The sequence below is a fragment of the Rhineura floridana genome, chromosome 7 (genome assembly GCF_030035675.1).
Source record: "Rhineura floridana isolate rRhiFlo1 chromosome 7, rRhiFlo1.hap2, whole genome shotgun sequence".
NCBI classification, from domain to species: domain Eukaryota; kingdom Metazoa; phylum Chordata; class Lepidosauria; order Squamata; family Rhineuridae; genus Rhineura; species Rhineura floridana.
This window is the reverse complement of record NC_084486.1, coordinates 84,115,228-84,238,123: the sequence shown is the minus strand read 5'-3', so window position 1 is coordinate 84,238,123 and position 122,896 is coordinate 84,115,228. Positions and strand designations below refer to the sequence as shown.

Here is a 122,896-nt window from a genome sequence, read left to right as displayed (position 1 = left end):
TACCCCCTCTTTCTCATCCTCCTTGCCCAATGAACTGCTGGGGGACGGTCAGATCACTCTTGCCAGAGGTCTAAACTGATCACTTAAGGGGGGTTCCCCCCAATCCACTCTTTCAGCCATTTTAGCTTTGCTTTCCCCTTCCCATTTTTCCCCCATTCCTTATCTCCCTCTGGGTTATTCTCACCCACTTCAAATTATGCCAAGGGCTGCAAGTTCCCAGTAAAAGGAGAAGTCATACTGAATATGGAGACCCAAGGAGAGAGAAAGAGAGGAGTCAAAGATGAAGCGATGGTTATCTGCCCATATAACAGAATGATGGTGATGCTGTCAATATAGAAGGTACAAAGAGAAGGGATTGAGATGGATGCTAAATCTGGTGTTGAAATATCAGTGAGTCATTTGGAGATGTGGGATTGGATGGAGGGGGTGGAAAGGTAGAGCCAGGTACTATCAGCCTACAAGTGGTACTGAAAGCCTTGGGATTTGATGAGGTTCCCCAAAGACTCTGTAGAGACAGGGAGAAGAACAGAGGATGATGAACAGAGACCTGCAGGGCACCAACAGAGAGGGAAAGCAGAAGATGAGCTTCTTCCTGCAGCAGGGAACCTGTGGCACTCCAAATGTTGCTGGACTACAGCTTCCATCATTCCTGGCCATTGGCCATGCTGGCTGGGGTTGGTGGGAGCTACAGTCTGAAGATATCTGGAGGGGCACAGGTTCCCCATTCCTACTCTATGGAAATGCCAATAATCTATGTGCACAGGAGCATTTGTAGCTGCTGGGTTGAATGATTAAGTTGCTTTTGGAGCCCTGCTTAATGTGCACCTGCTTTCAGTCATAGAGGGTTCTAAGGATTGTGTTCTCTACATTGCCCTGCATTTCCTACACTTGCCTGTCTTCTGTCAAAATGTACTAGATACAAATGCCCTTCTGAGGTTCTCTTTTTTAAAATTATTTTTTCCAAGCTTTTACCACTTTTGCTGGCTTTTAATGGTGCTATGGTTTACCTTCATGTCTGGCCATTCCACATCTACTCCTTGCCAACAGGAGATGCCATATTTTCTAATTAACACTTACATTGATCATTTTACACTGAGGAGGTTTTTGTTGTTTATTTCCATGTTGTGGCTTTCAATTAAGGAAGTGCTGGAGTCAGAGTTAAATCAAGAATTGTCCCATCAAGGCATTTTCTTAAAGCAGCCCTCTTTGCCAGCTGTTTTGAGATGATTTGTCCTCTGTGTGTCATTTGAAGAACTACCATGACTCTTTTCTTTCTTTCAGAGAGCTGCGATCAAGGGGATAACTCAGGTGGTAGTTTCCCGCATTACCATGGCTGCTCCTGGCATGAGTAAGCCAGTCATTTTAATGATTGTTTGGTATTGTTTTTAAATGTTTTTATGTTGCTGCACAATATCCTGGAGAGCCAGTGTGGTGTAGTGGTAAAGGTGTTGGATTATGACCTGGGAGACCAGGATTCGAATCCCCACATAGCCATGAAGCTCACTGGGTGACCTTGGGCCAGTCACTGCCTCTCAGCCTCATGAAAACCCTATTCATAGGGTCGCCATAAGTTGGAATAGACTTGAGGGCAGTACATTTACATTTTACAATATCCTGATGTTTTGTGAGTAGTATATAAATACTCTTATAAATAAAGCCTTTGAACTACAGCTTAGCAAGTAACACTGAGGATGGGTACCAAAGATGGCAGATTAATAAGCAAATTAGCTTGAGTTCAAAAGAAAGGATGAGGATGACAGGTTTGAAGCTTTGTCGAATGTTGATGCAAGTTAAAGAGGAAAGCACAAAAGCAGGACTACAGCTGAACGTCAAGAAGACTAAAGTAATGACAGCAGAAGATTTATGTAACTTTAAAGTTGACAGTGAGGACATTGAACTTCTCAAGGATTATCAATACCGTGGCACAGTCCTTAACCAAAAGGGAGACAATAGTCAAGAAATCAGAAGAAGGCTAGGACTGGGGAGGGCAGCTGTGAGAGAACTAGAAAAGGTCCTCAAATGCAAAGATGTATCACTGAACACAAGTCAGGATCATTTAGACCGTGGTATTCCCGATCTCTATGTATGGATGTGAAAGCTGGACAGTGAAAAAAGTGGATAAGAGAAGAATCAACTCATTTGAAATGTGGTATTGGAGGAGAGGTTTGGGGATACCATGGACCATGAAAAAGACAAATAATTGGGTGTTAGAACAAATTAAACCAGAACTATCACTAGAAGCTAAAATGATTAAACTGAGGTTATCATACTTCGGACACATCATGAGAAGACATGGTTCACTAGAAAAGACAATAATGCTGGGAAAAACAGAAGGGAGTAGAAAAAGAGGAAGGCCAATCGAGATGGATTGATTCCATAAAGGAAGCCACAGACCTGAACTTACAAGATCTGGATAGTTTATAACAGATGCTATTGGAGCAATCAGAAGTTGCTGATTCATAGGGTCACCGTAAGTCGTAATTAACTTGAAGGCACATAACAACAACACTGCCTCCATTGGATCATCTGCCCTAAGGAGGGATCATTTAATACAGGGGTTCACAAACTGTGCTCTGCAAGGTGCATTCAGAAAAGCTGTAGAACTGTTGAGAATATCTGTACTTGGCCCTGCACTTAACTTTTTTTTCCCTGACAACTGAGATTGAGGCCATTTTGACCAGGGCCAGATTTATTGAACAGGTTGACAAGGCCCAGACCTAGGGCTCTGTGGTGATTATGATGATGCTATGTACTAATTTCCCTCTAAAAATTTACCAGTTAAAGGGCCCATGGCTTTTGAAATATGGTGCTGTTTGTGATGATGGGGGAAAAGGTTTGTTTATGTGGTTTGCCAAGACCTACAACAATCTTCAACTGGACAATGGGGGTGGGGGGAGGGTTGAGAATCACTGCTCTAATGAGTTTTAAGCGCTTTTGAAAGCATCTTTTGTCTGGCTCTTGCTTGGGTGTTCACAAAACAAATTCTTAACTAATGGGAGACTCCCCCACCCCAAATAAAGTGACTGTAGTAAGGCCTAGTTCTATTTTATGGAATCTAAATAATTCCCTGTTTTCATTTCTCAGGGTTATCCCATTTTATCTTGCATGCCAAAAGCCTCAAGACAATACTTTTTTGAGCTTGTGCCATATGTGTGTGTCTCTGTAGGGCTGGCTGCAGAATAGATCTCTTCTCTTTCCTCTTGTTCCAAGCAGGCTGATGTTCTCTAGCAGGCTCAGTTCTCCAACCCAGGAGTTACCTACCTTTGTGGTGTTAATAGCACTTTAAACTCCATTGCTATCTTATTTTGTTGTTATTATGTGCCTTCCCAGCATTATTGTCTTTTCTAGTGAATCATGTCTTCTCATTTTGTGTCCAAGGTATGATAACCTCAGTTTCATCATTTTAGCTTCTAGTGATAGTTCTGGTTTAATTTGTTCAAACATCCAATTATTTGCCTTTTTTGCCATCCATGGTATCCCCAAAACTCTTCTCCAATACCACATTTCAAATGAGTTGATTTTTCTCTTATCCACTTATTTCACAGTCCAGCTTTCACATCCATACATAGAGATCGGGAATAACATAACTCTTCTGTTGTCATTATTTTAGTCTTTTTGACATTCAGCTGTAGTCCTGCTTTTGTGCTTTCCTCTTGAACTTTCATCAGCATTCGTTTCAAATCATTACTGGTTTCTGCGAGTAGTATTGTATCGCCTGCATATCTTAAATTATTAATGTTTGTCCCTCCAATTGTCACACCTCCGCTGTCTTATTGACAAATGTTAAAATTACTTTAAAACTAGCTTTACTTGGGAATCAATTTATTACTTTAACAGATGGAGAGTGCAAAGAAGTTGAAGGAATCTTGCCATTTTCATCTGTTTGGGTATTCAGGTGTGGCTAAGCCATCCAGGATGCCTGCATAAAGCACTTTAAACCAGATGAGGTGCAAAGTGCTTCAAATAGCCTCAGTACAATAAGCATTTGGATGTGTATTGTTTATAAACCATTTAAAGTGCTATTAGGGGCCCTAATATGAACCCCTGGAAATATGGCAAAAGCTGCTGCTGAACGAAGAAATTTTTCCCCACCTCTCTTGGAAAACAGGGACGTGCCATTGTTTTTCTGTATCTTGCAAGCATGCTGCCCTTAGTTACCTTAAGCAAGGAAACATGGGCATTTATCAGGAATGAAGAGTTGTCCTGGGTAGAATTCTGGGTAAATCTAGGAAAAGGTGTGTATCTGTGTAGCTTCTTAAAGTCATGTCCTACTCTGCAGTTTACATGGCATGCATGAGACATGCGGAACAGGCTCTTTAACATCTGAGATCACTCAGAATTAACTAACATGGTTTTTTCTCCAGTTTTGTTGCCCATCATCATGGAGAGACTAGAAAAATACCCCTTCATGAAGGTAAGTAGCTCTAGAAATGGTGCCATACTGCCATTTTTGGCTGATGTTTCTTTGAAGCTCCTGAGGGATTTGGTTAAGCAAAAGCTTGTTTTGCATCTTTTATATATAGGAGATAAGCTACTCTAGCTTAAATGTATGGATCAGCTTTATGTAAGCTAGGTAGCAGATCTCTTGCTCTGGAGCAAGACACAAGCAATTGGAATGCCTGTGTTATTGTGGAAGGACCAAGAGAAAGTGAGATCTAGTTGCAGCAACATAGAATTAGGTTGAATCCAACAATATCTGGAGGGCTGTTGGTACCCCATCCCTGCTCTAGGGCTTGAACATTTGTTTTCTTACTTTCTTATGTTTCTTTCTTGGCAGAAAATCCAGGTTCTCCATGCTCCATTGCAAACAATACTTGTTGGAGGGTTGTAAGTATGATGTGCCTCATATTGCTGTCATGCAATCTGCAGTATTGGACTAGAGGGTCTTTTGGTAATGGTATAAAGCAGCTCCTTGGATACCCATAAGAAGCTTTGTAGGTTGCTTCTGAAGTGCAGCAGCTATTGAGTGGCCAGGTCATTTGAGATGACGGAAAGCCATGGAGAGTAGCCAAGATACAGTGCTAGTGTTTCATTGTAAAAGATTCTACCACATCTGTGGCCTCTGCTGTGGCTCTTTTGAAGGTGGAATAGCAATGCTGGGTTCACTATATATAAAAACAAACGCCGTGTAAAAACAAGTGAATGTGTGAATCCTCAAGATGTGTGTGTATCCTGCAAGTGACCCAACATGTTCTTAGAGCTAACTTAACCTTTTACTGGAGTTGAAACTGCACATTGCCCTTACATGTGTGTGGTCACCCACAACCCAACAAGAAAGCACACAAGATTAAAAAGGTAAATTTTATTCAGAGGCGAAATAGGAAAAATGTAGCATTCATGTAAAGTGAAATTGTGAGCACCATCTAACTAAATGCATTCATTCAATTGATAGGTCTATAGAAATTACAAGAGACCCTGTTACTCACGGCCAAGATTGAATAGACTTGCATTGAACAGAAGAAAAAATAGAAAAATAAAGGTGTTATAGTAATACCTTTCCTGTAGAAAAGTTGGGACTCGAAGTCAGGAATGAGGCTTCATATCAAGCTCAGGAACCCAGCTTCTGCCATAATGTAACCTAGAGCTAGACATGAGAAATCTCATACTTCTGTGCTGTGCTGCAATTTGAAGTTGGGAGGGATTTGTGGAATCCTGATCCTAAATATCTTTTTGCGTTCATGTAACTGGGGAGGGGGAATGAGGAGCAGTGCCTATCTGACTAGTGGAGAACAGAGAACATCCTGGAATGTGCCTTGAAATGCAAGGGCTGGGGTCCTAGTTGTGGCAGATGTTAGATGCATACATTAAGTTAATCTTCCTGTTTGCAGGATGCTCAGTGTAAAAATCCTATCTACTGTAAAAATCTGGTTCTTATGGCAAAGTGCTTAATGTAACAATTCTGTTGTTGGGAGAACATATCCCTATCTCTTGTTCTATAGCTCCACCAGGATGGCACATCTTATAACTGTGAAGCTTTTTACTCTGCAGATGCTAAAGTTTGGTATTTTAGGTTAACATGTGCAGAGCCAAGAAGTCTGTGCTAGCCCCTGCCTGTCACAAATAACTGAGTATACAGGAAGGCTGGTCTCCCAGGATTCATTGGTTCTCATGCCAAGGTCCACTGTAATAGATCAAGAAATAAGAAATCTAAAAATTATATTGATCCTTCTTTCTGATGGTCTACCTTTGCCTTATAGCCTTGTGTTCATGGTCCCAGTTGCCTGTGCACTCTTCCCACAAAAAAGGTACAAGCCTTATTCCTCTCTGTTCTTACATTCTGTCTGTTGTCTTCTAGGTACAATTCCGGTATCTTTCTGGCTAGAAGGGCAGCATGCCTTCAACGACCTGTGCCTTCAGCTGATTGAAAATTACTAATAATTTTGTATGCAGACAGAGTATAATAGAATAATTACCCCATCCTTTCCACATAGGAATGATGCATACTAGTGCATAGTCAGAATTATAATTCACTCCTGTGCTAAAATAAAATCCCACTAGTTCAATGGGACTTACTTCCTGGTTACTGTTCTTAAGTTTCAGAATTACTACTTGCTCATGGTCAAGACCTTTTGGTCCCAATACTGAATTTTCTGGGGAAAGAAGGCAGCAGAAGGATCTTTGAGCTAACTAAATAAGAGGTTCCCTGACCTTCTAGCTTGGGGGACCACTGTGTGTGTGGCTGTTTAAATCAGGATGGTCTCTCTGCCCATTCATACACAGGCAAAACAATGGACTCTACATAAGTAGCTAAAACTACTTATTACAGTGCTGGTTCCCAGATATTTTCTAAAGAAACCCACCAACACCATTTTGTCTCTAACTGGGCCGTGCTAGTTTCACTCATGTTGCAGAATGGTTTTGCAGGCAAACCCTGCAAACATAGTTACGGAACCCTATGAATATTTTCAAGGCAGCTGACACAAGGGATCCTGTATAAAATGTAGCTCTCTTGACCAAGCCTCTGTTTCATCAGACTACTCAGCAAAAATCAGGGGTAGCACCAAGAAAGTGGAATGTGAATGTTTACTGTACCCATCTGCTAGACTATCTCTCACTTGAGAAGATGACCTGGCAAGATTTAAGTGACTTGCCCAGTTTTGCACAAAGATAGTGTATGGCAGGGAACAATCTCATCTGAGCTTTCTGCACCTAATCAGCCCCTGTTCGCATGTCAGCTTATACTAGGCAGCCTTGAGCTACATAAAGGACTTAGTGTTTCTTCTTTTCCTTTCCAGCGCAATTGCCCTTTCACACTTGGAGCCTGATCTCAGACAGTCAATTGTGGCCAGGCATGGAGACAGAGTGCCTTATGTCTATTTTAACAAGGGCTTATGAATGGAACATCTACCTTGGGAACTGCCTGGATCTGAGCTCAGGCTCTGTTTATGGACATCCCAGAAGCATCCCGTTCTCCAGCGTGGGAAACAGGAAGCTGGACCAGATGGATCTTTCATCTCATCTAGCAGGGCTCTTATTAAGTTCTTTGCCGTATAGCATACCTAATCAGGATAGTCGTTGTCCTTACTATAGATTCTTCCTCCACCTTCCCATCCATATAGATTGCTCCCCATAGTTATGTGTAACTGAGTTCTATGCAACGTTGGGATTTCCAACTAGGTGCTGAATTTGTCTTTCCAGGGCAATCTCTGCCAAGCTTATTTTTGCCAAAATATGCCTTAATTCATAAATGGTACAGCCCCCCCCCCATCAAAAAGAGATGTGAAATGGGGAAGTTACTGCAGGCTTCACACTAGATGACCCGCAATCAAAGTATGGGCCTGTGTCACTGTAGTGTTTTGCTCATCTGCCTTCAGAAGGACCAATTTCCTCTGTTTTATCATTCAGTAATTATGTAATGTCGCTGACTCAGGGTCTTTCACTGTCTCCATAGTGTAGGAAATTATCCTTTAAGCAAACCATGCCTGCAAAATCTTCAAAGAAGTAACTGCCTAATCCAGAGGTGGACAATCTGTGGTATCCATATGTTGTTGGACTCTAGTTCCCATCAGTCCCAGCCAACATAACCAGCAGTCAGGGATGATAGGAGTCATAGTCCAGCAACATCTGGAAGACCATAGGCCCAAACTCAAATCAATTAGAGAATGGAAATGAGATATTGCCACCACAACTGCTTTACAAGAAACAAGGTGGGGCATGTGTTTTCTGTGTCTGTGTACACACTACTACTGTGAGCAGAGGTGAATGTGAAACCTATTCTCTATTTTTTTGGTCTGGAAATATTAGTCTTAAACTGCCTGTTCTGTCTTTCCAATATTATTTAAAAAAGAAATAATATGCCACCAGGTCATACAGTTGTGACTTAGTTTCTCACTGAGGTGGTAAACTAGGGATGGGGGAACATGTCCAGTCTGAGAACCATATTCCTTTTTTGGTCAGCCTTCTGGGACCCATGTGTCAGTGGTGGGTGGGGCCAGAAGCAAAGGTAGGCAGAGCAACAAATGTAAAATTTACCTTTGTACAGTGGGCTAGTTTCTCACATACTCCCATCTCTCTTCTCCATCCAGGCAAACAAAGACGTATTATCAGAGTTCAAGAACATTCTAGACAGGCAAAAACACTCAAGGAAGGGTCAAAGCAGGACTGATGAGGGGTGTGGTTGGGAATAGGAGTGTGGCTTGTGGAGAGAATCTAAAGGACCGGATAGAGAGGACCAGAAGGGCCCATTTGGCCCCTGGGCCTGAGGTTCCCTATCCCTGGAATAAACCTATATCTGGGCTGTATCACTTTAGACTGCAGGTGAGTGTTCACATAGCTGAACGATGTTTTGTAGAAAAAAAGCAAATATATCTCTTGCACATGGAAAACAAAATGAGAAGGCTAAGGCTCAAAAGAACTTCTCCAATACCTGGTTTTCTGTAGGTAGGGCATAGAGAGCCTGTGGCACTCCAGATGCTGATAACTCCTATCAGGCCTAGTCAGCAGGGCCAATGATCAGGGATGAGTGGAATTATAATCCAGCAACATCTGGAAGGTCACAGGTTTCTCACCCCTAGTATAGTGGCTTGTTTATTTTTTGAACAGAAGAGCATTCATTATGTGTGCCCCCACCTGCACTCTGTGGAATTCACTCTCACAGGAGGCAGTAATGTCCAGCAACTTGGATGGCTTTAAAAGAGGATTAGATAAATTCATGGAGGATAAGACTATCAGTGGCTACTAACTATGATGACTGTGTTCTGCTTCCATGGTCAGAGGCAGCATGCTTCTGAATACCAGATGCTGGAAACTGCAAGAGGGGAGAATGCTGTTGTGCCTGCTTGTGGGCTTCCCATAGGCATCTGGTTGCCCACTGTGAGAACAGAATGCTGGACTAGATGGGCCATTGGCCTGCTCCAGCAGGCTCTTCTTATGTTCTTACCACTTTAGTGAGAACTAGGTCTAAATCAGCAAGTTTACCCAAGGTTGTATTGGGAATGATTCTAAAGAGTTGATATTTCCCCTGCTTGATTCCTCTCTCCCTCCCCCACCCCAGTAAAAGCAGCTCTAGGACGTATGGGTAGACACATGCAGCCAATGCAACTGGTTAAGGATGCAAATAGCACATCTTTGCTACCTCTTCTAAATTCTAGCATTCCACTGTTCTGGAGACAATACATATCTGATGTTCCCACTCAGGAGTTTCCTAGGAAGAAGGTGAGATAGCAGTCGGGTGCAAGTTGGGCAACTTCTTTATTGGAATCTGAGCCCCAGACTGGCTTTAGGCAGGCCACTATTATCTCAGTCTTAGCTCCCCATCTTCAACACTCAGATGATGATACTGGCCAATCTTTAAGAACTGTTGTAATGATTATTGAAATAATGTATGTGAAATATTTTTAACACTTGAAATGTGCTCTTTATAAATGTTAAAATATTGTCATTATGCAATCAGGTTCTAGCACATGGAAGTTAGACAGCTTGAAGGGAGGGGTTACATACTACCCCACCCCTGATAAAAGGTACTCATTTGAGGCACATGCGCTAGATTATGGTGAAAGTCTGCCTGTTGCTGGTAGATATCTTAGGCAGTAATTTATTTTAAGGTTCTGATTTGCCTTGCATTGAAAATGACTGTTTCAATTCAGAAACCTACTGTTTTGTTTTATTATTTTTATTTTCAAATTTGCCAAATCATTTCCTAAGTAACATAAAGACAGCTGTTTGTTTATATGCTGGTGCTAGCCAAAGTCTGCTGTATTGGAGAGCAAATTATTGGAAGATTTCTTGTTTTTAGGCATTCTTGGATTTGGCCCAGATAAGCCAATACCCAGTGTTGCTGTTGGGCAAAGAAAAGCTATTGCTATTAACCCTGCAGGTGAAAGTCTTTGTTGCATGTACAGGAAAGAAGACAAATAAAAAAACACTGCAGTCTTAGTAAGTGTCCTTGACTTTTCTCTTGTATACATTTGGAGGCACGCGTTAAGAAGCCTGAATGAAGCGTCTTTTCCGTCTGTGGTAGCTGTTGAGCTGTGCAGCTTGGGACTCTAAAGTTACGAGTACAGAATAGACTCTACAAATCTATTAAGACCACTATGACACCATAAAAATCTCCAGATTCTTCTGCAAGAACCCCCATATTCAATAAAATCTGTCCCAAATCCACTGTTGGGACAATAAAATTCTTAGGACTAAAACTCTTCACAAGGCAAGATGTTACGCAAAGCAGGAGTTAGTGGTGGAAGGAAGGTATCCAGTTAGACTTCAAATTCTGGAATGGTGAAGCAATGACTGATCTTCATTTTTTAAAACCTCAAGCATGGCTGCTACCCAGATTTGTTACATGCCTTAAGCAAAACAAGTGGCCTATGATATACTGGGTTTCTTTGGTCCTGATATGGTTATGCAAATAAAGGAAACTACTCATTTATTTTGGAGGAGAGCTTTGCGCATACCATGGACTGAAAAAGACAAATAATTGGGTGTTAGAATAAATTAAACCAGAACTATCACTGGAAGCTAAAATGATGAATCTGAGGTTATCATACTTCGGGCACATAATGAGAAGACATGATTCATTAGAAAAGATAATAATGCTGGGAAAAACAGAAGGGAGTAGAAAAAGAGGAAGGCCAAACGAGATGGATTGATTCCATAAAGGAAGCCACAGACCTGAACTTATAAGATCTGAACAGGGTGGTTCATGACAGATGCTCTTGGAGGTTGCTGATTCATAGGGTCGCCATAAGTTGTAATCGACTTGAAGGCACATAACAAAAACAAAACTCATGTATTGCATCATGGGAATTAGTGGAATAATTGTAGATAGGAGGAGAAGTGTGAAGCACTTGAATGGGGGTGGGTAGATAACATTAGGAAAACCCTAATTAATGGTCTGGAGGATGAGCTAGTTCAGCCTTCTTCAGTTGTATGGGGGGGGGCAAAGGGAAAAGATCTTCAAGTTGCATTTACTTTCTTTTTATATACACAGCCTAGGCCTCCCATGACTTGAATTGGTGACATTCACAGGATCTTCAATCAAGGCTAAAGATGCTTGCAATATTCTTAGTCACGCTTGATGCTGTATTATTGCATTAGGATTTCTGTAGGAAGTCTGCAAAAACTGCTAGTCTCACCACCACAACCTTCCACCACACACCCAAATCCATTATTGCAGAATCCCTGGGCCCTGGTTATGAATACCAATACAATATCCTCTAGAGAGCTGTGATGTACTGACGGTAATCTCTCAACCCTGCCTTGTACTCACCATATCTTCTGACAAAGGCAGAGTGAGATGGAGAAATGTTTACCTCACGTCTGTTGCAGGAGCCTGTTCCTACCTACTCTCTTCTCTGTGCTAGCTGGCGTGAAGAAAAATATGGGGCACATAGTGGCTTTGTGATATGTGACTTAACCAGGGAAAATGGCATGGAAATAAGGCTTAAACCATCCCCTGCTGCTACAAAGTGGCAAGTGGCCAAGACTATATTTCAGTTGTAGAGGGGTTGTTATTTTTTAAAGGAGATTGTTTTGGATCTTCTGCATCACATGTAGTTTGGCCCTAAGCTCAAAACAACCTTCTGCTGCTAGAGGTTTGCATGTACGCCCTCAATGGCAAATATGAAAATGTCCTGAGCTGAGATGAGGTGGCTGAGTTGCCTCATACTTTCCTCACTGCTGAGAAGCATTCAGGGGGCCTGTCCGGTATTATGTGGCTGCTGTTTATGGATCCTTCTAAGAATGTAAACAGTGGAGTCCCAATTCTGCTCCCAATTAAAAAAAACATCAGGAAAACTAAACTTTTCCTGTCCCCTTCTGAGAATTTAATGTGTTTTGAAAGCTTGTTCATGAACATATGGTTCTGTGAAGGGTTCAGAAGCATGTGACAGTGTGATACACAGGACAACTCTTATGCATGCCATGAATGTGCTTCAGCCAGGGAAAACAGCAACTGTTTAATCTAGTACCACAAAGTTATGAGTATAGTTAGGTTACACCCCTTTTAAGGGTCAAAACAGATGTGACTGTGTGAGTGAGAGAGATCCACCCGCTATCATCCCCATATCTGCATGGGCAGATACAGTCTGCACTGACAGTAGAACTCCCAATCATGGGTACACTAGCCTAACCCTAGAATTACAATAAAGAAAACAACAAATATCAAATACTTTTAAGTAAATAATGTATATTTATGATGCTAATAATTCTCAGTACTTTTTAACAATCTGATTGCTGTTACTTTACAGCAACAAGCCCATTCTCTGTACAAGGAAATACAGATGCCTGCCTGGTGCCCATACAACAGTAAGTTGTTTTTTTGTGATAGGTTAAGGCTCTTCTGTTCTTCCAGGCATTTTAAGTCCCTGTGGCATGATTGGTGATTGTATTTGATGGCTGCTTTTGGTTCTATGCTGCATATAGTATTCAACTGTTTTTTTAAAAGCTGCTGGTTTAAGATCAAAGTGAAGGCTATGTCATGTTGGATCAAGCACCACAACACCAGGAAATTGGAAACTAAGGCTGATGCCCTGTGGGCAGCAATCATGTTGTGCAATGTTGCATATTGTGCTTGCTTACAGCTTACCCTCCATACATCCACACTTTTCCTTGGTCCTTCAGGCCCAAATCTAGACGGAGTGTATGTAGTGCTCAGAACCAGCAAAGATGCCTCATGTTATCCTAGTCCTGTGAAGCTAGATATCCATTTTCCTTTATACATTGCTTTCATTTTTCCGTTCTTTGTTTTTATTATCTATAAATGGTTGAAAACCAATAACTATTGAAAAATAAAGTAACCATCGAGACTCATCTAGTTCCTTGTGTAACTCATCCTCATGTGCCTCCAAAGGATCACAGGGACATCACATCTAGATTTTATGGTGGTGTGTTTCCCCTGTGATAATGGTACTAGATCACACAGAAGACACCAGAGGTTCAGTGTTTCATCAGGTTTCAAGCTCCCCAAAAGCCCAGTGGAGAATCACCCACAAGGTAAGGCTAAAATTCTCTCCTGTGCTGGCTTATTCATTCTTTTACTTATAAGGTGGTGTGTGTAGTTCTGGAATTCCCAGTGTGTCAATATGGGCACTGCAGTGACCTCAGACACTGCCCTTTGCACTAAGCAAGACCAACTCCTTCCAATGTTTTTAGTTTTTAATTGAGGGTTTGTTTTTTTGCTTTGTCGGGGGTTTTTTTGGCGGGGGGAAACTGCTTTTTTCTCTGGGGTTTTTTTTTTGAGGGGTAGGTGTTTTTCTATGAGGGGGCAAAGCCAGCTTTTCTTTTATTAAATTGGTATTGTGTGATGCCGTGACAGATTTACAAATATGCTACCAGGCCCAAAAAGATTGCCAGCTTTTCTTCTATTAAATTGGTATTGTGTGATGCCGTGACAGATTTACAAATATGCTACCAGGCCCAAAAAGATTGGGGACCCCTGGTGTACATCAAATAATAAATAAACAATATGTCCATAATTGGTACTATCTGTGAAGCATGAGAAACCTGCCGCTTATCCCAAGTACCTGACTGACAATACGGAAATCCCCACTAATTTTACTGGGATTTTATTTATTTTATTTTATTTATTTAATTTTAGAGTCATTATCTTGGGCTGTTCATGACACTGGAGTGGAGAAGATTGAGCTGACTGTGTAACAGGTGAGTGGGTTGTGGCAAATATCTCCAGAAAGATGATTGATTGATGAGTAAGTGTTACTGCCACTACTCCAGAACATTTTAGATAAGCCCTTTTCAGTTGCATCTCATAAAACCTTACTGTCCAGATACTTTATGGATAACCCTGTCATTGGTTGAGGGAGGCCTGGGACAATAGCCCAGTGACTTGGCCAAACTCCTGTCATCTGGGGAGCAAGTTTTAAGGTCCAAGGTCACCTGATCTCTGACCAAGTGGGGACTGATATGGTTGCTCATGCAAAGCACCATCTGACCCTCCACTGAACTATATGGCTAGATCAAAGCATAATTCTAAGAGGGTCTACTCCAAGCTGCAGCCAGGAGAGCACAAGAAAGCAGACGAGAGGTTGCAGCACTCTCCAGTATACTGGATGCTAATGACCATAGATACAATTTGACAATACAGGTAACTGTTCCAAGCATTACAATAAATTGCTTTCTGAGGAGCTTGATATATTTCTTTGCTAGTAGCAGAACATGCCACAGATCAATAGTTTTCAGAAGACAAAGCTGTAACTCAAGTCCCAATATTTACCTTACATTGGCTTGACCGTTGTTCCACTCTGGCTTGATGTTGCAAGAGCTGATGTTCCCAGACTAGTAAATAATCTTCATCTCTGTCTGGCCTGATGACTGAATTGCTTATCTGCTTCTCACCTCTCTTCCTGTCCCCCTTTTGTAGTTTGCCTCCCACGTTTCCTGAACTGGTATCCAATCCCACCTAATCTCGCATCTCCACTGCCTCTGTTTGCAGGATAGGTTGTAGCTAAGTTTATTCCATGCTGCCAATCTTGCAAATTGGTTTTCCAATATTTTAGTGCTGCCTTTAAATATTTTTGAGCCAGACATAAAAGATACACCCCAAATCATCTCCCCTTGTAAAAAGGGTACCACCGCCTATCCAAATGGTATCATACGGAAACTCTACTGATGTTACATCACTGACCCATTCTATTTCACATTCTTTTCCCTTCCCACTTCCCATATTGCAGTTACTGACTCAAAACTCTTTCTTCTCTCTCTCTCTCTCTCCCCCTCTCCCCCCCTCCCCCCATTCAGATATCTCATTAACCCTGAATCTAGCTGTAGAGAGGTGAGGTAACCAGTCATTTATTAAGGGCCTAATTGAGTAATGTCTCTTACCTTGTCTCCCTCCCATTCTTTTTGCTATGACTCTCACTTTGGGTGTCATATCACAGTATAATCGTTGCCATATGAACCATCTAATTGTATCACCCCTTAGTGTACATATGTTGCCTCGTCAATTCTGAAAGAAGAGCTTTCATTTATAGTTTCATACATTTGCTACTTGAAGCTCAAATTCAGATTTGCATGGCAATTCTGAAACAATAATGGTGAGCTTCACGCGGATCTTCTCCAAAGAGAATAGCCATCTGGGCAATGTCTTGGTCGACATGAAACTTATAGATATCAAGGACACTTTGCCTGTTGGTTTCATTCCCATCCAAGAGACCATGGACACGCAAGAAACGGCTTTCAGGAAGAAGAAGCTCTGTGTTAAGTTCATTCCACGGGATTCTGCAGAGGCCGCCATTTGCAATATCCGTATCCTTGGCTGGGGCAAGCCGGCCCCTCCACAATATACGTTCATTGGGGACCTGCACAACATGGGCATCTGGTACCGCATGGACAAGGTCCCCTGGAATCAGGAACCATCTCAACCCACAACACCTTCTCTGCAAGCTCCAGCTACAAAGCCAGCTGCTGACCTTTCCACACATATATTGCTGACACTTCCCGCTAGTTTCCGAGGGAAAGGGATTGGCACTCGACCAGATTTTGAGTACCAGCACTCTAATTTATATGCCATATCAGGCAATGAAGAAACTGAGAATAATTTGTTCCCTAGAAGGTGCTCCAAACCATTCCTCTCATGGCTCAACATACTTGGAAAATCTGCATACTGAGCTGAAGGTTATTGGTTTTGGCCTAGGTGATTCCACAGGGATGTTGGGTTGGCAGTTTAACTACCTATACAGGAGAATCCAGACTGAAGCAGGAAGTGAAATCCATAGTTAGTAGTCAAACAGTTCATATGATTTAAAATTAGGTTACAAAAACTAGGTGAGCTGTTGAAGTATCAGTGATGTTGCAGGACTTCGTGGATTTCAACATGGGCCACTCCAGCTTCATCTCGTGCCGCCACCTGGAGCTCACCTTCCGCGCCCCACACTTCTACCTACGCTGTGTGGCAAGAACGATATCCTTTTCGGAGGCACCTTCCAGTGCAGGGGCAGCCCAGGCCTCCAGCTGCCCCCGCATCCTTCTGTTTGCCATTTCTGGGATCCCCTGGGAAGCTTGTGAGACTTTGAGGGCAATGTTTGTGTGTTGGACCCTGGGTGAGAGCCAGGGTGGATGGGTGGAGTCCTGGGTGGTAGCCAGGAGGTTGAGAGATGTTGAGTGGAGAAATGCAAAGCAATTGTTTTAATATAAAAAAATCTTAGATTGAGGTCTTTGGGGAGGCTACAACGCACAGGAACGCACGGGAAATACGGGGGAGCCCCCCCTTCTTCCTGTGCTGCCTCCCTCATATTTGACCTGGACACCAGCTGTCGGTATGACCCAGGGATACAACTTGATACTCCACCTACACCGAGCCGCTGCTACCTCTTGGCCGGAGCCACCTTTTGGCGGGCCTGGTGCTGCGGCCTGTCCTCGGGAGATGCCACTTTGTTGTGATGATCTTTCAGCGGCTTCTGAGGGCCTGGAAGTGCTCCTGCAGCTGCTGCCGTCCTACCATCTGGCCTCCGTCCACTTCGCCTTGATATCGGCTGCACTTACACCCTGGCTCCTTTGCCTTGGCTTCTTTGAGAAGAACTTCCCTGTTAGTTTTGACTTCGAGGGGCCTGTTTATCCCGCCCTTTTCCCTGTTGGAGCTGCTGGACGTTAAGATCAAGAGGAGATGCCGCTTTTGATCTTGCAAACGGACTATCACCCACACTGGTTTCTATGCCAGGGTGGGAAGACTTACACCAGGAGCTTCCATCTGAAGTTACACCTTTCGGACTATGCAGGCGAGAAGCCCTATTATTGAAACTCAGTTGCCTCTACCTTATGGTTTAGTTTTTACTGTTTAGCCCTTTGATGTTCTGATGTTTTATATGTTTTTGCTTTGTACGTTGCTCAGAGTGGCTGGGTAACCAGCCAGATGGGCGACTAATAAATCGAATAAATACATATTTATTTGTTAATTTGTATTATGTATGCATTTGTATTGTGGTTATATTGTATATATTTATAATATTTGCTGCTTTATCTTCTGTACACCGCTTAGAGATTTTTATATATATTAAACAGTATAGAAATGGCTTAAATAATAATAATAATAAAACAGTAACTCCTATTGATTGTGTTCCTGCAAGTGCAACTCACAGGTCAGTTGTACAATTGTACAATTAAACCCACAATAAACTAACCTATGTGCTATGCACTGCAGCAAGATGCATTCTCTGTGCACTTATTGTGTGGGAGGATACCCTTTGACACTGTCCTATGTTCTTTACTGTGCTATTTCAAGATATCATTGTAGTGCTGCTGTTACATACAGTCTGCAAATATTCAGGCTTATCCTACTGTTTTGTATCCCCATTTTGTACCTTCAGGATTTTAAAAAAAGGAGGTACAAAAAACAATTTGTGCCTCACAGATTGTCACTAGGGTTGGTGGAGAAATTTGATTCAGTTTGTATTTAAAGGCAAACCTACTTAATCTGCATTTTCTGAAACAGTATGCAAACCAAAATACAGCTGTCTTGTCTTTGCAATACTCCAGCCAAGTAAGGTCTACAAAATGCATGTATTGGGCATAAAGTGTGCATGTTGCATGTACATTATACATAAAAATATATTATATTAGGAGAAATTACTTTGCAGAAATGTGTATATTAGGCAAAATCCCATACAAAAATGTGTACCTTTGGAGAAATTTCCACCAAAATGCTGTGAAAATTTTGTGAGGATTTTGTTTTTGTTTTAAATTGCAAACTGATGTGGAAATGTGGAGAACTGAACTTAAGACTGCAAAAAATGAGAAACAAATGGATAGATTCACCAATCCCTAACGGTCATCTAGACCAGTGGTTCCCAACCTGGGGGCCGTGAAGTAATCTGGGGGGGCTGCAAACAGTAAATAATTGATTTTTAAAAAGTCTTCCCTCCCTGGATGCTGTCTGCTCCCCACTGCTGCTGCAGATGACACCTCCCCCTTGCTCCAAACAAGAGGGAGGGACTTTTGCTGAAGTGGCAGAGTGTCTTTCAGGTGCACCAAGGGCAGTTGTCTGCCTATAGAACACGTGGCAGACGCCGAAGGAGGCTGAGGCTGGAGCTACCAGGAAGAAGAGGGGACTACTATTGCCAGCTCCCAGCTCCTTGCACTGCCACTACTGACGATGCCCTTGCTCAGAACTAGAGGGCTTTTCGTGAAGCAAAAAGAAGCAAGACTGCAAGGAAAGGCTGTTTCCCCCCCCCCTTCCTAGCAGCTGGCCTACCTGCCTTTCTTGGCTCCTGCTTCACTGCCACCTCCTTTTACAAATTATTCTTATTTGTGAGGTGCAGTCCTCTGGTTTTGTATTGCCAAGTGTAGAATGGGGGCATCATATATTAAAGTCTGTTGCACAAAAGCAACACTTTGAGCCAGAGACAATGCTGGCACATCTCCAAGGTGTCTGTCTTCTTATCATGGAGATACATGATTTGGCATTGTCCAAAGCTTATTTGGGTGCCAAGGTGTGTTACCATTGTACAGGTCCTTACTTAGGTGGGTCATGCAACTCTGTGTTAAATCAGGAATTGGCAAGCAACTTCAGTCTTGTTCTGTCCTGCTTGTAGAAGGGGGTGGTCACTAAAAGGAACAACCAGAGTAGCTGTTGCTTCAAATTCAGGGAAGAAGACGCACCTTTCCTCTGCTCATGTATAGCACGGAGATGACCTACAGACCAACTTTGGCCCCTGAAGCAATTTTAGCTGACCTTTGGCAAACATACCAAATCAAGGTGTGGAAAAAATCACTGACAGTTTAATTTGTAAGGAAAATAAAAACGTTCTTAGAGTAAGAAGGGAAGAGAGCATGCATTATTCAGATTACAATCCTCTGCATACTTGCTTGGGAATAAACCGTGTTGAACTCAGTGCCTTGAGTAAACAAGGATAGGATCAAACTGTACATGATGGTCTATGAGTTTCATATGTGATGCCCCATTTACACCTGACTACTTGTGCCCTATTGCAGTGGAGAGAGCCATTGGGTGATATTCAATGTCAGTTCTAATAGACATTACTAACTTAGGTCCATTAATTTCAATGGGACTACTCTCAGTAGGACTTAGTTAAATACAACCCATTCCTTCTAGATCAGGTGTAGCCAATGTGGTTCCCTCCAGATGTTGCTGGACTACAACTCCCATCAGCCCCAGCTATCATGGCCAGTGATGAGGAATGTTGGGAAATATGCTCCCAACTATTGCTGGACTACCACACTGGCTACCCCTGTAGATGGTGCTGGCTTTATCATCATCCACTGCACATAGCCCCCTCTAGGATGCACACCTTAATGTGGTGAGGGGGTTTGAGAGTGTCGAAGAAGCTGACAGCAATGCCGTCAGGAGTCTAGACCAAGAGGCTAGACTCCTAGCAGGGTCACCCAAGGCAGAATGGTCAAAGCTGAGACACCAGACTAAGATGCATCCAAACTCGGAGGAACGCAATGGTAAACCACCTCTGAATATCTCTTACCACAAAAGCCCTATGAGCAGAGCATCCAAAATGCAACGCGAGATAGTGCTGGAAGATGAGACCCCCAGGTCAGAAGGCACTCACCGAGCTACTGGGGAAGAACAAAGGACAAGTATGAGTAGCACTGTGTCTAATGATGCAGCTGGGTCAAAGCCGAAAGGAAGCTCAGAGGCTGATGCGCACCGATGCGAAAGGAGTTATTGTATAGAAATAGAAGAGGACAACAAAATGGGTAGAACAAGAGCCCTATTCCAAAAGATTAGAGAAATTAAAGGGAAATTTAAACCAAAGGTAGGGATGTTGAATCATCAACAGGGGAATACACTGACTGACCAAGATGAAATGAAAGGAAGATGGAAGCAATACACTGAAGAACTCTATAAAAGAAATGCAAGGATGACAGATGCATTCATGCAGAAACTATGATGAAGAACCAGAAATTTTAGAATGTGAGGTGAAAGCTGCTCTTAAAATACTTGGAAGAAACAAATCACCAGGAACAGATGACATACCAATAGAGTTGCTACAAGCTACTGAGACTGAATCTGTCCAAATTTTGTCAAAGATTTGTCAAGAAATATGGAAAACTAAACCATGGCCCATAGACTGGAAGCATTTAATATACATCCCAATTCCAAAGAAAGGAGATCCCAAGGAATGCAGTAATCAAACTATTGCCTTAATATCCCATGCAAGTAAAGTTATGCTCAATATTCTACAACAAAGGCGCTTACCATATATGGAGTGAGAAATGGCAGATGTCCAAGCTAGATTCAGAAAGGGAAGAGGCACCAAAGATCATATCGCAAACATATGTTGGATAATGGAACAGACCAAGGATTTTCAGAAGAAAATCACCCTGTGCTTTATAGATTACAGCAAAGCCTTTGACTGTGTAGATCATGAAAAACAATGGAATGCTTTAAAAGAAATGGGGATGCCACAGCATCTGATTGTCCTGATGTGCAACCTATACTGTGAACAAGAGGCTACTGTAAGGACAGAATATGGAGAAACCAATTGGTTCCCCATTGGAAAGGGTGTGAGTCAGGGGTGTATTGTATCACCCTAGTTGTTTAATCTATATGCAGAACACATCATATGGAAAGCGGGATTGGACCAAGATGAAGGAGATGTGAAAATTGGAGGGAGAAATATCAATAATTTAAGATATGCAGATGATATCATACTACTAGCAGACACCCGTAATGATTTGAAACAAAAGCTGATGAAAGTTAAAGAGGAAAGCACAAAAGCAGGACTACAGCTGAACGTCAAGAAGACTAAAGTAATGACAACAGAAGAGTTATGTAACTTTAAAGGACATTGAACTTGTCAAGGATTGTCAATACCTTGGCACAGGCCTTAACCAAAAGGGAGACAATAGTCAAGAAATTGGAAGAAGGCTAAGACTGGGGAGGGCAGGTATGAGAGAACTAGAAAAGGTCCTCAAATGCAGAGAAATGCAAAAGGTCCTCAAATGCACTGAACACTAAAGTTCGGATAATTCAGACCATGGTATTCCCGATCTCTATGTATGGATGTGAAAGTTGGAGAGTGAAAAAAGCGGATAAAAGAAAAATCAACTCATTTGAAATGTGGTGTTGGAAGAGAGTTTTGTGCATACCATGGACTGCAAAAAAAGGCAAGATTGGGTGTTAGAACAAATTAAACCAGAACTATCACTAGAAGCTAAAATGATTAAACTGAGGTTATCATACTTCGGACACATAATGAGGAGACATGATTCACTAGAAAAGACAATCCTGGCAAGAACAGAAAGCAGAAAAAGAGGAAGAGATGGCTTGATTCCATAAAGAAAGCTACAGACCAGAACGTACAAGCTCTGAACAGCGTGGTTCACGACAGATGCTATTGGAGGTCACTGATTCATAGGGTCACCATAAGTCATGATCAACTTTAAGGCACATAACAACAACAAACTGCACATAGATGTCTGCTAAAAACTTTCAGCCCATGGCCCACTGTCTGGATAACAGAATGACCCTTGGGAATATGGATGCTTGCTATCCTTTGTCTAACATATCCATAGAACCCACTGAGAAGCACTCAATGTATTCATATACTAATGTGCACATACAGAAGCATCAAATTGGAATAACTTGTTCCATCAGTTTTGTGCAGACAGATTATGTAATGCATCAAAACATTAATCCAAAGGAGGAAACAGTATACACACTAAACAATATGTGTTCACAATTGCAATCTTATACAACATGTCTAATAGAGCTTAAGAATTATTATAGCTGACTATTTGAAAAGTAATGTGTATTTTTTTTAGAAAATACTCTGGATACTTTTGTTACTAGGCATGAGGTGCAGCTTGATCTGAAGGCACATGAGGCCAGCACTCTGCTGAAGCTAAGCAGGGTCTGCTCTGGTCGGTGCCTGGATGGGAGACTGCCTGGGAACCATATGTAAGCTGCCTTAGGTTTCTATCATGGAAAGAAAGGTGGGGTATAAATGAAATAAATAATACTACTACTCAGAAATAAGCCCCACTGTGCCCAATGCGACTTGCTGCCAGGTAAGTTTGGAATAGGAGGTGCAGCCTTAGTCTTGTTTCTGCTGCACATTTTAGATTTACAAACCAAACATTTCACATGGAGGGGGAAGGGGAGATCAGATGACAGACAAAACAAAGACTTTCCTTTATTTTTCTGGTTTCCTGGAAGTCAAACACAAGAGTTTTTTTGTTCCTTGAAATAGCATTGATTCCTGTAGGTAAAGCACTCAGGCTAAGTCAGGCCAAGCCTGGCATTGTGTGTACAGCTGTATCTGTACTTGTATCCAAAAGAGCTGCATGGCCTATCATTAACAAGATAGTACTTGAAACACACAGTGTATTTCAAGCTTGTGTGCCAATCCCTGGGCTACATGACGCTGATGAGATAGCTTGTTTACAGAAAGTTGGCAAACATTAGTTTCATTGTTAGTAGATGTAAATGACAGGAACATTTCCTCTAGAACTGGAAGCTAATGCGGGACAAATTCAATTATAAATCAATCACAGGGAGTAATGTGTAACCACTGAGTCATGCTAAAGAGGCGTCTTCATCCTTTGCAATCCTCACAGTCCTAATGTCCTTCTAAAGGACCAGGGGTGGGAATATTAGTCTTGCATGGTTATCCCAGTCAATTAGTTTTAAATTAAAGCAAGTGGGGATGGTGACATCATCCCACCAGGATGGCAGCTAAGCCATAACTCCTTGTTCCTTATGGATCAATTAGTTAATTAGACAGCACCTTAGGACTGGATTTGCCCCAATTTCAGGTATGACTGACCTAACATGAACCAGGGATTTCAAATCACTCAGGATCTGCAATTGTATTTTGAAGTGTGGTACACTGCCTCAATAATAGGCCCTAGAATTGTGCTGAATGTCCTGAAAGGCAGCAGAATTTATGTTGAATTTATGAGTGACATACTAGCCAAATTCAGGACTGATATGGAAGACAACTGGTCATTAAAACTGGTTCCAAAATGAGGATTCTAAGCCTGAAGCACAAAGCTGTCATTTGGACCCAGTCAAAGCAGCAGCAAGAAGTTAGGTGGCAAATGGCAGATCTTTAGGACAGTAATTTCTGTCAGTAAACACTGTAAGGATCTTAGGCGGAGAGGGGTGTGAGGAGGAGAACAGTAATGTGGACCCAATAAAAGGCTTCATAACATGGCTCAATGAATTGTTTCCTGCTTTACATTTATTACTGCAAGATGTAGAGCAAGTCCATAGAGCCCCAAGCCACACGTGGGAGAGAAGCCAGGGGATCCAATGGCTCATTTTACACAGTATGTGGAGGAGGAAGTAGTATTTTTTAAAAACAACAGAATCTTGGGAAAGGGTGCAACTCGATATCAGAATTTGAGCCAAAACATGTTTCCCTGCAGAAAACGTTCTAAACTGAGCAATTGTGAAAGGCAATACTGGGATACCACTGCGTATTCCCCTTTGAACTTAGAGTCAGCTTTGTTGGCATGACCTAAATTGTCTTTATTTACACAGAAGAGAACAAACTAATGTTATATCTGGGCCTGCAACAAAGACAGGAGACAATCGGGAAGGTAAAGTGGATGATTCCAGTGAAGATGAGCATTTTTGGGAAAGACCTAAGAAAATTCAATTCTGAAAAAAAGGGAAAAGAAAAATAAGACCTCATCTAATTTTATTTATTTATTATTTGATTTATATCCTCCCCTTCCTCCCAGCAGGAGCCCAGCAGTCCCTGCAGGCAGGAACATGTTATCATCATTGATGATTCCTGCACTGAGCAGGGGTTTGGATTCAATTGCCTTATAGGCCCCTTCCAATTCTACTGTTCTAAGATCAGCATCCTAAAGAATTGGCTGATGTATGGATGACACTCATATAAGCCCTACCTGGTTGGGCACACAAAAGTTCTAATTTCTCACTTCATAGTTCTATATGGTTTTCTATTTAATGCTTGTTAGAGGGTTGATATTTTTTATAATATGATTTTACAAGTTGCACTGTGTTTAAAATCACTGAGATTTCAGTAAAGAGCAAATGAAGACTCCTTTATTGGGGAAAGGAAGGAGAATTTATCTCCCACAACTTCTCTGCCAGAGCAGAAGCCTTAAATGCTTTCCACATGGGGCTATTTATTGAGCAACTGTCTGGGAACAGAGAAAGGAGACAGATTATTTTGTTAATAGTTTGGAGTTTACTGTGGGTGAAGGCTTTAGCAAAAATGGAGGAGCAGAAATAGGACAGGATTATGGGATGTACACTGAATATTGTAAATGTGGGTGTTTTGTTTTTCTATGGGTCTGCACTTGAGGGTTCCTTCCAAGTGGCCAGGGGAAATGGAAGTAGTGCTTATTTCTTGTACTTGCAAATTCCAGAACTGTGGAGAGGCTCCGGGATAACTGTGTCACCTAATGCAGATAAAGTACTAATAAAATCATATTGGACCATCTCTCTAATATATGCAAATATATTACAAAAATGTTCATGGGGGGTTGGGTGGACACTTGGCAGCTTTGGCTCCAACTTATATACACACAGAACAGATGAGATTAATAAGAAACAGGTCAATCACAGACCATCAGAACATAACAAGAGCCTGCTGGATCAGGCCAGTAGCCCATCCAGGCCAGCATCCTGCTCTCACAGTGACCAACCAGATGCCCATCAGAAGCCCACAAGCAGGACCCGAGCGCAAGAGCACTCTCCCCTCCTGCGGCCACCAACAACTGTTTTTCAGAAGCATACTGCATCTGACTATGGTGGCACAGCACAGCCATCATTGCTAGTAGCCATTGATAGCCTTATCCTCCATGAATTTGTCTAATCTTCTTTTAAAGCCATCCAAGTCGATGGCCATCACTGCCTCTTGTGGGAGCGAATTCCATAGTTTAACTATATGCTGCATGAAGAAGTACTTTAATCTGTCTGTCCAGAATCTTCCAACATTCAGCTTCATTGAATGTCAACGAGTTCTACTATTATGAGAGAGAGAAAAACTTTTCTCTATTCACTTTTTCCATGCCACGCATAATTTTATACATTTCTATCATGTCACCCCTGACTCGCCTTTTCTCTAAACTAAAAAGTCCCAAATGCTGCAGCCTATCCTCATAGGGGAGCTGCTCCATCCCCTTAATCATTCTGGTTGCCCTTTTCTGAACCTTTTCCAACTCTAAGATATCCTTTTTGAGGGGAGGCAACCAGAACTGTACACAGTATTCCAAATGCAGCTGCATCATAGATTTATACAATGGCATTATGATATCATCAGTTTTATGTTCAGTTCCTTTCCTAATGATCCCTCTCAATGGAATTTGCCTTTTTCATAGCTGCAGCACACTGGATCGATATCGTAATTGAGCTATCCACTATGATCCCAAGGTCTCGTTCCTGGTCAGTCACTGCCAGTTCAGACCCCTTGAGTGTATATGTGAAATTCAGATTTTTTGCTCCAATATGCATAACTTTACACTTGTTTACATTGAACTTCATTTGATATTTTACCACCCATTCACTTAGTTTAGAAAAGTCCTTTTGGAGCTCTTCACAATCCCTTCTTGTTTTAACAACCCTAAACAATTTTAGTAGCATCAGCAAACTTGACCACCTCACTGCTTACCCCTAACTCTAGATTGTGTATGAACAAATTAAAAAGCACAGGTCCCAACACCAATCCTTGAGGAACTCCAGTTTCTACAGCCCTCCATTGGAAGAACTGTCCATTTCTTCCTGCTACTTAACCAATTCCTGATTTACAAATGACCTCTCCTCTTGTTTGAAGACTGCTAAGCTTACTCAGTAGTCTTTGGTGAGGCAACTTATTGAAAGCTTTTTGAAAGTCTAAGTACACTATGTCTACTGGATCATCTCCATCTATATTCTTGTTGACATTTTCAATAATTATAATAGGTTATTATAATAGGACTTTCCCTTGCAGAAACCATGATGGCTGTGCTTCAGCAGGAATTGTTCTTCTGTATGCTTGGTTAATTTATCTTTAATACTTTGTACCACTTTTTCTGGGACAGATGTTAAGCTAACTGGCCTGTAATTTCTGGGATCCCCCCTGGATCCCTTTTTAAAGATTGGCATTACATTGGTCACTTTTCAGTCCTCATGGAGGTAGATCTGAAGGATCCACAAGTTACATATCTTGTTAGAAGATCAGCAATTTCACATTTGAATTATTTGAGAACTCTCGGGTGGATGCCATCTGGACCTGGCAATTTGTCAGTTTTTATTTTCTCTAGTAACCCTAGAACTTCATCCCTCATTACCACTATTTGCCTCAGTTCCTCCGACTCTCTTCCTGAAAATGTTAGTTCAGGTTTGGAGATCTGTCTTATATCCTTTACTGTGAAAACAAATGCAAAAACTTCATTTAACTTCTCTGCAAGCTCCTTTTCCTGCTTTAGCACACCTTTGACTTCCTTGTCATCCAAAGGTCCAGTCGCCTCCCTAGATGGTCTCCAACTTTGAATGTATTCCGACAAGACTTCCATTTTTTGAGGGAAGCCTTCTTGCCTCTAATAGCTTCATTTACTATGCTCATTAACCATGCTGGCATCCTTTTGGCCCTGGTGGTACTTTTCCATCTGCGGTATACACTCTATCCACAGGATTAAATGTAATTCATCATAGCAAACATGGAAACACTCAATTGGCCTTAGTCTCTCTAGACACAACCAAGACCTGATGTTGAGCCCCAGCTACCCCAAGCGCATCAGGAAGAGTGGGCACAGGATGAGACTTCTGAGAGCTTTGAGGGAGGGGGAAGCGTTAGCAGCCCTCCAATCTCCTTGGACAATCCCCCAGGTGATGTAGACCCCGCTCCACCTGAAGGCGCCTTGCCACCTACCAGAGCCATTGGGGAGCGATCTCACATGCGCGCCAACTCCAACCCCTCTGGACTCCCCGTCTGGACCTTCAAACATTTCCCTGCCAACTTGCTCCCTGTCTCCTGAAGTTGAGCCGGCACCTAGTGAGCCTGTACTGTCCGATGAGCAGGCAGAGGCTCGCCCCCCCCTTACGAGACGATGTGAGAAGCAGGACAATCAGAGGGTGGAACCATGCAGGAGTTGGAGATTACGAGCGAAGACCTTCCCTACTTAAGGCAGTGCCCCCCTGGTTGAGGTGCTGAGTCAACTTACTCCACATGCTGCAGAAAATGCTTAGTTAGCATAGTTAGCATCAGTAGTGAGCCAACCTAGTTAGGTCTATGAAATGCACTGCTTTTGATGTAACCATGACTCTAATAAAGCAAGAATTATTGCCAGTCTTGCCTCTCTCTCCTGTGCTGGGCTTTGGGCAGGACACCTTTGATAAATTGGAATGGAAGTTTTTATTTAAACGATTAGAAACCATGCGAATGGGCCTACCAATCTGTACAGTTGTTAATTAATATATACACAGAGTGGCAGACTTACTTTAAGGATCAACAGTTTGGATTCTAGAATGTAAATGGTATAAAACAAGGATGCCCCCTGTCTTCAATATTATTTGCCCTGGTGATTGAACCCTCAGCAAACGCCTTAAGATCCCACTTACCTATAAAAGGTATTAAAATAGCTGACCCAACTCACTTGACTTTTTTGTGTGTGGCTGATATTGCTTTAACAGTTACAAATCCCCAAGATGCAATACCAGCTTTAATTAAGAATATGGAAGGATGGTGGGCCTGCAAGCCTATTATACAAAGGTAAGAGTCACAACTTTTGCTCCACCTACTTTTTGTCTCTGGCCCCACCCACCATTGGAGTGCAGGTCCTGGAAAATTGCCCATGAAGAAATATGGCCATTGGGCAAGAAAAAAAGATTGCCCACCCTGGTCTTCTGGTTGCCCACTCCTGCTTTAGAGGCACTGCATGGCTGTGATTCTAAAGCTGCTTGCAAATTAGATTGTTTAATTGAAATCACTGAGTCCTACATCTGCAATCAAGATACCAGAGTAATAACCACCTCAAGAGTTAGTTCACATGCTAAAATAATCAATGGTTAATGTTTACTAATTAGTAGGCCATTAGTTGACCTCAATGGATTTTCACCAAGTACTTCAATATAAACAATAACATGAACATGCATCAGTAAAATTATAGGGATGAACTGAAAGAAATTGGAATTATCGGTTTCTATTATTTCATGTTAATCTAACAGCAACCATGGGGGGAGGAATGCTCCAGATTTGATCAGAGCAAATGACACTCAGGATCGAGAAGGGAGGTGTTAATCTCTTTTCTCCTCCAATAACTTCACTAGTCTAAATCTCTCCACCCACATACACCACCAGTTAGCCCTAGACACACACACACATTATAGAGTTTCTGACACTGAAGCATTAACTTCAGTTCTGCAATTTGCCGAGGGAACAAGTCTTGTTGTCCAGTTGTTGTTGTCTTACAAGTGAAGTAACATGGACACTCTGTGATGTAGAAGCCTGTGCCAATTTTTCCTGAGGAACACAGAGTTCCATTCTCTTTCTCATCTTCCTGTGTTTGAACAGCAGAATTCACACACTGATAACTTCGTCACTACCAGCCTGGTAGTGAGCAAACCTAACTTGGCTCCAAATTTTTCTGTAGAACAGCTGATTTCAAATCCTCTCCATACTGATTTGTTTACCATGGGATCTCTGGCAAGTCTGCTGCAGAATTCTTGCACATTGAGCATAGTCTCAAGGTTTATTTGGCCTAAGTGATTGCTGCAGCCCTGATGTAAATGCAGAGTGAAGCCTAGGACACTCTTTGATGGCTGTACATTGCATGGAAGAAATTAAGCATTTGGGGAGGGGGGGGACAAGAACTTTGTTTATTTTAAATATTTCTGGGCTTCTTTTCTATATTTGAAATAGTATACAAATAACAAAACCAGAATAAAACAGGTAGCACAGAAAACCAGTGAATACCCAAAATCTTTAAATTTTAGAAGGATCAATAAAACAGAAAAGCAAGGCACTAGCAACAATACTCAGTATTCAGGAAGCCACTGAAAGTTGGGAGAATGTCTCCTGATTGTGTTGTTGCCTCCCACACCTGTTAGGAAAGCATTCCATAAATGGTGCACCATGATGCAAAAGGCTCTCTGCCTAGGTGCTAACCTCCTTACCTCACTCAGTGAGGGAACCTAGGAGAGGGCCTCTATTGCAGCTCTCACATTTCAGGTTTATATCGGACTGAGCAGGAATCATGCTTTGACCTTGATAAATTAAACAAATAAATAGAGCCTGCTTTTTAAAGGTACTTGTTTTTGTCCCTTTTTCTATACTTCTGGTTTAGTCTATAGGAACTGTTGTCTACACAGATCAGGGGCTGGGAGCGTATGGACCTCCATAATCCCTGACTGTGAGCCATCCTGATTGGGGATGATGGGAATTTGAGTCCAACAATATCCGGAGGGCCCCATGTTCCCTCCCCATGTTGCATTCCTAACCTGTATACAGGAGCAAGTAAACAAGGAAGGAAGGTAATAGAAACTGACCACTGACTTAAATCTAGGAGTAACTGTTTCATTTTCTCAAGTGTGCCACTAGCCACCAGCAACTCATGCCTATTTTATATTGTTGCCCACACCCCAGTCTCTGATTGGTGAGAGACTTCAGGAGTTCTAGTGCTTATCCAGGGTTTGGTTTCCTTGGAATGAAGGTCACTGGAGACTGTGGTATCTTTAGGATATATGGTTTTATGTACAACCTGAGCATAAGATTGAAGGGTTCACAGCATTAATACCCCAACATGCAAAACTGTGGCTTTGGGTGCCTCACCAGATCTTGCTTCCCCATTAAGCTTCCGAAGAGGTACCCAGAAGCCGTAGCTTTGGATTCAGCACAGAGGGCAAGTCAGGTCTCTGTGTCCTTCCAGCTCTAGATCAGACTAGCAAACACCTCCAGTTCAAGTGAGGGGAGGGGGAGGCCTACCCCCTCCTGAAAAAGCATAACCAGCCAGTTGTTCCTATGGCAACATGGACAACTCTTTGCTCATGCGGATAGGATGCTTGACAGACTTTGCCAGAGCCATTAGCTTAACAAAGAGACTGGTTTGACCAATTCAGCAGGTTCCTTTCACTATAGATCCCAACCTTACAGACACAGAATTACAGGCCTGGAGGGGACCCACAGCCATAATCCAAACCAACCCCCCAGTTCTTTAACAAGTATGTTCACCCCACTGAACATAACTTAAGTCTTATTGGTGTTTTGTAATTGTGATTATTTATAAATATACCGTTTGATCATAGGTGGAGGCTCAGCTTAAACACTCCAAACTGACAGTCAAAGTCCACTATTTCAGCATCAGGTCACCAGGGAGACAGCCAGCACTCTGAAATACTCTGTATGTGAGCATACATACAGAGTTCAAGAGGTCAGCCCTCTGTGTCTGTATGCCTTTCTCAAACTGAATTCTGTCTCCACACAGACACCTAGATTACATCATCCTGGATTTTGTGTGGGGAATAGGTATCCCCTTTCCAGGTATTTCCTAGGTATTCAAAAGGCTAGCTATTGGTAGTCTCTGGCAAAGGAGATAACTTGGCAATTCTGCATGGACTATTAGGGTAGTCTTCTGGCAGTACTACTAGATATACTGACCTTCTCATTTCTGACCCCATATACAATTGGTCCACCTGTGGATGCTAACAGTCTGATCCTATACAGCTGCCAGTATATATTAGATGTAGACATTTAACTGCATATGAATTGGACTGTATGGATAACTAAAGTGTCTTATAGGCCATTTTCCATTGATGCATTCTCTTCTGTACTAATTTCATTTCAGTTCTGGTATACTTGTAATCATAAGGGTTTTGTCTGCATTCAAGTGTGATGTTTTTGGAGGATCTCTTAATCCAACCCAGCATGTTTTAGAATTTTCTTTAGATCGAAGGATGGAGAAAGATTTCTCATTAATTAAAATATAGAGAAACCACTAAAAGTTTTCCCTTGTGTACAATCTCATGCAAAGTAAAGGGTGCTTGAATCCTATTTACTTCAACAGGACTTGAACATGTAACTGAATGTGGGACTGCAGCGTCTGCAAATTACTTAAAATATCTTATGTTTTGTTTGGTTGCTAACCTCTATTTCTCTCAGATTTCAAGGGGTGGGTTCTCATTTCCCACATGAGTGTTTAATCCTCCTTCCACACCCTCTCCCCTTCCCAGAAATTTAGCTTTTCAGATCCTTTGAAGAGTTAGTTTTTTAAGGTCAGTATTACTGCAAATGACGTTTCTTGTTTTTATACAAAAGCCTGGCTGGCAAGTGCATATTTGTGTCTTTGACTCATTACATTTCTTTGCAGTAGGGTGTGTTGTAATGGGTGTGCGGGGGAAAACAAACCCAAGAAAATAATATGGATATCTTCAGCTTATGATATTTGGAGAGTTAAGGGGAACCGAAGCTGCCAAATACTATTGGGGGTTGGGAATAAATAAAATACAAAAATGAAATTATAAGAAATGAAGTGTTAAAGGAGACTCTTTATGAGGCAGAAGAGCTTTGTATACTGTAATATAAAACCTGGGCTAATAACATCTATTACTGTACCAATTTATATTTCAAATGTTCCCCCCTCCCATTCCTATCTGAAAGAGGTACAGTGACCATCCCTCAGTTGGGTGATAGACTAACGAGAGTGGTGCTTTACGAAACGCAGAAAATGAGAGATACATAGGAGGTAATATATCTTCAATGGCTGTTGTTGGCCCAGCTTTAGTTGGTGAGCATAAACGCTTTTATCAAGCTATTATTTTTTTATTTTATTTAGGACATTTATATTCTGCCTTTCTTCTATCATGGAACTCAAGTAGAGTTACCAGGTCTCAGTTTTCGGCTGGAGTCTCTGGTTTTTGGGGGGACCCTCCGGCTCTCTGGCTAGCACGCCTTAATATCCGGACTCTCAGCTTCAATTAAAAAAAAAAAAAAGTTTCTAGGTGGTCTGGTTCCCGAGATATACACCAAAATGTCAGCCACCACCCCCCGCAACTGTTTAATCTATTTAACTGATACGACACTGAAGTTGGTTCCTAGTTCCTAGTTCCTTATTTGCTTGAAAGTTCAAAACACTAAAAAAGAAGAGTTGACAACTACAGCAAATTCAAACCAAACTTAACATGTCTCTGAACCCCAAAATATACATTGGGGTACCCTGTATGATACATCACTGTGATCGGAGGACTCTCCCCGTCAAGAATAAAAATACATTTATGCAATCAAAACCATCAGGCTTCTGATATTATCATAAATACAAGATGATGTCATAAAATCATAAAAAATAAGTAACTGGGGGTGCCCACCCCAAACTCTGCTCTGGGCCAGGACAAATCATACACCCCATGAAAGGGGAGGGTGTCCTCTACGAGATGCCACTGTGTCCCGCCTGGCCCAGAGCTTCTGCTGGGCGCAGGGCACGGAGGAAAGCATCTATGCAAAATCAAAATGGACAAAAACACGTAGAAAAAAATAAGTAACTGGGGGTGCCCACCCCAAAATCTGCTCTGGGCCCAGACAAATCATATACCCCAGGAAAGGGGAGGGTGTCTTCTATGAGATGCCACTGCATCCCGCCTGGCCTAGAGCTTCTGCTGGGCGCAGGGCATGGAGGAGGGCATCTATGCAAAATCAAAGCAGACCAAAACATACAGGAAAAAATAAGTAACTGGGGGTGCCCACCCCAAAATCTGCTCTCAGCCAGGACAAATCATATACCCCAGGAAAGGGGAGGGTGTTCTCTACAAGATGCCAGTGCATCCCATCCGGCCCAGAGCTTCTGCTGGGCACCAGGCACGCACAGGTACATCAATGCAAAATCAAAATGGACAAAAACACATAGAAAAAAAATAAGTAACTGGGGGTACCCACCCTAAAATCTGCTCTGGGACAGCACAAATCATATACCCCATGAAAGGGGAGGGTGTCCTGCCTGTCTTCTGCTGGGTGCAGGGCACAGAAGAGGGCATCTATACAAAATCAAAGCACAAAAGACATACAGGAAAAATAAGTAATTGGGGGTGCCCACCCCAAAATCTGCTCTGGGCCAGGACAAATCATACACCCCATGAAAGGGGAGGGTGTCCTCTATGAGATGCCACTGCGTCCGACTCCCGCCTGGCCCAGAGCTTCTGCTGGGCACAGGGGAAGGATGAGGGCATCTATGCAGACAGAAAGGTTAGAGAATCTTCTTACCCTTACTCATTTCTCAGACCTCTTTCTGAAGTGAAGGGTCAAATCTGTAAAGAAGTTTGGAGCAGCCACATTAAAAGATAAGGGCAGGGCATTCCAGGAAGGGGGTTGCCAACCCTGCTTGGATATGGATGTCTTTGCAGAGGATCCCTAGTCAACCTTTACCAACAGCATAATCCAAACTATATCTACTCAGATGTAAGTCCTGTTGAGTTCTATGGGGGCTTAGTCCCTTAGTACGTGTATTTAGAATTGCAGCCAACAGGGGCATCCATCTTTACTCCCGAATGCTCCCATCTAATATCTCCACAACACTAGGCTCCTTTCTTCCTGCAGTGACCTTCTGGTGACTGGCCTGGCCTGAAGGCACTTAAGCCGAAAGCAAGTAGGCTAGATTAAATGTTCCCTACCCAGGCTCCATCTTTTAGCTAAGATGTCAAGCTTAATTTCCAGTCAGATATTTTTTGTAATTGTACGCTCCAAGCAACTGTGATTGATGCTTAATGTATCATGCTTAACGACATCACTTGGGCCCGCTCCGTGACATCACTTGGGCCCGCCCCTAAAATCTCAGGTTTGGGGATGCTTCTGACCTGGCAACCCTAAACTCAAGGTAGCTGGCATCCCAAGGTAACCAGACCCAACCCTGCTTAATTTCAGCAAAGTGGCTGCTTCACATAAAAGCGAGCTTAAAGAGTTTTGAACATATCTGAAACTGGTTGGTCAGCTGGTCCAATTCCTGCTTAATGGGTTAGTTGTTGTTCCTTCAAACCATCCTGAATGGCCAGTATTCATTGAATGATTAGCCACTTGCAGAGCTTCCCCAGTTTCCTAGCATTTTGATCAGTTGCACAGGTCTTTATAAAACCAAAACTATTATCAGCTGGATAGCTGTCATGCCATGCCACTTGTATGCACACAGTTTGATCTCTTTTTTTTTTCTCCTTTCTGCACCTCTTCAGTCACTGGAGCTACCACAAGTGAAAAGTTTATCTGACCTAAACCAAGGGCTAGAGCCATGTGCATCAGACACAGGGCGCAAACAGACAACCTGCATTCTCTCCGACCAAGAAATGCTGTGATTTGCTGTCCAGCAACTGAGAGAAGAGAAGATGCTTGGGTGTCCAGGTGATGGGAGATTCAGGAAGTGATTTGCTAATGGGGTATAGCTGAATGTGTGGAGTCAACCGTGGTTTCTGTGGGGTGTCTGCTGAGAAGGTGCACAAAGAAACATGTTGGGCATGTGAATGAGCATCTTGCTCCACAATACTTTAGAAACGAGAGATAAACTCAGGTAGACCAGTTTTACCTCTCATACATAACTGGCTTTTTATTTTGCCACACCTTTGTTAATGCCAGCATGTCTAATGGTCTATGTACCTACGAAAGGATCCTTTTCAAGTGGATTTAGATGGATTATCATAGTGGATTGTGTCCATTTTTTCATTGTTGTGTTTCTGTATATTAAGACTTAGCCACTGTGAACTGTCAAGAAAGGCAACATAAAAGTTTGTTAAATAAGTAGGAGGGTGAGAAAAACTAACCAATGTTGTGGTCTAGCCTTAAGATTGGTTAGTTTTTTCTCTAAGCCTTTCCACTTAGTATCGACATCAGGAAGGTCAGGATTTAGATATGGTGGATCTATCAATGACTTAATTGCCCATGGAGATGGGTTCAATTTTTATTTTATTTGCCACTCAGGCATTGACAATTAGTACGCTGTTTACATGAATGTATCTTTCTGTGCCAAGCATTAATGCTCTTTGTAATGTGGGATGTGTATCGAGCCTGGACTTCCTTTGGGAAGAAAGAAGTGATATAAATTTAATAAATAATAATAATAATAAATAATGCTTGACTGTGTGTTCCCCGTACCGATCTTTTGTATCCTTACTCAGAACAGAAGACCAACTGTATTCAGTGAGGCTGGCTTACACTAAGTAAGCTATACAAAAGATTGCGGCTTGAAAGAAGAGTTAATTCTAACTTTATGCCCACCGTAGCAGTGATTGAAGGCCGAATTAAACAGGTCACTATTAGCGTCTCACTTCCCAAGTTTCCCAATCGCTGTCTCTTTAAATGACTTTTATAAAGTTGGAGGAGTCTCCCTCGCTTTCTCGCTAACCAATTTCCGCCACACTTAACATGGCCGCTTCCTAGCTCCTTTTATTGGTGTCGCCCGAGAGGGCGGAACCTATGCCTCATGTCTCCACTTCTGCAGCAGTATTTTAAATAGCAGTGGCAAAGCCCAATGAAAGGAAGGAAGGTCCTCCTGCTGCCCAATGGGAAGCGTAGCATGGGAGGGATGAGCATCTCGGGGTACTCCAGTTCACGGGTCAGACGTCGCGGTAGCCGGGTGAAGTTAGCTGGGGAACGGGGGGTGGGGGGGATGGAGAGGAGGCTCCTCGGTGCAATGGCTCTGCTCCTCTTCCAGGCCTTGCCCGAGGGGTTGCCGGCCAGCGTGGAGCCCGCGCAGGTAGGAGAGGGGCAACGGGAGTGGGGAGTGGGGACTTTGGGGTTCAGGCCTCTGAGGTGAGGAGAGCGAAGGGTAGGGTGTGGAAGCCAAAAGGGGTCAGGGAGCGAAGCGGAAGGAGCTACAGGAACGCCTCTGCATTTTGCAGGGAGTGCTACGGCATGGGTAGTGGCTGCTCAAAAAGGCCTGCGGGGTGATGGGAGCTTAAAAAGAGGTGCTTGAAGGAGATGAAGGGATATAATTGCTGGATGGAGGATGTAATTCGTGGAATGATGTACTTCTCGTAGAAGGTGTTTTGGGTTGTCTCCTACTACAAGCTTCTCATACCCCCCCCCCCGATAGAGGAAAAAACGAAATATGCAAGGAAGTTGTCATTCGCGATTGCATATACAGTATGTGTTTTATTCAGTGTACAAGTGTAACTAGGTACTTATGTGGGCTGTTTCTTGTGTGTTGTTTTGCACTTGGGTTTGGATATCTTTATATTCAATATACACAAGCTGCCTCTTGAGAAGGATGTAGGGGCATAGTATTTGCTTGGCCCTATAGGATATATAATGGCAAGAGCTTGGTCCTTTTCCAGTTGATGCTCCTGTTTATTTTGAAGAGCTAATCTGAAAGTAATAAACATATGTCCTTAACATGGTGTGTGTTCTGTATTAGACTGTTTATACCTGTGTACAAAGCACTGCATGAACAGGTGCCCTGTGTAACGTGTAAGAAATGTGTGATGTCTAAAACTCTAATTCAAAAAAGTAACTATGTTTGAATCTGTGGCAGCCAAAAATGGTAGCATTGAGATACTTTTAAAAAGGCTATCAAGTCTGCATAGACAAGAGTCTTATTCATCAGATTATGAAGCATGTAAGCCGAACAGGACAGTTTCTTCTGGGTGAATGAATGGACACCTCTCAGACTTCATAAATGGAAACCTACAGAAACTAGTGGGTGAACATTGTGTTCTCTCTAGGCATTTTATCTCTGACCTTCAGGTCACTAAACCTAAACAAAAAAATCTAGGACACAGAATGAGAAGCTGCAGAACAAGTGTCAAACTTCTTAATGAGTGCTATCTCATAGTCTAAATAAATGATCATGGTAAAAAGTAGTTTGTGTTTCAAATACTGCTTAGTATTTCTACATTTATATTTCCCTAAATTTAGTGCTAAATGTGTTGCTTTAGGAAGGTGCTTCTTGAACCTACTTCAGCCTGCTTTTGCCTTTTACTTTTATACATAATAAAAAAGCTTTTAAGATGTCACTGAGCTCTGGGAAAGAGTGGAACTTCTTTGGAAAAGGATGAGAAGGGCTCAGTAATGTTATTTAAGGATCAAAGAGCTGAAATGGAGCAGGTTTTGTCCAAGTATGTATTTTGTATATTTGAAAGTAAGGCTGTTAAGGAAGGAGCCTTTGCCATATCAAAGAGATAAGGGGGTCTGTGGTGCTAAGAGCAAGGTGTCTTGTTCAGCGTCAGCTGTACTTGGTAATTCCTTCAGCTTAGTTGTGTTCTTTTTATGCTTTTTATCGTATAAACATGCTAGGTTTAAATTTTGCTTGAAGAACATGTTGTCACCATTTCATCTTTCCAGGGATAGTTTATGCCATATAAATTTTATGGGTGTGACAAGCCTTATAGGTTTTGCTCATATATGTTGGATTTATCTCTATACTTGATTCAATCTGGGATGTGTTAGACATAGGTGCCACCCACTAAAAATGGATCCTTCTTATCTCTTCTATGCATTCCCATTTCCATGACATTGTTGCTCTTTCTTGCCCATCATCTAATAACTGTACATTAGTAGCCAAATGATGACTTGCGAACCTCATTACCTCCCACTCAAGGAAGAGGATCTAGCATCAAGTGTTATAAGCTACCTGTCAACTGCTTGTGAACCAGTTGCTGCATACCTCTGTATCCCTAAACATTCCCATTGCATAGAGGGAGAGCTTGTTATGGAATGTTGAAAATTAATTTAACTGTGAGGAAGTAGAAATTTCTCTTCACTGAAAGAGAAGTCCTGCATTGGTCCTAAGAAAAGAAAGGTGTGGGCTGAAGTAGCAGGTGGAAAGTTTAGGAGAAGGCTTGGACAGGAAGCCTTCTGATCTAAGAAAGAGGGTGGTGAATTCAGGATGGCTGATTTTTAATACACTGATTCAAGATTCAAATCCAAATGTATCAAAGTCTAGAAAAAATTATTTATAGAAATATATATATACAGCTAATTCGTATCGAAAGCATCTAAGCAGTGTATGGCAAATATTAAATCACAGTAAACATAAGAAATGTAAAAAAAAGTGTTGTAAAGAACTGGCCAATAGCATAAAATTGGCCACCCAACTGAAAAGGCCTGTTGACACAAGAAAGTCTTCAAAGGGCATCTTTAAAAAATGAAATGAGGATATGTGGTGTATTTCCATTGGGAGGGCATTCCAAAATTAAAAATAACCTCCTTATTGCAAAGTTTTCAATATTCATCGCAACAGAGATTTCACTTGCTCTCTATTCTCATCCACGTGCTTGGACTGAGGGGGACAGAGATCTTGTATATGGGGTGGGTATTATATACTCGAAGCAATGCAGAGGTACAAGGTGTTCCCAGGGATGTTACGCTAGGGGTTGGGGAGATTGTCCTGGATAATGTATGAGGGATAGAGAGGCTGTTTAAGCAGCTGATGGGGAAGGTGATTGCAGGATTGTGTGTCTTATTATTTTTGGCAGTATAGACATGTGGTTCTTGGATTTAGGAGCTCAATACCCTTGCTGTGCATCATATCTTTACAGTACTTGAACGTGGACACCTATCATGTTGTTTGTTTATAAGGCACCTAAAATTGCTAAGTAGTGTGTAAAAATTAAAAGTAACATAGACCTTTGCATAGACTGACATTCTACAGTCACACTTGTAGATACAAACATGCAGATTCTTGTTTTGAGTTGCTGTTCTAGATAGTTGTAATTTAAGACTAGAGGGGAGTGTTTGGAGTCTTCAGGCTTTTGAATGAAATGACATACATATAATAAACTCTAGTTAACAGGTTGAAAACTGCCCGTCTTGAAGTCTCTCTCTTGGATGTGCGGTATGATGCCATAAACTATTTGCAAAGGTTTACTGCTGAGGGGGAAGTCCATAGAATATTGCCAAACAGTGTAACTTCTGAACAGAGCTTGGAAGATTACTTTTAAAAAGTAATAAATTATAGTTACAGTTACATGGCCCAAAAAAGTAGTAATCACCGTTACAAGTATAATTGCTCTGAAAGTAACTGATTACTTTTTCTCGAAAGTAATCACTACAATTACATTTCAGCTTTTTTTAAAAAAAAAACCACCTACAAGGTGCTAGCCTTGGTTGCTGCACATCTAAGTAGCCTAAAACAACATTAAAAATAAACACACACACACAGAGGTAGTAGAATAATTCTTTTTATCCATAAGATAGCAATGGTGGTCTCTCCACTGGTAAGGGAGGTTGGGAGGCAGGCAGAAGCCACTACTCAGATCTTTGCATGTCAAACCAAGTGCAACCCCCCCCCTCAGCCAGCAAACATAATCTCTCTCAGTTAACCACCTCCCGGGCCCTGCCCTGCCACCAACTAAGGGACACTCACCCAAGCAAACATTAAAATACTGCAAATGCAGCACAGTAGCCAGAGAGGGTGGTGGAGGCCACTTTGTGTGCCAAGTGCAAACACAGTATATTCATATACTCACTCACTCACTCACTCACTCACCTCTCTCTCTCTCTCTCTCACACTCACTCACTCACTCACTCACTCACTCACTCACTCACTCACTCACTCTCTCACTCTCTCTCTCACTCTCTCTCTCTCTCACTCTCACTCTCACTCTCACTCTCACTCTCACTCTCACTCTCACTCTCACTCTCACTCTCACTCTCTCTCTCACTCTCTCTCACTCTCACTCTCTCTCTCACTCTCACTCTCACTCTCACTCTCACTCTCACTCACTCTCACTCTCTCTCACTCTCTCTCACTCTCTCTCTCACTCTCTCTCTCTCTCTCTCTCTCTCTCTCTCTCTCTCACACGCACACAGAGAGAGAGAGAGAGTCATATTTCACCTCCACAGTTCTTTATCTCCATTCTGCTGCTGCCTCCTTCTCCTCCTTTATCCATGTTCTTGCCCTCCAGCTCTTTTTTCCCTCCACTCCATTCTTCACCACTACCATCCATTTTTTAAAACAATTGTTTTCTCCACTCCACCCCGTCTCACTCTCCACCTCCTCCCTCGTCGCCTCCTACCCACCCACAGAGCATGAGGGAAGAACGACACTGCACAGAAGCCCAGTTTGAGGCATGATTTTCATCCACAAATCAGAGGAGCAGAAGACTTCCCCTGCTTCCCCCCCAAGTAATGCCCAAAAGTAATCCTGGAAACATTACAATTACTCCACAAAAGTAATAAAGTTACTCCTAGTTCTGTTACAATCAAAATGTAAAGGAATTACACACTTGTTCCTCAGAAAAACAATGAATTACGAGTTATTTGTTACTTGTGGCTACTTACTTCCAAGCTCTGCTTCTTAGAGGGAAGTGGCTGGAAAAAAATTCACACAGGACCTAAGGTAGGGTTTATCCTGTTGCTGGGAATTTTGGAACAAAAACAGGATGCTCAATTAGCAGAGGTGCAGGGTCTAGGATGCTTGAGGGAGAGAGAGGGGACTGATTCCCAGAGGCCAGGATATCTGGGCATGGGAACAGAGCTGTCAGTGAGGTATGTGCTGATGGATGGATGGGGGGCAGAGAGAGAGAAGGGAAAAGGCCATTAAAGAAGGGAGTGGAGCTTTGAGAAATCTCATACGGTTTTTGGAAAATAGGGTCTGTGCTGTTGGTGGGAAACCTTAACAGCTTAGGATCGGTTTACTTGAACGATTGCCTTACCCCATATATGCCCACTCGACCACTTCAATCTGTGGAACTAGCACATTTACAAATATCACATAATGTTCATTGTACACTTGTAAAGAATTGATCTTTTAGTGTGGCAGCTCATACACTCTGGAACTCCCTGCCCATTGACATTAGGCAGGTGCTGTATTCACTGTATTCTTTCAGCACCTGCTAAAAACTTCTGTTTCGGAAGCTTACCCAGACATGTATTTTAATCTGTAATTTTTGCTTATAATGTATAATTGTAAGTGTTAATTTTATTCATATTTTGTTAACTTTGATTTTTATTGACAATTTTCATGTACATCTTATTTTCTTTGTAACCGCTTAGAAGTTTCATTTACAATTAAGTGGTATATAAATTTTGTTTAATAAATAAAGGTGTGGAGAGATGTAAGATACCCGAGGAGCTACTGGGATAACATTGAGTGAGTGTGTGTGTGTGTGTGTGTGTGTGTGTGTGTGTGTGTGTGTGTAGCTGAATTTCACATGCTGAAGTGAAATTTCAGTAGTTATTTAGATGTTTTTGTATCCTTCTAATCTGGAGCACAAGGTGGTGTCACATAATAAATAATTTAAACAACCATCTAAAATAAAAATAGCTATAAAATGTTTTGTTTTAAAGATGTTTTGTTTTAAAGATGTTTTTAGTGTTTCATCATTTGTTTGCTGCCCTGGGCTCCTTCTGGGATATAAATTTAATAAACAAACATATAATAATCGCTACATTCCAGTAAAAATGCAGCAGAGGAGCAATAATATCTGAAGGGGAGCTGTACCCTGATGTAAAACAAATCACACACCAAAAACCTGGTTAAACAAGAACATGTTCAACTGGTGCTTAATTATGTCAGCTGTAGGGTTTCAAGCCTCATAGAATATAATGCTGAAAGAGACTCATGATTCACACGAACTCTAAAGATACAGAATCTGGTTCTTGATATTTCCTGCTTGATACTTCCTGATCTTGTTTTTGCCATTTTGATTGAAATTACAGTTGCCTGTTTGATGTGAAAGAGATGTATGATGGTCATACTATTTAGATTGTTTGGAAATGAAAGGCTGCAAGCACAGAGAGCCTTATGCGTTAGGTTTGATTCATCTTCATGCATCTTTTTATGGATGTTAGTGCAGTATAGCCCGGATTGTGTATGATCTTATCAGTGCAATAAATGAGTGAAATATGTAGTAGTGTAAGCAGAATGGAAAAGGAATAATATTGTTAGGACAATCTAGTGGAAACTGCTGACTCCACATAGTAATAAAGATGTAGAGAGAAGTTATCTATTGAATACTGAATATGTTAAAAAAAGTTTTGGACGTGTTGGTAGTGTATTGATGGAGAACATTTGTAATAGGTCTGTGTCAGGCTCCCATGGTCACCGCCTTGTCACGGTCCCACCTCAGGATCCTGCTCTCAAAACAGTTCTCTCACCGGCTCTAGCGAAGAGCTCTCAAGATCCCACTGCTTGGCAGCACCACCACACACTCCCTGTAAACAATATTGCCTTGAGACTGTGCCTTCATCTCCTCCTGGCTTATTGCTACATTGTGTCTGGGTGCACTTACAGGCCTCAACCCCCCTGTATCTTTGTGCTTATAAAGATTGCAGCCCTGGGTTGCTCTGTTACACTATCTCTTCACTGCTGCCACCATTGATACTGTTTCCCAACCTTGGTATATGCCCTGCCCACCCTTCTGGTCTGTGAAAACCCAGCCAAGGATGAGGCGTCTTGGTAAACCAAGAAATATTTATTGATATACACAGCGAATAACAAGATTACTTAAAGGTTTAGTCAACAAGCATGTGGTTTCATAAGATGCATTACTCTTTATGTTTCTTAGTCATCAATATCCTGCCTCACTACCCGCTTAATCCAATCCACCCAACAACCCACTCCAAAACCAACCAACCCTCCAAAATCCTCAGAACCAACCGACAGAACCAACTGAACAGAACAACCCCCCTCTCACTCAGTCTACTTACCACTTATACTCTAATAAACTCGCACTTACCATATTTACAGTATTATATATATACAGGGACATCACAGTCTGCTAGTTTGTGTTGATGTGTAAGTGGGAAAAGGAATTCATAGAGGTTGGAATTTTATAGTGACAACAACATTATGTTCTTTGATGGATATGGTGATGGAGGAAAATATGCTCTTAAATGTTTCTTAAAGAAAATAGAAGCATGGAAAACACAACTTTCCAGTCCAATCTTATTGGGGTACTTTTTTGTGGGTGCAAATCATAGTGCTGAATGCTACTCCCCGAGCAATGGCATGGAAGCACAACTGATGCTCTGTACTGATATTGATACTTGATCCCTATTCTGCTAGTAACGTTTTGCTGTAGTACACATGTGCTGTATAATGGCAGTTGCTTTGGTCTCTTAGTAGAGGAGGTAGGTGAACTTTTGGCCCCTTTGTGCAGCTTTCAAAAGGCCATGTAGGCATGGAGGAGCAGCAGAGCTCGCTGAACATGTTGCAACCATAGTAAGGGTGTACATATGGGGGGTGGATGCCTCCTGGCAAATAGGGCAGAGTAAGACTTGAAAATCTTCAAAATGAGGCCACAGGCTCATGTGAGTGTGTGGCTATAGTATCTTGTTGTGCCTGCCTTTGTGTCCTTGCATGTAGGATTGATGAAAGCCCTGTGGCACTGATTTCAAAGCATCTTGGGAATCTTGTATGTTAAGGGTATAACTGCTGGTTCCTTCAATTTTACAGTCTTGTCTTAGTCCCTTATGGTACCTTATTTTAAACAAGTTGCTAGTTTTCTGACAATCCACCCAATGAGTACCCTCTAATTTATGGGTCAGTCCTTTTTTGTAGGTTATGAAACTTCAACAACTTTAAAGTATCTCAAGATTGTGTCTGGATACTAGATAAAGGCTCTCCTTGCAATATTTTTTTTCAAGCAATGGGGGAAATGCCAGGAAGCAGGAACTCTTGGCTTTGTTTTTAATTGCTTTTTTAAAAAGGTGAGCTATATTTGATTTGTACATTGGATTGCTGCTATGAGATCTTTAATCCTCTCAGTTTAATAGTTCAAATAGTAGTGGTATGTTTAAAAGGTTGTATACTGCCTGTAAACTGCTTTGGGGACATTCTGGTTTGAAGAAACTGCAACCAAAATATAAAATGTTAAGCCCTTATGTTAGGCTTGTAGATGACTACTGAAGTGGTAGCCTGTGATGAGTAAGCTTAATTTCTGTTGAGCAGGTGAAGAATTTCCCATCACTTGATTTCTATATTGGGAACAACTGTGAATGCTAAGCTTCTGCACGTTGCGCTGCTGTTTCAATGCAGAGATCAAGGCCAATAAAAATGATAGAAACCTTAGCAATGAATAAAAGTTGCCTCTGGGCAGGGAAGCTGTTGGAGATTCTAGGCCATCAGTGTTTCACAAATGACTTGCAATAGATCTGTATGGGTGGGTTGGGTGGATAAGTATTCTTGCAGGCTAGTGACTTCTGTCAAGTTATTTGCAAGGCTGGTTTGTAGTCTGAGCACCTGTAAAATTAGTCCACTAAAGCTGCTATTGCATATCTTTAAACTAATCAATGGTATTTCAGATCTGTGTTTGAGTGAGATCAGTGTTAAATGGGGGGGGGGAAATCAACTTAAAATACACACAGTTTTAAGCAAAAAATTCTACCTTTAGCAATTTTAACCCTGTTCTCTGAAACCATTAATCAAGTCTTTTGAGTTTACTTAATTTAGCTTAAGACTTGACTCTAAATTGTGTTAACGATAATTCCTTTACATTCCATGGCATGCAAAACAACATCCTGGATGTGTCATTGATGTATTTTCTTACAACTATATAGTTGGATTTCTTGGTTCATCATTCACTCCCACCCACAATCTATCATATACATTATATTACCTAAAGCTTTTAAATTCTGTATAGATAGAGATCTTAGTGAAACAACCTTGTAAAGTTTGAAATGACCTCTTAAATTTAACTTGGATTGCTTGTGGTTTTGAACCATGTCAGAATCTTAATATGATGTGTTATGTAACTGGGTATGTGTAATGACTATAAAATACTTCATTTTTAAAATGGGTATATAGTAACAGTCTCCTGCTACTTAGATCTTAAGTTAGGCATTACGGCATCTAACAGTCATTGGACCTTCAAATATAGTATCTATAATATACTGTTTTCATTCCCAGAAGAGGTGTTTGCAAAATGGATGTTTGCAAAAAAGCTCCACAGTCATCCACGTCTTCTCCTACTCTATTCATCCTTTACTGGGCATATAATTTGTTTCTTCCAGTAAAGAAAATCTACTACTATCTGTACAAGCAGTCCTCCTACATTTCACAAGAGCCTTTTGAAGTAAAATAGTTTTCCAGTATATATGAATGACAGTTCTGCATATTTATGGGTGAAAATGAATGGGTTCTGTAAAGAACACCAAGAACTAAGGCACAGTCAACATTAGGTCTTGTATCTAAATCTGCTGGTGACCAAATTTCCTCATTGATGCAGGATTTATTCCCGCTGCCATTGTATTGCTTATTATAGCCCATTAACATAGAGGCTCAGTTATGAATAACCTTTACCTCTTCCTTAGCCTTGTCATGGGTTCCACTTCTTAATTACAATGTAGGGTAGAGATGAAACCCAGGGACTGATTCTTGAATGTATTAATATTGATGAACTGAATTTTGAGCAAGCGGAAGAATTAAAAGGAGCATCTAGCTCTGAGCTGTACTAAGAATGTAGTCATTGCATGACATTTACCTTGACCTGTTTCTTTATAGTATAACTTTGCAAAACTAAATGCCTGTATGTTTATCTGACATGGTAGTAAAATAAAACATTAGCATTAACTTAGGTAGTTCTTCTCTCTACCCCCCACCTCAACACTTTGTGTTGGAGTTAATTCACCTGTAACTAATGAAGTTTCTGAGAATCCATTATCAATAAAACAATCTATTTAAAAATCCAACCTTTTAACTTTTATATAAGGCTGTATTCCAGCCAAGATAATTCTTCCTTCCTTTGACTAGCAGTAATAGCTGCCTGTTCTTGTGATCATGTCTCATCTTGCAAACCAAAGTAGGGTCAAAACAGGTCACTCTTGAAACACCAGGATCCAGCAGGTGGCATTCTCACCTTAGACTGAATGTAGTGGTTCTGTCAGATGTCAGGGATCATTTGCTGGTTTCTTCCCTGGCTATTTATTAGAAGTTTCTTTCTGTGAAGCAATAAGACTAACCTCCCATTTACCGAGGAAATTTATACCCCACCCTTCAGAGTTGCTCATCCCAATGTAGCTAACACATCCTATGAGAACTATTTAAAAACAATAAAATCAGCAAAATAACAAGACACAAAATCACAGCAGGGGAGTAAAACCAGTTTCCACCTCCATTAATAAAAGACAAAAAAGTATTTGCCTTCAAAAAAAAGTAAAAAAGCATTTGCCAGGTGCCAAAGAACATGAGTAGATGCTAGGCACACCACCGTTATTCTTATTGTGCCACTAGTTCTAGCCCAGGATTAGTAGTAATTAAAGCCAACTTGGATGGCTTTAAAAGACACAGATTCATGGAGAAAAGGCTCTCAGTGGCTACTAACTATGATGGCTATGTTCTACCTTCACTGTTGGAGGTCGTATGTTTCTATCAGTTGTAGGAGGGGAGAGTAGTGCTGTTGCACTCAGGTCCTGATTGCTGGCTGCCCATAGGCATCTAGTTGGCTACTGTGAGAACAGGATGGGCCAGCTGGCTCATCTTACCTTAGTAGCTCGAAAACTGAACAATTTTTTTTAATGGACAAAGAGGGGAGAGAAGGAAAAATCTCTGTGGAAGAGAAAAGGCCTGTTTGCTTTCTCTTTCTTAAAAATTCTAGCTGTTTCCTTGAGTGACTAGTCTATTCTTGTACAATATCAATGAGGCATTGAAATTGTCTAGATTAGATTGCTAGTAGCTTTTGATCTGGCAAATCTTACTCCAAAGGAAAATTTTCACTTTCAGTTTCCTTTTTAAAAAGCTACATGAGTGTGTGTAGTTTCTTTTTATTTAAGGAAAATCTGTTTAGTGTGGCTTTTCAAACACTTCAAGGTCTTTCAAAAATTTCAGAGCTGCTCTAGTGGTTGGATTTTGCTACTTGTCACGGGCACTCGTTCTCTGATATGTGTCTGTGATAATTGCACTCAGAAGTACCAAAGACTCTTGCAGCTGGTTGTGCTTCTGGGACCTAGCTGTTTCCAGGCTACAACTGGGGGTGCTGTGAAAACCAGTTTGATCTGAGACATGCTTGGACACACAAATATGTGTGCCACAGGTAGTGGGTCCTCTGTGATATCAACTGACATTAAAAAAATGTTGATATGGTATTCATGAAACCCTTCATGCTGCTGTGTGTCATACACTGCAGCTTGTTCACATAGTGTATTCCTAAAATAATGGCTATTGCTATAGTGTGTATGCCTCTCCTTAGATACGCACTATAGCAATAGCCATTATTTTAGGAATACACTATGTGAACAAGCTGCAGTATATGACACACAGCAGCATCTGCCTCTCCTTAGAGAGCCAGTGTGGCATAGTGGTTTGAGTGTTGGACTAGGGTTCGAATCCCCACACAGCCATGAAGCTCAGTGAGTGACCTTGGGCCAGTCACTGCCTCAGCCTCAGAGGGAGGCAATGGTAAACCACCTCTGAATACCGCTTACCATGAAAGCCCTAGTCATAAGGTCACCATAAGTTGGGATCGACTTGAAGGCAGTCCATTGCCATTTTGCCTCTCCTTATGTATTCACCAAATTATATTTATTGGAGATTTAATTTATTTTTATACAGTCCCCTATTTTGAAGCAGTAATGGAGTAGCCCTCATGATCTTATAGCAACATTGCTAAAGGCTTAGTCCTGAGTTAAGGCAATAAATTGTGTGAACAGTGGATTTGAAAACCATCCAGAATGTTTACTACCACAATTCTTTACTAATATGTTGATATTCTAGTGTGACTCACGTGTTTTGTGTTTGGTCTGTAGTGTTTCAGTGCTTTGTTTCCTTTGATCTTAAACTGAGATAAAGTGTTAGCATTGCTGTAGGATTGCTGAGATCATAGTTCTGCAATTGTGTGCCTCATAATCTCAAACTCTAGACAGACTTGTTTCATTTTGATTCTTCATTCTGCTTGCACAATTTTGGGAGTTTGGACTTTGGGATTTACAACTTGTTCTGGGGTTAGGGGTAAAGATTTGGATTTGAAATATTGTAGAAGGGCAATTGTAGAATTATGGGGACAGATATGTGGGAGAGAATTTGAATCTCTTGAGTCATATTGAAGGGCAGGGTATATAGCAAAATATTTGCAAGACTCTATATAGTTACTATTGTGAATTGTAAAAACATGGTTTTCTTGAGTTTTTGGCTGAGATAATTTCAGGTTGGAATAGCTGGTTCCAACTGCAGTGTTTGAAAGCCCCTCTTTAAAAATTTGTGCTGTTTTATCTTGCTAATAAGTAGAGATGTAAAATTTCTGGAAATTTTGAAGCCATGGAAAAAACATTTTTTCCAGTTTTTGTTTCAGAAAAAATGAAAGATTTTGGAAAAATTGAAAAAATGCAATATTAGCACTTTTTACAGATTGAAAGTCATTCTGTTCAGGAACGTCAAATGTAATTATGTACAAGTTGGTTTGGCATAAAATTATCACATTTGGTATATTAAAAGTACAATTATTACAAATTGAATTTACTTTTTAAAAATTTTATTTTTTTTTGTAACAAATGGATCTACAAGATCCTGAACTGTAAGGAACACCTGAACTGTAAGGAACCTCTTTCGTTTAACCAGGTTATGAGGAACAGGCAAAAACCAATTAAAAAAAACACAGAAGAAACCATCAACATTAATAACAAAGAAAGTTATTTCTTTGCATCCATTCCCATAAAAAGAACTGAGGGGGAAAAAAAGGGGGGGGAACCAAGATTCAATGAAACATTCTATTCATCATACTAAAATAAAACATTCCATAATTCATTTTTCTTCATTTTTTCAATTTTTCCAATTTTTCAGAAAAAACAAAACAAAAAAGGCTTCAGAAAAAAATGATTGATTGATTGATTTTATTACGGTCGATGACCAGCAGATATCACAATACAGATATAAAAACATAATAAAAAGAGTTAGCAATGCAATACTTGTATGCTAATAAGCATATGAACTCAGTCTAAAGACATGCTTCAGGTTGCAACGGTCCTTGATTTATCAACGCTTTGCGAAGTTTAATCGCTGCATCAGAGAAGCTCGCTACCTTAGATGTTATTAGGGGTTTTTTATCAGCTAAAAGGTATTGCACATAAAAAACAGCATCCCTACCCGAAAACCTCTGTAGGATAGGGGTAATAAACTGCTACGAAGGTCGTGATAAAAAGCACATTCTAATAAAACGTGACTTACAGTCTCAACAGCATGGGCAATAACGTTCAGCAAGAGGGATTTTTTGGAACCTACCCTCTAGAAGTGCAGATGGTAGGACGTTATGTTTGGCCAATGTAAATGCTTCCCTGAGTCTGGGTATATGGAGGAAGTCTAGGTAATGCGCCGGGGTAAAGGCCTTAGGGTAGGGGTTAAAATCAAGGTTAAGACCAGCAAGGGACAGGAGGTTTTGGAAATCCATGTCAAGGATTCTCTGCGTAATGGCTGACTTTGCTTTAGAGAAGCCTAGCACTAAGATATTGGAAGGGGAGAAACCTAGGACGGCGAGTTTAGTGAATAAGGATTTCTTCCATTTTGATTGATAATTGTCCGATAACACAAGGGGAGCCAGACCGACTGGAACAAAAATCAATTTTAGCCAATACCTAAATTTGAGCACCCATATGCGAGTCTCGATGGTAGGCAGACCGGCTTCAAGGCGTAATTTTGCGTTCGAAACACAAGGCGGGGTGCCGAATATGTTCCTTAGATTGGATTATTTCAAAAGGAGTATGGCCACCGTAGACACTTATCTGGGCACCATATAATAATTGCGAAATGACTTTGACAGAGAATACCTGCAGCGCAGATGGAACAAATTGTCCGCCCTCTTATAGCGTTCGCTCTAGCATTTTTTGTCTGCAGGTCCCATAGTCCGGAAGAATGAAGGGTTATTCCCAGATACCTATATGATAGAACTTGTTCTATGGTAGTACCGTTTACTCGCCACCAATGTTTCACCCTCTTCCTAGTGAATACTACAACCTTAGATTTACTGTGGTTAATTACCAGCAAGTCATTATTACAATAGCTGGAAAGGGCTCTTAATAAGCGACAAAGGCCGGTACTTGTGAAAGACAAAAGTACTGCATCATCTGCATATAGTAGAATAGAAAGAGGTCTATTTGACAGAGTAGGGTGGTGCGTAGGGCTTTGCATCAGGCTTTTAATTAGGGAGTTGCTATACAGATTGAACAGTGTGGGGGCTAAAATACAGCCCTGCTTAACTCCCTTAAGAGTGGTAATGGGTCTAGATAGATTACCAGCACAGTTACATCTTATCCGGACCTGGGTGTTCTGATATAGGCCGCGAATCAGTGCTAATAAGCGTCTGTCAATATTGATGGATTCGAGTTTGGACCAGAGTTTGTCTCTTGGAATAGAATCAAATGCTGCCTTAAAATCAATAAAGGCAGCATAAAGAACACCCCCTGGCTTAGAGGTATATTTTTTGACAAGATGTTGTAAAACGAAAACGTCCAAGGGGGAACGACTCGCCCTGAAGCCAGCTTGCTCCTTCTCCAGAATATTTTCCTGTTCCATCCAAGTTTGCAATTTTGTTAGTAAGTGACTTGCATAAAGCTTGCTTAGGATGTTCAGGAGGGTGATAGGCCTATAATTGGCTGGGTCCGCCCAACTGCCCTTTTTAAAGATTGGGATAATAGTGGCAAGACCCCAATCCTCGGGTATACAGAGAGTTCGATCAATACTTGTGAATAGAGCTGCCAGGGCCGGGGCCCACCACTCTGGGTTAGATTTAATTACTTCAGGGATAATGTTGTCAGGCCCTGGGGCTTTACCCAACTTCAGGTTAGCGATTAAAGAGTTGACCTCATTGACGGAAACTGGGGACCAATTTGGCAGATCATTTGTAAGGTTCTCTGCCCTTTCAACCCTGATTTGACCACTGGAGAAGATGTCGTGGAAATACAGCTCCCATGTATTTGCAGGGATATGGTAATTCACTGTGGTGGGAGCATTGGCCCAACCCCTGGTTACAAGCTTCCAAAAGAGGGATGAATTCTTGGACCTTGAGGCAGTAATCAGGGACTGCTGGAGGTGAGCCTGAGCTGAAAAAAAGATGAGGAAAAAACCTCCCCCCCCCCGAATTTTTCCAGATTTTTTCTGGGCCTTCACATCTCTACTAATAAGTATGTGAGATAAATCAGTATGTTTTGGTTTTTCATATTACAACAGACACTTCAATTTGATTTGCCCAAGATGAGCATTTTGTGGTTTGAAGCAAGGCTAAGATTTACAAAGTACAGGTCCACTAGCCTTGTACTTTGTCTTGATTAAACAACAGTCTTGCTTTAGATGAAACAGACCATTTGAAGGCACACTGAATTGTGAAAAACATGCTTCTTTCTGGATAGCTCTAGACTGAGGAAGAATAAAACACAAAGTTGGTGTTGGATTGATTGCTCTCCTTATTTTGCTTTGTTTAGGTAACAGATGGAGGGGGGTGCCTGCCTGTGTGCATTATGAGTGTGTGTATGCAAGAGTGTGGGGTGGCCACATCTACTTTTGGCCAAACCCATCCCTGGAATATTTTGGGCTGGCTGAAAGAAGTGATTTTGTTAATGAAGAATCCAAAATTGCATTCCTTGAGTTACTCCCTTCAATGTAACCTCAGATTCTTTCCCACAGATTCCAATCCCCCCAAGGTTATACCTCTACAATATTCCAAATCCATTTTTCCCCTCCTAACCCCAGATCATATGGTAAATTCTGAGTGAGCCCAAAATTGTGCAAGCAGAATGAAGAATCCAAATGTAACCTTTCCCTACTGTTGGGGCTGCAGATGTTGTTGGACTACAATTCCCATCATTCCTGACCATTGGCCCTTCTGTCTGGGGCTGATGGGAGTTGAAGTCCAGCAACGTCTGTGGTCCCAAAGGTCAGGAAAGGCTGGAGAGCTTGTGATTGTGATGCACTGAATTACAGAACCCTCAAGTTTGGTGTTGCAGGTATGATCAATGGCCCTTAAAAAAATAGTAGTTTTCATTTACATAAGGGTATACTGGAAAGTAATAGCAATACTAGATATACAGTGTGGGTAGTATTTTAGTATTACCTTTCAGAATACCTTATAAGGCATGGGTGATCAGTCTGAATTAGAATCTTGCAGGTATGATCCCTCCTCATCCAAGAGGCTTTTGGCCAGGGTGGCCAACCCACAGTTGTGTGTGTGTGTCTGATCTGGCCCCCTCAAGACCTCACCAGTGGAGGCAAAAAAGAAAATTAGACACACTGCCCTGATGGGGATGGAAGTTGCCTCCTCCCTAGTCAATAGCTTGATTAGGTAACAGATGGAGGGGGGGTTGCCTGCCTGTGTTTATGCATTATGAGTGTGTGTATGCAAGAGTGTGGGCTGGCCACATCTATTTTTGGCCAAACTCATCCCTGGACAGTTAGCCAAGGGTAAACATGGCCCTCAGGTAAATACCGATACATTTTTCTCCCTCTCTCGTAATACTAGAGGTTGGTGCTGGTAGGGCAAAAGATGAAGGGACCAACAGTAAGTGGAGCCAGAACCAATGACAGTCACTTAATTCTGGTTTTGCCCTCATCATCTTCCCAGCTTAGCTGTACAAGGGCAATAAGGAGGAGGAAGCTGACAGTCAAGTGCCACCCCTTGTGTTCTGGCTCCCAACCAAAAAAGCTGACTCAGGACCCAAAGACTGACTTTTTTCCTGCATGAAGCTTTATCCCAGACGTCAGTACTGGAACACAGCATCGCACTCTAGGCTTGAATCAGGATACAGAACTGGACCAAACAAAGCGTGTTTCAAGATACAACACAGAAACTGGCTTGGTATATCTCAGGAACATACTAGGTATGTGGAGGCAACAACAGATGAGTTGTTGCAACATATCTAAACAGGCTTCACTACACCTTTAAATCAGAGAGGGGATGGGCACTTCTACATGTTAATTCTGTCTCCTTCTCACAAGTGCTACAAGGCGGGGTGGGTGGATGTTGTAGGAACAAAACAAAATTGACCTAATTGCAACCAACTTTTCTCCAGCCTTCTTGACCTTGAAGATACGGTTATCTCTGGCTCTGACAAGTTGCTTTCACTATGCTCACTCTGAGAGACCAGCTGTTTGTTATAATTTATCTGTTCAACAGCTAGGTCTGAGCTGGGTGCCAGTGAAGACTCTTCACTGGCTGGTTCAGGTGATTTTCTTTTCTTTTGTCAGCAATTCTGTTAACAAGCCCAGAAGCTTCTGGAGGCATTTCCTCCATGCCTCCTTCATTCCTTTCATCAGTACTAGCAACCCCCTGTATCTCACTCTTCATCCTCCTAATCTTGCCAAAGGTTCTCCTTGGGACCCATGGCACTTTCCACTGGTTATAAGTAAGAAAACAGGCAAGCGGGAGGCTGACTGACATTGCTGGGTCACTGCCACATTTGCCCTAATGGACCAGTCTCCATTGACTAGAACCCAGAGCCATCCAATGAATGTTGGAAGATTTAGGACAGACCAGAAAAAGCACTTCATATAGCGCATATCTAAACTATGAAATTTGTTCCTGTACAGTGTAGTGACTGATGGCTGCCAACCTGGATGGTTTTTAAAAAAGGATTGGGCAAATTCATAGAGGATAATACTATCAATGACTACTAACTCTGATTTCTGTGTTCTGCCTCCACTGTTGAAAGGGAAAGTATTGTTGCACTTAGGTCCTGCTTGTGTGGTTCCCCATGGCATCTGGTTGGCCACTGTGAGAACAGGATGCTGGACTAGATAGGCCTGATCACCAGAACAGGGACTGACTGTTCAACCGCTCTGCCCACTGGAGCTCTGTCAGGGGAATAGGAGTCTCCTAGCAACTCTCAGCACCCTTCACAAACTACACTTCCCAGGATTCTTTTGGGAAAGCCATGACTGTTTAAAGTAGAATAAATGTCTGACCTGGGTGTGGCCCCCTGATTAGCCAAGCCAAATGCAAGTCTGGCTTTTAGAACACTGACAGTTGGTTCTTACTGAGCATGCCTGCACTATTATAGACTCCAATGTTAAATTTCTTAAATTAATTAAAAATTAGTCATACTTTTTTTAACTTTTAAACTTCAGAAGGCGAAGGTCACAGTAAGGAGTAAGGTCAGTAATAGGATGACAGGAACTCTGTAAACATGGCTAATTTTTAATTTCAACAAATTATGAGACCACTGACAGAAGAAAGTCCAACAGGGGTCTGGATTTTTTTCTCTTGTTTTAGACTGTGAACTCCAGGTTCTCTGAGTGTTTTGTGTATTAGACTGTGAACTCTAGGTTCTCGGAGTGTTTTGTGTATCGCCGTGAAAATGTAGAGGGTTGTTAAGCAAGTGTTTCTGAGTTCAGGACTATAAGTTTTGTAAGATTTTGTTTTGAAATGAACTTATGGGAAGCAGCAGAATGGCATGGGGCTATATTCAATTTAACATGGCATAATGTAAAAAATCCATGCTGGCTATAGTATACAGCCACTCTTGTGACTCTATAATACTTTTTTTTTTAAATGATACAAAACTGTAGAGAGAAGGAAATCCTAACAAAACCATTTAAAGAGGGTAATTATAAAATTATTCATAAGGAAATGGATGAGTATAAACTGAGGAGCAAATTGTCACCTACTCTTAATGCTAAAATCTCTGAAGTGGATTTAAGACAATCTGAACAGACTTTACTGACTATGGCACAACAAAGCCAGTGCTACTTCAGTGGCCTTAATGGACAAGTGACTCTATGACCCTGGAAGTACCATAATTTACTCAATGCTGGCAACACTCATCTAGAATATTGAATTGGATCCAAAGGTATCCTTCTATTCATGTTCCAGCAGAAAGTCTCTTTTACGTTAGAAGACCGCATGATAAAAGGAAAACTAAATCCAAATATGATGTTTGTGCATAAGAACTGTAGATTGGTATTGCATACACCTATATGTTTGCAGGCTCTTTTAATTACACTGTTTCTTCTTTTAGATTCAAAGGATAGTGATCTACTTTGGACATCATGGTTGAAGGAGGATATTGACAGATTTTCAGATATCACTGAGGGACAAAAGGTGGATTTATGAGAGAAGACTGAAGGAATTAGATGGTTCCATCAGCATACGTAAAATAAATTCTTCTGGTTTATTGTAATACTGCTCTGTGGCTTGGGCACATCTGCATTACAATTGAAAGAAAATGTGAGGATTTTATTTGCTGATGTGATTATGAATGCTGTCATGCAAATTTTGCCTACTGTTGCTTTCCCCAAAGAATGTTAGCAGCTCTCTGAGTTTGTGAAAATTCTTTGTTAAGGGCTCCTAATTTCTCAGGATTCTTTGGCTAGAAGCCATGGCAACTTAAACAGATTTGAAGCTAGATTGAATTCATAGTGTAGACATGCTCTTAGCAAAAATGCTCTGTATACTTCAGTGTAGCAAGCTGAATTTTAACTGCCAAGCAGAGAGAGCCTTTGCATATCTGGAAGGCTCCCAGGGACACAGAGCTTTACTGTAAACAAAAATAAGCATCCCACAGTGCTTTTAAAGTCTTAATTTGTGTGGTCAAGGATTGGACAGCATGGGGTATGTTTTGCTTACAGTAGTAATGTATTCAAGAGTGAAAAGTCTCCTTCCTCATAGCAGTTCATATGTAACGTGATCCTGAAGGCCAGTCAAATGGATTAATTAATGTTTTAGCTCATCATATTGCCTTTTTTGAAGGCAACATGTCCTACAGCACAAAAAAAAGAAAAGAAAAGAAAAAGGCTTTATATCAGCTGGCTAAATGAGGCTGTGAAATTGAGCAACTTCACTTAAACAGATAAAATAGTATATTTGTAATAATGTTGGACTGGCACAGCTGCATCAAGCTACTTTGATTGTGATTGTAAAGGTCATTTGTCTTTATCTCCCTCTCAAGTGTAAGTAGGTGCTAGGTAGGTAACCAGCAATGCATACTCTTTATTATTTCCATCTTGCCTTTATTCATATGGAACACCAGGGTAGTGAACAACACAGACAATACAATCCATGCAATAATTAAAAACATATAACAATATATTTCTACAACAAGAAAATACACAATACCAAACTGCTGAAATTCCAGTTGACATTCATGTCTTAAAAACCCGCGTGAAAAAATGCCTCTTCAATTTGCTTATAAATGCTATCAGTGCACCAACCTCCCCAGAATGGGAGTTCCATAAATAGGGTGCTATTGCATTTACAAGAGACTGAACTATGAGGCAGCACTGGGCATCATACTGAATGAAAAGTCCTGTCCCCACTCAGGAGACCTGCCTACCTCCTCGACTCCTTTCCACAGCTTTTTAGGAAAACATAATTTCAGGTTCTTTTCCTGGTATTCCCAATCTCTATGTATGGATGTGAAAGTTGGACAGTGAAAAAGGCGGATAAGAGAAAAATCAACTCATTTGAAATGTGATGTTGGAGGAGAGCTTTGCGGATACCATGGACTGCGAAAAAGACAAATAATTGGGTGTTAGAACAAACTAAACCAGAACTGTCCCTAGAAGCTAAAATGATGAAACTGAGGTTATCATACTTTGGACACACCATGAGAAGACATGATTCACTAGAAAAGACAATCATGCTGGGAATAACAGAAGGGAGTAGAAAAAGAGGAAGGCCAAACAAGAGGTGGATTGATTCCATAAAGGAAGCCACAGACCTGAACTTACAAGATCTGAACAGATCTTGGTTCATGACAGATGCTCTTGGAGGTCACCGATTCATAGGGTCGCCATAAGTCGTAATCGACTTGAAGGCACATAACAACAACAAACAAGAGTTGTTGCAGTTTTGTTCCTAGATAATGAGAGATGAAAGAACAGGTAAACCACCATGACTCTCTGAGGCAGGATTTTTTAAAATAAGAGTAACTTGCACTAGGAAAGAGGAAGAGCAGGATGAAAGCTACAGGAGATGTGTGCACAGACCTCTATAATAGCTCAGTGCTCTGTATGTCCCCAGGCATGCGAAGAGAGCCAGCAACAGGGCTCTATTTTATCTTGGGGTGATCTGACACATGTGCAACCACACACTTCTGTGCTACACTCACACTAGAATTGCTTGAATCCAAGATAACCCCCCCCCCCACAACCTCTTTAGGTGAACAAGTACATCACCTCTTGAGTTACTCAGAACTTGACAGTCAGGCATACTTTCAATTATGCTTGAAAGAGGCAAGTGTGTGTGCTCTTAACAACAGATGTTTGTTCAACAAGCATTACATAGTGTGTTTTGTATCCATTGGATGTGCGGCAATAATCCTAAGGTGTCTCAAAGGAGGTAGGAGATAGTTTTCTTAAAACATCTGCTGGACTTCTGCCCTTCCTCATATAGAACTTTCTAAAGACACTTCCTCAAATTTCCTTAGGGGCTGGCACCTTTTATCTCCCGCAAAAAATACAAAACCCAGTATTTTTGCTATTGAGACTTCCTGAAGGCTGTTCTTTCTTTCACTGTGTCCTGTATGAGGAGCAAGTATCTGCAGGTAACTTGTGGTCTGTGCCAACTTCCTTAATAACAATTTATGGTCTGAAAAACTTCTATAGAGAACCAGTTTTCTGCCTTTGAAAAATGTGCTTGTTTCTGTCTTCTGTCCTCGTTTCCTAGATTTTGATGGGCAGGGATTGAAAACTTTGCCTAAAGGAGAATTACAGGTCTCCTCATTTTCCGGTGAGTCTCAGTGGCACAGTCTGCCCAGTGCCTCCTCACTGTTCTCCCAGCCATGCCATAGCCCATGGGTGGGGAACCTCCCACCTCTGGGCCAAACATGGCTCCTGAGGGGGTCCAGTTTGGCCCATGAGGCCATTTTCCCCAAACCATACTCATCAGCCGATGTTACTAGTGGTGTCACGTGACGGGTGGGAGGACAGAGTTTAATCCTTCATTGGCTGCACAATTCTGTGCCCAGCAGGGGAACAGGATCTCCTGCTTTTGTACCCCACTGTTTTGGTTGTTTTGTTATATCAATGATAATAATAAAACTTCTGGAGGGCACCACATTAGCTACTCATGGTGGTGCTATAAATGAACAAGTTGGGATGGGGTGGAAGCATTTAAATTAATTTGCTTTAATCTCAAATTTCATGTTACTAAAAGTTGTATTCAAGATAGCACTAAGTAAGTAGTTCCGTCAGTGCAAGGATTTCTGCTCACATAATAGAACTCCCCCCTCCTCTCCCTGTGTGCCCCTTAAATTTCTTCTAGAAATTTCCCCAACCCTCCAGAGCAGATTTGGGGAGGGTGTGGATGCACACGGAGGGAGGAGGAAGAGAAATCTTGTGCTAGTTGTAATCCTTTTACTGATGGGACAGGTTAGTTGAATATTGTCCTGAGTTTTCACACTTGGATGTTTTGTATTAAGGATAACATGTCTGGTGAACTTGTGGCCCTCCAGGTATTGTTGGACTCCAACTCCCATCAGCTTCAGCCAGCATGACCAATGATCAGGGATGTTGGGAGTTGTTGGACTACAACACCTGGAGGGAACACAGGTTCCCCAATCATGTCTTAAAAGAAAGCTGGTTTGACTACCTTAATCTCTCATTCTTAATAAGTACCTACCAAAGAGGTGGCCAAATGATTAGGGTGTTACTAGAAGAGTTGATGAAACTGACAACTACATTCTTAAAGGTGCAGTGGAGGTCTTTGAGATGTGGCAGCAAAACACCTGAAGAGGTAGCTGGCAGGATAAGGCTTAGTGAAATACACCGTCTGAATTAACTACCTGGGCAAAATAGGCAGTAGCTGGAGGAAGTGCTCCTGCCCATTTTACTATAGGGGTAGGAGCCATGCCTTGGGCCCCACTGTCTCCTTTGCTACCCTCCTGCACCATTTGAAGCTCCCTCTGGCTTAGGCCTCTCCTATTCACAATGGGGGTGGGTGGGAAAGAACAGGGAGAGGATGTCATGTAGCCACAGATTACTTTTACTTCTGCTTTTTCCTAAGGTAAGGGAAATAAGAGGTATGCATGTGCATTCCAAATTGCTAAATATTTTGTTGGCAGATTGAGTAAGGAGTTAGGTGCAAATTCCTGCAGCTGTTGTTGGGGTGTGACATGTCTTTTATGCTTTTCATGACTATGAAAGTGCTGAAAATCCTTTCCATTATATGCCCCCACTCCTTACAGATCTAATCATTAACCTTTTCTGTAGTATCCTGGGAATCTAGACCTACAACAAATGATCTCTGATTTAATAAATATATTTGTCAAGTGTTTCCTCTCTATTGCAGTCTGGACCTGGTTTCATTATTTACTGGAAGAAAGAGGCAAAGGGAACTTCTGGACATGTTACTCACTGCCTTGCTAGTTATGTGGGGAATCTGTAATGAAATTGTAAACATGGATGTGGAGCTCTCATATAGGAGGATCAGATGACATCTACCCACTAATGGAAAATTCTGGCTGTACTCTGCTTGCCTGCTCATGCCAGGCATTTCTGATGTTGTGAAATCAAAGGGGGGTATCTATATTCTGAATGTAACAAGTATGTTTACTTTCATCCTGCTACACTAAAGTTATGTATGATTTGGCTTCACTTCTTGAAGGTACTGCTTGTTAAGTGTAGAACACTGGGAGAGTCATCTTACATATAGATGTAGAACATGTTACATACATGCTATTTCTGCTCTTTTGATCATAGAAAAACATCTAATACCTCTTAATGTGATTGACTTCTGTATGAAATGGAATGTATTCAAACCAATGGCTAGATAACATTGGGGCTACAGCCTGGATGAGTACATGATGGTCTGAAGGGAAGCAGGGATGCCCCAGTTTTTCGCTGTACCTGTAGTACTCACAGAATCTCTCTACTTGTAAATAGCAATGTTTGACTGCTTATTCTCACCCCTCTTCCAGACAATAGTAAAAATATATGAAATTTGTATTGACCATACTAGGTTTTAATAAGATGAAGATGAACTGCTGTAGCTAAAAGCCATCTAACCAATTAAATGCTTAATAAAGCTGTATTTATAACAGTCAGTTGTCAGTGTTCTGTCGCTCCAGCATGACCAAGAAATGGAACTTGAGTAGGGCTATGAAGATTGTTACCAGCTTGGTGCTAAATGACTGGTATCATTGGAAACAAAGAAGCAGTTTAGCCTCTATACCAATTGTTGTTCCCAGGGTGTACTCCTTTATTTTCTTCTGTAGCAGTGATTGTATGCCTTTGGAGAAAAAAGTTGCTGTGCAACTTTTCCCCAGCCCTCAAAACAGATTTGGGTAGGAGTGGGGGACAGTCCCTTGTGCTAACGGAGCACTTAGTGCTGCATTTATACAAGCCATATATTATGTAATTTTATTTATATTATGGATATTAATGGTTTGTAATTTACTATGTATTTTAATTATGGATAGCTGTATTTTTGTAATTGATTTCATAGTTGTTTTGCTGTTGGCTTCTATTTATTTGTGAAGCCACCCTTGGTATTTCTTCTCAAAATGAAAGGCAGTATGTAAATACTACTACTACTAATGGGTTCGCTTAGAATGTTTGTGCACAGTGTGAAAATGCACTGCATCTCTATGTATTATATAGCTCTTCAACACACCTCACCTGTTGCAATGATAAGCATCTTATTAATTGTAAAAGTGTGTGAGAGTGAGAAGAGAGGAGGGCATAGATAGTAGTAGTACGTGAACTATCGGGGTGGGGTATGGGAAAGAGGATGCTCAGTCCACTGGAACAAAACGTTAATGTGTAGTTCTCTTGTTCATTCAGCCAGCCATGTCCTCCTCCCTTACACTCTTTCATTCCATTCTTCTCCCTCTGTTTTCTGCCCCCTCCCTAGAATGCTCAGTTTTTATCAGGTTGTTTTTAGGGGGGCCCTTGGGTTTTTCCTCAAAACACTAAACTAAAAAATTGTACTTCTGCAAATCCCTTAGTGTTTCTTTGAGCGTGCTGAAAAACCCCTTTTGCATGTGTGGTGCCATTTTTGTTATATAAAGATCCACACTATGATAACTGAGTTTATATTATAACGATGGCAGAGGGGGTTATGGAAGTGGGGAAAGTCAGGGGTAGTGCTTCTATTCAAGCACCAGATGCCAGTTTGAATATGTATGTATTGCAAACCTAGAATCGTTAGGTTGAAAATGTGAGATGTATGTGTCTTAAGAATGAAGATTTATGAGGATGAGGGTTATTTATCGTAAGTGGAAGTGCTGAATTATAAGCTTTGAAATTTTTGCTAGGAGGAATCGTAGTGTGTTGAATGATGTCTGAGGCAGATGGAAGGTAAAATTGTTATGTTGGAAGGGGCAAAGTTATAAGCATATAAATATTAACTAATTTGGTTTTAACTATTAAAATGTGTTCTGTCAGTTACGTACACAGTGATGAATCTGAGGATGAATGAGTTTCTTCCTGGTGAAAACAGCTGTTGGCTCCTTGCCTTGGATTTTGTAAAAACAAAGTAGGCAAGATGGCCTGCCGGCCTGCATAGCCCTGATATTCAGAAGGGCATTTTACTAGCAGTGATAATGTTGGCATTTTATGCATTTATTAAGGGCTTAATGATTGCCCGGCAGAGGATCAAAGAGAGTTAATGTTCTTTCTTGGGACAGCTGGCTGATAAAAAGCAGTGGTCTGGAATGTATCAAACCACCACTTCATGCTCTTAGATGAAAAATATTGGAAACATCTTTGCCCTGCTAATTTTTAATTTTGCCAATTGAAGAGTATATTTGCTGAAAGCACTTTAACAAAATCCATGCCATGGAGTTTGGACTTTTATATGCATATCCAGGATAATGTCTCTGGTTATGACTAATATGTCTTCTGTTGCACTCTGTTTCGGTGAGGGACTTTTGAACTTCAGTGATTTAATAGCTCTCTAGCAGCTACCTATAGTTAATGCAAACAAAAGTACGTCTTGTGGTGGTGGAACCTGGTGGAGCATTGACTAACCCAATGACCATTAAACAGGGCAGGGTGGAGCAACTCTACCATTTCTTTATCATAAGAAATGTTTGCACAGTTCCCAGTGGCATTGATTACAAGGTTTGGGTCCTGTGTATTTTGGAGAGCATGCTTTCCTCTTATTCTCCATCGTGATATTTTTTTAAGACCAACTGCTGGTGTCCTCTTGACTAGGCCATGTATCAGAAGCAGATTTGGGAAGGGTGCAGGGAAAAGAGGGGGGAAGTTCCATTGCGGAAATGGAATGAATGCATTGAATATTGCCCATTATTTGCTTTGGTTACTCCTTGGTACAACAGTGGTAAATCCTGGATTTCCTTCATGATTTAGCTGATTGATATTAAAAAGCAAGAAAAATTTAACTTTCAGGTTGGAATGTAAACTAACTTTTGCATTTTGAAATTACTTATCTTTCTTGAAGAAGCATGCATATTGTTTAGCAACTACAACTAAAACCATATTGCCCCAATGGTAGCGTTTCCTCTGAGTTCTGACCATGCTACTCCAGGAGTCATTGGAACCATTCTGGCCCAGATTTCCATCTTTTATTTAAAAGAGGGGAGCTGGACTCTAGGCTTTGCAGATCTGGAGATATGAGAGAAAATAAACACATAGTATTCTGCCCAGTTGTACAGTAAGTAACATGTCTGCTCCTCCCTCCCATTATGGAAGCCAGTAAGGGAAATCACAGCTATGATTGGCGTGTAAAGGGAGTAGTGATATCCTGCATGTAAGTGTAAAGAAAGCAGAAAAGGCTAGTCACAAGATGGAACTTCCTGGTTCCTATAGAACAAGAAGTTAGAGCACCCCATAGAAGGCAACAGGATATTGGTGTACCTATGACTTCACAGCTATGTTTTTCTTCCCCTGCCCATTCTCCCATGTAGCAGCAAAGATATGAATTCCTGCTCTTTTTATTTCATTTCTCATACATGTAAAAATGCATTTTCTTTTTAAATACTTTAAAAATTGTTCTGCCACAGCCAATATTGCCCTTCATATTTACAGCATTGTGAAGACAATAATGCTGGGAAAAACAGAAGGGAGTAGAAAAAGAGGAAGACCAAACAAGAGATGGATTGATTCCATAAAGGAAGCCACAAGACCTGAACTTACAAAATCTGAACAGGATGGTTTGTGACAGATGCTATTGGAGGTCGCTGATTCATAGGGTCGCCATAAGTCATAATCGACTTGAAGGCACATAATAACAACAACAAGGCAGCTGTGATGAAGAGTTTATTACAAACTTGTAATGAAACCCAAATCCACTGTTAACCCCAATGCAAGACTGCAGTGTTTCTGCATTACCATCCAAAAGCTGGTTTGCATTTCCATCCAAAAATTTCCCATTCAGAGTACCCTCAGGTTGCAGCAAAGATAATCTACCTAAATTCTTCTCTCATACCTCTTCCAATTCAAATACAGCACTCAATTGCTTACAGAAGTCTTGTGCTTTATTGTCATGCTTACTGACATGTTTGTACTGTAAATAAAAAGCATTCAGTGCTGAAGAACAGCAGTGTAACCATATCTTTCTCTTGAATGGGGGGACAACATACTGTCCCAATAAAGTCATTTAAAAATCTTTTCATACTCTGCTATCAACAGATTGTCTCCATTTTGTACTGGTGCTTCTGGTAGATTCGTAGCTATCTGTGGACAATTAATATGTTAGGCTCTGTTTTTACTTGGGGGCCCCCCCATAATCTCCATCCCTTGCTTAGTGTCAACTTGCTTAGTTTCTACTGTGATACATCATCAGGTGCTTCTAGTCTCTTCGCTGGGCCCAGCAGCTGACAATTTTAAAACAATGCATTTACATCATTTAATTAAATGCAAGATTTGAAATAATTGAATCTGAATCTAGCCATTCTGTAGATTGTCTTCAGTCAGCTTATACGGTTGCATTTATGGAGAACAATATAGTGTAGTATGTCTAGTTTTTTAAAAATATTTTCATTCTGAAATATAATTTATTAAAATGTTATTTTAGAACATTTTCATATTCCTGTTTTTCAATGTATTTTTTCATATCTTTCCAATTGTGACACCAGTTCTGTAACATGGGTAGTCAAAAGATAATTTTTTTAAAAAATGAGCTTTCTGTTAATAGTCTGCCCAAATATAATTGAATTATAGCAGCTCCATTATATGTACACGGTTACAAATCTTCACCCAACACTTGTTCTGGAATTCTAATGAGCCCATGGATTACACAGAAGTATATAACTGTCCCTTGGTTTAGTGTAAAGGATGAATGTAGCCCAAAAGGTAAGGCAGGTGCAGTGATTATCTATAAGGGACAGAACATAAGTTCTATGAATTTTGTATATTTGTTTTGTTTTAGAATATCAAGCAAAATATGGGCTGCTGTCTACTCTGTCTATTCAAGTAGCATTATGCTTTCTGCCTCTTGCCTCCTTCATGCGGAAATGCTTGACAAAATAGTTTTAAATATATAGTCAATGCCAGTTTCCCCCTACCTGAGCTTTTCATACACACTCTGCCAAGGCTCTCTGCCTCTCTCAGTTAAAACAAAAATGAGTTTTTTGTTTTTTGCTTTGGGGTGATGTTTTTTCTTTGATTTGTTCATTTGTGTTTTATTTGTTTTGGGATGTGGGTAGGTGTTTTGCCTGTTTCTTAGTGGGAGTTGTGAGCATCACCTACCTGTGTTTTCTTCTGTGAAATTTCTGTGGCACCTATGCAGGGCTGTGGAGTTGGTACGTCAAACCTTCGACTCCGACTCTATTTTTCTACTGTCCGACTCTGTCTTCTTCATAAATGGCAAATGTATATTAATTTATTAATAGTAATAAATTAATATTAATTTTATTTTGAAGTCAGTCAGTACATTTCTACCGACTCCGATTCCACCCAAAATTGCTTCCGACTCCACGACTCAGACTCCACAGCCCTGCACCTATGACAGTTCTGAAGATCTCCAGATGTGTCCCCAGGACCAAAAAGGTTTAGGAACCCTAGTATAGATAATACTGAGCTAGATGGACCAATAGCTTTACTCATAAAATAATGTGCTGTGTTCATAAGCCTCTGTATGTGGAATGGTAGAAGGATAAAAGCTTTGTGTGCTGTTGCTACCACACTCCCCAGAGAGGCATAGAGATAATGTTGAGGAGGAAGATACAGAGAAATGAAAGAGAATGGAGAAGAACACTGAGAAATGGGAGGGGGGGTAGGGACAGGATAAATAAATTTGTGAGAAAGAGGGAGGCTGTGGCTCACTCTTAATCTCTTGAACTATGGTTAAGATATCACTGTTTATATGGGCACTGGGTTAGTAGTTCTTTTTCCGTTTCAATTTTGACTAAGCTGGGTGACTGAATTTCCAATAACTTTAGGGAAAGCGAATAAAACTTGACACTTAAAAAATGGTAGATGAGCTTACTGGAGTCCTTACACAAAGTTTTTTTAATAACCCTGTAGAACTCTTGGTTTTAAAGAGATCTGCAATGGAGAAACCAAACAGAAGGGGAAACTTCTCAGTCTGATAAATATGTACTCAATGTTTCCCGACATGGGAGTGGCGAGGCTTCTAGGCTGGCATGTGACAGGAAAGAACAGCTGTTGATTTAAGAGAAGCACAAAAAAGATTGCTGAAGTTAGAGGTATAGCAAAAGTTAAATTTAGATCACTTTCTTTGATATCTCTATTGCTTTGGAACTTGCTGTACTCCATTGCTTACAAGAAGACAAACAAATTTTGAGAAACTACCCTTGAGAAACTACTGGTATGAAAAATGACAAGAGCGCTAAGGCCTAGGTATAGAATCTCCTTTTGAACAAACAGTATATATTTCTGGTCAGCAATACTGAGATTCTCTTTACCACTCTTTTATATGGAGAAGGTGTTTTGGACATTCTAAATTGCCTTTTGGAAAGGGAAAAGATACACAAATGCTGACAAGTTTATTATTAAAAGAGCATTCCAAGAGAACAGCCTGTGAAATTGAGTGGAGCTTCATCAGCAGATGTGAAAATTCAGTGGGGTGTTTGTTATCAGAGAGAGAATGTGTGACCTGAGATAGCCAGAACTTCCTGACTATGTGGGGATTTAAAGGTCAAAACCAGTGCTTTGCATTAGGTTTTGTAACAAATGGACAATCAGTGCAGATGGATCTGAACTGTTCCCACCACCTCATAACCAAATAGTGGTACCAGTTTCCAGATCAATTTTCAAAGACAGTCCCACATAAAATATGAGCAGTAATCCAGTGTAGTGGTCACTGGGGCATGAATTACAGTAGCCATGTTCCTAAAATGGAGATGTCCCTCAAAATATATTTTGCTAAGCCTGAACACAACAGCTAACCTGAGCATCAAAGCATGAATACTAAAAATATTGTAGCGATATGAATATAATGGTTGGTATCCAAAGAGCTATGTTAGGTGTTTCCAAATATCATTTTGAAATCTTTCTCCTTTTTAAATAGTACACTACCATACTATGTTCCAAAATAAGTTTGCCATACAGTATGGGGAGCTGTAGTTTAAGAAGCTCCAAGTCAAAAGCTCCCTTGGAACTACAGAAGCGTAGTTCTGTACTTAGACTTAACCATTGCAGTACCAAATAGGAGATGGGTATAGTTAGAAAGCTATAGGTCAACTGCCACAGACCTGTGTGCTAATTGTATGCCATTATTCTTTTGGAGGTTGGATAAGAGCAGGGGTGGGAAACCAGTAGCCCTCCAGATGTTGCAGAAGTGCACCTCCCTTCATCTTTGACCATTGGCCATGCTGGCTAGGGCTGGCAGGAGCTGGAGTTCAACATCATCTGGATGGTTACAGGTTCCCCATTCCTGGATTCAAGTATTGTTACAAGAGTCTGTATTTAAAGATGGCCATTCTGGGGACAGGTGGATACAGCCATTAGCTTGCTAGCTTCCTAAAAATGTTAGATTTACTTTATTCCTTTAAGGAACTCTTTTAAGCTTTACATATACAGTGTAGCAGAGAGCCTTGCACTATTCATGGCTTCGGGAAACCCGCATTATCTTCCTTCCGTAAACATGTAATCAGAGGTTTATTTTATATTAAAACAAAAACATTCCCATGATTAGGATCTACTGCTTGGAAAGCATTTTGCAGATTAATTCATTATGATCAAACACTCTATAACCTTGTGAAGTTGGTCACTGTTTTTTATTGTACAAACTGGGGGTGGGCTGAGGCTGAGAGATAATCACTTGTTTATAAGAAAATGGAGCTTGAAAATCCAAGCCTCCCAAATTCTTTCTTGCAATGCAGACTTACGCATCCTTACCCAAATGTAAATCCCACTGAATTCAGTAGGGTTTACTCAAAGATAAGTGAGCATATGAGTCCAGCCCCATTCTAGAGGCCAGACAATAGTATAGTAGGATGAACTATAAAGAGTTTGGTTAAAGCATATTATTGTGAGTTTTTGTTGTTTGTATTACTCCAGAGCCTTGTCATTAGCTAGGTTAATTGAAAATAAAACTTCAGAATGTATACCTGTAAAGTCTCATTAAAATGGGGCGGGGCGGTGTGAGTCTTAAAAGAATGCCCTGCCTTCTGCAGAAATAACTCGAATAGGAAGAGTGCAGTGTCCTTAATCTCCCCCCCCCAAAAAAAGTGCTGCAGGAACACATTATAAAAAGACTATTGGATTTGAATAAGTGGGGCCTGAAACAATGTTGCAGTGTGCCAGCCAGACATGCCCACTCCCAGGGCACTCTGTTCCATTTCCTCTCCTTCATGTGCAGCATACTGTGGCTACTGAGCATGAATAATAATAATAATAAAATTTAATTTATGTGTCGCCTATCTGGCCAATGGCCACTCTAGGCGACGTACATATAATAAAATGCAGCAGAATACAATACAGTAAAATGCAATATAACAATATAAATTAAGATAATAACAATACAGGGTAGGAGGCATTTCAAACATAAGAACATTAAGCTTCCCCAGAAGTCCCAAAAGCCTGTTGAAAAAGCCAGGTCTTTAAGGCCTTGCGGAACATATTCAGGGAAGAGGCGTGCCGAAGATCTTGTGGGAGGGAGTTCCAGAGGGTAGGGGCCGCCACTGAAAAGGCCCTCTCTCTAGTTCCCGCCAATCTAGCTAATTTGGTTGGCGGGACCGAGAGAAGGCCCTGTGTGGCCGATCTTGTCAGGCGGCATACTTGGTGGCGTTGTAGGCGCTCCTTTAGATAGACTGGGCCGAGACCGTATAGGGATTTAAAGGTTAATACCAACACCTTGAATTGGGCCCGGAAAACAACTGGAAGCCAGTGTAGATCGAACAACACTGGCGTGATGTGATCCCGGCGACGACTGTTTGTAAGTAGTCGAGCCGCCGCATTTTGTATAAGTTGAAGTTTCCGGACCGTTTTCAAGGGTAACCCCACATAGAGCGCATTACAGTAATCTAATCGAGAGGTGACCAGGGCGTGCACTACCAGTGGGAGCTGATGAACAGGAAGGTAGGGTTGCAGCCTACGTATGAGGTGTAGTTGATACCAAGCTGCCTGGCTCACTGCCGAAATCTGAGCCTCCATGGAGAGCTTGGAATCAAGTACAACCCCGAGGCTGCGGACCTGGTCCTTCAGGGGTAAACTCACCCCATTGAACTTCAGGTCAACAGTTCCCAACCTTCTCTTGTCCCCCACGAGTAGTACCTCGGTCTTGTCGGGGTTCAGTTTCAGCCTATTCCTTCCCATCCATCCACTCACGGACTCCAGGCACTTGGACAAGGTCTCCACAGCCAACTCTGGTGAAGATTTAAATGAGAGATAGAGCTGAGTGTCATCCGCATATTGGTGACACTGCAACCCAAATCTCCTGATGATTGTCCCAAGCGGCTTCATATAGATGTTAAATAGCATGGGAGAGAGGATAGAACCCTGTGGCACACCACAATGTAGAGGCCAAGGGTCTGAAACCTCCTCCCCCAATGCCACCTGTTGGTACCTGTCAGAGAGAAAGGAACGGAACCACCGTAATACAGTGCCTCCAATTCCCAATCCCTCCAGGCGATATAAAAGGATACTGTGGTCGACAGTATCGAAAGCCGCTGAAAGGTCAAGGAGGACAAGAAAGGTGAGTTCTCCCCTATGTAATGCTCTCCTCATATCATCTACCAGAGCGACCAAGGCTGTTTCAGTTCCGTGACCAGTCCTGAAGCCCGATTGGTATGGATCTAAGTAATCCATTTCGTCCAAGTGTGTCGACAACTGATTAGCCACCACTCACTCAATGACCTTGCCCAAGAATGGTAAATTTGAAATTGGGTGAAAGTTATTAAAAACTTGGGGATCCAAGGAGGGCTTCTTCAAGATGGGCTTTACAATTGCCTCCTTGAGGGCTGATGGCAACACACCCTCTTTCAAGGATGCATTTACCACCGCCTTAATCCCCTCACCCAACTTCTCTCTGCAGTTCATAATGAGCCACGATGGGCAAGGGTCAGTTAGACAGGTGGTAGGCTTTACAGTTGAGAGCACCTTGTCCACATCCTCAGAAGAGAGAGGCTGAAAATGATCCAAACATACTGGCGTGCAACTGGCCAACTCTGGTTCATCTACCGTATCCACGGCGCACGGGATCGAGCTCCGTAAGCGTTCGATTTTATCGGCGAAGTGCTTAGCCAAAATGTCACAGGAGGCTTTTGACTGTTCCAAGGGTTCCTGAGCAACTGGACCGACCAGGCTTCGGACCACTTGGAATAACCTCCTGGGACAGCACTCTGCAGACGCAATAGAAGCAGTAAAGAAAGCTTTCTTTTCTGTCTTTATTGCCACTTGGTAGGCAGTTACAGCTGCTCTAACTTGTGTCCAGACACCTTCAGAACGGGATTTCCGCCACCGGCTTTCTAGTCGTCTCATCTCCTGTCTCAGAGTACGCAACCGTGGTGTGTACCACGCTGCTAACTGAGTTCTGTTCAGGGGGAGAGGACGTTTCGGAGCCACCCGGTCTAATGCCCTGGTGATCCCATCATTCCACTCCTTCACCAGGGTTTCGACCGGGCGACCTTCAGCAGGTTCCAATTCCCCTGGCGCAGTCAGGAATCCATCAGGATCCATCAGGCGCCTGGGGCGGACCATTCTAATAGGTCCATCACCCCTGCGGAGGGGGTGCGGCAACGAAAAGTCCATGTTTACCAGATGGTGATCTGACCATGACACAGGGGTGGAAAGAACCACTCCCAACTTCAGAGCACTTCTCTCCTCTCCCAGGACAAACACAAGGTCGAGAGCATGACCGGCTACATGGGTGGGCCCAGTATTACTAAGGTGCAGTTCCCAGGAAGCCATGGTTTCCAGGAAATCCCGAGGGGCTCCAGTGAGAGTGGTCTCGGCATGCACGTTGAAGTCACCCAGCACCAACAATTCTGGGGACAACGCCCGTATAGCCGAGACCACCTCCAGCACCTCGGCCAGGGAGTCTGCTGTGCAGCGGGGTGGGCGGTACACAAGCAGCATCCCTAAACTGCCCTTCGGGCCCAACCTCCAGTACAAGCAATCAACAAACTTGGTCCTATGGAGAGGAGGTCTGGCAAAAACCAAGGACTCCCAGTAAATAACTGCCACACCCCCTCCCCGCCTTCCCACCCTCGGCTGCTGTGCGCAACGGAAACCTGGCGGACACATGGCCTCAAGAATGGGAGCAGAGGCCTCATCCAGCCAAGTCTCCGTAATACATGCCAGGTCTGCATGCTCATCCAAGATCATGTCGTGGATGAGTGAAGTTTTTTGTACCACAGACCTGGCATTACACAACAGCAGACGAAGGTCGGTAGGAACCTTGCGTCCCCCAGTTATCGTCTGGTTTTGGGCAGACCCGGAACAGGGGATAGGTATAATGCATCTACCCCCTGTTCCCCTATGCTGGCATGGTCTGCCAACAGCACCTTTCCAGCGCCTGCCGCCCAATCTTTCAATAACTTGGCCCCTCACCTCCCCTGTCACATCCCCTCCTGACTTGCACATAACTCTATCCCTGCCCGCCAATCAATAGGCCACCCAGCCTAAAACAATAGTGAATCATAAACCCACCCCCATACCCTTAGTGATAAATGAAAAAAATACAATTTAAATCAATATAATTATAAATTACATCTCAGCTGCATATCCACACATCCATACATCCAAGGTGCCCACGTGCAGAGCAGGAGCCCAAGAAGGAGAGAGCAGAGATGTTAGCCAAGCAGCAAAGCAGCAAAGCAGCAAAGCAGCAAAGCAGCAAAGCAGCAAAGCAGCAAAGCAGCAAAGCAGCAAAGCAGCAAAGCAGCAAAGCAGCAAAGCAGCAAAGCAGCAAAGCAGCAAAGCAGCAAAGCAGCAAAGCAGGCAGATGGCTGTCCCTCCCTGGGCGGTGATGGTCCTGTTCCCTTGCAGGCACTGGATCTCCCAAGCCCCCTCAGCCAGCCGGCTTATATATCCCCTCCAAAGAAGGGACAGGTGGAACAGTATCAGGCACAGCTGGCTGAGTACCTGGGGCCTGGTCCTGCAAGGTGCCCACGTGCAGAGCAGGAGCCCAAGAAGGAGAGAGCAGAGATGTTAGCCAGCAGCAGCACAAGCAGGCACAAGCATGGCCAGTCTTCATTGAACTGTTTTGGGTGGGTTTTTTTTTCACTGTAGTTTTTTCCCCTAAAGATTTTTTGGTACTTATGCAAATTTTGGGGTCCTCCCAGTTTGTTAATTTCACCCTCTTTTGTGTTGGATAGTGCCATTTTGACACATTTCCAAATCAATAAATATTTACTACTTGAATGAATGAATCATTTATTACTGTCACAGACCAGAAGAATATTTACTACTTGTACCCATAGGCTGTTGCAAATACAGTAAAATGTCTATTAGCATAAACATAACACGTACATTAATTATACTCTGTGCAGTGAAGAAACTCTGGATGAGAATCTTGAACCAAATGCCAGTGGTTTGTAAAGGTGGCTCGTTAATTTGAGCAAGCTATATCTAAGGTTTATTTATATTTTGATTTTGGCACATAGGATTGATCCACACACTGAGAATGAGTTCACTATTAGTGTAAACAAATGGGACCATACAATGAAATGTCACATTGAATCCCTAGTGTATGTATGTCGCTTGATCCTGTGGGATTGAAAAGCAAACAAAAGTTACCATTGGACATGAGTCTCTGCTCGAACTACACTGCAGGGCTGTCATAAGCCACTCATGTTGAGCAACCAACAGTTTGGGGACAATGAAGTACATTTGCTTTCCACATTTCCATTAGCAGTTTTTAAAAGGTGTCACACTAAATCAGAATTGAGAGAGAGCAGGAGCTCTGCTGCCTTGGGGGAGAGGGGGGAGGATTGAGGATGTGTGAACACATGGGACTGGCTTATTGGGCCATACTGCTGCCAGGCTTTCCCAGCAATGTTCATGAAAAGGGCCCAGAGCTATCTTTTCCAATTATTTTGCTCTAGGTCATTTCAGACATAACACTTAAACCAAGTCTCTGAGCCCAAGTCAGTGCCCAAGAGAAGCACCCAGTTTGCCTGCCAATAAGGGGCAGCCCAGTGGATACAATTGTGCCCAATCACAGCTACATTAAATTGTTGTATTTCTTCATTAATGTTTGTAATAGCAATGTCTTTGTGCATCTCTCACTGTTATATCCCTGTAGTTATTGAAAAAACAGTGCTGGGGTTCAAGATGGGATTGGGAGTAGGTTTGAAGGCTACCCATAATGCCTAGGAAATGCCATTCCTTGGAATACTTTCACATGCTTCCTTGGGAGATGTTTTTGAGTAAGGCTAGTAGAGTGCTTTTCTGGTTGTCATGCTTGGCTGCTGTTACCAACAAGTTTTGATTAATGCTTCATTGACGATATTCAATACTCTCTGGGACTGGCAGTAAAAGTTGGTGGTGGTATGCATGATTGGCACAGTATGGTGTACTTGTATTGGTAAGTCATGTGCTTATGATGCAGCTCAAGTCTAGTTCTCACTTAAAGCTAAACTGGGCTGTACCACTTCAGATCGGGAGAGGGGACTTCACCTGATTGAAAAGTACTTGGTGTAAAATCAAAACCCTCTACAAAGAAAACTAGATGTCAGTTTTTGGTCTAGTCTTATATCTGACATGCTAGTTGTTTATGCTCCTAGAACACTGGGAGCAGCTGTATCGTATTTTTGGACATGGCTGCTCCCAAGGGTTCTGGAGCCTTGATACACCGTGCACGTATTCTGATGATCTGTTGGTACATGTTTACTTTTATTCAAATTGTTGAGGAGACGTGAGTCAACTCAGAGTGGAAGAGGGGGGAAATGTGCCTTGAACTGAGTCTTGGTACTATGTGAACACTTGTAAATGAGCACCTGAACACTTAACACCAATAAACAGGTGCAACACCAAATGGTGCAGTGTCTTGTTGTTTCATTACTGTTTGCTTTTATATGGGCTTAGTGAATACTTGAAAAAAAGACCGGTAGTGTGCTCAACTGTTGTTTTCTTTAAAGCTCATTAAATATAACTAAAAGCTTTTCTTATAATTTTTTGGAGCAATCCATAGCAGTGTTTGGTTAACTTCAGCTTTCTGGTGCAAGTGTTTTCTGTTTGCTAACTACTGTACATTTTCTTCTGTGCAGTAGGCCTCTTCAAGTTGTTAATCAGCGGCTGTCTGAAGCTTTTTTCCCCCTGTGCAGTGTTGCTGCTGATGTCACTTCCCCCTTGCCAAACGCTACGGCGGCTCTGCTGCTTCTGAGATTGGTCACAGGGAGGGGGAAGAGAGAGACTGAGTGCATGCCGTGTCCTGGGACCCTGTTTACTTAACATTCCCAGCCAAGAAAGCCCTGGTTTAAACAGGATTGCGGATGCAGCCTGTTCATATCAGATGAGGAAATTATTATTGTGGGATTTTAGAAATTCCTTTGTTGAAGTCCTTAGTGTGGACTATGAGAATGCAGAATGCCTTTCCTTTTGGGCCTGCGGCAGGTAATTTGTTTTTTGCTTGTTTTGCTTTACTGGCTAGGGTGGAGAATGTGAGGTTTTGCTGGCTTTTTTTTTTAATCAGCTTTGGTTGCCCTGTCAAGTGAGGTACTCAAGGAAAATCCACTGCAATCTTTGTCTTCCTTCCTGTTGTTTTCATGCTAGGGGGGGGAAATTGGACAATGCTACATAAAGGGGGAATTATTATTTTTTTAAGCACAGGGGTCTTCATAGAGGCTGCTTTTTTTCTCCACTGTATTCTGTACCTTTCACTTTTCGTTTTTAATGTAGAATTGTGTGCTTTTAGGGTTTTCAGGTTGTGTTTTGACTGAATTCTGGTTTAGAGTCAACAAAAATCAGTAAAGTTCAATTCAGAAACTGTCAGAGCTAAGAATCCCTGTGCTTTTTAAACCTGTTTCTCAATGTGTGGTGTCTGTGCTGGAGTTTTAAAGTGCTAATAATTTTATGACTATTATCATTGCCTGGAATGAGTAAAAGTAGCAATTATCCCAATTGCTTTCCAACTGGCAGAAGACATTGCTGGCTTGATGTACCAAATTTGAACCACCTTAGTGGAGCCATTTCTCCTTACCATCTGGTTTAAATATTTTTAGTTCTAGACACAACACCTCATTGCTGGCACACATTACCTAGCCTACACTTATTGGATAAATGTTGCAAGTGAAATTTGGAGGTGTTTGAATATGTAAGCATTAAACCTTTAAAGGAACATATCTGCTCTCCCCCCTTTTTGCTATTTAATGTTGTCAGTTTTACTTTCAATAAAGCACTCTGTAAAAAGTGGGGAAACTGCTGCTTTGTTTGTAGTTATCTTAATTTTTTTAACCAAATTATTTATTTTGGCTTATGTAAAGCTATTCTAGAATTCAGGCAAGAACTACCTCTAGTGCAATGACCTTTTGCTGTCGATTGCAATACATGCTTGAAGCAGGCAGAATATACTTGACTTAGGTGATCTGTAAAGTTCTAAATAAAACTGAGGCTATAGTATATTACAGTTTTAGTAGAGAAGAGGAAAACTGTAGGCTGCTGGTTTAAGGGCATCAGTAATATCAGTTTGGGAGTATGTATGTTAAGCCTCCTGAGGAATGTTGAAATTGAACCAATTGACCTTGTTGGAATTACGTCAGCAACAGTTAGCTACGTGACTTTAGAAATCTTTCAATCCATGCATATCTCATTAAAGGAAATCTGGGCATCTTCTGGACTTCAGTTGGGCTAGGTGCTGTCAGACATTTGTTTACTGATGAGAGAAATCTCAAAGGAGGTAAATCCAGTCTCTGGAACAAGTTTGCTTATCTTTGTTTTACTTGCTTTTCTTCTTTACTCTTAGACCCTTATTGTTTACTGTTTGCTCCTGTCTGGCATTCATAGGGCCAGTCAACTCTTTTTTTCTAGATCCCTGCTAGATTTGTCATATCTCCCATCAGAAAAAAACAGACTCTCATCACAAATATTAAATATTTGCAAACTTTTAAAAAAGCTATTGCCAAATACTGAATAAATGGGGGAGGGGCAGCTGATCAGTTGGTCAGGCCACTTTAAACTAGTTAAGTCACAATCCTGAATCCAGTGATTTGAGTTCATCCCCAAGGCTCCAACTTTTAGGCCCCATTGCCTCCCACCATGGCATTCTTTATAAACTTTATAAAGTGCCCTTAGGGTCTTAACATTTTTCCCCCAAAAAGATTTTCCAAAATAGTAACATACAGTGTTTCTTTTATAATGTTTTTGTAAACCACTTAAGTATTTTTACAATCAAGCGATATATGTTGTTATATGCCTTCAAGTCGGTTATGACTTATGGTGACCCTATGAATCAGTGACCTCCAATATCATCTATTAACCACCCTGTTCAGAACTTGTGAATTCAGGTCTGTGGCTTCCTTTATGGAATCAATCCATCTCTTGTCTGGTCTTACTCTTTTTCTACTCCCTTCTGTTTTTCCCAGCATTATTGTCTTTTCTAGTGAATCATGTCTTCGCGTGATGTGTCAAAGTATGATAACCTCAGCTTCACCATTTTAGCTTCTAATGATAATTCTGGTTTTATTTGTTCTATGACCTAATTATTTGTCTTTTTTGCAGTCCATGGTATGCGCAAAGCTTTCCTCCAACACCACATTTCAAATGAGTTGATTTTTCTTTTATCCACTTTTTTCACTGTCCAACTTTCACATCCATACATAGAGATCAGAAATACCATGGTCTGTATAATCCTGACATTAGTGTTCAGTGATACATCTTTGCATTTGAGGACCTTTTCTAGTTCTCTCACAGCTTCCCTCCCCAGTCCTAGCCTTCTTCTGATTTCTTGACTATTTATTTATTTATTTTATTATACTTGTATACCGCCCCATAGCCGAAGCTCTCTGGGCGGTTTACAGTAACTAAAAACATTAAAACAAATACAATTTAAAACAGATCATATAAAAACAACTTAAAACACAATTTAAAAGTTTAAACAGTATAAAACACATGCTAAAATGCCTGGGAGAAGAGGAAAGTCTTGACCTGGAGCCGAAAAGAGAACAGTGTTGGCGCCAGGCACACCTCATCAAGGAGATCATTCTATAATTTGGGGGCCACCACTGAGAAGGCCCTTTCCCTTGTTGCCATCCTCCGAGCTTCCCTTGGAGTAGGCACCCGGAGGAGGGCCTTTGATCTTGAACATAGTGTACGGGTGGTTTTGTATCGGGAGAGGCGTTCCATCAGGTATTGTGGTCCCAAGCTGTGTAAGGCTTTATAGGTCAAAACCAGCACCTTAAATCTAGCTTGGAAACATACAGGCAGCCAGTGCAAGCGGGCCAGAATCGGTTTTATATGTTCGGACCGTCTGGTCCCTGTTACCAATCTGGCTGCTGCATTTTGCACAAGCTGCAGTTTCCGAACCATCTTCAAAGGCAGCCCCACGTAGAGTGCATTGCAGTAATCTAATTTGGAGGTTACCAGAGCATGGACAACTGAAGCCAGGTTATCCCTGTCCAGATAGGGACGTAGTTGGGCCACCAACCGAAGTTGGTAGAAGGCACACTGTGCCACTGAGTCTACCTGAGCCTCGAGTGACAGAGATGATTCTAGGAGAACCCCCCAGCTACGAACCTGCTCTATTGTCTCCCTTTTGGTTAAGGACTGTGGCAAGGTAGTGATAATTCTTGACAAGTTCAATGTTCTCATTGTCAATTTTAAAGTTACATAACTCTTCTGTTGTCATTAGTTTACTCTTCCTGACATTCAGCTGTAGTCTTGCTTTTGTGCTTTCTTCTTTAACTTTCATCAGCATTTGTTTCAGATCATTACTGGTTTCTGTTAGTAGTATGGTATCGTCTGCATATCTTAAATTATTGATATTTCTCCCTCCAATTTTCACACCTCCTTCATCTTGGTCCAATCCCGCTTTCCATATGATATGTTCTGCTTATAGAGTAAACAAATAGGGTAATAAAATACACCCCTACCTCACACCCTTTCCAATTGGGAACCAATTGGTTTCACCATATTCTGTCCTTACAGTAGCCTCTTGTCCAGAGAATAGGTTGCACATGAGGACAATCAGATGCTGTGGCACCCCCATTTCTTTTAATGCATTCCATAGTTCTTCAGTGCATTGCTTCCATCTTCCTTTTGTTTTATCTCTGTCAGTCAGTGTGCTCCCCTGTTGATTATTCAACATCCCTAGCCTTGGTTTAAATTTCCCTTTAATTTCTCTAATCTTTTGGAATAGGGCTCTTGTTCTGCCCTTTTGGTTGTCCTTTTCTATTTCTATACAATAACTGTTGTAATAGTTTTATTTGTCCCTACGTACTAGTCGCTGTATTGTTGCATTTAGAGGTCTCACCATATTTTTCTCTCCTTTGACTTTTTCTTTCCTTCTCTGTTTAATCATTTGAAGAGTTTCTTCAGTCATCCATTGAGGTCTTTCTCTCTTTTTAACTAGAGGTATTGTCTTTTTGCATTCTTCCCTGATAATATCTCTGACTTCACTCCATAGTTCTTCTGGTTCTCTGTCAACTAAGTTTAAAACCTCAAATCTGTTCCTTATTTGACCTTTATTCTTGTGGGATGTTATTTAAATTGTATTTTGGCATTATGATTGCTTTGTTCTTCTTCTTTAGCTTTACTCTGATTTTCAATATTACCAGTTAATGATCTGTACCGCAGTCTGCTCCTGGTCTTGTTTTCGCAGAAAGTATAGAACTTCTCTATCTTCTGCTACCAATTTGATTCCTGTATTGAGTGCCTGTATGCAAACGATATATAATCTTTTAAAATAAAAAATAAAATACCAGACAAATTGTTCATAGTTTCTAATTTGAAAACTGAGCAGCATAAGCAGTTGCCTTATTCCTTACCGTTTGAACTGATAGCAGTTTCCTTCCAGTATAAACAGCTCTATGCCATGTAAATATGATAAGCACTCTATGCTGTACCAGTTACATGTCTGCCAGTTTAGTGCTATATGATAAAATTTGCTGATTTCTTATTTTTTCTGAAGCTATTTTAGAGTTATATATAATAGGACCTTATTTCAGTATGACTAGAGCAAGTAACTAAACACCCAGAAATAGTTTGCAAGATAAACCTTAGGCTGCTTATTGTTGTAATGCACATGCTTTAAAGTTGTCTTCTAGTATTTGTTTTCCTTGATGTTTGTCTAAGAAGGGATGGGAAACATGTGGCCCTCCAGATGTTGTAAACTACCATCAGCTTCAGGAGGCATGGTCATTGACTTGGGAAAGTGGGAGTTCAACTGCTTCTGGAGGGCCAGAGGTTCCCCACTCCTGGTCTAGGACAAAATGTATTTCATAATGAACTTAAAAATTATGCAATAAAAATAATACCTTAAGTATGTAAGTTACATAAATATTGTGCATAATAATTTAAATAGTCACTATCTTCTAAAACAGTGGTTCCTAAAAATCTTCCCCATGGATCAGTTAAAAATTGCTGAGACAAATCATTTTTCTGCCCCTTGTAGCAATTGTAATGAGCTGTGCTAGATGCTGCATGATTTTTAACTGTATTTTTATTGCTTCTCTTATTTCTTATGTTGCATTTTAGTGTATTTGCTATGTTTCATTTCATTTCATTGCTAGTGTCCTCCTATGAGATTAGTGAAACCACTTAGGTGTTTGGTTGATCCACAGATTCTGATTTGATTCATTCCTTCATCACTTTAACATAGGGAAGCAGTAGCATTGTTTTTACAGGCAATTCCTAGAAATCAGAGATGGGTCACCTTTTCTCTTGAGGGCTACATTCACTTGGGAAACTGTCATAGGCTGCATCCCAACAGCATGCAGCCCCAACCCTTTTTCTGTTTCTTTTTCTGCCACCATCTCCCCCCCCCCCGACACCACCTTCTCTCTCCCTCTTCCTCCCTGCCCAGTGGGCTGCCAGTTGTCTTTGCCAGGGGTCTATCCATTTGGGGGCTTTTTTTCCTCCTTCTGCCCTCCTCCCTTCTTCTCTGGCTATTGTAAGTGAATAACACTTCTTTTTATTTCAGTAGTGTGGCCTCCACATCGGTGATGGTGATTTATACAAGTGCTAAAATTAGAGTATTAGGTTGCTAGGAAGCAACATTTGTGATTGGTTCAACTTTGATCTGTACTCAAAACTCCTTAAGTGTGTGGGCTTCCCTCCCCACAAGGGGGATTAGAATAGGAATTTTCAGTAGTGCTTTGCTTCTTATTGGCCTAGTTCAATAGTAAGCCAGTACTGCTTTGCTTCTTATTAGTGCCTTGCTTCTTATTGGTCTAGTTCAATAGCAAGCCAAACCATGGCTTAGATTCGGGTAGTATGGCATTACCAGGAGTGAGGGAGGAGTGAAGCAGCCACAGCTTTTCCTGTGAGTGCCTGCATGCTTGTTCAGTCACATGTAGCCATGGTTTGGCTTAGCATTATGTGCGTACCAGGCTATTGTACATTTCATGAGTCAGTATGCATTTTTTAAATGGATGGTACTAGTAATAAAACTTGGATTTCTCATCTAACTTGAACTGGTTGTGGAATTTCTCTGGCAAAAGGTCCGGAATGGGAATCTGATCCTTCTTTAAATTGGAAGAAGAGTGCAGTTGATGAGGAAGGTGTTATGCATTAGGCTGGTTTTACTGTTACTGAAATTGTACCTTTGCAGCTTTTGGGGAATGGCATTCTGGTTATATGGCCATCAATATTAGTTTCAAAGTACTGTTGTTGGGAAAAGCTTTCTTAAGCTAGTGTATCTTTTATAGACAGTGCCCGAGGGTAGGTGATCATCAGTACTGAGCACTTCTTTCTGGCTCCTCCACTCCTTTCCTTGTGTACCACTTCAGATCCTAGTTTCTGACTTGTATTGAGCCAGGGCTCTCCCATTATGTCCAAATCTGGGCTCTAGTGTAATGTCAATTAGAGTGTTGCACTATGACCCTGGAGACCCGGGTTCAAATCCCTACATAGCCATGAAGCTCACTGGGTGACCTTGGGCCTGTCACTGCCTCTCAGCCTCAGAGGAAGGAAATGGTAAACCACCTCTGAATACCGCTTACCATGAAAACCCTCTTCACAGGGTTGTCATAAGTCGGAATCAACTTGAAGGTTGTCCATTTCCATTTCCATGAAGCCTCAGTTATCAGAATTGTGCCTTTGTGTTTGGACAACTCTTAGACAATTAAGCTGTCTTTTAAAAGTTGCCACTGGAAGAATTCTGCTTTGTTTGTTGTTAAATGCTTTCACCCCTGCCAGGTAAGTATTAATCATGAAGGTGATTTTCCCAGGGTGAGACTCATCCAATTCACTCTGTGTGTGCTGACTCCCACAATTTCTACAATGTAGGAAACTCGACTGCATAATTTATAGTAGCAGGGGACTGCCTTTATGCTTTCCCCTGATCCTTGGGAATGGCTTAGCTCAGTGGTAGAGCATCTGCTTTGTATGCAGAAGGTCCCAGGCTCAATCCCCATCAACACCAGGTAGGGCTGGAAGAGAGCCCTGAAATCCTGGAGAGCTGCTGCCAATTGCTGTAGACATTACTGAACTCCCCACCTCCAGATCACCATCTCCATGTCCAGTGGCAAAGATCAAATCAAGAGTGTGCCCCGACACATGCGTTGGGCCAGTGGCAAATTGAGACAGCCCCATGGTTGCCATGGAGGCCATGAAGTCCTGAGCCGCCCCAGATAAAGCAGCCTCGGCATGGATGTTGAGGCTCAGGTAGCCTTGGTGGCACAGAGTGCCTTCTACCAACTTCAGTTGGTGGCCCAGTTGCGCCCCTATCTGGACAGGAATAACCTGGCTTCAGCTGTACATGCTCTGGTAACCTCCAAATTAGATTACTGCAATGCACTCTACGTGGGGCTGCCTTTGAAGACGATTCGGAAACTGCAGCTTGTGCAAAATGCAGCAGCCAGATTGGTAATAGGGACCAGACGGTCCGAACATATAAAACCGATTCTGGCTCGCTTGCATTGGCTGCCTGTATGTTTCCAAGCTTGATTCAAGGTGCTCGTTTTGACCTATAAAGCCTTACATGACGTGGGACCACAATACCTGATGGAACGCCTCTCCCGATACAAACCCACCCGTACACTACGTTCAAGTTCAAAGGTCCTCCTCCAGGTGCCTACTCCAAGGGAAACTTGGAGGATGGCAACAAGGGAGAGGGCCTTCTCAGTGGTGGCCCCCAAATTATGGAATGATTATTTTGACGAGGTGCGCCTGGCGCCAACACCGTTATCTTTTTGGCGGCTGGTTAAGACTTCTTCTCCCAGGCATTTTAGCATGTGTTTTAAATTGTTTTATATTGTTTTAAATTTTTAAATTGTATTTTAAATTGTTTTTAAAATATGTGTTTTAAATTGTATATTTGTTTTAATGTTTTTGGTTGCTGTAAACTGCCCAGAGAGCTTCGGCTATGGGGCGGTATACAAGTGCAATAAATAAATAAATAAATAAATAATATTTTGACTTGGTATAAAGCAGCTTCCTATATTCCATCTCTCCAAGAAAGTGGGGTTGAATATTTGCACCTCCTCTCCCCACTAAGAGTTGGTAAGACTGGACATCAGCTCACTTTGCTAGGTAGAATATTCTGTAATATATGGGCAGTGGTCTACAAATACAGTGATAAGTATATCTCTGGGCAGGGTTTGTGCAAAGTGAGTGATGCTCATGGGCTCATACCTGCAGTTGTGCTGGGTTTTGGAGGCACTCTGAAGCAGTTAGACTTCTCAGTGCGGTTTGTGGTAGTTTTCTCTGTATTTTGTTTCTAAATTCAAATCTTTAATTAAAAAACATAGAGAGAGTTGCAGCAGTACATAGTACAAAGAAGAGATTCAGCACAATTAGGACTCAGAGCACAAAGAAGTCAAGACCATGAATATGACCTATGTAATCAAGGCTTTCCATAGAGATCTGTGGGAAGATAATAGTCATGCAGAAGAGTCACTACTACTGGAATATTAAATAAAGTGTCATAAATTCACTTGGTTATGCTTATTCTTTAGACCAGGGATGGGGAGTCTGTGGCCCTCCAGTCCTGATTATTGGCCATGCTGGCTGGGGCTGATGGGAGTTTGTAGTTCAGCATCTTCTGGAGGGCTAGAGCTTGCCATCTTTGCTTTATAGAGATAAATCTGTCAACTTTTCAGACAATGCAATGTGCCACACTTCTTGGTACCAGGGGTCCACGAAGTGCTAATCAGATTTATTCCATTTTGGGCGTTTTCCAGCTTTGCCATCACCAGGAGAAAAATGATCAGTTGCTTATGCAGTAAATCCTTGTTAAACCATTAAAAATAGACAAGGCAAGTCTAGGGTCTGTTACCAAATTTTCTTTTGCAATTTTAAAGATTTTAGCATGTATTTTCTTCCAAAAAGCAGTAACCATTCTGTATCGCCACATGAGGTAAAATGAATTGAGCATGTCCAAAGCCCAGTATAGCATCTGTGATGACCTTTGGGGAGAATCAGGGTTGGTGGCAACCACAAATTTTGGCTGTGAGCAAAGATGGCCAAAATATGTGAGCTCAGGACCACTGATACAAAAACACTGCTCTCCCATCCACAAACAGTTGTTTTCTGTGGGCAGCTCTCACATCTGCACTGGGAGCTTGACGGGACAGAGGTGAAGGAATCTGAAGTTTTGCAGACTGTGTTTAGCCTAGGGTTGAGAGATGTTGAGACACAGAATATTATAGAATAAATTGAAAGAAGAAAAGCAGGGATGGGGACCAGGTTGGGGGTGAGGAAATTGGCTTGCTCGGGCCCCTGACAATATCCTGGCATGGGGGAGGGGGTTATGTGTCATGATTTTTTTTTAACGTCCTTCTCTGTGAATAGCTCCTGTTCTGGGTTAGATGCAGCCTTAAATTGGAGGACTGTTTAGGGATACACTACAACATTTTGTTGCACGTCCCATTTGTCTGTTTTAAACACTTAGTCTAAACTAGGGAGATCCTCTCTTCCCTCAACAGAAAAGTGCACTGCAGGCTATCCTGCCTTCTTTCCAGCCACCTCTCATGCTATTCTTGGAGCTTGTCGTCTTCTCTGCAATAAGCAAGTTACAATTATAAGATTTATTCTGATCTCTGCTGTTGTTAATATGGATAATATTTTACATTGTGTGGATTTCTTTTATCTGTGTTGATTTTAATGATGTTGTTTTATGGTAATTCAAAATTACAGTTGAAATATAAACATTAAATACATTAGATGTGACATTTTGTTTTTAATTTGCAAGGTCTTTTAAAGGTGTTTGGAGGATGAATAGCACAATATTCCCTTATTAGTTAGTAATCATATAAGATGGATTGTAATATTTTGAAGTTAGTGTTCCTGAAGTCATTAACAATGATGCTGCATGCTTTTTGGCTTTAATATATGTCAGTGCCGTTATGGTTTATCATAAAATGCCAGAGCATACCAGGAACATTGGAGCTGTCTTTTGACCGGTCAGACTAGGTTTCAGGCAGAAGTCCTGTTGCTTGATCCTTTTGATTCACCCTTTAACTGGAGTTGCCAGGGATTGAATTTGGGATTATCTGCATGCAAAGTATGTGCTGTAGCACTAAACTAGGGCTAGCTAGCATGGTGCCCTTCAGATGTTGTTGGACTACAAGCCTACATCTATGACCGTTGGCTGGGACTGATGAGATTTGTAGTCTAACATCTTCAAGAGGGCACCCTGTTGGTTACCCCTATCCTGATACCAAAAGCCATTTTGAATTTTCAAGTAGCAAGCTGATCTGAACAATGGGTTGATAAACCAGTGTGCAAGCAGACACAAAAATTGCCAAAACATTTTAAGTGTTATGTTCAGGCTATCAGCAAAGGCATTGTATTTTGCTGCTCATGCTAGGTCCTTGGGAAACATGCTGAGTAATATTTATTTATTAAAAGTATTTTGCCTTGTTCTTTAGTAGAAAAGTAACAGCTTGCTAAAATTAGTAGTAAGACAGCCATGCCCTCAGTCTTACAGGCTAAAAGACAAAAGGAAAAAGGTGGGAAAAGGGAAAGGGAAACATGCTCCAATAACAGTTCTTGAAGTTACAGTTTTAGGGGCTGGTGACAGTTCTGGTAGCCTTGCTGTATGTCTTTAAAATGGGATAATGCCAAGGGACTGTAATTTGGACTGTAATCCTCATACTAAAAGATTCACCATTGAAGCTTATCTCTCCTGAGATATATTTTGTATAATACAGTCTCAGATAATTTCATGGATTAAAACTACCATTTATTTTACTTTAATTTGCAAAATGAGGCTAGACAGTTTGATTAACATTTTAAGTTTTTGTCATGTACAAACTACTGAAAACACTGGAGAAAAATGCAGCTGGAGGGTAGGTACTGTATAGCTTTTAAGTTAAGGAAGTTTCACTGTGTGCTCTCTCATACCAGTAGGGAAATAAAGTTTTCTGTAAACTGGTGACGGCTGGCTGGCTAACTGGTTTTTCAGTTTGTTCTTTGTTTTTAGTATCCTTACAACAAGCATACAAATAACAAGTGCAAGCATTTACTTTTAAGCAGTTTCTTTAATGGTGTGTCTTTTACTCTGTGTAAAAAGGGCACCACTGATTTAAGTTAAGTGTTACTAAATTGAAAATTTTGTTTATCCTAGAATGTTTTGTTTTGCTTCCATGGGAAAAAATAACCTGATTCAAATGTAAAACCAAACTATGGTTTAGCTTTACAAGAACTCATGCTCTTTCCTCCTTTGCATTGTAAGGGGAGGAAATATAACCCTTCTGGTTGCAGTTTTGAACAAACCGGTTTCCCATTACACCCAAATTTGAGAAATTGTACTTTGTTCTAACCATATTTAGTTCAAACACACCAGGATAAACCATGGTTTGGTCTTGTCTGAAGCAGGTTAAATGTATACATCTAAAAACTCTTTGTTTTCCAGGTAGATGTTGTTAGGACCTCTCTTCCTTTTACCTCCCTGTGTTTCTCAGTCTTTTGTTTTATTGCATTTTAATAAAGCCATATGACAATGTAGATAGAACTGCATGTAGTCATACATTCAGAGCCATGCAAAGACATTTTGCTGCTCAATGAAGTTGCACTGTGTGATTAAGGAGCAAGACCCAGGATACCTTGCAGGGTCTTGTTGGAACACAACTCTGTTGCTGCCTGAAAGCTGAGCCCCAGCAGTTTTGTTAACAGATCCTAGAAAACACTTTTGGATTGTGTGCTGCTTCATTGGCATCCCTAAAAATACTGCCTCCCTAGCAATTGCTTGGGTTGCTTGTTCAGTCAGGTCTGCCTTCCAGACAGTACTGTTTAGGCACTAGCTAAATATAGTCATACGTCCACATGAGAAACAGAGGCCCTTATCCAGTAGCATAACGTCAAACATTTGTTATTAATTTAGGTTGGCATTGCACCACACCTGAAAGGTTCAGTACTATTAAAGCAATTAAATAGAGTGTAAACTCCTATTTAAATATTAAGTAGACTAAAATTTGTCCAACACTGGTGTACTGTAAATGCTAAAAACCAGCTCAAGTTATATCAACTCTGCAGAGTGCTCTGGATTAAGCTACAGAGCCGACTGCCATAAGGCATCACTTCCAGGCTCCAGGTCATGTCTATAGCTTTGTTGTGAACCGAACAGTCTTTCAACAGCTTTTTATAAAGTATCACAGCATGGAAATATTCCAGATACGCGCCTGTCTATACAGAGATACAAGTGCCTATGTAGTTCCTTGTTTAAGTATAGCTTTATCTCATTTTTCCCACCACAGCATTTTGAAAGTTATGGTTAATTTTGTATAAAAATTACCACATCCTGAAAAACATGCAGGTTTTGAGAAAATGCCACCTTCACTAACTATATGTGTTGATTTCTTAACTGGAGGCTATTCAGTCATAGTGTTCAAATCTAACATCCTTAATTTTCTCCTCTAGACCTAATATAATATCAGTAAAACTAACTTCATAAAGTTTGAAAAAAATATAAAGTAATGATTTTGAACAGGTTCTATTTTCCAAAAAATCATGCATATGTGGTAAGGGTCACTTGTGTTACTTCTGGTACATTTTTAAACATGTTCTTAAGATGTTGTAATGTACATCTAGGGGTGTAATCCTATGGTCCCTGGGAGGGTGCCCCAGGGGCCATACATTTTCATGGATCTCCTCCTCTGTGATTGGAGCAGGAGGTCTGCCCATGGAGACTGCAATTGCAGAAATCTCCCCAGCTGTCCCTCTGCCCCTAGGGCTCTGGTGAAGAGGGCAAAAATTAGGTGTTCAGGGGAGGCTTTGGAACTGTTGGGGGTCAGACGCATCCCACTCCCCTGACATGCCCCAAGAACAGAGGAAAAGTACACTAGCCTTGGAGCTGGCGTATTGATTTTCCTTCCTGTTTGTTTGTTTCAAGTTTCTATCCTACACTTCATCAGTTGTTGATCACTAGTTGGGTTGTACAAGTAAGCAAAAAGCCCAAATTAAAAACTTCAGGATAATTGAAACAAGTAAAACGTAACATGCTCCCAGGCATTTTAAGCATTTGTTATAATTTAATTTTTTTATTATTTTTTTCTTTAGTTGCTGCTTGTGTTTATTGTTTGTTGTCTGATTTTATTGTTGATATTTTGTATTTTAACCTTTTAGTACACCACCCAGAGAGCCACTCGCTATGGGCGGTCTATAAATGAAACAAATAAATAAATAAATAAACAACATTATACTAAAACTGCTAGTTAACAATCAGTTTGCACCTTGTACATTAAATCAGCCTACCCCCCACAAGCCTAGTGGGGGGGAAATTGAAGAAAGGGGAGAAAAAGGCTATCATCTTTCCTCTGGGTTCTTCCTCCCCCCCTTTTGATTCTTTTGTCCAAACATAAAATGAAAATATAACAAATACTCATACAGGTATGCTTTTCAGGGAGTTATGATTGGGAGTGACTCCATATTGTGTTTGCCTCTGCACAGTGTATGAATTGGCCCCTTGGAGTTTGAGGGAGTTCTATTTTAGAAAGTAAAAGGAACTGTAGTATGTTGCTGTTTTTTGTAGGCTGTATCTATACTCCTGTCATCAGTACCCCATTCCACAGACTAGTTTTGAAAACTGCTTTGTCATATACTGTTGGCGGATGTTCAAGGTTGGTCTGGACAGTACAGAATGTGACTGCTTTGTTCATTGTACAGGAAACCCTCCTTTCTGGATCTTTTAAGAGAAACGGGAATAAATCTCAGGGACCACAAACAGCATAATTTGTCCTAATTTCTGGTATTTTAGCTCTTGTTTGTAAACTTTCCCAGTGGCATCTAGAAAATATTTCCCATTAAAAACAGTCTTAAATATTTTTTGCCAGTCCGGCTATCCTAGTTTGCACAACATTGTGATTTGCTGAGTAGAGATTATTTTGACATATGTGCTCAAACCTCTCCTAAAGCCCACATGATTTCTTTCAGTCTTGTTATGGATGAAATGGAAGAGTGTCCCTTCTGCTGTGTAAGAAGGTTCAGGAGATGTTTCCTCTTTTAGAAACTATCTTAGCACTTTGATATGGGCACTTTGAGAATGAAGCCAAATGTCTGGCTTTTGTGGAAGTGCTAACTCCAACTAGTGAGTAGTGGGTGTTGGTTGGTGGGAATGTTAATGCTGATGTCCATGTTTGTAGATCCAAAAATAAAATGAGTCTCCTTTAGGAATAACAGAGTATGAGGCTTTATTTATGTGGTCCAAAACCAGGCTGATGATTTCAGAGGAAGCTGTGAAATAGCATTGAGGGGTGGGTATGTTTAAACCTTTGAGGTGAAGTACTAAGGAAGCACAAGGATTTCTAATCTTTTTAAGAGCTCACATTGGTGCTTATTATACTGTAGCTAACTTTGTCTTTCATGTTGGGCACTCTGAAAGATATTTAAACTCGCGATTGCAAAATGCAAATGTGCTTCCTGGTGTAATGTGATGTTGTGGCTAAGAGTGTGAGCCAAAAAACCTGAGGTTCAGATCTTGCCTTAGCCATGAATCGACCCCTTAAGGCAAGCCATTATCATTCAGCTTCATTCACTAGTTACTTGATGGAAGTATCACAAGATTTTTTAGATACTCTTGCTCCTACCCCATATCCTCCTCCTCCTATCCAAACAACAACCCTGAAAGGCAGGTTAGGCTGACAAATAGTGATTTTGTTGAACTTCATAGAGCGAGTTTCATGGCTGACCAGTGATTTCAAACTGGATCTTCTATCGTCCATATCCAACACTACTTCCTATACTTTGTACACTTTAAAGCACTATACTGCACTACATTACACCATTACACTACACAATAAAATACTATACAGCACTAAGTATTCCAAAATTGTTGATAGATCTCACATGAAGTACCATTTTATATTTTTATAGGTTTTTAAGTTTGGTGCAATAGCTGTCATTACTGCTCACTCTTAAAAAGTTGTAATTTGTGCTGCTCCACAACTCTGCATCTACTTGCTTGTATGTGTACTTCATAGAATCATAGAATAGTAGAGTTGGAAGGGGCCTATAAGGCCATCAAGTCCAACACCCTGCTCAATGCAGGAATCCAAATCAAAGCATTCACGACAGATGGCTGTCCAGCTGCCTCTTGAATGCCTCCAGTGTCAGAGAGCCCACTACCTCTCTAGGTAATTGGTTCCATTGTCGTATGGCTCTAACAGTTAGGAAGTTTTTCCTGATGTCCAGTTAAAATCTGGCTTCCTGCAATTTGAGCCCATTATTCCATGTCCTGCATTCTGGGACAATGGAGAGGAGATCCCAGCCCATCTCTGTGTGGCGCTTTTCAAGTACTTGAAGAGTGCTATCATATCTCCCCTCAGTCTTCTCTTCTCTGGGCTAAACATGCTCAGTTTTTCAGTCTCTCATAGGGCTTTGTTTCCAGTCCCCTGATCATCCTTGTTGCCCTCCTCTGAACCTGTTCCAGTTTGTCTGCATCCTTCTTGAAGTGTGGAGACCAGAACTGGATGCAGTACTCAAGATGAGGCCTAACCAGTGCTGAATAGAGGGAAACTAATACTTCACGCGATTTGGGAACTATACTTCTCTTAATGCAGTCTAAAACAGCATTTGCCTTTTTTGCAGCCACATCGCACTGTTGGCTCATATTCAGCTTGTGATCAACGGCAATTCCAAGATCCTTCTCACATGTTGTATTGCTGAGCCAAATATCTCCCATCTTATAACTGTGCATTTGATTTCTTTTTCCTAAGTGTAGAACTTTGCATTTATCCCTGTTGAATTTCATTCTGTTGTTTTCAGCCCAATGCTCCAGCCTATCAAGGTCCCTTTCAGTTTTGTTTCTGTCTTTCATAGTATTAGCTGTGCCCCCCCAATTTTGTATCATCTGCAAATTTGATAAGCATGCTTTGTACCTCCTCATCCAAGTCGTTAATAAAAATGTTGAAGAACACTGGCCCCAGGACCGAGCCCTGTGGTACCCCACTTGTTACTTCCGCCCAGTTTGAGAAGGAACCATTGATAAGCACTCTTTGAGTACGATTCTGGAGCCAACTGTGGATCCACCTGATAGTTGTTCCATCCAGCCCGCATTTAAGCCAGGAGTGGGGGAATCTGTGGCGCCCTAGGTGTTGTTGCACTTCAGCTCCCATCATCCCTGACCATTGACCATGCTGGCTAAGGCTGATGGGAATTGGAAATATGTTCATGGGGATTTGAACACCTCTCTGGTTCAAAGACTACTAAAAGGGATCTTTCTAGGCCTGAATGTTACCAAACTTGATCTTAACACAGTTAAGCACATGCAACTGCGCTTGCTCACATACTCTTGCCTCTCACATCTTTTGTCCTCTTCTTATTGTACCTTTTTCTGCTTATGCCATAAACCATTATGTACATTGATGCTGCTATAAAAATACACCAAATCATTTTGAGTTTATAGTATGAAATATGCAGTAACTTAAATCAGACATCCATGTGGCTTTTCATAGTGCTATGGTTCAGCTCTGCTTTTATTTTCAGGTCTATAAGAGTAGACTCCAGAAGTTACTTAAACACTCATGATATATTTGCCCTATATTACACTCTCGATAGAGGGGTCATTACCATTGGGTGATAGTTGTTTTCCATCTCTTAGCTGTCCACAGAGGTGGCCTTCAGGGAGGATTACGTGATGATGATAAAGTATAGCTGACTTGGCTTCTGTCCTGGACTGCAGGAGTATTCCAGGAAGATATTTTATTGGAATGCTTATTTTAGTTTAAATGTTCTGCTAATTGGGCAAGAATTATTTCTGAGTAGGATTATATAGTAGTAAATGTTGCTTTGATCTAAATGTGCCTAGATTGCCCTCAATTTGATCATTACATTCTCTGATTCTATAAGTGCCAAACACAAATCTTAAAAAAGAACCTTAATATAAATGGAATTTGTTGTTGTTATGTGCCTTCAAGTGGAATAAAGGTAAAGGTGTCCACGCACTTATAGTGCGAGTCGTTTCCGACTCTTAGGGTGACGTCTTGCAACGTTTACTAGGCAGACCGTATATAGGGGGTGAGATTGCCAGTTCCTTCCCCGGCCTTTCTTTACCCCCCAGCATGTGCCGGGTCACTTTACCGACCACAGATGGATGGAAGGCTGAGTGGGCCTCGACCCCTTTTACCAGAGATTTGACTTCCTCCTTCCGTTGGAATTGAACTCCAGCCATAAGCAGAGCTTCAGCTGCGTTACCGCCGCTTACCACTCTGTGCCATGGAGGGTCTTCCATCAAGTGGAATAGTGGTGATATATTTGAAACACGAACCATGAGCAGATCATAAAATTTTGTATTTTAATATGCCAAAGTGGAAATATATCTAATAGTCACTTCATCCCAATACACTGGATAGGAATTCAGATACACAAACCCAAAAATATTCATTACATGTTAAAAAAAACAGGATTATATTTGATTTTAATGTAAAATATTTTAACTTGCAGGAAAAAAAACCTGAAAGCAAAATTGCACTGTCTAATACAACTGTTGTTTTCTAAATACTGACAGTTTGGGGCCACAACTCCTTCCCCATGTCCAGGCAAGAACATCAGGGTTGAAGTGCAGTACAGGAGGACCTGCGTGATACAAATTGCAAATGGGAAATTGCTTTATCGAGGTACTGGAAAAGATAAGAGCAGTAGCTTGAAGCAATCTGGCGACTGACAGGCTAGAAAAGTGAAATGAGGACTAGTCTACATGTGCAGCAACAAGGTGGTAAAGTCCAGAGGTGACAGAGTGGACATCTGTCACTTCAGATTGAAGAGAGGGAATTACATTTTTAATGTTTTCTCCAGTTGCCACCATACCCGACTGTAACAGAAATAGTAGCACATTATTCCACTGTTTACCTCTGCCTCTCCTACCTTGTTTTGCTGGGTGTTTACTTTTAGACTGCAGACCCTTTGGGGTAGTAAACAGTCTCCTCACTCCTTGCAAACCACCATACTACATAGATGACACTATAGAAATAACAATTTAAGAAACCCCATCTTAGAAAAAATTGGCATAACAGGGAGAAATGTTTTAGTCCAGCTCTCTGTATGCTCTCATAGCTTTCTACTTGCAGAGAGCTTTTGTGGGTGTTAACACAAAGGAACATTCAGAAATTTTGTTCACCACCTGCAGGCTGAAGAGGTGCCATTCATTCTACCATCTCATCTGTACCTTCTGCTACTGCATGCATGGATCTAGTCTGAAAGGTTGATGATGGGGGTGTGTGGGCTATGGAAAACATTAATTGACTGATACCCAGGAAAGTGAATGCAACTAACAGGTATTGCCAGTTGAAACAGTGGGCACTCACTGGAGTACCATTTTGTACCATTTGACACTGGGGAAATCTAGCCTAATTAAGGTGTCCATTCTGTTTGCAAGGCTGGGCTACAGCTAGAAAGTTTGGAATGGGTTCTCAGGTAGGACATAAGCAATCTGTGTCGTTGGGCAGGTATTTAAACTCCAGGTTAATACCTTGCAAGCAACTTGAGGCTTCATTCATAGCTTATAGTAATTTTAGTTTGAAGTCATACTTTAAAATCCAATGTCACTAACCTATTCCTCTCTTACATTCTAGGACAAAGAAACCTGCATAGGAATCAACAATCAGAGTTACATCTGTGAAACAGGCCACTGCTGTGGACAGTCTCAATGCTGCAATTACTATTATGAACTCTGGTGTAAGTTTTTTATTTTCATAAATAGAAGAGAGATTATTTTCATAATCTGAGTCGCAGCTATAGAGTCTACTTTTGCTTTATCCAGAGACAAGGTGTTGGAGCAAGTGGTAGCTATCTTTTTCCAGCCTGAAACTTAGATGAAAGTGGCTTTAGAGCTGTGTGTAGCACGGAAACTACTTTAGTTACAACCTTTGCTAGGGATAGACAGGGGAGCATGTGAGTCCCTAATTCTCCAGGCCCCCAGTGTATCTTTTTTCACCACCTGTCACATTTAAGGGTGTGCGGCTCCACTCGATAGTGGTTCCATGCCTGCCTGTCAGGTAATTTCAAGAAGGTGGTCATAGTGCTGTACCACCTCAGGGGAATTATCCTGTCTGGTGCTTCAAGTTTCTGTTCTGTCTAGTATGTTATTTAATATCTACATAAAATCACTAGGAGAGGTCGTGCAAGGTTTTGTTGAAGTCATCAGAATGCCCACTTGCATCTCTTCTTGGATCCTGGTGAGGCAGCAGAGTCCTTGAACAGGTGTCTTGTAGTGGATGAGGGCCAATAAAATGAAGTTCAAGTCAGAAATGTTCATGGTTGATGGGCCTGTCAAGTTGGGAGTAGGTGTACAAGGTGTCCAGTAGCTGTTCTGGATGAAGTTGTAACACCCCCCACCCCCCCAAAAAATCAGCAGGTTCATGACTTGGGTGTATTTCTTGAGCCAGCATTATTGCTTTATACTCAGGTGAAGACTGTGGCAAGGATTCTCACTTTCCAGCTATGTGAGGTATGCCAGCTATTTCCTCTTCTACAAGATTAACAGCTAACCTCTCATTATTCATTCCTTGGTGACCCCCTGGATTAAATTATCTAATGTGCTATATGTGGATTTGCCTTTGTTCAGAAGCTGACTGGAGCTAATGGGAGTTGTAGCTCCTTCTGGAGGGCACCAGGTTGGGAAAGGCTACCATGCAGCATACAGTTTAATCAGTTGAAAGGAAGTGTGCTATGTCATCCTGAAAATGTATTGAAAGCATTTGGTACTTAACTCTGCGCACAATACATTAAAGTAGATTTTAGAAAGTTACAACTCTTGTTGGTACTCTCACTTAGCACAGAAGGGTTTGTGCCTTTTGATAGGTCTTGCTGTTCATTTTAACTTTATCACAGTAGCTTGTGGGAAGGGGACATGGGTTGGAACAAAGAGAATCTGTCTTGGCTTCACATGCTTCATGAAACATGATCCCATGTTTTAGCTGATGGAAGTGGTTCCTGTCAACAAGATCTCTCTTTTTCCCCCTTTTGGAGAGTGAAGCTGATGAGAAACTAAATCAGTGGTGATGTGTTATGGGGTGGTGTGAAGAATAAATTACATAATATGTCAAGGAAGTGAACTGTGTTTAAGGCCATATAAGACTAAATCCAAAATGGGCAACGAAATACTTTGTTGCCAAAATCTATTGCTAAAAATTGCAGAACTGTTTTTGGTTTTGGTGTTAAGAACTAAAGATTAATGAAATAATACCCTCCATTTTCTTTTCTCATATGAGACCCTCTATTTTGCTACCTATGAGAAAAGAAAGTAGAGTATTCAATATGAGCATTTTGTAAACCAAACAAGATTTATCTTATCTGATTTCTCAAATTTCTCCTGCTGGGAGGAAGGGCGGGATATACATCAAATAATAAATAAATAAATAAATAAAATTTGGAAGTTGAATGACTACATTTGCCTAACCCTTTTATTGAGCATTCTTATTCTCAAAAGGTGAGTTCATCTGAACATTTCTACAGGAATAGATAATCACGATATAATAATTGTTTAGTGCTGTTATTCAGACATCTAGATAGTGCCTTACAGAGTAATGAAAGTGAAAAAGATAGAAGCCTATTTTTTAAATTTATTAAATTTGTATCCTGCTTTTCCAAATGGTGCCTTTTCTCCAGACAGCAATACTGCAAATGTAATAAAATGATTATAAAATACAAAATAAAAAACAAGGCAGGCCTTCATCAATAATACAACCAGTTAAAGCTAGTTACAACATTAACATATTTACAAGTCAGTTTATGGGCCAAAGGATTACAGACTAAATTTTGACTGTGGGAAAAGGAAGGAAGAAAAGTGAAAGGCAAGGCATGAACATGAATAAATACAGTTATTCATAGTTGGGTTTTATTCTGGTTAGGGGTTAAGCCAAAGACTTCATGGAAGAAGCAGGTTTTGAGGGGGAATTTGTAGGAAGAGAGGTTGCACCTTGTAGAAAACCAGGCTCAAGGGACAGCAAGGGACAATGGATAAAATTGCTTGAGAGGGCAAGAGACTTTCCAATAGTTGAGGGTGGTAGAACTGGATGAATGAAGGTCACAGGCAGAGAGTGGGAAATAATGGCTGAAGAGAGGGTGGCAAGGGATTTGTGCTGGATTCATAATAAGGTGGGAGCCAGTGTCAAGGTTTAAAGAGTGTGACAGAAGAGGTGTATTGTTAAGGGCAAAGATGATAGGATTCAGGCAAATGTTTGAGGCCAGTTAAAACTGATCCAAAGAAACAAGACAAGAGAGCCTCTGAGGCTCCAAATTCTGACTCTGTATTTGAAATGACAACCCCCAAAAGAAGCTAAATACTATATATTTTTATTTATTTATTAAATTTATATCCCACCCTTCCTCCCAGAAGGAGTTTTGTTAAAGTGGTTTGCCTTCTCATGATAAAGAGGTATTGCAGCCTGAAATTGTTCCAATGGGCAACATGTCTGAAGATGATAAGATGGGTTTATTTGCCTGTGGCTCTGCCACTGCACAATTATCTACAGAGAACGTTTAAAACCAAATTCTGTATGTGATTTTCTTGCTCTGTGTCTTTTTCTGATCTTGATGCTTTGGCATAGGATAGATTTTCCATTTAATACTGCTGTTTAATAGTTTAGTCTGAAATGAAAAATGCTGAAAGAAATAAATCTATTCTGCCCAAGTGCCTCTTTCTTGCAAAGGAAGGATTGAGAGTACAGTTAGAGTGAGTCTCTAGTTCTTTATTGAAGTTTAAGTCACTAGATGTCATATGATGGCCCCACCCGGCTGTGAAAGTGACCTGCAAAGGGTTGGCCACTTCTGGAACTGGTCCTCCGGCCAGATCTAGTTCCCCAGCCCTGTTATCAGGAATCTCTTCTATCCTTTCCCTTCCTTTTAAAAGAGATGAAGAGGTGGAAAAGTTACTCCAGCAGCTCCACTTGAAGAGGGGCCATAGCTCAGTGGTAAAGCGCATGCTTTGGATTCAGGAGTTCCCACGTCCGATCCCAGGCATGCCCAGGTAGGGCTGGGAAAGACCTCTGTTTGAAACCCTGGAGAGCCGCTGCCAGCATTGTACACATTACTGAGCTAGCTGAGCCAATGGCCTGGCTTAGCATCAAGCAGTTTTCTATGTTCCAAGAGGGAGATAATAAGCCAGATATTCATCCATCATTGTCTTCCTTTCTATGTTTGATTGTGACAGCATATGCTCCAAATTGCTCACTCCACCTCCACAACTGGAGGCAATTTAAGGATTCAACTTGAGAAGAAAAAGTTATGCCTGGTCTGTGTTGTGTTTATTTAAAAGAAAATAAAAATCTGTGTTTCTCCTGACTTGCTTGTAGGTAACTTCCTTTTTTTGAAGTTAGAAGGGAAGGGAAAAGCAGTTCCCAATTCACCCTAGCAAGTAGGCTATTGGACTTTGTCAAGTCTTGCTTGGCAGTCCCATCTAAACTGAGCAGAGAAGAAACTAGCCAGCTTAACTGCTCCTTTGTTCTATATATTTTTCTCTTGCTCTGACCTTCACACTTTCTCTTGATATCTGTTCAGCTAATTCATGTAATAAGTCTGTCCGTGGAGATTAAAGATTGCATTCAAGCTTTATGAAAGACTGGCCAGATTTCTTGGTTTGATGCTTTCTTGGAAAAGGCTGTGTGCCCAGGCCGGCAAAGGGAGTCTAGAAAGAACTCTGCTCAAATGTGTCTTAAAACTTCCCCATAGTTGATGCTTGGTTTTTGGAGTGTCCAACATTTCTGAAAGACCCCTGAAGGTGGCTATTTAAAAATGTAATGTAAATGTACTGCCTTCAAGTCGATTCCAACTTATGGCGACCCTATGGATAGGGTTTTCATGGTAAGCGGTATTCAGAGGGGTTTACCATTGCCTTCCTCTGAGGCTGAGAGGCAGTGACTGGCCCAAGGTCACCCAGTGAGCTTCATGGCTGTGTGGGGATTCAAACCCTGGTCTCTTAGGTCGTAGTCCAACACCTTAACCAATACACCACACTGGCTCTCCAATTAAAAAATAGTTCTTGCTAATTAATAAGTTACTGGCCTCATCTGCACATAATGTTAAACCAGCTCATGTTTCCCCCTCCTCCCCTGCCCTTCCTATTGAGCATGGCTGCAAGGAACAGTTCAGAAGAATTTTGTTTTTGTTTTAGACAAACTGAAGTTTATTGGGATATCACAACCTGGATCAGCTGCGATTAACTATGGTTTGTTGAAACAAGCCAGTTTAGAACTATAGTTTAGGAAGCTGGCTTGTTTCAATAAACCATAGCTGAGATTAACCACCTTTTGGGGGGGGATATTTTTATTTAATTCATGAAATATAACAGAATAAAAAAAAGAAATACAGTTAATATCCTACATTTGGACAATAATTCATAAATTACAAAAGAAATATTCATAAATTAAAGCATAGATGGTGAGTCAGAAGGATTCTGCAGGATTAGAGTATCAGTGAGCGTTCACAAGTATACCTTTATTGTCATACCTGGATATTTGGAGGTCTTTTGGAAGAACAAATTTACCATCCAATGCTAAAAAAAAATGAAATGGACTGCCTTCAAGTCGATTCCAACTTACGGCGATCCTATGAATAGGATTTTCATGGTAAGCAGTATTCAGAGGTAGTTTACCATTGCCTTCCCCTGAGGCTGAGAGGCAGTGACCGGCTCAAGGTCACCCAGTGAGCTTCATGGCTCTGTGTGGATTGAAACCCTGCTCTCCCAGGTCGTAGTCCAACACCCTAACCACTACACCACATTGGCATCCAATGCTAAACTGCAGTTAATGTAAACCTGAAGCCGAAGTGTCTGATCCCATCCTTCAGAAGCCATGCTGAAGGAATGTAGCATGATCTCAAGGTTCATTGAATTTCATAAATGTGATGCTAAACCATGGTTTTTGCATTATGTACGAACGTAGTCAGTGTGCAGGGTTAGACTGCTTACTTCAATAAAAGCACACCTATTGGATTAAAAAAGAAGTAGAATATCCCCTTCTTGTGCCTCCCAAACCAAAGAAAATATGCCTTTTGTTAAGGCCCATTAGTAAAGCAATTGGGAATTACTGATTTAAGACACCACCTCCCCAGTTCTCTGTCATATGTGCTTCATTCAGAGGTATTTATCTCCAGAAGCTTTACTGTCACAGAATTCTGTGGAAATTCATGGTTTGATGCTTCATATTAGCCCTTATAGCATGTAGATAAAGTTGCAAATGGGGTTTCAAGGAGCCATAAATAAACCTCTACAGAACCAAAGATTTTCATGGCTATGAGGTTTAGGGGTTTATTGCTGAGAATTCTATGTTCAAGTTATTGGAGAAAAAAGCAACAGTATGGAAGTGTTGGCTTTTCCCTGTTCTATGAACATCAGTATTGACCCTCACCAGGTTGGCAAAGACTGGTATTAACTTTCACAGGAAAGCTGTTTAATAAAGCATCCATCTCATGCAGTCTCAGATGTGAGCTTCTGTTCCTGGTTACACTTGTGAAACTGAGGTGCATCAAAGCATTGCTCTGCTGTATGAGAGGAAGCTATATGCAGTCCCTCCTCCTCCAAGAATACTAATATATGGCATTTATATAGTACTTCAGAGTGTTCAAAGATCTTCATGATATGTTATCTTAGCAATCTTTATAACAAAATTGTAAAGTAGGCCAGTATTATTCCTCTCTTATTTTAAAGGGGGATATAAGAGAGAGGTTTGCCTAAAGCAGCAATGGGGAACGTCTAGTCTGCAGGCCTAATTAGGCCCTTACCAGGCATTCCCATTTGGCCTGTGAGGCTTCTGAAGGCCGACAATCAGCTGATAGTCAGATCTTCAGAAGTCCCTTTCCAAGCGCTCCACAAGATAGAGGCTTCTGCAAGATCCCTGTGGGCAAAAAAGGTTACCTGATGTCATTGTGATGTCCACTGACTGACAAGTGACTAGTGCTGCCCACCTGTCAAACTTGGCCTGTGCAGGGTGGAGGAGATAATGATCTGGCCTGCCATCCAGATCCAATTCCCCACTCCTAGCCTAAGGCCTCAAGTGACTGAGTACATTTCTACCTCAGTAGGCCCCTGTAGCTTAACTATTCATGGCTGAGGGGTCATTTGAACAAGACACTTTCCCAGTTCGGTTCAGAGTACAATCTCTTAGCAGCTAAGCTTCACTTGCTCTACACTAGTTCCTAAGATTGTGCCACTTCTTCTTTTGGGTCAGATAGTCTGAAGCCAAGGCTATCACCTAGCATGCTTCTCAGGCAGGCGGAGAAACAATTTGTTATGCATTTTGGCTTGGCTGTGATGAGGTTTCCAGCCAATAAAGCAGTGGCATCTGCCCAAGTTTACTGTGAACTCTGGGGCAGATGATTCTGTTCCTGCTCTTGAACACTAAAGGGGAAAACATGTTTTCCCATTTTGCAAAGGATAAAAGGCACTTTCCTCAGTAGTTTGGATTCTTGCCACTGGAGAAACATAGAAATATATCCTTCTGGCTGCTGTATCTCCAAGAATCTATAAAATTTTTACACATGTCCAGATCTGAGTATCATAAGGCCCCCAGGCATTCCCCTCATCGCTTCAAGAAAGAAACATCATAGTTCAATATTATTTTACAGAAAAGTTTGAATATGGTCATTGGCAGCATCTGGAGAAATATCAAAACCCACACGGGTAGAAATATCAAAACCCACACGGGTTAGGGTTGGGGCTTTAGCCCCTATCAGCTTCACAAAACCTACATCCATGTTCCTTTTTCTCTTTTCATTTAGTCTCTTTTTTTATCTAATTGAAGTCTTTTGTCTTAGAAACAGAGCAAGACATTTGCTAAATTTCCGTTATCTGGGCATATCAATTGGGTTAGGCTGCAGAATTTGATTTTTCTTTTTGATATATTCATTGCTAAACTGACTCCCCCCCCCTTGTATTGGTGCTGTTCCCCCACATCTACATTTGTCAAGGAGGCAAAACTCCAAGGCAGTGCTTCTTGGTACTTGTGGTCTGAAAGAATGGAAACCATCATCTTCCAATACAAAGTATATAGATTCACCATAACAGTTATCAAGGCCTAATGCCACTCTGTGTCCATAGAAAAGTATGGTCAATGGAAACTTTCAGTTTCTACCAGAAGTTCAGACTGCATGCAAGACGTCTTTTTGTTTTTAATCTATGGCCTTTACTCTGTTGTCTCAAAACAGAAATGAGCAAGAAAGTAGTGCAAGAAAGTGGTTTCAGCTGTTACAAGGTTTCATGCAACTCTTGTTCCTTTAGACCTGCCATTTCCTCTAGCCCTGAGTTGATGTTTGACTATCAGGTATCAGTAGACAGATTTGCTCAACCCTCATGTGGCTAGCAGGTGTCAACATTAAAAAAAATAACTCTGTCTGAAGGCATCCTAAGGCTTGAACTTGATGTACCTTTCTTCTAGAGCTGTTCTGTGATATTTTTTTCCTGCTGCATTTCCCCTTTATCTTCATTTGTCTGCTTATACGTTTACCTAGCTTCAACTCCAGTGTGGATTTGTATATGTGCTCCCTTCAGGCAGGCATGGTGGGGAGGGCAGCAGTATCCTTTTAAAGACATCCATAATGTTTAACCATTAAAATATTTATTCTGTGACTTAAACAAAAAAAAATCATTTTTATGATTTTAAAATATCTTGAAAGGAGTGGCTTTTTGATTACCACTAAAGCTGGTCAGTCAGCACTGGAGGTGGTTGAAGCTAGGCTTGAATTGCTTTTGAAATGCATGCATCTAACCTAAAAGGAGCAGCTCAAACCACAGCCTCCTCAAGGCATGCACATCTGATGGGGGCCATATAGTATCTGCAAGGACGTAAACATTTTTCTGTTGTAGAATAGGTTGATTTTGAAATAGTTTTACCCTCCTTGTTCCATTCCATAAGAATATTATTAAAGCTCCACTTTTGTCTGCCTATCACTGTTTTCATACTAATTCTTAATATGCTTCTTAGAGTTCTCAAAAATTAATCCTAGCAGGCAGCTGACGCAGAATCAGACTACTTCCTAGGAATGGCAAGAGTCTCATCAGGTCTTGGCAGACCAGAAGAGCTGCTGAGAAGGAAACAAGCAGGCAGAAAGCAGGAGAGAACAAAGGAGTAGAAATCAAGAACTATGGGTGATATCAAATATTAGTCATACTCTGCGTAGACCCATTGAAATCAATGGACTAAAGCAACTTAAGTGCATTGATTTCAGTGATCTGTTGTGACTTAGTTGGATATTGGCTCGTGAGTTCATGCAAAAGCAACAATCTTCTAGCACCTTAAACATGAGAAAGTTTCTTATGCATAAGCTTTTGTGGACCAGAACCCACTTTGTCAGATACCAGAAATGCCATCCTGAGTTAGCTGATACACACACACATACTTACTTAACATGACTTTGTGAATGGTGATAAAACGTCCTAGCTTTGCTAAGCTAGTTGTCACTGTAATGAAATAAAAATCCATAATCTTGATTGAAGCTGCAGATGATAGTTCCTAATAAGTGTTTGTGTTGGATTCTCCCTTTGTAGTTCCTTGTTTGAAAATAACCACTTAAAATTAGCAACAAGAGTGTCTTGGAAGTTGGAAGAGTTCTCCAGTACAGAGTTAATCTGCTGCTCATACAAGAGATAGATGGTGATCTGGAGGTTTTTATAATTAGCTACGATCAGAAACAGCCAATGAAAAGAGAGTGAGGTGTAGTTAAGAGAATGGGTCATTTATCAAGTTTTCCAAACAAAGGCCATGGTGCAGTGACAAGGAAAATTCAAACCAACTGCAGTGTTGCTGATTAAAGGCTAGCATGCATTAAATGATATGCAAGGAGTTATGTGGCAATCTTGTAAAGCAGTGTTAGCCAACAAGATACCCTCCACATGCTGTTGGACTCCAATTCTCAGCATCGCCATTTGTCAGGGACTGTGGGAGTTGTCACCCAGCAGCATCTGGAGGGCACCACATTGGCTACCTCAAATTGTCTTCAGTGATTTTGGTACTTTCTGGTTTAAAGGTTCCTTGGCAACACTGACCTCCTTGGGGTTTTCTCCTCCTGATAAGGTAAACATTTCTTGATTACCTCACTGCCAGCTCACTGAATGTATTCTCTAGAGAATTTATTACAAGCACTGCAATGTCTCTGCTCAGTCATTATCAGGGAATTGGAGGTATTTATTTGTTCCTCTCTAGGTTTAGTATTTCAATAAATAGAAAATCTTGTTGGCTTTTGAAAATATTAATTTTATTTATTTATTTACTTATTAGATTTGTTAGACTCCCATCTGGCAGAGGTTAATCTGCCACTCTGGGCGATGTACAACAAAATACAATACAATCCATGTAAAAACAATTCAAAAAGCAAACAGTATAAAATTTAAAAACTGAATAAACCCCCATGGAACTACCCTCTGCCACCCTAACCCCCTTCCCAAGCCTGGTTAAAGAGCCAGGTTTTCAAGGCCCGACGAAGAAGGGGCCTGACGGAGGTCAGTTGGCAAAGAATTCCAAAGTGAGGGAGCCACTGCTGAAAAAGCTCTGGACCGTGTCCTCCCCAATCTCGCTGCTTTTGTTGGGGGAATAAGAAGCGAACCATTCAAGGACGATCTTGTAAGCTGGCGCCCCTGGTGCGAGTGGAGGTGACTCTTTAGGTAAAGTGGGCCAGCCTCATGGAGCGCCTTGAAAGTTAAAGCTAGGATCTTAAATCTGGCCCTAGCAACCACCGGTAGCCAGTGCAGTTCCTTCAGTACTGGGGTAATATGATCACGGCAGCGGCAGCCCTTAATCAGGCGAGCCGCCGCATTCTGCACTAGCTGGAGCTTACGGACCGTTCTCCAGGGAAGACCCACATATAACACATTACAGAACCAGAGCATGTACCACATTAGGGAGCAGGTGAATGAGGTGAAGTTGGTAAAGCGCCGCCCGACTAACAGCTGCTACCTTTGCCTCCATGGATAGCTGGGAGTCAAGAATGACCCCCAAACTCCGGATGTGTGGTCTCTTAGGGACAGTTGTATCCCATTAAGCACCAAATCCGTAATCCCCAGCTTCTCTTTATCACCCACCAACAGAACCTCAGTTTTATCGGGATTCAGTCTTAAGTTTACTCCTGCTCATCCAATCCCTCACAGCCTCCAGACAATTAGATAGCCTTTCTATCGCCACCGGTGGGGGGGGACTTAAATGAGAGAAAAATCTGGGTATCATCTGCGTATTGATGGAATTGCAGTCCACATTTATTTATTTATTTATTTGTTGAATTTCTATACCGCCCGACTAGCATAGCTCTCTGGGTGGTGTACAACAGAGGAATATAAATATACACAATAAAAACCAATAATTCAGTGCAAGGTACATGTATGTAGGCATCCACAAATCTAAAATCATTTAAACATATTTAAAAGACTAAAATAGACTAAAATGCCTGAGAAAAGAGGAAGGTTTTAACTTGGCACCGAAAAGATAGCAACGTCGGCGCCAAGCGCACCTCATCGGGAAGACTATTCCACAGTTCGGGGGCCACCACTGAGAAGGCCCTAGTTCTTGTTGTTATCCTCCGAGCTTCCCTATGAGTCGGAACTCGGAGGAGGGCCTTCGATGTGGAACGTAGTGTACGGGCAGGCTCATATCGAGAGAGGCGTTCCAGCAGGTATTGTGGTCCTGCGCCATATAAGGCTTTATAGGTTAAAACCAGCACTTTAAATCTTGCCCGGAAGCATATTGGTAGCCAGTGCAAGCAGGCCAGAACAGGTGTTATATGTTCAGACCGCCTGGTCCTCGTTATCAGTCTGGCTGCCGCATTCTGCACAAGCTGCAGCTTCCGAACCGTCTTTAAAGGCAGCCCTACGTAGAGCGCATTGCACTAATCCAATCGAGAGGTTACCAGAGCATGGACAACTGAGGTGAGGTCCTCCCTGTCCAGATAGGGACGTAGCTGGGCCACCAACTGAAGTTGGTAGAATACATTCCGTGCCACCGAGGCTAATTGAGCCTCGAGTGACAGGGAAGGATCTAAAAATACTCCCAAACTACGAACCCGCTCCTTCAGGGGGAGTGTAAACCCGTCCAGAACAGGGTGGACATCCACCATCTGATCAGAGAAACCTCCCACCAACAGCATCTTAGTCTTGTCTGGATTGAGCCTCAGTTTGTTAGCTCTCATCCAGTGCATTATCGCAGCCAGGCAACGGTTCAGCACATTGACAGCCTCACCTGAAGAAGATGAAAAGGAGAAGTAGAGCTGCGTGTCATCAGCGTACTGACGGCTACGCACTCCAAAACTCCTGATGACTGCACCCAGCGGCTTCATGTAGATGTTAAAAAGCATGGGAGACAAAACCGACCCCTGCGGGACTCCACACTGGAGAGCCCACGGTGTCGAGTAATGTTCCCCCAGCACTACCTTCTGGAGACGACCCGCCAAGTAGGAGCGGAACCACTGCCAAGCTGTACCTCCAACTCCCAACTCCGCGAGCCTCTCCAGGAGGATACCATGGTTAATGGTATCAAAAGCCGCTGAGAGATCAAGGAGAATCAACAGAGTAACACTCCCTCCGTCCCTCTCCTGACATAGGTCATCATACAGGGCGACCAAAGCTGTCTCGGTGCCGAAACCAGGCCTAAAACCCGATTGAAATGGATCTAAAACCCATCTCCTGATGATATCTCCCAGTGGCCTTACATAGACATTAAATAACATCGGGGAGAGGATAGAGCCCTGTGGTACCCCACATGTAAGAGGCCAAGGCTCCGAGACCTCCTCTCTCAGTACCACTCTCTGGTATCTCCCAGAGAGGAAGGAGCGGAACCACCGTAAAACGGTGCCTCCAATCCCCAGAGTCTCAGGGCGATCTAACAAGATATCGTGGTCGACAGTGTCGAAAGCCGCCGAAAGGTCCAGGAGAACAAGGAGGGTATGCTCCCCTCTATCTAGTGCCTCTATCTAATCTGGTGTCTTTTAGTTAAAAACATGAATAAGTTAGAATACTATATTAATCCTTCTTGGAGACCTTCATATGCAATCTATCAGTTAACTAAGGAGAGTCTAGAAATGTTAAAACCTGAGGGGGGGAAATTGAAATACTGAAAATTTGTGGGGGAAGTATTGGGGACGTCTTTCTCTTTTAGAATTACTGGTACCATTTTAAAGCACTGTGTTTAGACATACTGTTATACAGCCAGTTCAGAATGTTGCAGGTTTCTTAAATGCAAGATTCAAAGGTAGCAGTGATTATAGCATAGCAAACCAGCAATGTTCTTAGGGTGAAGTTTGGAAAAGTTTTTGTGCATTTAAATTAGAGTGTATTTTAACAGTGTTATATAATTCGTTTTTATATTTTGTGAACTGCTTAGTAGCCTATTTTAGCACTAAGTGGTACCACAGGGTACCATCTTGTCCCCCGTGCTGTTTAACATCTATATGAAGCCCTTGGGAGCGGTCATCAGGAGATTTGGGGTGATGTGTCAGCAGTATGCTGACAATACCCAGCTCTATTTATCTGTAACATCTGAATCAGGAGAGGCCATGCAAACCCTGGACTGCTGCCTGGACTCAAGTGATGGCCTGGATGAGAACCAATAAACTGAGTCTGAATCCTAGCAATCCCAACTTCAGATAATTGATCAGTTGCCTGCTTTGATGAGGTTGTACTCCCTCTGAAAGAGTAAGTCCGTAGTCTGGGGGTGCTCCTGGATCCATCTTCATCACTAGAGGCCCAGGTGACCTCAGCGGCTAGGAGTGCCTTTTACCAGCTGCGGCCAGTAACACAGCTGCGGCTGTTTCTGGACCAGGATAGCCTGACCACTGTTGTCTATGCACTGGTAACCTCCAGACTGGATTACTGTAATGCGCTCTATGTGGGGCTACCCTTGAGGTTGGTTCGGAAGCTGCAGCTGGTGCAAAATGCAGCAGTGAGACTGTTCACTGGGGCAAGGTATTGCCAGCATGTCACCCCACTGCTGAAAGAACTGCACTGGCTGCCCATTTGCTACTGGGCCAAGTTCAAGGTTCTAGTTTTGGTGTACAAAGCCCTATACAGCTTGGGACCAGGATAAATGAAGGACCTTCTTATCCCTTATATACCCAGTTGATCACTGCACTCTGCAGGTGAGGTCCTCCTGCAGATACCATCTTATCAGGAGGTCCGTTCTGCACAACACAGGAAACGGACCTTTAGTGTGGCGGCACCTGTGGAATTCCCTCCCTTTAAATATTAGACAGGCTCCATCTCTGTTATCTTTCAGCGCCTATGGAAGACCTTCCTCTTTCAACAAGCCTTTTAAGTTGAGACCTTATCCCAGTCTGCGTCTGTGTTGGAATTCCTTTTTAATATGTTTTTAAACCTTTCTTAATATGTTTTTAACCTTTTCTTCCTTTTTTTTTAAAGATGTCTTCAAACCTTTAAAAAATGTTTTTAAAGACGTTTTAATGTATTTTAAAGTCTGTTTTTATGATGTTTTAAAGTGTTTTTAGTGCTTTTGTTTGCTGCCCTGGGCTCCTGCTGGGAGGAAGGGTGGGATATAAATCAAATAAAGAATAAGTTAGGGCTGTGCTCCATATTCAGCTGAGGCCCAAGCCATATAAGTGCCTCTTCGGAGGCATTTGAACCTTGACCAAGTCAGGCTGAGAGTGCCCCAGATCTCTATGGGTCAGGTACAGCAGCCGAAAGTGATCTAGGACTACTGGGGGCGAGGCGTAAGGGCAGAAAGAAGAGACAGGCATGGGCAGGCAGGAAGGGAGAAAGTGGGAAAAAGAGGTGCCTCTTTGTGGGAGAAGGTATGTGCCTTTCCCACCTAAGCTCTCCCCTGCCAGGCCTCCCCAAGCTCCATGCGAGGAGCTTCCCTACATACAGAGGAACTGCTCTCAAAGGTGCAGCACCCCGCAGCATGGAATCCTCTTGCTCATCAGCTGATCAGAGGGAAGATTCATCCTGGGCGGTGCCAGTTGCTGCTTGTTCGTGTGTGGCTTCCCTGCATCCAGAGAAGCTGCTCGCTTAGTTGCTGTGACCAGCAACTATGCTGCTTACCAGCTGGTAAGCAGAACTATTCCATCCTGCATGCCCTGGTTGCACAGGTGGGTTGTCCCATCTTTGGGATAAGGTGGATTGGCCCTTCCCAGGGCCCACAGATTGGGGCCACGGAATGGGTAGGGAGGGCTGCACACAGCCCTAATAAAAGTAGTTTCAAATGTTACAGAATACACAACATATTCAGGTATTTGAAGCAGGGCTGCAGTCTGGAGATCTCCCAGTTGCTTGTGCATCATGATAGCAAAGCCTTTATACAACATAGACTTTAATACCTTTGCTTCTTATTTGCACCAGATCTCTCCATCTTCTGTATCATGAAGGAAGGTGACATTTGAAAATACACACTCATGGAACAAGTTAACATGAAAAGAGTTGAGAAGCTTGTTTCGTTCATGCAAAAGTTCAGTTACAGTTTATCAGGTCCATGAAACACAAAGCAAACATCCAGAATGAGAAACCGTAGTCCTTTCAGACAACATTTCTGATTAGGGAAATGAACTTGAGTTATGCTGTTATGTCTATTGAAAATAACAATTATTTACTGGGGTAGTCCAGGCTATAAATCAATTAAATAAGGATGACTAAATTTGTCTATCTTCAGTTACAATGTCCCTTGTGATATGGAAATGTCTATTTTAAAATGTAACATTAAACTCTCTCTTAAAAGAGAAAGTAGCAATGTATTGCTGCTTAGTTCCAACGTAGCAGGGATGGGGAGCCTATAGACCTTCAAATGCTTTGGGTCTACAGCTCCCATCATTCCTGACCATTGGCCATGTTGGCTGGAGCCAATGGGAGTTGGAGACATATGTCTTGTTCCCGCAAATTCTTCATCCTTGCAATATAGGGATGTTTACTTTCTGAATGTTTTTCTAATAAGAGTTTCCTCTGGTCCTGCATGATACTGTTTCCAAGCTGAAGTAGTAAAAGTTTAAAACAGAATCCATTCATGTTGTAGTAAAGAAAAGGAACTTGCTTCCCAACTGGCAAAATATATTTCGGTGACAATCCTATGCACGTTTACCTAGGATGACTGTGTTCCACATCCAAGTAAATGTGCACAGTATTGTGCTATATAGCATCTTAAGAGTACAGCCATCTCTAGTAGTGGGTATATTTTAAATATTACAATAAAAGCATGTGTAAATTTCACAAGCATACCAAACAGTATGCCCATTAGCTACTGGACCAAGTTCAAGGTTCTGGTCTTGGTATACAAAGCCCTGTGCAGCTTGGGACCAAAATACCAGAAAGATTGTCTTACCCTTTATATACCCAGTTGATCACTGCGCTCTGCAGGTGAGGGCCTCCTGCAGATACCATCTTATCAGTTTCCTTTTTTATTTTTTAGAAAGGTGGACATTTCCTCTTCATGCCTCAAAATTTCTGGATGTTTTACACCTCAAGGGGGGGCTATTCATTGAAGGCAGCTTTTACCAAGCTGTTGTCTACAGATGTTTTTAGACTACAATCCTCATGTGACCCAGGTAGCACTCCTGTGCAGGCCGAGAGCTGATGAGAACTGATAGTCCAAAATGTCTTGCTGGCAACAGGTTGAAGTACTGCTGAAAGAATTGCACTGGCTACCTATTAGCAACCAGGCTAAGTTCAAGGTTCTAGTTTTGGTGTACTAAGTCCTATACAGGTCTTTGGGACCTTAAAGACTGTCTTATCCCTTATATACCCAGTTGATCACTGCGCTCTGGAGGTGAGGGCCTCCTGCAGATACCATCTTATCAGGAGGTCCGTTCCACACAACATAGGAAACGGACTTTTAGGGAGAGAGAGAGAGAAAAAACTGTGTTTGCACTTGGCACACAAAGTGGCCTCCACCACCCTCACTGGCTACTGTGCTGCATTTGCAGTATTTTAACTTTTTTGCATCTCGGGAAAATGTTTGCTTGAGTGAGTGTCCCTTAGTTGGTGGCAGGGCAGGGCCTGGGAGGTGGTTAAGTGAGAGAGATTATGCTGGCTTGCTGGCTGAGGTTGCACTTGGTTTGACGTGCAAAGATCTGAGTAGCGGTCTCAGCCTCCCTCCCCACCACCCTTACCAGCAGAGAGACCACCATTGCTATCTTATGAATTAAAATAATTATTCTACTACCTCTGTATGTGTTTGTTTATTTTTAATGTTGTTTTAGGCTACTTAGATGTGCAGCAGCCAAGGCCAGCACCTTATAGGCTTTTTTAAAAAAAGTATCTGAAATGTAATTGTAGTGATTACTTTGGAGGAAAAGTAAAGTAATCAGTTACTTTCAGAGCAATTGTTAATGTAACGGTAATTGCTACTTTTTGGGCCATGTAACTGTAATTTATTACTTTTTAAAAGTAATCTTCCAAGCTCTGATTGCAGAGCACATGATTGGTTCACAGTACTGAATCGGATGTGTAACTATGCATCAGTCCAGCAGACAAAGGTTCCTATAGCACCTTAAATAAAATAAGTCTGCTTCTGCTAGTCGTCATGGAGAAAATTGAGGCACTGCAATTGGTTTATAAGGTGTTACAGGATTTCTTTTTACATTCCTCGCTGTAACAGAGTAATACAACTGCTACTCTGGATCTGTAACAAGGCAGGAAAACAAAACAGTGCTTGCAGCTGGGATCCAGCACTGATTTCCCACCCTAAACTGTTGTTCCTATTTGATACATTTCTGGCTTTGCACTCAAAGTTGACATTTGTTCCCTGTTAATGTTATCATTTTACTTGCTTATTGCATAGGGAATTGAAAGCACCTAGCAATGAAAGATAAGAAAATGTTTTTATATGTTAACATGCTTTATGGGTGGGGGTAGTTCCTCTTGAAAAAAGAATGCAGCTGTCATGGTTAAAGTTCTTTGAGAGTAGCCTTTTTTCAACACTTCAAGCTATATGGATGGAATTTGGTACCCATATAGGCCACACCTGTGCAAACATAATGGGAATAATCACTAGAGCTACCCATAACAGAGGATTGCTGGAGTTGCTGATGCCTTCTCCATCACTTTCAGGGGCTGATTGAGTAATTTTCCAGCTAGCTGCCCTCAGAAACAGCTAATTTGGATAGGTGGGAAATGAAAATAGAATTGTGTGTGGTTGCTTTGCAAGCATAACAACATACAAAGAGTCCTGCCAGATCAGACCATGTGATAGCAGGAAATAGGGCAGCATCCTGCTTTCCATAGTGGCCAGCCAAACACCTTTGGAGAGAAGCAGGATATGAAAGTAATATCCCTTTCTTCACATTTGCCCCTAGCAAGCAACTGGTTTTTATTTATTTATTTATTAAATTTATTAGTCTCCCATCTGGCTGGCTGTCCAGCCACTCCGGGCAACATACAAAATAAAAACATACAAATACATTAAAACATTAAAAATCTCAACAATAATAATAAAACCTAACCCACCCCAAAAGCCTGCCTGAAGAGCCAGGTCTTCAAGGCCCGGCGGAAGCTCATCATAGAGGACATGGCAGAGATCATTTGGGAGGGAATTCCACAAAGTGGGGGCCACAATTGAAAAAGCCCTCACTAGTCTAGCTGTTTTAACTGGTGGGACAGAGAGAAGGTCTTTTGAGGCTGATCTTGTTGAGTGGCATCCCTGATGATGTTTGAAGCGCTCCTTCAGATAGACTGGGCCGAAACCGTATAGGGTTTTAAAGGTCAGAACCAACACCTTGAATTGGGCCGGGAAAACAACCAGTAACCAGTGTAACTCCTTCAGCACTGGAGTGATGTGATCTCGCCGGCGGCTGCCTTTAATCAGGCAAGCCGCCACATTCTGTACCAGTTGCAGCTTCCAGACCATTTTCAAGGGTAACCCCATGTTCAAATCTCCACACAACCATGAAGCTCACTGGGTGACCTTGGGCCAGTCACTGCCTTTCAGCCTCAGAGGAAGGCAATGGTAAATCACCTCTGAATACTGCTTACCATAAAAAAACCTATTCATAGGGTCGCCATAAGTCAGGATTGACTTGAAGGCAGACCATTTTCCATTTATAATAATAATAATAAAATTTTGTTTTTGAGTCGCCTATCTGGCCGAGTTAACGGCCACTCTAGGCGACGTACAATAACAGGATAAAATACAATATAAAACCATAACAACAACGTTCAATAATTAAGCTACCCACTCTTACATGTAATCAGCAGCATTAAAAACTAACCCACCCCAGAAACCCCATAGGCCTGCCTGAACAGCCAGGTCTTCAGGGATTGGCGGAAAGCCATCAAGGAGGGGGCATGGCGGAGGTCTAAAGGAAGGGAGTTCCAGAGGGTGGGGGCCACAATCAAAAATGACCTCTCTCTGGTACGCACCAGCCTAGCTGTTTTAACTGGTGGGACCGAGAGAAGGTCTTGTGTGGCTGATCTTGTCAGGCAGCATAATTGGTGATGCTGGAGGCGCTCCTTCAGATAAACTGGGCCGAAATCGTATAGGGCTTTAAAGGTTAATACCAGCACTTTGAATTGGGCCTGGTAAACAACTGGTAACCAGTGAAGATCTATTAATACTGGAGTGATATGATCACGGCGACGGCTGTTCTTTATTAAATGTGCCGCCACATTCTGTACCAGCTGTAATTTCCGGACCATTTTCAAGGGCAGCCCCACGTAGAGCGCATTACAGTAGTCTAAGCGAGAGGAGACCAGGGCATGTATCACTCGTGGGAGAAGATGGACAGGAAGGTAGGGTTGCAGTCTCCGTATCAGATGGAGTTGATACCAAGCTGCCCGGCTCACTGCTGATACTTGAGCCTCCATAGACAGCTGTGAGTCAAGAATGACCCCGAGGCTGCGAACCTGGTCCTTCAGGGGCAATCTTACCCCATTAAACACCAGGTTTATATCTCCCAGCCTTCTCTTGTCTCCCACGAGTAACACCTCGGTCTTATCAGGGTTCAGCTTCAGCCTATTCCGTCCCATCCATCCACTTACAGCCTCCAGGCACTTGGACACGGTATCTACAGCCAACTCTGGTGAAGATTTAAACGAGAGGTAGAGCTGAGTATCATCCGCATATTGGTGACACTGCAGCCCAAACCTCCTGATGATAGCCCCCAGCGGCTTTATGTAGATGTTGAATAGCATGGGGGAGAGGATAGAACCCTGTGGTACTCCACAGTTGAGAGGCCAAGGGTCTGAAACCTCATCCCCCAGTGCTACCCGTTGGTGCCTTTCTGAGAGATAGGAACGGAGCCACCGTAAAACAGTGCCCCCTATTCCTAATCCCTCCAGGCGATCTAGAAGGATACCGTGGTCAACAGTATCAAAAGCCGCTGAGAGATCCAGGAGGACGAGGAAGGTATATTCTCCCCTATCCAACACCCTCCTCATATCATCCACCAGAGCGACCAAGGCTGTTTCAGTTCCATGTCCAGTCCTGAAGCCCGATTGGAATGGAATTTCTGTTTTTCCCAGCATTATTGTCTTTTCTAATGAATCATGTCTTCTCATGATGTGTCCAAAGTATGATAACCTCAGTTTCATCATTTTAGCTTCCAGTGACAGTTCTGGTTTAATTTGTTCTAATACCCAATTATTTGTCTTTTTCGCAGTCCATGGTATGCACAAAACTCTCCTCCAACACCACATTTCAAATGAGATGATTTTTCTCTTATCTGCTTTTTTCACTGTCCAACTTTCACATCCATACATAGAGATTGGGAATACCATGGTCTGAATGATCCTGACTTTGGTGTTCAGTGATACATCTTTGCATTTGAGGACCTTTTCTAGTTCTCTCATAGCTGCCCTCCCCAGTCCTAGCCTTCTTCTGATTTCTTGACTATTGTCTCCATTTTGGTTAATGACTGTGATAAGCTATTGATAATCCTTGACAAGTTCAATGTCCTCATTGTCAACTTTAAAGTTACATAAATCTGTTGTCATTACTTTAGCATTTTTGACATTCAGCTGTAGTCCTGCTTTTGTGCTTTCCTCTTTAACGTTCATCAGCATTCGTTTCAAATCTTTACTGGTTTCTGCTAGTAGTATGGTATCGTCTGCATATCTTAAATTATTGATGTTTCTCCCTCCAATTTTCACACCTCCTTCATCTTGGTCCAATCCCGCTTTTCGTATGATATGTTCTATGTATAGATTCAACAAATAGGGTGATAAAATGCACCCCTGTCTCACACCCTTTCCTATTGGGAGCCAATCGGTTTCTCCATATTCTGTCCTTACTGTAGCCTCTTGTCCAGAGTATAGGTTGTGCATCAGGACAATCAGATGCTGTGGTACCCCCATTTCTTTTAAAGCAGTCCATAGTTTTTCATGATCTAAACAAAGGATTTGCTTTAATCTATAACACACAGGGTGATTTCCTTCTGAAATTCCTTGGTCCGTTCCGTTATCCAATATATGTTTGCAATATGATCTCTGGTACCTCTTCCCTTTCTAAATCCAGCTTGGACATCTGGCATTTCTTGCTCCATATATGATAAGAGCCTTTGTTGTAGAATCTTGAGCATTACTTTACTTGCATGGGATATTAAGGCAATAGTTCAATAATTACTGCATTCCCTGGGATCTCCTTTCTTTGGAATTGGGATATATATTGAATGCTTCCAGTCTGTGGACCATAGTTTTCTTTTCCATATTTGTTGACACATTTTTGACAAAATTTGGACAGATTCAGTCTCAGTCACTTGTAGCAACTCTTGGTATGCCATCTATTCCTGGTGATTTGTTTCTTCCAAGTATTTTTAGAGCAGCTTTCACCTCTCATTCTAAAATTTCTGGTTCATACGGTTCCTCTGTGAATGAATCTGTCATCCTTTCATCTCTGTTATAGAGTTCTTCAGTGTATTGCTTCCATCTTCCTTTTATTTCATCTGTCAGTCAGTGTGCTGCCCTGTTGATTATTCAACATCTCTACTCTTGGTTTAAATTTCCCTTTAAATTCTCTAATCTTTTGGAATAGAGCTCTTGTTCTACCCTTTTTGTTGTCCTTTTCTATTTCTATACAATAACTATTGTAATAGTTCTCTTTGTCCCTACGTACTAGTCGCTATATTGTTGCATTTAGGGTTCTGACTGTGTTTCTGTCACCTTTTTCTTTTTCTTTCCTTCTCTCTTTAACCATTTGAAGAGTTTCTTCAATCATCCATTGAGGTCTTTCTCTCTTTTTAACTAGAGGTATTGTCTTTTTGCATTCTTCCCAGATAATCTCTCTGACTTCACTCCATAGTTCTTCTGCCATAGAACTAAATCCATCTAGTGGCCATTGCTGTATCTTGTAGCAGTGAATTGTATAAATGAAGTATGCTTTATGTGAAGAAGTGCATGTTCTGAATCTGTAAGTCAATTTCATTTGATGGCTCAAGTTCTAGTATTACACAAAAGTTTCTACACCGTAGAGTTTTATAAACCTGTTATGCTCCCCTCTTTGTAAATGAAATGTATTTTGGACTTTCTCATATGGAAGGTGCCCATTTTCCTTTTTGGTTGTACTGTTCTGGGTATTTATTGTTAATAAATCGTCCTTAATAAGGCATCCTCTATTGCTCCTGAATTAAAGCCAGTGGGGACAAGGTGATTGCACAATAACCATATAAGTAATTCCATCTATTTCACCTTCCCCATTCATCTATAGCTAACACCTTCTCAGCCTAGCCAGTAGGAAGTCAGTTTGAAAGTTGTGCTGCCACAGTCTATTGTAAAATGATGGCTGTAGTGGGAGCATCCAGCCTGTTGCTCGCTGGCAGCTTTCCACAGGCCAGATTCTGCCTTCAGGCTGCTGTTACTAGCACCATGTGGTAGCGGGAAATTGGAGCATTTAATTACCAGAATGCAGAAGGGCAGACTATGACAACATCTTCAAAATCATAGCAAATTAATTCAAATCTTTGTTCCCAAGTAACTGCAGCCCTCTCTATATAACAAGGGTGGAGAACCTTTTTCAGCCTGAAGGCCACATTCCCATCTCGGCTGTATCCTGAGTGCCTCCTGTCAGTGATGGATGGGGCCAGAAGCAAAAGCGAACAGAGCAGTCTTTGTACAGTAGGCAGCTAGTTTCTATGCACACTCACACACCACTGTCATTTGCCCATCCAGGCAAGCAAGAAATATTAGCAGAGTTGAAGAACACATTCTGGCCTGGCAAAAAACACTCAAGGAGAGTGCAAAGCAGGACCAGTGAGGACTGTGGCCGGGGGAGAATCTTGAGGGACAGATAGAGAGGCCTGGAGGGCCATATTTAGCCTGTGGACCTGAGGTTCTCCACCGCTGATGTGTATGATAGACTAGGATGAGATCTCTTGGTATCTCTAAAAACTGCTTCCTCTCATATCTTGCTGTGATGACCCATGCCAGGATTAACAATAAGCATGCACTTGTTTCAAAAGGCCACCTCAGTGTCCTCATCCTTTTGAACATTTTTTCTCCTGAAGAAGGAACACTCTTAGTAAAATTCCTCTTCTCCCGCCCCCCTTTTGTTTTTTTCCACAGGGTTCTGGCTAGTATGGACGATCATCATCATACTGAGTTGCTGTTGTGTTTGCCATCACCGGCGCGCTAAACACAGACTTCAAGCACAACAACGGCAGCATGAGATTAACCTGATTGCCTATCGTGAAGCTCATAATTACTCCACTCTGCCATTTTATTTCCGTATGTACTGCATGCAAGGAGCAAGCTGCCTTTCAAAGAGCAAAGAGCAAATCATTGGCATGTTGGGTTGGGTCACAGATACAATAGAGATTCACAACAAAGGTGGTGGAGATGGGTGCAGAGAGGTCTGCTGGTGGCTGGAGAGGACAATATGGTATGCTGTAGTATCCTGGGAGATTTGATCCTGTCCTTTCAGTCAGCTTGGCTGTACTAGGTAAAGCACCATCACAGCTAACTCTGTGACTAGTATGGGCAGGATCTAAATCTTGTGGATAAATGTCTGGGTCACATAGAGAGAGATTTGAATTGATTTTCCTCTGGATATTGTAGAGCAGCACTTTGCTTTGACCTGTTTTCCAGCTCTAGCCGTTGGTTAGTCTGTCATAAATGGAGGAAGTGGATTGACAGATTTCTTCACACATTGGTCTGGGCTGTGGCAGCAGCAGTGACAAAGCTGAGGGTTTTTTTTTACTTCCCACACCTTTTCCTCTGTAGCTGACACATCAGTGTCACTGGGAGCTTTACTAAGAAAGAGAAGCAACAGAGCAGCTATATGGTGCGGCGGCAGAGGGACACAACACCTAAGGTCCCTAGTCAAGAATATTGGTAGTGATGACTGGTGCTACTTCATTTTGCCTATACAATTTTTAATTAACTGTTTTATTTACTATTTAAAAAAGAGAAACTAATAATAGAGGTGGCCTACCCAATAGAGGAAAATTAAAAGGGGGAAATAGGATACCAGGACAAGCAGACAGATATAGCAAGAGGTAAGAAAGGGGAAAATGCCGTAAAGACTGGGTGCCTGGCTTAATTTATTCCTGAGATAGTGCTTTATATTGTGCTATATAAAGGAGAAATAGTTTCATCACGGGGATCCAGGTGTGTATTGGGTTTGTCTCTGACCTTTTGTTAGACATGGGAAAGACAATTTAAATTGGCTCTCAGGTGACCCTGGATGTAAAATTCCTAAATTTCATAGTTCTCTATGAAATCTAGGAATTTTATATTCTTAGGGATACTAAAAACGCCACATATAATGCTTTGGATTATATAAACTGTTTCCGAACTTATCTGTGGCCTATGTGTGCAATGCTTTATACTTCTTTTCCTCAGTTTCTTCCATCTGTAAAATGTGGCTACTTCCTAAAACAAATCAGGATGGATGATTTTTTTAATTAAAATAATTTGTTGAAATTAAATCAAAGGCCAAAGTATTGTTAAACTACTTTTAATGGTGCTTTCTGACAACATTTAAATTTGAACGATTAAAATAAACGAGAAGTTAACTTGTCCTCCCTGCCTCTCCATTTAGGATTTTTGCCAAATTATTTACTACCTCCCTATGAGGAAGTGGTGAATCGACCTCCAACCCCTCCCCCACCATATAGTGCCTTACATCAGCAATGTGTTACACCTGGCAGCAGCAGTGCGACACCAGACACAAGAAACCTACAGCCAGGCCAGACAGGCTGTCTGGCAGGAGCAGGAAGCAATAATGGAAGCACGGACAGCACTGCCTCCCCCAGCATCGGGGATCCCGAATCCTCCACCCCTCTAGTTGAACGATCAACCGCCAAGGCAACGAATGGCGAGCAAAGGAACTCCATTAGTGGGGCAGAGTTGGAAGAGATGGCTGATCATGTTCCCTGTTCTGACAAGGAGTCGGAGTGCAAGGAGGAACTGCTTAAGGATTACAACTCAGAAAGCTTAGACCACAACAGCGCCTTCTCCGATGCTAAAGACAAGACACCTGGCAGACACCGAAGGTTCACTGGTGACTCAGGCATTGAAATCTGCATCTGTAACCAGGGCCATCATGACAGTGATCTTAAGGAGTTGGATGGGTTAATTGATGATGGGCCCATGGACTTCTGTGATAGCTGCAGTGGCCATCCTCCGCATGGAGATGAAGAAGAAGGGCTTTTCAGTGCCTCGGATGAGCAGCACCGAGAGCATAACCACCACCACCTCCCCCGGCAGCCTGCTTGTGTGCTCCTGAACACCATAAATGAGCAGGACTCCCCAAACTCTCATGCCAATACATCCCCCAGCTAAAACACTCAAAGTCAGAAAGGAAATTCTACAAAAGGATAAATACGACTTCAACCAAAAACAAGTTGGTTCAGCTTTTGTCTTCAGATGTAACTATGGGAATAACCCCAAAATGTATGGAGGAAAGGGCAGAAGCTTCTGGGCCTTTCCCCCCCATATTGCCTCCCCTCTCCTCCATCTTGTTAGGGGCTTAAGATTAAAAGCGAGATCATTTTTATACATATAAAAAAAAGAGAGAGAAAAACTTTTCCTATTGCTGATTTTGGTGACGGTTTATTTGGTTGATGGTTTTCTTAACGTTTTCAAGACCGGCTTTATTTTATTATCAAGAAGACTTAGCTTGACCCTGTGAGAACAAGGAGTACTAGTGTGTCTCTTCCCCCTCCCCTTTCCAGGTGTCTTCCCGGAAGTCAGTGGCATTTGATGGCCCTGGCAGCCTGTCTAGTCAGTGCCATTGCGGGGTTAAAATGAATCCCCAGAGGTATGTAGGGGAGGGGGGGTTAACTGATACAGTGCTGTAACCTCTGGTGCATGGTTGGTTACAGCAACCTGTAGGAAGCTTTTTCCTCTTGAAGCTGGTAACTGTTAAGGACCAGTTTCTTCCAGAAAATAAGAACTGCTAGTCTGAAACCTAAACGTTTATGCAAAAAGCAGGTTTCAGATGCTGACTGAGTTTAATTTTTTTTAAAGCAACTTTGAGTATAATTCTTTTAAAGGCAAATGTATTCCTTCAATTGATGCCTATGAGTGAGACTCCTGGCAGAAGGAGCTGCCTTTTCCAGTACTGTGGTCTCTAAATAACTTTCAACTGGTGTGCTTTAATGCAACAGAGCAGGGGCTTCGCAACTTCAGGCCAGCACGCTAGTTAAAATGACAAAACGAAACCAAACACACACACACACAGAACAGGGCTGTCTTTTTGGCCAGCGTGCCTTCAGGTTTCAGCGATGCTTGTTGAACAAATGGAGACAAGAACTCCATCCACTGCAAAAGGATGACTTGCAGCGTCAATGTGGAAGACCTGTGCAGTATTTTTCTTTTCTTTGTTTCTCTTTTGTTTGTTTGTTTGTTTAGTCCAAATGTTTAGCGTGATGCTAATGGTGACCACTTAAAAGAATGGTGTGTCTGTGTTTCTCTTTATTGATCGCGGCAACAGGCTACTGTATAATGTCTGAGTGTGTATGCGTGTCTGACTGCAGTACATGCATGTGTGTTTCCTACTGGTGATATGAAACTTGTTGCTGTAAGACTGCAAAAACAAAACAAAAAAGACTGTTGCTTTGCTTTAAACAAACAGTGGAGCTTTTGTTAGTAACAACCCCAAGGGGGAAGGGAAAAAAAACTCAAGCAGCTGAAACTAACATTCCCTGGAGCGTTCCTGTGGAAGAGAGCAAGCCTTGGTTTCTATATTAAGTGTGATAGAGTTTTGTTTTCCCCTTTCCCTTTTCTTTAATTACGGTTGTCTGGGTCATTTAATGTCATAAATAGACTTTCAGATTTGATTGCTTGAAACCAAAATCAGTTTGAAATACGGTGTAAACACAAATATAATGCCTTTTTTTCTGATAATTCATGGACTGTGTCTCATTTTGTTTGGGGAAAGATAGAGCAGCTATATATCATGATGAAATAAGCTTTTTGCACTTTCAAGGAACTTAACTCGTGCCCATAATTATATGGATTAACTCAGGTCAGTGAGAGCACACCTTTATGTTTCACAATATACAAGGGATGTGTTGGGGTGTTTGTATATCACCATGCAAACATGCAAATAGGAAAGCAATCTCCTGACCTTCTTCATATATTACCAATTCCTGGGGAACCTGTCGCTCTTCCATATGTTACTGGACTATAACCCACATCATCCTTGATCATTGACCATGCTGCCTGGGGCTGATGGGAGTCAGAGTCCAACATCTGGAAGCCTACAGGCTTCCCATTCCTGGCCAATAACTATGACCAAGTAGGACAAGGTAGCCTGCATCCAGCAGCAGATTTAACAGTACCCTTAAAGGGCAATGAGAATCCTGTAATTAAGTAGGTTAAGCTGAGAGTGTGTCTGGTCCCAGGTCACCCAGTGATCTATATGGCTGAGCAGGGATTTAAACCCAGATATAGTCCAAGTCACTCCATCCATTGCACCACACTGACTCTCATTTAGATTTTCTGGAACCAAACCATCTCTGCCTTCAGCTCTTAGGAGAATTCACCTAAACACTGTTGCAGTGCAAATTGTTTGATCAGAGCTCTAACTTTACAGCTCAGGGAAACTAGGAACGTTACTATGAGATGCTTACTATAGACAACAACTTACACAGGCCAGATGCTGGTGTCATTTTGTCACGAATTGGGTTTATACTCCAATCCAGCATTAAGATCACCACTGGGGAGATGACAACTCCTGGCATGTGTCCAGACTTGAGTCAGGACAGTGGAGGAGAGGAAGGCGGTCACTCTGGTGCAGAGAAGACCCTTGTTCCCCCCAGAATGGAGACTGCTCCTTCCACTTCTCCCTTTGACCCTTCTGCCTCCTACATGTGTAAGAATTGGCAGTGCTGTTGAGGAACTACAAAGCCATCTATTTCACTTGGAGGCTAATCAAATGCTTCAGGAAGTTGCTGAGAGTTAGGCTAGAGTGACCCAAGAGAGGGCTAGAGGGGACCCAGTGAAGCCAGACAGTTTCCACCTCCCAGGTCTCTTTGGGCAGCAGATCCTGCTGCAACCTGGGGGAGGCCTGCTCCACCTGTGTCCCATGTGAGCCAGTGTGGTGTATGGTTAGAGTGTCAAACTGGGACCTGGGAGACCAGGGTTCAAATCCCTGCTCAGCCATAAAGCTCATTGGGTAACCTTGGACCACTGACTGTCCGTCAGCCTAATCTACCTTGCAGGGTTGTTGTGGGGATAAAATTGGGAGGGGGAGAAACATGTTTGCACACTACCTTGAACTCTGTGGAGGAAAGGTGGGATATAAATTAGAGAAATAGGAACGTAAGTGGAATCAAGATGATCCTCTGTGGCGCAGAGTGGTAAGCGGTGGTAATGCAGCCGAAGCTCTGCTCATGGCTGGAGTTCGATTCCAATGGAAGGAGGAAGTCGAATCTCTGGTAAAAGGGGTCGAGGTCTTCCTTGGTCGGTAAAATGAGTACCCGGCATATGCTGGGGGGTAAAGAAAGGCCGGGGAAGGAACTGGCAATCCCACCCCATATATACAGTCTGCCTAGTAAACGTCGCAAGACGTCACCCTAAGAGTCGGAAATGATTTGCACTACAAGTGCGGGGACACCTTTACCTTTACCTTTAAGTGGAATCAAATCTTTTCTCCTGAGATTTTCATGGAGTTGGAGGGACATAGTGTCCACATAGGAGGGGAAAGGAGACTCACACTGTTTAATGCTTCCTATACTTATTAAGGACCGCCCCCACCACCTTTCACAAAAAGCCAAAATCAGTTTTGCACTAGGTGGGACTGAACTCATTTTCAGAGAGAGCCTCGCTCTGTATCTGTTACCCAGTTGTCCTTTGGTTTTAATTTGATTCTGTCCTTCGGTTTGTACTGGAGTCACTTCCGATGTTTTCAAAGCACATGTAGGAGCTGGGTAGAATGTTGAGTCCTTGCATTTTTGTAAGAGCTGCAACAACACTCTTGGGTGTACGTTTATGTGTGCAGCATGGACTCATTCAGTGTAACAGAACCTTGTCTCCTCCTACCCATCGCATGCTATGTGTGCACAAAGGTACTGTGCCAGGTCTTTACCTGGAATAAGAGGTCTGTGCATGCTTCCTGTATTTCTGTGTTCTTTGAACAGCACGGGAGGGCTGGGTCAAGATATGGGAGGCATCACAGATTCTGTGAAATAGCCTAGCACTGAGTGTGCCTCTTGGCACACCTTGCAGAAGAGGGGGAAGAGGACTTCGTTATGCTCTACAAGGGCCCTTCTGCATGCAGGTGCTGTGTCACTGGAGCAAACATTTTACACATAAATATAAGGCAAGAATGCAACAAACACATGTTTGTGAATACACATCAGGCAGGTACACTGATCAGGCAGCTCAGATTGCCATAATTCACTGGCCAAGTGTACACCTGGTGCCAAACCCACCATTTCTGTCATGTACATATGAAGTTGTCCTTGGTGAACCATTGCCTTCTCTGGAAAGCAAGATGAGAAGCTTGATCCTGATGGTGTCTCCGGATCTGGAAAACGTTAATGCTCCGTGTCAGATTGGTAATGTAGCACAAGTAGGCACTTACACTGTGGTACTAAAAGCTTGTTTCCTGAGCCCAGTAAGGGTTGCTAGGGATGTGGTCATCTCTCATGCAGCCAAAATTAGCAAATTGTGGTTGGAGTTTTGAGATGAGTCTTATTTGAACTGTGCTGCTGGGTCAAGAAACTTCTCAGTGTACTTACGACCTTGGGAGCTCTTCACAGTTTTATCTGCAGTGCATTGATAGTTCCAGATTTTATAGAACTAGTACATGTGCTCCAAAGCAGATTTCATATGTTCCCCTGTCGGGAGCAAACTGAGAAATGTCACAGGTCTATGTTAAAATAGAAAAATGAAACACATTGAAACTCCATAATACTGCTTTGCTACTCAGGCCCTGCACCATGTGCTACAAACATATGATTCTTTGCCCAGGAAGTCCACTTTCTGCACTCAAAATTTAAAAAAAGAAAGTGTCTTTAAATTTCCATAAAGTTGTTCTGTTATTCATGTATCACTCCTATGCCAGAAACCTGGAAGGCCAGATTCCAATCCAGACTGGAGTTTGCATTATCCAACCCAGACTCTCTGAGGTCAGTTCAGTGTGGAACCCAAAGGTACGGCTGGGGCTTGAGCTCTTATTTTCCAAAGTGAGTAGAGCAAAATAAAGAAGGGACAGCAGGTTGTGACAAAATTCTTTCCCAGGAGCCTTTAATAAATGCTGCTTGCCTGTTTAAAGGATATTTTCCAATCATTGTGGAGAAAAGAAGAAGAGTATCATTAGAATATCAGCTTTCACTAAGGTGTTTTAAAAGTTAACGGATCCTTTATTGTATTCGGTTTCTTCTTCATTGCATTAAAAAACCACACACAACACACAAATTCTACAATCCTGAATTTGGCTGATTGCCAAACTACATGCTGAGCACTTCAGCAATAGTTTATCAACAATACCAAACTACATGAGTAGCTGCATGAGTTACTTGAGTTACAGAGAGCAAGTCAGATGATACTTTATTTATGCCAGCC

The 122,896-nt window shown here is 41.8% G+C and overlaps 3 protein-coding genes across 7 annotated transcripts in view; all 3 read left to right on the top strand.

The window, feature by feature from the left end:
- SFXN2 (sideroflexin 2) overlaps positions 1-10,374 on the top strand; it is a 41,679-nt gene extending 31,305 nt beyond the window's left edge. Inside the window, 5 exon segments of the mRNA XM_061636149.1 lie at positions 1,282-1,348; positions 4,365-4,414; positions 4,778-4,827; positions 6,198-6,245; positions 7,236-10,374. Of these exon segments, the coding sequence (XP_061492133.1) occupies positions 1,282-1,348; positions 4,365-4,414; positions 4,778-4,827; positions 6,198-6,245; positions 7,236-7,335 (315 nt within the window). The 3' untranslated portion in view covers positions 7,336-10,374.
- A 5,034-nt stretch (positions 10,375-15,408) lies between these two features.
- On the top strand, positions 15,409-17,357 carry LOC133388436 (multivesicular body subunit 12B-like). The gene has a single exon (XM_061634393.1). It carries the CDS (start codon positions 15,486-15,488, stop codon positions 16,059-16,061), a length of 576 nt encoding a protein of 191 aa, XP_061490377.1. The 5' UTR covers positions 15,409-15,485; the 3' UTR covers positions 16,062-17,357.
- An 18,443-nt stretch (positions 17,358-35,800) lies between these two features.
- Positions 35,801-119,230, top strand: WBP1L (WW domain binding protein 1 like). Of its 5 annotated transcripts, XM_061636147.1 has the most exons (5): positions 73,830-74,064; positions 75,266-75,346; positions 92,613-92,715; positions 115,445-115,606; positions 116,922-119,230. In XM_061636147.1, exons 2-5 carry the CDS (start codon positions 75,326-75,328, stop codon positions 117,662-117,664), a joined length of 1,029 nt encoding a protein of 342 aa, XP_061492131.1. In that variant the 5' UTR covers positions 73,830-74,064; positions 75,266-75,325; the 3' UTR covers positions 117,665-119,230. The 5 variants fall into 5 exon arrangements, with proteins under 5 accessions (XP_061492129.1, XP_061492128.1, XP_061492131.1 ...); XM_061636145.1 differs by lacking the exons at positions 73,830-74,064; positions 75,266-75,346 and adding an exon at positions 35,801-35,898; XM_061636144.1 differs by lacking the exons at positions 73,830-74,064; positions 75,266-75,346 and adding an exon at positions 35,923-36,039.
- The last annotated feature ends 3,666 nt before the right edge of the window (positions 119,231-122,896 follow it).

Excerpts from the sequence above, each read along its gene's own strand:
- LOC133388436 (XM_061634393.1), top strand. The coding sequence starts at position 15,486 with ATGGTGAGCTTCACGCGGATCTTCTCCAAAGAGAATAGCCATCTGGGC.
- WBP1L (XM_061636144.1), top strand. The coding sequence starts at position 35,953 with ATGGAGAGGAGGCTCCTCGGTGCAATGGCTCTGCTCCTCTTCCAGGCC. Across the intron at positions 36,040-92,612 it reads CCAGCGTGGAGCCCGCGCAG|GACAAAGAAACCTGCATAGG; the intron begins GTAGGAGAGGGG and ends CTTACATTCTAG. Across the intron at positions 92,716-115,444 it reads TTACTATTATGAACTCTGGT|GGTTCTGGCTAGTATGGACG; the intron begins GTAAGTTTTTTA and ends TTTTTTCCACAG.